This window comes from Brachyhypopomus gauderio, chromosome 1 (genome assembly GCF_052324685.1).
Source record: "Brachyhypopomus gauderio isolate BG-103 chromosome 1, BGAUD_0.2, whole genome shotgun sequence".
NCBI lineage: Eukaryota > Metazoa > Chordata > Actinopteri > Gymnotiformes > Hypopomidae > Brachyhypopomus > Brachyhypopomus gauderio.
The window spans coordinates 42,776,010-42,920,188 of record NC_135211.1 but is presented as its reverse complement, the minus strand read 5'-3'; the positions used below and the strand labels follow the sequence as shown (position 1 = coordinate 42,920,188).

General features: G+C 41.9%; 4 protein-coding genes and 4 long non-coding RNA genes across 11 annotated transcripts; 4 read left to right on the top strand and 4 right to left on the bottom strand.

Annotated features, from left to right (window-relative positions):
* Positions 1-51,225: 51,225 nt before the first annotated feature.
* Positions 51,226-52,624, bottom strand: LOC143527575 (uncharacterized). Its single transcript, XR_013134180.1, has 3 exons — positions 52,486-52,624; positions 51,872-51,927; positions 51,226-51,513 (listed from the first exon to the last, which is right to left on the bottom strand). It is a non-coding gene; the product is annotated as an uncharacterized LOC143527575 (long non-coding RNA).
* A 7,846-nt stretch (positions 52,625-60,470) lies between these two features.
* LOC143521300 (uncharacterized) lies at positions 60,471-62,741 on the bottom strand. 2 transcript variants are annotated; one of them, XM_077014024.1, is made up of 2 exons: positions 61,554-62,741; positions 60,471-61,269 (listed from the first exon to the last, which is right to left on the bottom strand). In XM_077014024.1, exon 1 carries the CDS (start codon positions 62,553-62,555, stop codon positions 61,578-61,580), a length of 978 nt encoding a protein of 325 aa, XP_076870139.1. In that variant the 5' UTR covers positions 62,556-62,741; the 3' UTR covers positions 60,471-61,269; positions 61,554-61,577. The 2 variants fall into 2 exon arrangements, with proteins under 2 accessions (XP_076870139.1, XP_076870149.1); XM_077014034.1 differs by having other exon boundaries at positions 61,817-62,740.
* A 4,480-nt stretch (positions 62,742-67,221) lies between these two features.
* LOC143521288 (uncharacterized) lies at positions 67,222-70,634 on the top strand. 2 transcript variants are annotated; one of them, XM_077014002.1, is made up of 6 exons: positions 67,222-67,736; positions 68,434-68,567; positions 69,206-69,353; positions 69,450-69,698; positions 69,780-70,050; positions 70,273-70,634. In XM_077014002.1, exons 1-6 carry the CDS (start codon positions 67,306-67,308, stop codon positions 70,471-70,473), a joined length of 1,434 nt encoding a protein of 477 aa, XP_076870117.1. In that variant the 5' UTR covers positions 67,222-67,305; the 3' UTR covers positions 70,474-70,634. The 2 variants fall into 2 exon arrangements, with proteins under 2 accessions (XP_076870117.1, XP_076870127.1); XM_077014012.1 differs by having other exon boundaries at positions 67,226-67,736; positions 69,928-70,050.
* On the bottom strand, positions 70,575-77,334 carry LOC143521282 (uncharacterized). The gene is made up of 13 exons (XM_077013991.1): positions 77,010-77,334; positions 75,605-75,656; positions 75,445-75,522; positions 74,943-75,181; positions 74,693-74,793; positions 74,414-74,592; positions 74,106-74,300; positions 73,915-74,001; positions 73,569-73,822; positions 72,614-72,739; positions 72,246-72,386; positions 71,932-72,043; positions 70,575-71,765 (listed from the first exon to the last, which is right to left on the bottom strand). Exons 4-13 carry the CDS (start codon positions 75,162-75,164, stop codon positions 71,548-71,550), a joined length of 1,635 nt encoding a protein of 544 aa, XP_076870106.1. The 5' UTR covers positions 75,165-75,181; positions 75,445-75,522; positions 75,605-75,656; positions 77,010-77,334; the 3' UTR covers positions 70,575-71,547.
* A 22,883-nt stretch (positions 77,335-100,217) lies between these two features.
* On the top strand, positions 100,218-101,840 carry LOC143527570 (uncharacterized). The gene is made up of 5 exons (XR_013134177.1): positions 100,218-100,441; positions 100,650-100,761; positions 100,846-101,164; positions 101,376-101,516; positions 101,763-101,840. It is a non-coding gene; the product is annotated as an uncharacterized LOC143527570 (long non-coding RNA).
* Positions 101,841-102,105: 265 nt separating this feature from the next.
* LOC143527564 (uncharacterized) lies at positions 102,106-103,558 on the top strand. Its single transcript, XR_013134172.1, has 3 exons — positions 102,106-102,280; positions 102,394-102,575; positions 102,812-103,558. It is a non-coding gene; the product is annotated as an uncharacterized LOC143527564 (long non-coding RNA).
* A 15,029-nt stretch (positions 103,559-118,587) lies between these two features.
* LOC143521276 (E3 SUMO-protein ligase ZBED1-like) lies at positions 118,588-134,840 on the top strand. Of its 2 annotated transcripts, XM_077013976.1 has the most exons (6): positions 118,588-119,536; positions 126,188-126,314; positions 126,499-127,729; positions 127,860-128,353; positions 130,587-131,870; positions 133,562-134,840. In XM_077013976.1, exons 1-3 carry the CDS (start codon positions 118,814-118,816, stop codon positions 127,413-127,415), a joined length of 1,767 nt encoding a protein of 588 aa, XP_076870091.1. In that variant the 5' UTR covers positions 118,588-118,813; the 3' UTR covers positions 127,416-127,729; positions 127,860-128,353; positions 130,587-131,870; positions 133,562-134,840. The 2 variants fall into 2 exon arrangements, with proteins under 2 accessions (XP_076870091.1, XP_076870081.1); XM_077013966.1 differs by having other exon boundaries at positions 130,587-134,840.
* A 5,511-nt stretch (positions 134,841-140,351) lies between these two features.
* Positions 140,352-142,957, bottom strand: LOC143527561 (uncharacterized). Its single transcript, XR_013134171.1, has 3 exons — positions 142,894-142,957; positions 140,559-142,728; positions 140,352-140,450 (listed from the first exon to the last, which is right to left on the bottom strand). It is a non-coding gene; the product is annotated as an uncharacterized LOC143527561 (long non-coding RNA).
* Between the last annotated feature and the right edge of the window lie 1,222 nt (positions 142,958-144,179).

Genomic DNA, 144,179 nt, shown 5'->3' with positions numbered 1-144,179 from the left:
ACCATGTAAGTGATCAACTCCCAATTTGAAAGGCTTTTATAGACTGAGGTCCTTGTGAGGTAGGCCAAGTTTGGTTCAAATTGGCCTGTCGGAGGCGCTACAGTACCCAAAAACCTGAGAAATCATAAAAACTCACGCAGCAATCTTGTTATGCAGAATACAGACAAGTAATGGGGCTTGTATGATTCAGATCAATGAGGTCTATAACATTGCAATTACATCTCATAACAAAAAGTGCACTGCCTGACCAGAAATGAACCTTTTAATTCTCCAAAATGTCATTGCATTACTGAGATTAATGAGATATCAGTATGATAGTACTTGGGCTCCATCTAGTGGCCAAACACCGAAACTGACTGAAAACAATTGCTCACATGAAACACCACACAAACGCACACAATGCTGATCTCAGCATGTGATTTAGTTCTGTGATCTGAATCATTTTGCCAATACACATTATTTTGATCCTTTTGGGCCTTTAGTGCCTCAGTTGAATTGAATGTTTTGTCACATTGATTTACTTATGCATTTTTTCCACTCAAACAGCTTCTATTCACTTTTGGGTCTAAAGGACCTATTGGGCTTCTTTTTGCCTATTGAGGCCAAGAGGCCAATTTGTTGGTCTAAAAGACCCTTTGGGCTTTTTTGCCTTTTTTTGTGTGAACCCGCCAATCGCCGCTTGCGGCTATATTTATTATTATTTTTTTTTTTCTGCCTTAAAACGCATCGTGCAGCCTAAACCGTAAGACCTACAGACTTCTCCTTTGGCCAACTTGTAGTACTCCTCTCCGCTACTCAGGCGCAACACGCCAGCCCGATACGACCCTAGGTGGCGCTATAGCGCACAAAAACGCATGAAAAAGTTTAAACTGGTGTTTCTCCTAAACCGTATGTCCTAGAGACAAAATGTAAACTTCATCTGATCAGGCATGTGCTCATCTAAAAAAAGTTCCATTGAAGCCATATGCTCCGCCCCTTACATGTCGAGCTAATTTGCATAATATGCAAATTTGCACACATTTTTGAGCGCGTACTAGTCCCTGGATTTTTCACATACATGCACATATGTGGTATCCAGGCGCTCACAAGAGTCTGAACTTTAATTGTTATGGAGCCAAAGTGCACATTTCTGCACATGGGCGTGGCCACATGCATCACAAGTCAAGCGTAGAAAATTCCTTCGCCAAAAATCCACATATTCTGCTATATCTCAGGCATTCTTTCACGTATTCATACCAAATTTCACACACATGTACCTACTGGGTGTCTAGACCTGCACATGCATTTTGGCAGACATGCACATCTAGGTGGCGCTATAACGGCCAAAAAACTCTCCTGCCCACACCGATTGGCCAAATAACTCCAAACTTGGTACGCATCATCTATATGCACCTATGACACAGGTCCTTGACCTGCACCATCATATGTCCAATATGGCCGCCGCTATCGACCAATAAGCTTTCAGTACACCTTTCACAAGCTTTTCATATGCCAATTTTTTTTCTGCCTTAAAACTCGTTGTGCAGCCTAAACCGTAAGACCTACAGACTTCTCCTTTGGCCAACTTGTAGTACTCCTCTCCGCTACTCAGGCGCAACACGCCAGCCCGATCCGACCATAGGTGGCGCTATAGCGCACAAAAACGCATGAAAAAGTTTAAACTGGTGTTTCTCCTAAACCGTATGTCCTAGAGACAAAATGTAAACTTCACCTGATCAGGCATGTGCTCATCTAAAAAAAGTTCCATTGAAGCCATATGCTCCGCCCCTTACATGTCGAGCTAATTTGCATAATATGCAAATTTGCACACATTTTTGAGCGCGTACTAGTCCCTGGATTTTTCACATACATGCACATATGTGGTATCCAGGCGCTCACAAGAGTCTGAACTTTAATTGTTATGGAGCCAAAGTGCACATTTCTGCACATGGGCGTGGCCACATGCATCACAAGTCAAGCGTAGAAAATTTCTTCGCCAAAAATCCACATATTCTGCTGTATCTCAGGCATACTTTCATGTATTCACTCCAAATTTCACACACATGTACCTATTGGGTGTCTAGACCGGCACATACATTTTGGCAGACATGCACACCTAGGTGGCGCTATAACGGCCAAAAAACTGTCCTGCCAACACCGATTGGCCAAATAACTCCAAACTTGGTACGCATCATCTATATGCACCTATGACACAGGTCCTTGATCTGCACCATCATATGTCCAATATGGCCGCCGCTATCGACCAATCAACTTTCAGTACACCTTTCACAAGCTTATCATATGCCAATCAACATGAAACTCACATATTATGTTCATCTACACACTCTCTAAGACATGCTCAAGTATGACGGGAATTGCACCACTAGGTGGCGCTATACTAGAATTTCCTGAATTACTCCTACATCTTTCTTACACATGCACACACATGCAATGGCCTACCTATAGGTTTCATATACACATTGCTTCACCCATACCTACCCAGTGATTACACACACATGCTTACGCATCTCAGGCGTGCCAGATGGTGCCCATACCCTGCGCTTGGACCCCGTAATTGCCGCTTGCGGCTATATTTGAATATTGAATTCAGAAATGAAATCGTACAATAAGACGCTGAATAATACTCTCTGTGAAGTCGGTTGAATCACTCTTTTGATGGATAAATGTGTTTATTTCAAACTTATTTTAACATAATGAGCACAGGTAACACTGCCATATGTGCATGAGAAGTGCAGTGTACTGTACATATGCATAGATAAGTTTGGGTGTCTTGTGTATTCATTGTTATTTTGAATTATAAGTGCCTCTCAGAACAGAAACGGTGGAAATTGTCAGTGAATGCATGATTTGAAAGTGATTGCTTAATTATTATTTTCATAATCATTATTACACTTTTTTGCTTGATTTGTTCATTATTATTCTTATCCATAAAGTCAAGGGTGAGTATAATGTGTTTTGTAATGCCACATTGTAGAGCAGAGGTCACCAACAGGCGGACCGCGGTCGGGATCCGGATCCGAACGCAGTCACACTCTAACATACCAGTTAAAGCAGCGAAAACTCGCTTAGGCCCTATAATTTCCTATTTGCTCAGGACTTGCAGTACTGTAATGAGTCATGCTGGGATGGACTTAAAGTGGCATAAACACTCCCCTATATTTAATAATTTCTGCCTCCTGGTTGGGAAAAAGCCCCTCTCTTTTTTAGTGTGGAGGGATAAGGGAGTTCACACTTTTGATAATCTGTTTAATAAGGGTTTGCGTGCCTTTAATGATTTACAAGCTCAATATGACCTGCCGGGGACATCTTTTTTCTTTCATTTACAACTGAGATCTGCCATGAAGGCGTATGGCGTTCCTTGGGGTGCTCCATTGCCAACCCATCCACTGAATAAGATATTTGCTCCACAAAATCATACACGTGGGTTGGTTTCAAAGTTTTACAAACTAATTTCTGATCCCCATACATCGTTGCCAGTGGAAAGTGTATGGGCTAGAGACCTCACTCCTATGGTAGAGGAAGACATTTGTTGGGACACAATATGGGAAAATATACACAACACCTCCAAGAATCCTGACCACCAGCTCATACACTTTAAATTTACCCATAGGATGTATTTAACTCCCAGGAAACGGCATGCAATGAAAATTATCGCTTCTCCTGATTGTGATTTTTGTACTTTGAATGCTGTTGGGACTTTTTTACATATGTATTGGGAGTGCCCCAGGGTCTCTGAATTCTGGAGACTAATTTCTTCCACCTTGAGCGATATGCTCGAGACTGACATCCCATGTTCACCATCTTTACTCCTGCTCAATGATGACTCCACCTTTGACTTTTCTTTGCAACAAAGGCGCATACTATGGGCAGGACTTACAGCAGCTAAGAAAATGCTGGCACTGAGATGGCAGCCACCTCATACTTTGCCATGGCAGCAATGGGCAAACACTTTTCTGGACATTGTAATGATGGAGAGATCAGTGGCCCAGATGCATGGAGCCAGCAAAAGAATAATTCATTCATGGGATGCAGCAAACTCTCTCGTAAAAGGAAAAGTGCAGGACAACCAGCCATAATGTATCAATATGATGATCTATGTTTTTAAATAATACTTTCCATTTATTTTTATTGTTTTTATTTTACTCTGAGATCCTGAGTGGGTTGGGTGGGGGTCGCCATGGGGGTGGGTGGGAGAGGGACAAATTGTTAGTGTACGAGTATTGCTAATGGGATTCTTTATTCTTTTATTTCCTGTCTTTAACTCTGATTCTTGTTAACACTGTATTGTACATAATTTCTTGGAAAATAAAAAACATTTGATAATTGAAAAAATTTTTGTATTAATTTTTAATAAATAAATTATTCTATTTTTATATTTTATATATATATATTTATTATATTATTCAGTTGAAATCCTATATTTTAATTTAATATCAACTAAAATTTTTATTTACTAAAACAAAAAAAAAAACTTCCAATCAAAGTAAAAAGATTACTTATTATAAAGACCACATACTCATTTATTCACTTTGTTTCAAGTTTTTTTTTAATTTAGGAAAAATTATATTTACTATTACATTCAAGTAGTTTTTACTTTTAAGTAAACTAATTAAATCACTCAAATTTTGTTACATGCAATTTTATTAATTTTTCTCAAGTTAATTTCCTGAGTCAGTACAAACTACAATTTCTTGCTTATTCAATGTATTTTTTAAATCACAAAACTTACTAAATGCAGGGCAACATATTCTCAAACAAAAGCTACATTTGATGTGGATAGATTTTTCACTTAGGATAAATCTAAAACAATGTTTGATTTGGTTTACTCACAACAAATAAAAGACAAGATTTTTTTCCTCAAAAGACCATATTTATTCAGATGTCTTCATGTTTACCAACTTTTCTGTACCAAAAGATATAAAAACACACAAAAAATAAAAATATATATATTTTAATTATCAAATAAGTAAAATATCATTATGATTAAAAAATGAATTTTAAAGCTAGTAAAGCTCGCCACCAACACAATCTATTAAATATCAAACACAGAAACAAAATACACTAAATAAATTAATTACGGCCTTTTCAATGCTTCTTCTTTTAAGCTTTTGCAATATTTCTATAACCTTAAGCATACACACATGCATGTGCAACTGACGGCAACTCATTATGTACTTCAACACCTTCAATTCCAATCCCAATATCATGTGCTGGCTGGAGAGAATCCTCATCCTCCCTGATGACTTTACCAGAAGGGTCAGAGCAGGCTACATCTCCTGAGGAGACTCAGGTCCTTTGGAGTGGAGCGTGCGCTCCTGAGGACCTTCTTCGATGCTGTGGTGGCATCAGCCATCTTTTATGGAGTGGTCTGCTGGGGCAGCAGCATCTCAATTGCTGACAGGAAGAGACTGAATAAAATCATCAAGAAGTCCAGCTCTGTCCTGGGGGGCCATCTTGACCCGGTGGAGGTGGTGGGAGACAGGAGGACGAGGACTAAATTCAAGCACATGTTGAAGAACCTGTCCCACCCCATGCACCACTCCCTGTCAGCACTGAGCAGCTCCTTCAGTGCCCGGCTGCTGCACCCGCGCTGTGTGAAGGAAAGATACCGCAGGTCCTTCCTTCCACACGCTGTCAGACTGTTCAACAGTCACCGCTCTTCATAGTTCACCTGTACTGTACAACAGCCACCGCTCTTCATAGTTCACCTGTACTGTACAACAATATGCCCACTGTAATTTACTGCTCTTACTGCTCTACCATGTGCAATATTTAAATCTACCATGTGCAATAACCATAACTGTTTAGAACTACATACACATATATATATATATATATATATATATATATATATATATATACACATACATGCACATATATTTATACTCTTTATTTATTTCTCTTGTATACCTGTATATTATACATGTGTACTTCCTGACACTATTTCTGCTGCTGTAACATTGCAAATTTCCCCACTGAGGGATGAATAAAGGATTATCTTATCTTATGACAAACACTGTGTTACGACCTATCTAGGCTCTAGGCCGTAACAGGGGTGTGGAAGGGGTGGAATATGGATGACAGTGATTCAAGAAAATGTAAAGTATTGGTGTATTTACAAGTATTCACAAACAGAATATATATACAGGACAAAGTGCACACAGGTACAAACGTCAGAAGTGACCCAGGCCAAAACAACTAACAAAAACCATACTAGAAAGAAACAGACATAACTACACTAACAGGGTGAAACAAAAGACAACACTACTCTGACTCCCTATGTCCAAAACAGATACAAACCCACAACCCAAACAAAATGGCAGCCACTTCCTACTCACCGTGTGCACACACAAACCACCAATATACATATATCTATACACAACTCTATACAGTTATAGTAAAGGAGCACGCAAATCCAAATCCAAATCAAAAGGTCATACACAGTATAGCAATATCTCAAAGTTCTCAATCCCTACGAGGTCAGCAAGGCTGAATCGCAACGGGGATCCTCTCATTTCCTCCTTATATATCAGGAAGCCGAGGGCGGAGACTTCATGTTCCCAGGGACATCAGGGATTCCTGGAGTGGAACCCGGACTGGACAAACCTGTAACAAAATGCTTCACGCGAACACATAAAAAGACAGGGTCATAACACCCCCCCCCCCCCCCCCCCCCCCATAAGTGTGAACTTCAAATAATGTTCACAAATAACACACTCAGCAGCACCTGGACAGGGCATCAGCCACCACATTATCGAGGCCTCTTTTGTGCACAATGTGGATGTTAAAACCTTGGACAATAAGAGACCAACGCATTAGCCTTTGGTTTGCATTGGCCATGCGCTGCAGAAAAACCAACGGATTATGGTCGGTAAACACAGTGATGGGGTGAGCACTGCCACCGAGATAAACTTCAAAATGCTGAAGGGCTAAGAGAAGGGCTAGGGCTTCTTTCTCGATGGTACTATAGGCTAGTTGGTGTTTGTTGAACTTACGAGAAAAGTAACATGTAGGATGATCCACTCCAAACATGTCCTCTTGCACCAACACAGCACCAATGCCAGTACCACTAGCATCAACCTCCAGTTTAAATGGTCGGTCATAATCTGGTGCAGCAAGCACAGGTGCACTTATCAGTAAGGACTTCACAGCCTCAAAGGATCTCTGACAGGCAGGGGACCAGACAAAAGGAACATTTTTGCACAACAAGTTTGACATGGGTGCCACAACATCGGAAAAGTTTGGACAGAAACAGCGGTAATAGCCAGCCATTCCTAGGAACCGCCGTAGGTGGCGCCTCGTTTCTGGTGCAGGGAATGCACATATAGCATCCACCTTGGCATTCAGAGGACGCACGGTACCATTACCAACTACCTTACCCAAGTATATGATTTCCCCTTTACCAAAGTCACATTTCTCCATATTCAACACTAGGGAAGCATCCTGCAATTTCCTAAAGACATTATCCAAAACTTGGATGTGGTGGGCCCAAGAAGAAGTGTAAATCACAACATCATCCAAGTATACTTCACAGTTTTGCACGTCACCCAAAACCATATTCATTAAGCGTTGAAACGTGGATGGGGCGTTTCTAAGACCAAAAGGCATGACTGTATACTGTAAAAATTGGTCAGGCGTAGCAAAGGCAGAGATGTCTGAAGCACGAGTTGTCAACGGGACTTGCCAATACCCCTTCAATAAATCAAGCTTAGAGACAAAACGAGCAGAACCTATGCGGTCAATACAGTCCTCCATCCTGGGCATTGGATAAGAGTCCGGGACGGTGACAGCATTAACCTTACGGTAGTCTGTGCACAATCGAAAAGTACCATCGGGCTTGGGCACCAACAGACATGGGGAACACCACGGACTAATACTAGGGACAGCCAAACCATGTTCTAAAAGATAGTCAGTCTCTTTTCTCAACAGGGAGCGTTTGTGTGGATTTACTCTGTATGGGTGCTGCCTAATAGGGGCAGGAGAATCTATGAGTATGTCATGTTGTAGCACAGACGTGCGAGTAGGAACATCAGAGAACAAACTAGGGTATGTGTGGATCAGCGAGATCACATCAGTCTGAGCTTCTGTAGGAAGGTGCGCTACTTTCTGTGGCAGGGTTTGTAAGGCTAAGGAGTTTGGGAGGCGAGCACAGGGCACACAATTACGACTTATCCGCAAGTCATCTTGCTCAGGTACATACTCACTAGGAGGTACCTTGGCAGTCACAGCGACAGGTACCGTAGAAATCACAGAGGCCTCAGATTGGGTCAAACTATCTGGCTGGTGGCGATCAATGTAGGGTTTCAACAGGTTTATATGACAAAGACGTGACTTTCGTCGACGATCAGGCGTAGCCAAAATGTAATTAGTGGGAGAGGTTTTCGCCTTAACCATATATGGACCTGAAAATCTGGTACAAAGGGGAGATCCTGGAATGGGCAAAAGTACAAGCACACGATCACCAACCTTAAATGAACGTTCAACTGCTTTCTGGTCATAACGAATTTTCATGTCGGCTTGTACAGATTTCAAGTTCCTGCTGGCAATCTCACGAACAGTGCTTAACCGTTTACGAAGGGTTTCAACAAAATCACAAACAGGCTGAGTTGATGTAGACTGAGGAGCACCCAGCCATCGTTCGTACAGAAGTCTAAGGGGACCACGGACTGTTCTACCAAAAAGCAAGGTGTTAGGACTATAACCTGTTGAGTCCTGCACAGTGTCACGGATAGCAAATAGCAATAACGGAACACCCTCATCCCAGTCTTTGTCACAGTCATGACAAAAGGTCCTCAGCATTGTCTTAAAGGTCTGATGAAACCTTTCCAATGCTCCTTGAGATTCTGGATGATAAGCGCTTGATACTTTATGTTCTATGTCCAATTCCTTAACCACTTGTTCAAAGAGCTTAGACATGAAGTTAGAGCCTTGGTCTGACTGTATGCATTTCGGAATGCCAAAAGTAGTGCAAAATTTTATCAAGGCCTTGACAATCACTTTGGATTTCAAGGAACGCAAGGGTATTGCCTCAGGAAATCTAGTCGTAGCACACATTAAGGTAAGAAGGTACGAATTACCTGAACGAGTTTTAGGTAGGGGTCCTACACAGTCTACTAACAGTCTCTCGAATGGTTCTCCAACAACCGGTATTGGGCACAGCGGGGCAGGAGGGATCACTTGGTTGGGTTTTCCTACCAATTGACAAGTGTGACAAGAGTGACAGAAACGAGCCACATCGCTACTCAGAGAAGGCCAAAAGAAATGCGATAGAATACGCTTAACAGTTTTACGAATACCCAAGTGACCAGACAGTGGATGTTCATGGGCCAACTGCAACACGTGTGACCGAAAAGATGTGGGAACAACAATTTGATGTATAGCATCCCACCCATCAGTAGCATTAGACGGAGACCAAGTTCTTATCAATACCCCATCTCGTATGGAGTAACGTTGCTGCTGTTTTGGGGTACCGGACTTTTTCTCTGCAAGGTTGAAGTATTGCAAGAGGGTTTTGTCCAACTTCTGTGCAGCCACTAAAGCATCCCTATTCACATCTGTTATAGGGGACGGAGGAGACAAAACAAGAGTGTCTGAGTCAACAGGTTGGGAGACCGGGGAATCACACATAAAGGTATCAACCAATGACACTGTGGACCCGGCCTTACGTGCCTGGGCACGAGTCAAAACACAAGCAGGATAAACTGCAGGAGAATCACTTGCCATGGAACTAGATATGCTCTCTGAAGGGCGATCAACCACTATGGGTAAAGGAAATATACTGCTACCTGCGATATCATTCCCGAGAATGAACGAAACACCACTCACCGGTAAGGCAGGACTAACAGCTACACGTATCATGCCAGCGATACCTTCCATGTGGAGGTAAATGTTGTGTAAAGGAAGCCTACGAACTCCTAATTCAATGCCTTGAACTAAGACATCTTGGCCAGTGTATGTGTCCTCTGACAAGGGCAATACTGTATCCAACAGAAGGGACACTGCAGCGCCGGTATCACGCAGACCTGTGATGGTTTTGCGTGCTGGATCAGACTCACATAGGGAAACTGTACCATCAAATAAAAAGGGCTCAAATACAGAGTCAGCACTGGAAGAAGGGACTTTAATATTTGTGCAATGTACCTTTTTAGCTGAACGTGCATTTTTCTTCTTAAGAGCTGGACAGTTCGCTATAATGTGTCCTTGCACATGGCAATAGAAACATTCACGCGAGTCCGGAGGGGCAGGTGCTTCGGTAGCTACAGGACTCACCGAAGTCCTTGAGCGGAGGGAGTGAGAAGTAGACTCACTGCGGAGAACAGGTGTCGTAAAGACAGTTCTATGAGTTAACACAAACTCATCAGCACAGATGGCAGCATTCGACAACGTACTAACTTTATGCTCAGTCAAATACATCACAACACTATCTGGCAAACAATTTTTAAATTCTTCAATCAGAACTAGCTCCTTGAGCTGTTGCAGGGAAGTCACATCACTAGCAGAACACCATTTGTCAAATAATACAGTCTTTTCTCTGGCAAATTCTACATGTGTCTGTGTGGGTTTTTTCTTCAATTGTCTAAAGTTCTGACGGTAGGCTTCTGGCACAAGTTCATATGCTCTTAGTACAGCAGCTTTCACAGTGTCATAGTCTACACTCTGCTCAAGTGAAAGAGATGAACACACATCTTGGGCTTTTCCCACTAGCTTACATTGCAGGAGTAGAGGCCATACTGCTCTTGGCCAACTTAGTGTGGTAGCAATGCGCTCAAATATTGCAAAATATGCATCAACCTCATTTTCTCTGAAGGTAGGGACCATGCTAATCTGTCTACTGATGTCAAAACGTTCAGTAACAGACACAGGAACAGTTGGGTTACCGGAAAGATGAATGGAACGGGGCTTAGGTACAGGTGTAGCCAGAGGAGCAGGGCTAGTCGGCGTTGGGGAGGCGGCCTTTCGAGGTTGTGGTAGGGGTCTCTCCAGACCCATACTCAGCCTTTTAAGTGTCACCTCCTTTTCCGCATCTATTTGCAAAGCCCGCAGTCGTAACGACTCTGCCTCGCGTTCCTGTATCTTGATCTCCAACTCCAACTCTTTCAATTTTATCTCCATACGTGGATCAAACATGGGAGAACTCCTAGGTCCCATCCTAGGACTAACCACAGCTTCTGATTCAGCTCCAGCTGGGTCTGTGCTCTGGGCCAAACCAAGTGCAATACCTGGAACTTCCTCAGCCACAGGCAGCACACCACATTCTACTAGAGATGACTCTAGCAGCTTCCTAATGTCCCTCTTGGTAGCAGAGCGAGGTATAACCACATCAAAAAAATCAGCTATAGACAACAGATCAACCTTACGGCAACGATCTAACAGCTCATATGATGGGCTAAGAACAAACACAGACAGGTCAAATGAAGCCATTATGGAACCCTCAACAATGCAACAATGTGCACACAGCACAACACGCCCACCCACAAAAATGCCTAAGCCAGAACCAAAGGCAATGCCAGCAGAAAAAAAAATACACAAAGCAAAAAAGAGGGGAAGAGACAGAAAGAAACAGGGAAGGACGAGCCCCCAATTCTGTTACGACCTATCTAGGCTCTAGGCCGTAACAGGGGTGTGGAAGGGGTGGAATATGGATGACAGTGATTCAAGAAAATGTAAAGTATTGGTGTATTTACAAGTATTCACAAACAGAATATATATACAGGACAAAGTGCACACAGGTACAAACGTCAGAAGTGACCCAGGCCAAAACAACTAACAAAAACCATACTAGAAAGAAACAGACATAACTACACTAACAGGGTGAAACAAAAGACAACACTACTCTGACTCCCTATGTCCAAAACAGATACAAACCCACAACCCAAACAAAATGGCAGCCACTTCCTACTCACCGTGTGCACACACAAACCACCAATATACATATATCTATACACAACTCTATACAGTTATAGTAAAGGAGCACGCAAATCCAAATCCAAATCCAAATCAAAAGGTCATACACAGTATAGCAATATCTCAAAGTTCTCAATCCCTACGAGGTCAGCAAGGCTGAATCGCAACGGGGATCCTCTCATTTCCTCCTTATATATCAGGAAGCCGAGGGCGGAGACTTCATGTTCCCAGGGACATCAGGGATTCCTGGAGTGGAACCCGGACTGGACAAACCTGTAACAAAATGCTTCACGCGAACACATAAAAAGACAGGGTCATAACAACTGCCACTGCACACCTCTTTAGATCTGTTTCAACTTCCTCCTTCTGAGCAACTGATGAAAGAGAAAACATTTATTAGAAAGTTGGATTGGTCTCTCTCTCTCTCTGAAGCTGGGATGGTCCTCTCTCCCCTAATCGTTATGTTAGTCAGTGGATTGTTAAAAGAGTCTATGCTCATATACATGGCCTCAGGTCCTAAACATGTTGCATATTAGCTTATGCTTGCTGTTGCCTGTGTGTACTGTGGAGTTCAGTGTCCCACACTGGTTCTTATTCAGCAAAGTTCTGGGTGATTGACTGTGTAAGGCAGCACGTTTTCTCACAAATCCTGGAGCAGGGCAGCATTTCAAGACGTGCCCTTGAAGTGAACTGGGTGTTCTGCAGGTGTACTTTAGTTTGGGATATTGCCCAGATTATTATTACAGCTATGAACAAATGCTCTCTCCGCTGCTGCTCGTGCTAAACTGTACAAGAAATGTGCAATAGTTTGGGAAAACCGGATCTTCTCCCTGTGTTTACTTTCTTGCTCCCACACCAGACAGCTCTGACCAATCAGAAAACCACAAATAACTCTAGCCCCCCCAAACCTTACCGTTATATTCAAATAACGCCAATCACTGGCATCACCCCATATATTCTGTTAAACTGAGTCAAAAAGCGCAGTGACATATATAAACGCACAACACATAAGGTTCAAAAAACACACTTAATCTTTTTTTTCCATTTTCTTTAGCTAGCTAGATGCACGCTAACTAACGTTTTTAAAAATACCCTGGTTTAGCTAGCTAGCATTAGCTATCTAACTCGCTTGAAAAACGTAGACAGTTTGTAAAGTAACACTTAACTGCCTGTCATGACACTAATCATATTTTTGCATATAAACCCATACTGTCTTTATGAAATACACTTTCGAATTCTTACCTTGTTTAAAACAGCCATCCAAAACAGACGAGCTTCACTTTCAAAGCAAAGTATGGCTCCCGCCAAACTCGACGAGAACTGAGCTGATGTGATGTCATGTGGTCACGTGACATTAAACGTCTGGCTTGAAGTGAAAATATTATTTTAGCTAAATTATTTATATTACGTTGTTTTCTGAAGAGTGGTATTTGCTTTTGGGCAAACTGAACAAAACATCATAAATCATAATTTTCAATTAGACCAATATACAAATACACTTCAAATAAATGACATAGGTGTTTCACTTTTTTCAGTGTGGCCACATTATTGCACTTTATTGTTCATTGTGCTTAAATGCCACTGTCAAAAATGGTTACGTTCTTTCTACTCCGTTCAGTTTAAAATGTGTAGTAAAATATTATTTTTCCTAGAAAAGTGTCTTCTTTTTTTTTTACTATTTATTTATTTACAATATGTAATATATATATATATTAGTGGTGGGACTTTAACGCGTTAATTTCGATTAATTAATTACAGGAAAATTAACGCACTAAAAAAATTAACGCATTTTAACGCATTTAACGGACGAGACACTTTTGCACCGGAATGTTTCTCAGTGCACGAGTTCCAGACATACAAATTATATGGACGCACAATAAGATCATGATGGAGATGACTGAAGAGGCTACGCTGGTGGATGAGAAATTTAAATATAAGAAACTTCCAGAAGGAAGTACAAACACAAATAGTGTTATTTACACTTTATGCAGGAAGGAGTTCGCTTATCACAGGAGCACTTCCACCCTTCATTACCACCTCAACGCAAAACATGTTAGGGCTAACGCTGGGCGTACACTGTGCGATATTTTAAATCGTGTACTCAGCTCCAGCTCAAACTGTACGACTAAATCGCAGGGAGAGTCGGCTCATGAAGCTGCTTCAACAGTGCGATACTCTCACGAGGAGCGATTTGAATTTCAAACATGTTTGATATTCTTGCGACGCTGCGATTTCTGATCGGGAGTTGGTCGTGAGGTGTGAATCGCTCCTCGTTTACCTGTGTAAACTATACGATGCACGACACGCGATTGAGCCGAAACGAGTGAAAAATCGGCTGAAAATGGGCCAAAAATCGCACAGTGTACGCCCAGCTTAACGCGCAGGTCAGTAGCTGCTAAATGTATTCCTAATACGATAGGGTGACCAAACGTCCGTAATTCACATCCTGTGAGGAAATGTCCTGGTTTTTAAATTACCTTCATTGGACCATTAAGACTGGATTAAACTTTCGCGAGTGGCCGTAGCGCGCGACTCCGCACGCGTTTATACATGACGCGTCACATTATTTGTGTTGTCCGCTCTCTGTGGTCGAAGATAAAGACTTACAAGAAGCGCTGCGAATTGCGTCAACTGATGCAAGTTACGAACTACCGTCCAGGGGTGAGTTTCCCAAAACGTTCTTAGCGCTAAGTACTTCTTAACCTCGTACGTAAGAATGAGGTAACGAAGTACTTGGCGCTAAGAACGTTTTGGGAAACTCACCCCAGAAAGACAATGTCGAAGAAAATCTAGCAGCTGTATGATGAGGAAAGAATTAAAACAGGTTATTGTGAAGAGTGCCACAAATGTGGCTCTGACTGGGGATCACTGGACCTCTGTTAGCAACAAGAATGATCTTGGTGTGACAGCTCATATAGATGATGAATCTATAGATGATGAAGATCCAGTCATTTGCTTTGAGCATGCAGAAGACCACTTCTAGGCACTATGGAGATGCCTGTGGCAGAAGCCTGGGAAATTAAAGAAAGTCTACCATCTAAAATGCTATTAAAAACATCTTCTGATTTACTTCAATTCTTCCAATATCCTGAGCAAAACTCCCAAAATTAAACAACATTTTTGATCAGAATTTCCAATGTTCTGAACTGTTTTCTGCACACTACACATATATTGGTCTGTGTAGTAGACTGGTGGAAAAATAAACAAGATGTTGAAGTTTATGATTATGTTCATTGATTCATTCATCATTCAAACTTAAATTAATATTTCTCATGTTAAATACTGAAATGCGATTAAAATGCGATTAATTTAGATTAATTAATTACAAAGCTTCCGATTAATTCGATTAATTTTTTTAATCGCGTCCCACCCCTAATATATATATATATATATATGCACACACACATACAGGAGTGAAAGAAAGCAAGAATGATTTAAATTCGCTATTCCTACACATGGTAATTGTCACGTAGGGCTATTGAATTCCCTTCAATAAATCTCATTCTCCTCAGTGTTTGTGTCCGCCTCCTCGCTCCGCAGCACGCTACGTGTTACAGTTATATTATACAGTTATGTGCAAACATTTGCAAACGGAGTTTCATTTATATATAAATATTAATTATAATATTATTAATTCATTATAATATATATAACAAATTAAACTCCGTTTGGCAAGAGGTGTCCAAACTTTTGCATACGACTGTATGTGATGTTTGCTAAATAAATATATACAGTGAGGAGAACAAGTATTTGATACGCTGCCGATTTTGCTGGTTTTCACACTTGCAATGCATGTAGAAATCTGTCATTTTTATCATAGGTGCTCTTTAAGTGTGAGTGATGGAATCTAAAAACAAAATCCAGAAAATCACACTGAATGACTTTTAAATTATTAATTTGCATTTTATTGCAGGAAATAAGTATTTGATACCTTACCAAACAGTATGAATTCTGGCTCTCACAGACCTGTTAGTTGCTCCTTAAGAGGCCCTCCTGTTCTCCACTCTTTACCTGTATTACCTGCACCTGTTTGAACTAAATAGAATAAAAAGACACCTGTCCACACTCACACACAAACAAACTCACCACAATGGCCAAGACCAGAGAGCTGTGCAAGGGCATCAGGGACAAAATTGTAGCCCTGCACAAGGCCGGAATGGGCTACAGGAAGATAGGCAAACCGGTTAATGAGAAGGCAACACCTGTAGGCACAATAATTAGAAAATGGAAGAAGACAAAGTCAACAGTCAACCTCCCTTGGTCTGGAGCTCCCTGCAAAATCTCACCTAGTGGGGTTGCACTGATAGTGAGGAAGGTAAGGAAAGAGCCCAAAACTACTCGGCAGGACCTGGTCAATGACCTGCAGCAAGCTGGAACCACTGTTTCCAAAAAAACGATTAGTAAAACATTGCGCCGTCATGGCTTAAAATACTGCAGTGCACGCAAGGTCCCCCTGCTTAAGCCAGCACATGTCCAGGCCCGTCTGAAGTTTGCCTATGACCATATAGAACACATATGTCAAAGTCAAGGCCCGCGGGCCAGATCCGACCCGCAAATTGATTATCTATGGCCCCCTGGATGATATTTAATTACTATTAGAACCGGCCCGCAGGCCACAGCCGCACGCTGGTGTTTGTTGTGCTGGTGCACAAACACTACATTCCCCACAATGCAACGGTAGCCCGCGAAGTCACTGCAGCGCCACAAGCGGCGAGGGTCCGCGCGGCGAAAATGACATAATCACAGTGGCTCTGTCCATGCGTGAGGGCGTCACGCGCTGTCGATTCCCGAGGTCGTGCACCTGTCCAATTTTGTAACTGTTCAGCGCAATGAACAAAGTCATGTTTGCAGGGTTCATACACCTTTACAAGGTGGAATTCAAGCACTTGTACGTCACTTTCAAGGTCCATTTCAATATTTCCCAGCATGTTAAACTTAAGTTAAATATTTATACGTATACTCGAAATGATTCGAAATAATTCGCTTTTTATTCACATTATTTAATGGTTGTTTGGTTTTGAAAATAATCTTAAAGTCTTCACGTTCTCTCATGTTTCGTCCTGGAATTACAAGAGGCTCGTATTTGTTAACGTAATACAAAAGAACTGTTAAGTCAGACAGATATTTGTTGCGAAACGAAGTAGTTACAATTTCAAGCATTTTCAAGTACTTTAGACTAAATTCCAGCACTTTTCAAACTTGTATTACTTTATTCATTTAATGTACAGGACATGTCTTCTTTGAAGGAAGTTTGTTTTTATCTGTTTGCCGTTTCAATGTTTTCACTTGAAATTACTGACAGATCCATAAGAAAGTATTACTTTATTCATTTAAGCATTAAATAATATACACTGTGTTAGGTCTTGGTTCAATAGGCTATGTACAATCATTTCAATATGTTTTAATAAACATTGAACCAGTCCGGCCCTCGGCTTGTAGCAAATTTGGTTTTTTGGCCCTCGGTGTATTTGACTTTGACATCCCTGATATAAAAGATCCAGATGAGGTGTGGGAGAAGGTAATGTGGTCAGATGAGTGTGGTCAGATGAGGCAAAAATAGAGCTTTATGGTCTAAACTCCACTCACCGTGTTTGGAGGAAAATGAAGGAAGAGTACAAACCCAAGAACACCATCCCTACAGTGAAACACGGAGGTGGAAGCATCATGGTTTGGGGATGCTATTCTGCAAAGGGGACAGGGCGACTGCACTGCATTGAGGGGAGGATGGATGGAGACATGTATCGCGAGATATTGGCCAACAACCTTCTTCCCTCAGTAAGAGCACTGAAGATGGGTCGCGGTTGGGTCTATCAAAATGACAATGACCCGAAGCACACCACCCGGGCAACTAAGGAGTGGCTACATAATAAGCATCTCCAGGTCCTGGAGTGGCCTAGCCAGTCTCCAGATCTGAACCCGATCGAAAATCTCTGGAGACACCTGAAACTCTGTGTTGCCCAGCGACAGCCTAGAAACCTCAAGGATCTGGAGAAGATCTGTATGGAGGAGTGGGCCAAAACCCCTGCTCTAGTGTGTGCAAACCTTGTAAAGAACTACAGGAAACGTCTTACTTCTGTAATCGCAAACAAATGATTCTCTACCAAGCATTAAGTTTCATTTTTCTGATGTATCAAATACTTATTTCCTGCAATAAAATGCTAATTAATCATTTAAAAGTCATTCAGTGTGATTTTCTGGAGTTTGTTTTTAGATTCCATCACTCACACTTGAAGAGCACCTATGATAAAAATTACAGATTTCTACATGCATTGCAACTGTGAAAACCAGCAAAATCGGCAGCGTATCAAATACTTGTTCTCTTATTAACCCTTCGGTTTTGTTGACCTCACGTTTTTTACTTTAGTGTTCCCGGTCTTCAGAGACCGGTCTGTTTTAACACACAAAAAACCCTTGCAAACACCACCTTGCAAACACCGGCATAACGTGTGTGTGTCTGTGTCTGTAGGTGTGTCTGTGTGTGTGTCTGTGTGTGTGTCTGTGTGTGTGTAGGTGTGTGTGTAGGTGTGTGTTTAGGTGTGTGTGTAGGTGTGTGTTTAGGTGTGTGTGTGAATGAGTGAGTGAGTGAGTGAGTGTGTGTGTTTAGGTGTGTGTGTGAATGAGTGAGTGAGTGTGTGTGTGTGTGTGTGTGTGCACGCGCGCATGTAAATTCATGCACATGAGTGGCATGTCACACTCAGATCAGAGTGTGCCTTGCAAACATAGGCATAACATGTGTCTGTGTCTGTAGGTGTGTGTGTGTGTCTGTGTGTGTAGGTGTGTGTCTGTGTGTGTTTAGGTGTGTGTGTGTGTGTGTGTGTGTGCGTGTGTGTGAATTCATGCACATGAGTGGCATGTCACACTCAGATCAGAGGGGCCTTGCAAACATAGGCATAACATGTTTGTGTGTGTCTGTGTGTGTAGGTGTGTGTGTGTGTGTCTGTGTGTGTTTAGGTGTGTGTGAGTCTGTGTGTGTTTAGGTGTGTGTAGGTGTGTGAGTGAGTGAGTGTGTGTGTGTGTGAATTCATGCACATGAGTGGCATGTCACACTCAGATCAGAGGGGCCTTGCAAACATAGGCACAACATGTGTGTGTGTCTGTGTGTGTAGGTGTGTCTGTATGTGTGTGTGTAGGTGTGTGTGTGTGAGCGAGTGAGTGAGTGAGCGAGTGAGTGAGTGTCTGTGTGTGTGTCTGTGTGTGTGTCGGTGTGTGTGTCGGTGTGTGTGTAGGTGTGTGTGTGTGTGTGTGTGAGAGAGAGCGAGTGTGTGTGTGTGTGGTGTGTGTGTAGGTGTGTGTAGGTGTGTGTGTGTGAGTGAGTGTGTGTGTGTGTGTGTGTCTGTGTGTGTGTGTGTGTGTCTGTGTGTGTAGCTGTGTATAGGTATGTGTGAGTGTGTATGGGGATGTTTTCTGTCTGATAGATGAATATATTCTGAATACCCATTCATTTCCTGTGATGGTCACGCTTGACCGGCAACAACACAGATGTAAAACGTTGGTTTAAAACACTCAAAATTCAATGAAAAAGATGATCATCACTTTTATATGTTCCAGTGCATAGTGTGGAGGATGGCATAAGGCCTTGCAGCAATCAGATGTAAAACACAATATTTATGAGTGGTTTAAGTTGTAAATCGGTCAGATTTGACCCGAACACGACAGATTAAAGACAGTAATCTCACTCCATATGAACCCGCCCTCAAAGTTCCAAAAACGCCCCTTGTCAAAACTCGTGCAAAAAAGAGACGAAGTAAATGTGACTGTCGCGCGAGTACCATCATAATTTCGAGAAGGAAAAACACTCGAGCGTGAACAAAGACGGTTTGAGCGCGTGCACTAACACAAAAGAACACGGAATTCGGCTTTCTGTGCTCGCGACTGTCACATTTACGCTCGCCAGTTGAATGTTTACGCTCACGCATGGACGTAATTTTGATTTCAAAAGTGTGGGGGACATGGATTCGTCGCTATTTAAATATTTGATTTTAACCGTAAAAACTGGGGGGGACCAAAACCGGCTTTTGAAAAAGTGGGGGGGACATGCCCCCCCCCCCCCCAAAAAAAAAGCGTCCGTGCGCTCACGAGTTGAATGTTTACGTTGGCCGGCTCTGTATATATACACATATTTATTAACTACTCGGTAATGCTAACATTTTGCATTTAATAAGAGACAAACTAATATCAAACTGAGCACCATTCTGAACTCATTTTACAGTTAATAACCGCTTTAATTCACAAAACGCATCTTACCAAAGCTCGTTAAACACATGAAATGTCAAGATGGGGTTCCAGGGACTCGTGGATATGTCTCTCGTTCAGACAAAACTTAACAGTTTAATTGAAAAGGAAAGCTCAGATGCACGTCCGTGCTGAACAAGCGCGAAGAGAAAAGAGAGAGATAAAGTTTGTACCAACCTTCAAATTGTGTGGTAGGAGGGGCTTAAACCTGATTGGCTAGTAGCCTACTTCCTTAGTTCAAAGAAGTAAAATAAATATGCTTATATAATTTTATGTTTATATAATTACTGCAAATAATTATTTAATATTATTTTATTAAAATATAATATAATTATTTTATAATCCACTGAGCAATATTTATACCTGGGTTACACCCTCCCCCTCAAAATATATGCAAGTCCCATTGCATACAGGTAATTACACAAGTTTAGAGTGATGCAACAATAGGTTAGGAAGAGTTTCTACAGTTTCAAAACCGCTCATAGAATCAATAATGGCTGTGTTAAGACTTTGGAATAGGGAATGGACAACTGAAATAAGTGGGTTCCCTAATTGTGGATAATGGAACTTTTTAGGCTGTACAGGAATTCTATGGGAACGCCTCACAGAGGTTTCTGTGTCAACAGGTCCTGCAGGTTCGTTACTGGTGCTTGCTGTCACTTCGCTAAAATCAGGATCTTCAGACGCTCTGGGGACATCAATCATCGGACAAGGTAAGTAATTTTCTTTTGCTTCCACAGGATTTCCAGCAGATTCATCACTTGAGCTTGCTGTTACTTCGGCAGAATCTTCACATACCTTGGGAACATCGGTTGTCAGGTGAGGTAAGTCAGGTAGGTAATTTTCTCCCTTCTCAATAGGTTTTACAGCAGGTACTTCATCATCATCGTGGTTTCCCTAGACAATTCAAGGGGTTCATCAGCAGGATCAAGAATGTAGTCAACAGGTAAGTTACTGATGGCACATTTTGCAGGCATGCTTGCATTTGATGTAGCTTGTGCTACTTCAGGTATTCTGGGAACATCCACAGCAGAATGAGCAGGTACATTTTGATTGCTTTCTTCACTGTGCTTAGTATCACCTTTAATTTCCGCTCCCTCATTCTGAGTAGGAATGGGTTTCTTGGGATCATAGACACACAATTTGGTAAGTCTAGTCTCTCCTGCCGGGAATGGTGCAGGGAGGAGGTTCAACTCATTGTCCTCTGGTTCTGATTCTAGGCTCAGAATGATTCTGGTTCAGATCATTCATCTCACTAACCGTTTGTCTTGATCTGGTTCTGGGTCTGCAAGTCTTAGTAGATGGTATGGTGTCTTTATTTGGTGTTGACAGAAATCCACAGGGCAACAGCAGGTCTCTGTGTAAGGTACGTTGGGGACCGTCTTTATTTTCAGGTTGGACTGTGAATACAGGTAAATTTCCTGCACGACTGACAACTACATACACATCAGTCTCCCATTTGTCAGCAAGCTTGTGGTTTCCTCTAATGCGCACATTCCTAACCAGAACCTTGTCTCCAACTTCCAATTTTGATTCAGTCACCAGTTTATCAAATCTGCTTTTATTTCTTCCAGCAGACTTCAAAGCATTTTGGGTGGCTATTCTGTAGCTCTCCTCAAGGTGAGATTTCAGAGCTTTGACGTACTGCAAATGTGATATATTTGGGGTTTCCTTGACTAGTAGGCCAAAAGCTATGTCTACTGGCAGTCTTGGTTGTCTGCCAAACAGTGACCTCATTCTTTGTGCAATTATATGCATGAACCAAAGGTTTTACGAAGTCACGCCAATGAGATTTCTCTTGGGTTGTCAGAGTACCAAGCATATTAAGCAAGGTCCGGTTGAACCTTTCCACAGGATTGTTCCGGGGATGGTAAGAGCTGGTTCTTGTCTTTTGGATTCCTGCGAGATTGCAGAGTTCCTTTATGGTTTTGGACTCGAAGTCCGGGCCTTGGTCACTGTGCAAGCGCTCTGGAAAGCCGTAGTGCACAATAAAGTTTTCCCACAAACATTTAGCTACCGTGCGTGCTTTCTGATTAGGGGTTGGGACTGCAATAGCATATTTTGTGAAGTGATCTGTTATTACCAAAACATCCTTCGTACCACTTTGATCTGGCTCAATGTTCAAAAAGTCCATACAAACCAGTTCTAAAGGTCTGGAAACTGTGATATTGACTAAGGGTGCTGTCTTTTCAGGTAAAGCTTTCCGTCTCACACATCTATTGCAGGTTTTGACCTTATGCTCAACATCCAAGGCCATTCTGGGCCAGAAGAATCTGGAACGCACAAGATCTAACGTGCGTTCTATGCCCATGTGGCCCATATTGTCATGTAGGTACTCTAGCACTAGGGGGCGCAGTTTATCTGGCAATACCAACTGATGCTGTGTTTGCTCTCCTTCTTGTCGCCGTCTGTACAGGATTCCATTATGTACTTCAAGATGGTTCCATTCTCTTAGTAATAATGGCAATTCAGGTAGTTCGGCCCGCACAGTTGGACATGGCCTTTCCCCCGTCTCTAACTGAAATATCACCTCACGAAGACATGAATCAGATCTTTGCTCTTCCCTCAAAGTAGTCATTGGAAAACTGAAAACAGACTCGGGCCCCTTTTCAAAAAGGTCTGGAATGGCATTTGCCTGAATGGACAGTGACTCCATGGCAGTGATGGGAGATCTGCAGTCACCATAATCACTCACAATGAAATGCTTCTCACACATGGCCATGATCACCTCCTGACTTATTTCGGATAGATAATAATCAGGTATGTGATGCTGGACAAACTGCTTCAGCCGTTCCTGTTCCTTTTGGGATAGAGAATCATTAATTAGTTCACTGTGAGGGCATGTTGATAGGCCATCTGCATTTTGGTTTTTGTTCCCAGCACGATATTGCAGATTGAATGTGAAGGTGGAAAGGGCTGATAGCCACCTGTAACCAGTAGCATCAAGTTTAGCAGAGGTTAATATGTACGTAAGGGGATTACTGTCAGTCACCACCACCGTAAATGAATTTCCATAAAGGTAATCTGAGAATTTTTCTGTTACTGCCCATTTGAGGGCGAGGAATTTCAGTTTTTGTGCTGGATACCTGGATTCACTGCGCGAGAGCCCTCGGCTTGCGAAAGGCCGGTCATGCTAGCATCTGTATGAAGAATGTAGGGCATTTTTGGGTCAGCAAGCCCTAGAACCGGAGCAGAAGTGAGTTTCTCTATGATGGTTGTGAAGGCTTCTTCACAGTCAGGTGTCCATCTCTCAGTAAATGGCTCTTTTGGATCAAGGTATTTCCCACTTGTGTTGTGTGGCTTAGATCCTTTGCGTAATGGAGGGTAGCCGACAGTGAGATTCGTCCAAGGCTTAATGATTGAATAATCTTTGATGAACCTTCTGTAATATCCAGAGAAACCAAGGAATGATCCGAGTTCTTTGAGGTTTCGAGGCTTTGGCCAGGTTTTAAGGGCTTCCAGCTTCTCAGGATCAGTTTCAACTCCATTTTGGGAGATCACATGTCCCAAGTAATGAACAGAGGACTGGAAAAACCTACATTTCTCTGGTGAGAGCTTCAATCAGTACTCTTTAAGCCGGTATAAGACTTTCAGGAGCCGTTGTTCGTGTCCCTCAAGCGTTTTTGAAAACACTATAATATCATCCAGGAAAACTAACACTTCTTTCAAATTTAGCTCACCCATACACTTCTCCATCAACCTCTGGAATGTGCTTGGCGCGTTAGTGATGCCTTGTGGCATTCTATTAAATTCCCAGAAGCCTAGCGGGCAGACAAATGCTGTCTTTTGCTTGTCACACTCCTCAACTTCAATCTGGTAATAGCCAGATTTTAAATCGAGCACTGAGAACCACTTTGATCCATTCAGGGCTGAGAAGGACTCTTCCAGATTTGGTAAGGCATATGAGTCTTTGACAGTCTGTAAATTGAACTTGCGATAGTCTATGCATAACCTCACAGTAACATCTTTTTTTCGTACTACAACAATGGGAGAGGAAAAAGGAGACTCTGACTCTCTGATCACTCCTGAATGTTGTAGGTCTTGAAGATGCTTTCTGACCGCCTCTATGTCTTGGGGGTGAATAGGTCTTGCACGCTGCTTGAAAGTAGTCTGATCATTAAGAGTAATTTGATGTTTCACATTGGATGTATGGCCGAAATCTAAGTCATTTCTGGCAAATACCTCAAGCACAGAGTTAAGCTTTTCAGAGATTCGTTCCTTCCATTCTGTAGACAGTGGTGAATTTCCAAAGTCAAAACCAATGCTGGTTTTAAGAGCTGAATCCACTGGAGTTGACCCGGAATCACCAACATTGTGCTCTTGGGTAACAATGTGCTGTACAGCATTTAACTCTGCAATGACTCTATTTGGAGGAATGATAACATCATGGTCCATTTCATTATGCATACTTACCTTGACCCTCTGTGCAAAGATCTGGGACAATTAAGGCTAGTGTGGAGACTTCCAATTCAGAACCAGTGATTTCTTTTGGGAAGGTGACTGCTACTTCAACATAAAGGGTACTAGTTGGCCATTTGCTCCCCTGACTTCGAGCAAATCAGTTAAAGGTTTAATGGGCTGTTCAGTCAAGTTAGCTTTATAGAAGGACCAAGGAATAGTTGTTACCTGGGAACCAGTGTCTAAAAGGCATTGATGTTCTTGTCCAGAAATTCTTACTTGTGCGGTACACTTGGCACCAATTAAACCTTTTGGTAGTGCGTTGGCACCACCAGTAGAATGATAATGATTTGTCGCATTGTGCTTTTGATGGTTAGTGGGACATCTTGGTTCTCGTGTTCCTGTTTGTCCCTCAACAGGAACAGTTACTCGTTTAAAATTGCAGACTGTACTTCCCATCTGTGTTGCTTTTCCCTCAGTTCTTTCTTCTTTTGCTCAACTAACTTGGCATTAGGGGCGTTGCTGCACACATTAGCAATGTGTCCATCCTGTCCACACCTAAAAACAGTACCAGGGTCTGGGTTTACTCTTCTGGACACCGTCCACAGTCTCAAAATGCTCTCTACTGGCAGAAACAGGCAAAACCTTTGTAGAACTGCAGGTGCTTTGGGTTTCAGCTATGCTTTTGGGTGTTTTAACTTTTGCCTTCACCTCCTTTTCCTGCTGCATAGACACTACCTGCGCTTTTAGCTCTGCGATCTGTCTTCTCAGCTGCTCTGTTTCAGAAGGGACTTCTTTGTGGACAAGGAATAATCATACACTTGGCTCACATCTTGACCTGGGTATGCTATTTGAGCATTGACATGAGTTCTTTGCTTTGATAATCCGAGATGTTGTTTCATTCGTGTGGTTTTGACAGCATGCTTGTCTTCCTCAGTCCTAAGAGACAACAAGAGCTCTGAAAAGGTGGGTGGACTGTCTTTTCTTTGCTTTAATCGTAGCTCAGAAATCAAAACATCGTCCCAACATCCTCTACAAAATTGCTTAAGAAGATGTTTGTTGGATTCTGACATGGGAATGCCACCTCTTCTTACAGCCATACTCAATGCCCTCTGCAGCCTATGTAAGTAACTGGATGGTCGCTCGCCTGCATTCTGAAAAGTGTTCATAAACTTTGCGAACAACTCATCTCCGTCTTCCACAGTACCGAATGCAGAATCTAGAAGCTCAAGGTATGCACTTGGCGTGGCATGCGGGCCTAAATGTCTGATGATATCTGTGGCGGGTGATGCAAGGCTCTCTATAATCTTTCTGGTTTGGTGCATCATAGGAAGAGTAGGGTCTTCTAACATGAGTTCTACATTGTTGCGCCATGTTTCATAATCTGCTTCATTACTAGAGCATGGAATCCTTCCCAAAAATGTTCTGAGTCAGAGTGCAGTATAATGCTGTGATGCAACTCCTTCGCTCTTCACTATGTGTTCCACGATGACCCTTTGCAATTCAGTGAGGTTTAAGTCGCTAGTGCTTACCCTGTGTGATGACTGGGCAGCAAGTTTGGGTGTTGAGAGGGGTTGACTGTTACTGCTGACATGAGGTGACTGGGTTGTGCTCAGCTTACTTGGCTCAGGAGTATGGTGTGCGGGGAGGACTTCCTTCTCTTGATCAGTTTCAGAACAATCATCTTCATCATCACCACTCTTTACATTTTCTTCATCAGCAAGACTGAGTGATCTGGACATGTGACACAGCTCCTCCTGTAACACAGCACTAAAAGGCTTTCCGCTACGTTTAGCAATGTCTTTTAGTATGGTCAGGTATTTTAACGTTGCACCTGTACTGTCTTCACTTGGATATACACTAGACAGGGTATTTACATGATAAATCACAGTAGGATTGACTTTGTTCTGGTGCGTGAAAGGCAGAATAGATTGCAATGACTCCACTGCTGTACTATAATTGTACTCAACTATAGCATGGTTGTGCAGTTCGGAATCTGGGTTTGTGATAGGGATTACCCTGCTAATTGACCCATAGGTCTTTAAGACATCCATTAGCTCTTCATCTGACTCAGATCCTGTGATCCCTTTTTACTTACAGAGAATTATGCACTTTTATGTTCTCTGACTGGATAATCTCCATGGTTCCTTTCCAATGCAAAAAATGCAAAAACAGGGCTGAACAATGTGTTTAAACTATACGTGTAGGTTCATCTCAGAAAACACAAAATCAGCTCTGAGTTACTTCAATTATTATTAGTTTTAACCAGCTCCTGGCTGTGCTCGCCACTTTATGTAACGGGTTCAACAATGGCAGTGTGGTTTTGTATATTCTTTGGACCAGATCTAGGCTCGTGAAAGAGCTGGTAAGTTTTGGAGGACAAATTCAGTGACTCAGACCATGTAAATAAAAATTTTATTTGGGGATCTTACAAACCTGGAGATTATCAGCACATCAGTAAATAATGCACATGGATCGGGTGAATGGGTAGACAGAATAAATAAATAAATAAAATCATATATGTTTGAAAAGTTCCAATCTGGTTTTAGGCCCCATCACAGTACTGAAACAGCATTAGTTAAAGTAACAAATGATCTCCTCCTTGCATCAGATCAAGGCTATGTATCACTGTTAGTGCTTCTTGATCTTAGTGCAGCTTTCGACACAATTGATCATAGGATCTTGCTAGAAAGGTTAGAACGCTGGGTTGGAGTCTCAGGCACAGCCCTTTTATGGTTTCAGTCTTACTTAACAAATCGCTATCAGTTTGTAGAGCTCAATAATATTTCATCCAAACGTACAATGGTTAAATATGGGGTCCCGCAAGGCTCCATCTTAGGACCACTATTATTTACATTATATATGCTACCATTGGGCACAGTTATAAACAAACCTGGTGTCAATTTTCACTACTATGCGGATGACACTCAACTTTACATATCAGCCAAACCCGATGACAAACTCAGTTTAGGAAAAATTGAGGCCTGTGTAAGAGATATTAAATGCTGGATGTCTCTAAACTTCCTACAATTAAATGAGGACAAAACAGAAGTTCTCCTTGTGGGCCCTAAGGCCGCAAGACAGAAAATTCCAAATTTAATGCTTAATCTTGCAGACTATCCCATTACACCTGGCACAGTAGCCAAAAACCTAGGCATCATACTCGACTCCGACCTATCATTTGATAAATATATAGATAATACTACTAGGATAGCTTTTCTACATCTCCGCAACATTGCCAAATTAAGAAATGCATTATCACAGGATGATGCAGAAAAATTGGTGCACGCCTTTGTTAGCTCTAGACTAGACTACTGCAATTCACTACTGTCAGGATGTTCAAATAGGAATCTAAATAAACTTCAAGTAGTTCAAAATGCCGCAGCTAGAGTTCTGACCAGAACTAGAAAATTTCAGCATATTAGACCAGTCCTATCAGCCCTGCATTGGCTCCCAGTTAAATTTCGTATTGATTTTAAAATTCTATTATTAGCATATAAAGCACTACACGGGCTTGCTCCTGAATACCTCCAGGAACTTATTTCCTACTATGAACCCCCACGTCAACTAAGATCACAGGGTGCTGGTCTGTTATTAGTTCCACAAATTAACAAGGTAACAGCAGGGGGAAGAGCCTTTTCTTATAAGGCCCCCCAGCTTTGGAATAATCTTCCTAAATGTGTCCGGGACTCTGACACAGTCACAATCTTTAAATCTAGGTTGAAAACCCACTTATTTAGTCTAGCGTTTGATAATTAATATCCCCCTTAGATAAAGGTACAGATCCAGGGGTTCATAGACGAAGGGTTTTATGGTAGACTGGGGTGCTGGTGCTGTCATCCTGTCACTGCTCGTGGTCACTCAAGTTTGTTGACAGTGCAGTGGACGGATGCCATTGTCTCAGAATGCCCCCAAGCCTATGTTACCTTCTGGTTCTGCCTTTTTTTAGCTAGGCTGTAATAATTTAACTTAGTGCCGGAGTTGCTGCCACACTCCAGAAATGTTTATAATTTTACCTGTCCTGTATATGTCCTCATACAGAGCTAATTTTCCCTGTTTCATTTCTCCACATGGCTGCCCACCTGCTTGAGGAATAATGAGATTAGGAGAGACAAGCGATCCATCCTGGCCGGCCACCTCCTGCCTAACCGGATGCCTACACCATGATGGACATTATTACATATTTTTCGGTCTAAATTGACATTATTGCATCTTTTACATTCTGTCTACATTCTGTCTATATTGTTGTTGTTGTCATGGTGACCGGTGTCGGCCAGAGGAGGATGGGTTCCCCCCCTGAGTCTTGGTTCCTCTCAAGGTTTCTTCCTCATGCAAAAAACTAGGGAGTTTTTCCTTGCCACTGTCGCCTTTGGCTTGCTCACTGGGGGCTAGGACTCGGCACTTGTAAAGCTGCTTTGTGACAACAACTGTTGTAAAAAGCGCTATATAAATAAAATTTGATTGACTGATTGATTGATATGTGTGTAAGTGTGTGTGTGTGTGTCTCTGTCCAGTTCCATAGTATTCTCTTCTGCATGCAATTGCTTTATCTCTTTTTCAGGACTTGGCTCGCCACTCCTTACCGGAGAAATCAGAACTCAAGAAGGGCACCTGTGGATGGGGTGTCCAGCTATCAGAGCTGGTAATCACTCAAGGCTCCGCACATTCAAGAAACCTGACAGGAGGCATCAGGACCATTCAAGTTGCTGCCACAGGGAAAGGGATTCCACACTATGACCCTGCTTGACGTCTCAAGGCTCCAATAAAACCTGACCTGTACACCAAATAGGCATAAAGTCACGTTTTTCCCAACATAGCACAATCCCATCATGTACACACACATATATACCACATACAACAAATAAATCTTGTAACAATTCAAATGAATCATATAACTTCAATTCACAGGAAAATAAATAGACAATATGACAATAACCATATTAACTGTCAATAAAATTAATAATCTAACACAAAACATTCTATAGCTTTTAACTGTACAACTTTATAATATGATTTTATGAATAATATTACTTATAGAGCAATGACAATATTTGCCTGAGCATATAACCTTAACTGCTCAGCAAAGCTAAGAACATAAGGGAAGCATAGCATAGCTACGTTTTAGCATAGCTAAAACATGGGCGATAGGCGCCATCAGGCGACCATAACAGGTAACATCAACCATTTTCATTCACGCACATGGTACCGCCATCACACACAAACTACATTGAATGTGCAGGGCTCTGCATATATATATATATATATATATACAGGGCCGGCCCTTCCATTAGGCGATATAGGCAAATGCTAGGGGCGCCGGCTGTCCAGGGGGGCGCTCGCGTGAATACGTTATTTATTTATTCATTTACAAATGAACAATTTATAAATATGAAAACAAGCAAAGTCCACATAATCACAACTTCATTGTGTAATAATATTAGTCAAATGAATAATTATAATAGCACACGATACCCATCACCTGCGCAGCCCCCTCCCCCCGCTCGCTCTGCGCACCTCGTTACTGTTTCTCTGTTGGGGAAAAAAACAACGCCACAGAGTGAGTGTCATCTCTCCAGAAAGATGCCAAAAAGACCGAAGTTCTCTGGTGCCCAGTGGAGAAAAATGAGAAAAGAGGAGGAAGAAACCAAAGATAATATAATATGGTGAATTACACTATACTGTATGTTGTACTTGAAGGGTGCTTCGTTTTAATATGAGAATGCATGTTGATGTGTTTCCATCTTTGGCGGAGAATTTTTATAAGCAGATCTTACACACTGACTCATATAGGATTGCTGGCTCTCCCTTTTAATTTGAAACAAATCCAAAATGCTGCCAATCTGTAGCAGTGGTGTTTTTCTTTTAAACCAGTTCACTTGACTCATAACACACTCATTGTCATTGTGGCTTTTCCCCCTCTGTATGATCCTAGTGAAAACCGCCACTCCATAACCAATCAGTGTTCTCCAACTGCTGACCCCTCCCACAGATCTTTTTAATGAACGAGCCAAATTTTTCAAAGTACAGATTTGGCACGTTGCGTCACGTCACATGGTTAATATACTGCCACAATTTTATAATACTGTCATCATACTGCCCAATCCTAGTAGGTGCTATTATTCGCTTAGCTCAGCAAGTTTTTAAAATAAATATATAATAAAACACACCTATACTCTCTGTTCCTTTCAGATGTACTTTTGAAATATTTAAATCCTGTTTCTACACATCCTGGGCAACCAGAAGGCGCATTCTCAACCTTATCACCTTCCAGTGAAGCAGCATTATACCATCATATCCCCTCCACCTCAGTACACCAATATTTATTTATTATTCATATTTAAAAGTTGTTCTCTGCACTACTTTATCTAAAATAGTTTTATTTTTGAGCAATATATTTATTGTTATACTGTATTATAATTCATTTGGTTTTTATTTGTTTCTTTAATACTGATTTTACTGTTGATTTCGTTCAAATATAAATATATATATATATATTTATAAAAAACATAAAGCTTTGCGGTGTCTGTGTGAGTGTAAAAACCCGACGATTGATGATGCAGGGGGCGCCAACCAAAATCTCGCCTAGGGCTCCACATTGGTCAGGGCCGGCTCTGTATATATACACATATTTATTAACTACTCGGTAATGCTAAGATTTTGCATTTAATAAGAGACAAACTAATATCAAACTGAGCACCAGGGACTCGTGGATATGTCTCTCGTTCAGACAAAACTTAACAGTTTAATTGAAAAGGAAAGCTCAGATGCACGTCCGTGCTGAATTTAAATAAAAAATTATTATTTTATAATCCACTGAGCAATATTTATACCTGGGTTACACATATTTTCAGTACACTGCACTTCTCATGGCAGTGATACATGTGCTCGTTATGTTAAAATAAGTTTGAAATAAACACATTTATCCATCAAGAGTGTTTCAACAGACTTCACGGAGAGTATTATTCAGCGTCTTGTACGATTTCATTTCTGAATTCAATATTCAATTATTCCTCACTAAAGAAACTTTCATAATAAAATCCAGTAAATAGAAGAAGTTTATTGTATACATAAGGACATTTTATGTTAAAAAATAAATGCTGGAATGGTTATTATTCATGTGCCTGATATGGATCCCAATATTACATCACATTTCCCTGTATAGTCTGCGAGTACTACACACTATACAGCACTACACACATCTACCTACTACATCACATTTAAACAATCCCCCACACACTCCAGCTTTGACAACACATATCCCTACACACATTTAACACAGCTGTTACACACACTTTCACTTTAATGTTTACAACTCAGTTTTACTTTAGTTACTGGTTTACCTGCCCTACACGTGTTCAGGTTTCACACGTTGAAAGGATCATGTTGTTTTATGAGTTCCCTCATGTTGTCCTTAAGGTTGGTGAAATACTCGTTCAGCACTTTGATCTGGCTCCAGTCAGTAAACATGTAGTCGACATAGTCACGGAACAAGGCATGACAACCAGGCGTAAACCTCCAATAAAAAAATTTCAGAGACGTATTAGTCTCATCATCTTTAATTTCGCCTTTGTTACGCCTTTGTGTATGCATCGATATCGTAGACCGTTTGTAGTCCTTGTACTTATTTAACAGATCTCGTAGATCGTTTCGGTACATGTCAACCACAGCGCTAACAGAGTTCAGGTTAACATCAAAGTCCGAGTTGGTGCTGGTCGTCTTCAGTCGGGCCGCGTGCACGAGCATCTGAGAGTGGAACGCTGCGCCGTTCACCCAGTGCTTCATGGAGCGCGAGCTCATCTGGTTGTCGTGCAACATGGAGTTCCTGAGACGGGTCAGCTGGCCGCTTAACTGTTTCTCAAGACGTTCAGTGTCTTCTAGCGCCTTCACCGGATCACGCAAATGCATCCCGAGTCGTTTCATATACTCGTACATAGAGTCTCTCAGGTCCGACGCCTTCTCCTCCGCAAACACTTGCCGTAACATGTTCACGGTGTCGCTGTCCGTCTCTGCAGGACATATCGCCAGGTCCAGCATGAAGGAGATGACCAGAGCCCCTAATCCCACGGCGTTAACTGCGCCACTGTAGCTCATCAAAGTAGAACCCAGTTTTTCCAGGTAGTCCTTGGCAGTGCTGAGGGCGCGTAGATGGTTGAAGTCCTCACGTAATTTTGCTGCTGAATCCGTTCCTGAATACTTTATTAAAGTGGCGTCTATGCCAATATCGGGCAACACATCAACTGACTGAGCTAATCTGAACAACCCCGCAGTAGAGACATTGTCCAACTCATGAGAATTCCTCGAGCCCATAACGACAGCAGCAACGAACGCTCAAAATTTCCTTTTAGTTGTAAGTTCCGAAGTCAAGAACAATCTGAACCGGTCTCACCCGACGTTCTCGTGCTCGCAGTCTGATGCCAAGATTAAATAGCAGTGAGAGGATCTCATTCCAGTTGGGGGACGTTCTCCTCAGGGTTGCCAGGTCATACAAAAATATCCTGGGGGGGGGGGGGGGGGGGGAGTGGCTAGTGTAGGTTGTTGAGCGGGGGGGGGGGGGGGTGCGAGTGTAAGTTGTTGAGCGTGGGGGGTGGAATATAACAGGTGTCGTTTACCAAACAAATCTGAATGTCTAGCGTTCGACTTTTAACAAAGGTTACTTGACAGCAGGCCAATTGAACTGACAAACAATTGATAAGGCTTTAAGTGAAAATGTGTTTTTTGTTCTTTTGTTTTGTACACTGTGTGTGTGTGTGTCTGTCTGTCTTGTGTCTGTGCATGCTTTTTAGAATAGAATAGAATAGAATAGTCTTTTATTGTATAAACAATGTTAGGGACAGTGTTGCAGCAGTGAAATTGGGTTGGCATCCTCTTTCCAAGGCAGCAGTTTACAAAAACTTACAAAATACAAAATAAGTTAGCAAGTAAACACTAACATAGATAAAACAAACATATGTACATTTACATTTTAAATTATTTATAAAGTGATATGTGCTCTTAGGGGGGTGGGGTGCTGGGGGGGAGCTTTGGTCAACAGTGAATGAGTCTTTGTTTATTGCAGGGGATTGATGGCTTTCACAGCCTGGGGGTAGAAACTGTGTCTCAGTCTGTTTGTTTTCGTTTTTAATTGTCTAAACATTTTCTTGGAGGGGATGGCGGAGAACAAGGAATGTCCGGGGTGATTGGAGTCCATTGAGATGCAGATGGATTTTTTCTGAAGACAGCTCCTGTAAAGGTCACTGAGGGGGTTTAGTGAGGTGCCCAAGATTTTTTTTTGTGACTCTTGAAGTTCGTTTTGCATCCTGCATGGCCACATTAATGCACTTTATTCTTCATTGTGCTTAAATGCCACTGTCAAAAATGGTTACGTTCTTTCTACTCCATTCAGTTTAAAATGTGTAGTAAAATATTATTTTTCCTAGAAAAGTGTCTTCTTTTTTTTAACTATTTATTAATTTACAATATGTAAAATAAATAAATAAATATTTATATTTTATATATATATATATATATATATATATATATATATATATATATATATATATATATACAGTGGGGAAAAGAAGTATTTAGTCAGTCACCAATTGTGCAAGTTCTCCCACTTAAAAAGATGAGAGAGGCCGGTAATTGACATCATAGGTAGACCTCAACTATGAGAGACAAAATGTGAAAAAAAATTGAGAAAATCATTTTGTCTGACTTTTAAAGAATTTATTTGCAAATAATGGTGGAAAATAAGTATTTGGTCAATAACAAAAGTTCATCTCAATACTTTGTTGTATATCCTCTGTTGGCAATGACAGAGGTCAAACGTTTTCTGTAAGTCTTCACAAGGTTGGCACACACTGTTGCTGGTATGTTGGCTCATTCCTCCATGCAGATCTCCTCTAGAGCAGTGATGTTTTGGGGCTGTCGGTGGGCAACTCCCTCCAAAGGTTTTCGATGGGGTTGAGATCGGGAGACTGGCTAGGCCACTCCAGGACTTTGAAATGTTTGAGAAAAAAATTGAGAAAATCATTTTGTCTGACTTTTAAATAATTTATTTGCAAATAATGGTGGAAAATAAGTATTTGGTCACCTACAAACAAGCAAGATTTCTGGCTGTCACAGACCTGTAACTTCTTTTTTAAGAGGCTCCTCTTTCCCCCACTCATTACCTGTATTAATGGCACCTGTTTGAAGTCGTTAACAGTATAAAAGACACCTGCCCACAACCTCAAACAGTCACACTCCAAACTCCACTATGGTGAAGACGAAAGAGCTGTCGGAGGACACCAGAAACCGAATTGTAGACCTGCACCAGGCTGGGAAGACTGAATCTGCAATAGGCAAGCAGCTTGGTGTGAAGAAATCTACTGTGGGAGCAATAATCATAAAATGGAAGACCTACAAGACCACTACTAATCTCCCTCGATCTGGGGCTCCACGCAAGATCTCAGCCCGTGGGGTCAAAATGATCACAAGAACGGTGAGGAAAAATCCCAGAACCACAAGGGGGATCTAGTGAATGACCTGCAGAAAGCTGGGACCAACGTTACAAAGGCTACCATCAGCAACACACTACTACGCCAGGGACTCAGATCTTGCAGTGCCAGATGTGTCCCCCTGCTTAAGCCAGTCCATATCCAGGCACATCCGAAGTTTTCTAGAGAGCATTTGGATGTTCCTGAAGAGTATTGGGAGAATGTCATATGGTCAGATGAAACCAAAGTAGAACTATTTGGTAAAAACACAACTCGTCGTGTTTGGAGGACAGTGAATGCTGAGTTGCATCCAAAGAACACCATACCAACTGTGAAGCATGGGGGTGGCAACATCATGCTTTGGGGCTGTTTCTCTGCAAAGGGACCAGGACGACTGGTCTGTGTACATGAAAGAATGAATGGGGCCAAGTATTGTGAGATTTTGGGTGCAAACCTCCTTCCATCAGCAAGGGCAATGAAGATCAAACGTGGCTGGGTCTTTCAGCATGACAATGATCCCAAGCACACTGCCAGGGCAACAAAGGAGTGGCTTCATAAGAAACATTTCAAAGTCCAGGGGGCTATTCCACAAAGCGAGAAAACCGGGTAAGTTAACTCAGAATACATGGAAACTCGAGGTTTTCCGTTCCAGAAAGAGAGAACAAATTATAGCTACTGTATGTCGGTCTGTCCGAAAAGTATGTCTGGCATTAAAACGGCTAGTGCCCAGTTTTGTTGTGTTTCCTGGGCATTATGGACATCAAAGAGGAATTCCACAGCATCGTTGGTTTGTCTTTAATTCACACGGACAATAAAGAAATTAAGCAAAGGAGAAGCAATATATAACGAACTTCATTCCATTTACATTTTAAGGATTTCCTAGAGTGATTGATGGAACCCACATATGCTACCTATTACAGCACCATTAAAACATGAAGATGATTACATAAACAGGAAATCCATCCATAGCGTTAATGTACAGGTACTAACCTTTATAACCCTTAATGAATAATGTAACCCTTAATGAATATCTCCCCATCAAGATCATATGTGATGCTTCCCACCTCATCACAAATGTTGAAGCCAGATGGCCAGGATCCGTGCATGATTACACACTGTACAACAAATTTAAACAGGGTAGGCTTGTGGTAGTTTTGCTATTTGGTTACATGCAGTGTAATAGTTAAATAATTGAAAACTGTAGTGTGATTATAGGACACTATGACAGCCTCCTTCATGGAGACAGAGGGTGTCCCTGCCTGTCCTATACCTCATGACTCCCTATTCAGATCCTGCACCTGGACCACAGTCCCAATACAATCAGGCCCACAGCAAAACCAGGGCAAGAATTGAAATGACCCTAGGAATCATCGAGGCCAGGTTCCAGTGCCTGAAGGGGCTCAGAGTTACCCCTGATAGGGCGTGCCACATATTAATGGCATCCAGTAATCTCTCCAACTCTTCTGCTGTGACCACCTGCTCTGCTTCATCCAGCAGCTGTACCACCTCTACTGATGTGACCTCCTGCTTTTCTACACCAGGCAGTGACTTTCCCAGATTTACTGCTGTGACTCCACATGGCTTCTCTGTGGATGAAGCACGGTCACAGATAGACTTCTTCTCCCGTCCCCACCAGCCAGGTCACATACACATCAAGTACAATCGTACCGTTTGCACTCTAAGCCCAACGTGAAATCATTTTGTTGTGCAGTAAAATGTATCATACAGCACCAAACTACTAAGCACTGGTCACCTGATAAACTAGTCGCTCTAGCCCAAATCAATGATAGATAACGTGAGGACGACCACATACAAATAATTAAGGTAGAGTTTACAAATCTGTGTGTTAAGCTGAATGTTTTCTGTTGTACAGGTTTTGTTAGGCAACATAAATTAACACATTCGTTTGTGAAAAAAGAAACGGGAAGTTCCCCATTACCTGTGAAAAATGCCAATCTGCATTCATGTAATGACAACACTCAGTAGCCTATAACTCCTTCTCGTACTTTTTGGTCTTTTTACTGTCTTAATTGTAGGCCTATATTGATTTACTAATTGCAAAATATATGCAACAAGGCCTGCAGACAGTGGAGGGTAAACAGAATTTAACTGAAGGGCTTAAAAATGACTGTATATAGTTAATATTGGATATGGATTTTATCAGTTGGCGGTGTGACTTTTTTCCATTGAAAACTCACGTTTAGAGAATGTTACAAATAAAAGTCAAATTTCATTCAACATGTGCTTGTAATATTTTTTTTATAATGAAGTGCGCTAAAAAGTGCCCCCCCCCCTCCCACCGAGCACTTGCCCCCCAAAATGTCTGTGCACGCCACTGTGTGTATATATAATAAATATATATATATATATATATATATATATATATATATATATATATATATATATATATATATATATATATTAGTGCTGTCAATTCCAGGTGCCGCGATTAAAAGTCCTCACCAGGATTTTGCTCAAGCTTGCTAGATTTTCTAATTAGCATTCCAAGTAAAATTAGTGGAATCAACACAATCCAGGAAGCCTGAACAAAATCCTGGTTTTCGACACATTTTGCAAGGATTTAATAGCATTGACCGGAGATGAACCAAAACAGTAAATAATTGTATCATCAGCATAAAAATGGATGCTGGCATCAAAAACATGGTGTCCTAAGTCATTTATATACATAATAAATAACAAAGGTCCTAATATAGACCCCTGTGGCACCCCTTTGTGAACTCTCATAAATTCAGAACATAAAGCATCACATTTAACACATTGGCTCCTGTCACTCAAATAATTTGTGAGCCAGGAAATTACATCATCTGACAGACCAAAACTAGTGAGTCTATGTTTTAAGACAAGGTGATCCACAGTGTCAAAAGCCTTTGACAAATCAATAAAGACAGCTGCACAGTGCAGCTTTCTATCTAGTGCAATCAGTATATCATTAATCACTTTTGTTGCAGCTGTGATGGTACTGTGCTTTTTCCTAAAGCCTGATTGCAGTTTTGTAAGAAGCTCATTCGAATATAAAAACTCTAAGTTGATCACATACAAGGGATTCAAGTGTTTTTGATAAAACACACAAGTTTGAGATTGGCCTGTAATTAGTTAAAACTGCAGGGTCCCCTCCTTTTAATAAGGGAACAACAAATGCTGACTTCCAAACTAAAGGAATTTCTTTGCTTTTAATTGATAGATTAAAAATTATTGTGAGAGGCTGTGCAATAAAATCAGCAGCCATTTTCAAAAAATAAGGCTCCATCAAATCAGGCCCGGGAGCCTTTCTGTGATTCAGAGCTTTGAGAGCATTATGAACTTGTAGTACAGTAAAAGGCACAAATGAGAAACGTTCTCCAGAAACAATTTCAGAATTTGTACAGTGAGGCACAGGGACAGATCCACGTGTAGAGTCAAATAAATAACTGGAGGACACAAAGTGATTATTGAAGCAATTTAGGACTTCAGCTTTATCGTACACTGGGACTGAGTCTTTCAAGACAAAATGAGGAAGAACCTGAGATTTCTTATTTACAGAGAAAGACTTAATGACCTTCCAAAACTTCTGCGGATTATTAAGGTTCTCAGATGTGACAGATAAGAAATATTCAGATTTGGCTCTTTTAATTAAAGATGTACATTTATTTCTTAGTTGTCTAAAAAGAGACCAATCACTGGCAGAATCACTTTTTCTGGCTTTGCTCCATGCCACGTTACGCTGGTGAAGAGTGTCAGACAGTTCAGAAGAGAACCAGGGGTTTTCACACCCCTTCACTCAAAATTTTGTCATGGGAGCACGTTTATTTACTATCTTATCAAAGTTCTCCTTAAAAAATGTCCACGCTAGCTCAACGTCTGGCAACAGATTTATATGTTCCCATTTAACCAAGGACAGATCATGATGAAAAGCTTGTTCGTTGAACTTCTTTAAATTCCTCTTTATAATAATATGTGCTTTATATTTAGGGATTTTTGTGTCCCTGCAAGCTGCAACTACACAATGATCACTCAGATCATTGCAGAAAACACCTAAGGATGAAAATTTATGGGGAGAATATGTTAGAATTAAATCAATCAAAGTGGACCTTTCCGGGTTTTTAATATTTAGCCTAGTTGGTTGACTGATCAACTGACTAAAATTTACAGAGTCACAGAAATATTTAAATTCATCTGAATTTGCATTTAACCAGTCCCAGTTGAGATCTTCTGCCATTAAAATCTCATTGTAATTTAATTTAGACAGAAGACATTTTAAGGTTGACAATGCTTCCCTGCTGGCAGATGGAGGTCTATAACAACCAACAATGGTTAAAGAAAGGGATTTGGCTATATTTACATTCAAAGCCAAGAACTCCATTTGCTTATAAATAGACTGAGACATCACAATTGAAGCATCAAATCTAGACTTAAGATAGATGGCAACACCATCACCTTTTTTAAGCCTATCAGTACGGTAAACATTGTACCCGTTAATATTAATATCATCATCTGTAATAGATTTGGTCAACCACGTTTCAGAAATAATCACAATATCAGCATCTGTTGATCCAACCCAAATTCTGACCATGTCCAATTTGGGTAGTAAACTGCGCACATTAAAATGGACAAATTTGAGACCGGATAATAATTTAAAATCAGCGGGGGTCTGAGTATACTGCAGTTCAGGCCCAGGGTTAGGCTGCACATCACCAGATAAAAGTAAAAGTAGGACAATGATCAGTCTTCGTTTCATACTACACTTTGAAGAAGACCTTTCATTTGTTGAAATCAAGCAATGATTTCCATTGTGCAAAAATGTGAGGTTATATAAGGTAGAAACACTTTGTAGTTTAAATAATTCTCTGGGTAGATCAATCCAGGTGTTTAAGGCCCAGTCTGAATAAATCTGCGGCTGTAAAAAATCAACATTAAAACAAGTGCCGCTATAATAAAAATCCCCAAAACACATTGTTATGGGTACTACCCCAGAAAGTGATATTTGGTTTCATGTCCCCAATTGCCACCAAACATACCAAAGTAATGAAAAACGCCATCAACTCAGAATAAAAACAAAACCTGTAGAAGACTAATTGCTACTTGCAGTCACAGAAAGTGGTTGTAGCCAGGTTCCAGATGAATGTTGCAGACTCAGGCTAGTTAGCCCAGGCCAAGGTGGATATAGCTGACTCAGGCTAGTTAGCCCAGGCCCAGATGGATGTAGCAGACTCAGGCAGGTTAGCCCAGGCCCAGATGGATGTAGCTGACTCAGGCAAGTTGATCCAGGCCCAGATGGATGTAGCAGACTCAGGCTAGTTGATCGAGGCCCAGATGCATATAACAGACTCAAGCTAGTTGGCCCAGGTCCAGGTGACTGTAGTCAACTCAAGTCAGTTATCCCAGGCTCTAGATGGAAGACGCAGACTCAGGCTAGTTGGCCCAGGCCCAAGTGGGTGTAGTCAGCTCAGCCCAATTTTCCAAGATCCAGATGGATATAGCAGATTTAGGCCGAGCTCATTAAAAATTCACGTTTCACTAATAACTTGTGAGGGGATTCCAGCAGTAATATTAAACATCAACTATGAGTTATAAAAATGCAGTAAAAGCCATTAAAACAACTTTATCCAGAGATACACAGAGGAGACAATTTCACATGCTGCAAACATGCTGCCATCTTGGATTCGCAAGGTACAGGTACATACGGAATACAAGATAATACAGGACCTCCTCTCTGGAACCTCAATAGGCCGTGTTTTCCTTTTTATCTGAGACGTTTGGGTGGGCGGGTGTAGTTAGTAGAACGTACCCCAACAACCAGCCCCTACTGAAATGAGATCCTCACTGCTATTTAATCTTGGCGTCAGACTCCGAGCACGAGAACGTCGGTTCAGACCAGTTCAGATTGTTCTTGACTTCGGAACTTACAACAAAAAGGGAATTTTGAGCTTTCGTTGCTGCTGTCATTATGGGCACGAGCACATCTCAAGAGTTGAACGATGTCTCTACCACGGGGTTATTCAGATTAGCTCAGTCAGTTGATATGATGCCCGATATTGGCATAGACGCCACTTTAATAAAGTATTCAGGAACGGATTCAGCAGCAGTATTACGTGAGCACTCCAACCATCTACGTGCCCTCAGCACTGCCAGTGGCTACCTGGAAAAACTGGGTTCTACTTTGATCAGCTACAGTGGCGCAGTTAACTCCGTGGGATTAGGGGCTCTGGTCATCTCCTTCTTTCTGGACCTAGCGATAGGTCCGGCAGAGACGGACAGCGGCGACACCCTGAACATGTTACGGCGCGTGTTTGCGGAGGAGAAGGCGTCGGACGTGAGAGACTCTATGTACGAGTATATGAAACGACTCGGGGTGCATTTGCATGATCCGGTGAAGGCGCTAGAAGACACCAAACGTCTTGAGAAACAGTTAAGCGGCCAACTGACCCGTCTCAGAAACTCCATGTTGCACAACAACCAGATGAGCTCGCGCTCCATGAAGCACTGGGTGAACGGCGCAGCGTTCCACTCTCAGATGCTCGTGCACGCGGCTCGACTGAAGACGACCAGCACCAACTCGGACTTTGATGTTTACCTGAACTCTGTTAGCGCTGTGGTTGACATGTACCGAAACGATCTACGAGATCTGTTAAATAAGTACAAGGACTACAAACGGGCTACGATATTGTTGTATGAACCTCTCCGTCGAGTTCATTCTCATCTTTCTAGTGAGAAAGGCGAAATTAAAGATGATGAGACTAAGACGTCTCTGAAGTTTTTTTATTTGAGGTCTAGGCCTTATTGTCGTGACTTGTTCACTGACTATGTCAACTATATGTTTACTGATTGGAGCCCGTACGTACTTGATTTTGTATATAATAAGTGTGTCCGAACCAATTTTTTCTCATTACCGTTTCATGATTTCACCCCCTATAAAAATTACACTGTGCCTTTTAAATTGATCAGCTATCCCATGATGTATCACTTCAGAGACAAGATTCAAAATGGAGACAAGGTCAGTTGGTCACTCTTCTCTCCCTTTGTGAAATTTGTGTTAATATTGATAAATCTGTCCTCAGTTACACTGTCTATTATAATTACCTTTACTTATTACTTTATAAAAATATAAAAACATATTATTTCATGAATGTTTTATATATATATATATATATATATATATATATATATATAAGACTCTGACATCTGGCAAAGTTATAGGTTGCTAGCATGTTAGCATTTTAAGTTATTTGTGGAATTAGCCAAGAGCATCTCATCACCGTTACTCCATATTCTCATTACCGTGCATTGTGAGGGCCATAACGGTAATGAGAACCATTGAGCTGGTAATGAGATTCTTATGTAAGACTGCTAAAAAAGGCATTTAACACATTTTATATAATTTATATACAATTTATATTTATTTATTATTAATTATTATAATTTATTTATATATAAATTAGATAGATAGATGTGTATATATAGCCTAATTTATTATTTCAGTTTATGATTATAAAACATATATATATATATATATATATATATATAGCCTATATATTAGTGGTGGGGCGTTAACGGCGTTCGTTAATGTGATACTCTTATCGGGCGATATAAAAATTATCGCCGTTAATCTATTCTTAAAGTTGGGTTGGGAACTGTGTCAAAATGGGTAAGCAAACTATAATGACTTTCAACTTGATAGTTTAGCTCGGCTGTATTCCTAACCAAATTGCACAGTAGGGGCGAGAACGAGTTTTCAAACCTGTGAATTACAAATCGTTCGTGTGTTTACATCAGGGGTGCTCATCACTCTCTAAGGAAGTGTCGGTCGATCGCGAAGGAATGTGCGTAGATCGCGTCACATAAAATAGTAGTAGATGAATCGCACATCTGCACTGACAGTTGTATTTTGATTGACATTCACGGTAGCCAATCTGCAATCCACTCAACAAATTACGTTCGCCGCCACCCCGGTAGATCTTTCTGACTTGGTCATCTTATAAGTAGCTCGCAAGCTGAAAACTGTGGGCACCCCTGGTTTACATGGATGCAGCCACGAAGTCGCCAGGTTTGCTTCATGGAAAATTCAAGAAAATTTCTGCATGGTCCTAGCGCTAGATTCGTCGCTATTTAAATATTTCTTTTAACCATTAAAAATGCAGAGGACCAAAACCGGCTTTTGAAAAAAATTACGTAATTACAAATTACGTCCGTGAGGTTAAATGTACTAAATGTTGGCTTACATTTCAAATATCATGTTTAGCTGAATAAACATGTTATCAACCCCTTTTAATGTACAGTATGTAGGCTTACAAATTCATGTTTAACTGAATAAACCGAACATGAGTAGCCTACATTTTATTGAGCATGTTTTTTTCTTCAAGTATCAAAGTAGAACAGCTTCCTCAAGCAGTCATTGATGCCTGCTAACGCACCCCCTGTATTAATTTACACATATTTTATTCATTATAAGTTTGTTGTGAGTCTGTTTTTGCTGTCCTTATTTGTTCGTCTGTTGCTCCCCACTGTTAACATAAATTTGATATAAATGTAAGTGTTACTCAAACGTTCCTACGTACGTTTTAATAAGAGGGTAGGGCACTACACATTCAACCTTGATTATGTCAATTTAAATTACAAACATATGGTTTTGATGCTGTTTGAAAGCTCTTTTCTGGCTCTACAGAGTACACAAACAACATTGATCTCAACAGTTAGGCCCTTTATAGTGACAAGGTAGAACTCCAAAACTGCATTTGCATGAATCTGGCACTAATATTTCAAAGGTTGTTCATGACATTGCCGGCTATGTGTGGAAAAGATACAGACCATTTTAAAATATAGTTTTTTAATATTCAGATTTTAGTATTTTAATATCTTGGCTAACTGTTGAGTTATGCTGTAAACCAGCCACCATCCATGTCCCTCAAACCAGTCATACCTGAATGGCCTGTTGCACCCACCAATGAATGTAGTTGGGAAAATGAAAATTTTCGAAGGTCTGACGTGGTTTTTCAGCTAATTGTACTTTTGGTCATCAGACATCTGACACAGCCTGTGCTATTTCCTCAGTAGATTTTGTTGCATCTATGAAAAATCCAAGGAGACTCAAGTACAGAGCTTGGCTGGGCTACCTCACATCCTGCTGCCTGTCTCACTCTCACATCCTGCTGCCTGTGTCACTCTCACATTCTGCTGCCTGTCTCACTCTCACATCCTGCTGCCTGTCTCACTCTCACATCCTGCTGCCTGTCTCACTCTCACATCCTGCTGCCTGTCTCACTCTCACATTCTGCTGCCTGTCTCACTCTCACATCCTCAGCCACTTCAGTAGCTGCTGCATCTCTGGTCTTCCACTGCACTGTTACCTGCCAAAGCTGTTTCACTACTGCTAACTTTTGATAGCTCATCCTCCAAATGCTGACCCACTGAATAAATACAGCAAAATAATACATTTAAAAACATTTCCATATTTAACCCCTTTTTTACACCTCTATACTGTATTTTATTTACTATGGCCTTAGGAGCAACAGGCATGTTGAGAGTAAAATACACCCTAGCTTGATCATCAGCATTGCAAAGTGAGTGACAATGTTATTGTCACTTAACCTACATTTCTTAAAAATCAACTAAAATCCAGACTTTGGAGTTATCTGAATAATGACACTAATAATCCAGTGTTTAGGGTTGCCACCTAGGTCTGACAAAAAACAAGGACACTTATACTGACACGGGGGGGGGGGGGGGGGGGGGGGGGGTGTCGAGTGTAAATTGTTGAGGAGGGGTGTGTAAAATGGACACAGCGAGAAAAAAAAAGACAGATTTAAAGTGTGCAGAAACAGTCTAAATAGTCGTTTGAACTAACCTACACTGTAAAAAAAACATTTTTTTAACAGATATTTACTGTAAATAAATACAGTATTTTTCTGTCTTTTTCATAATAAGAGAATATACCTGTAAAATACAGGAAAATGACTTTTTTAAAGAAAAAGTAAAATGACTCCTTTAAATATACAGTCAAAGTCTGTAAATTTAAATTACAAGAATTTCTTGTTTTATAACAGGATTGTATATTTTTTTAAGGGTCTTGAGTTTTAATTTAGTAGTTATCAGTGTAAAAATGCAGTTTTCAGTGTAAAAACACAGAACAATGCCTTTTGTAACTTCACAGTAATTTTCCATTTTCAAACAGTAAATTCATGGCATATTAAAATTCCATGTTATCAAAGAAATTATATTTAACCAAAAACAGCAGCCTAACATCTACATTTGACCAAAGCTGGAATTATAGTGAATTAAGATTTGAAGTAAAATATTGTTAAATTTCCCATTTCCAATTCTCTAAATATACATTAATAACTCTGCTACCAAACCAGCTGTAAATTGAATCAGATACACTAAGTACTGAACAACAGCCTTTTATTTGAAATGACATTTAAAGCAACAAGTTTAGAACGCAATACTGCTCCACTCTGCTCAAGCAAGTGAATAATATAAAATATTTGGGCCCTCAATCCTCGGCAATCAAGGGCTTTTCGTGAGAAGGCCCAAAGATATAAGGCATTAGGAGATTTTTTTTCAGAAAAGCCCATAAGATAACCTGTTAAAACTTTGCAATATATAGAAATCAGTTTGCGGAGGGGAGAGAGAGAGAGAGATCGATCGATCGATCGATCGATCGACCGACCGACCGACCGACCCATCCATACATTCATCCATCAGGAAACAGATCAGCAAACAGTTCTGTGTGGTGATTGGACAGAATCGTGGGTGCCTGGTCTGTTCAGCCAATGAATGCTGAGAATCACTAGTTTGAATTTGAGCGCCAGGTGCCTGGAGACGTTACGTTCAGTTATTCAGAGTCGCAGGTAAAGACGAGCCCGACTGAAGCACCGAAGCACAGAAGCACCAGTTCACGCCAAGTGTCCGTGTTCAATATCAACTGAAGGTATGTCTTAGTTTTATTTTTTTTTCAAAAATCGCTGCTTTGCCGGGAGTGTTTAATTATTTTATTATGAGTAGCATTCTGACGACAAGTTGACGTCTGACACGTTGTGTTATAGTAGTTTTGGTTTCAAACGTGTTTTAGCCAGTTTATTTTAATCTGTTCATGGCGTTTTTTATTACATTATTTAATGGTTGTTTACAACCTAAAAAAGGACGTTACGTTCTCTCATGTTTCGTCCTGGAATTACAAGAGGCTCATACGTATTTGTTAACCTAATAGGCTACAGGAGAACTGTTCAGTCAGACAGTTGTGAAACGAAGTAGTTTCAATTTCAATTTTCAAGTACTTTAGCCTAAATTCCAGCACTTTTCAAACCTGAAACACAAAGCAACATTAAAATTGGTCAGGTAAATGTTCCTTCCCGTTTTTGAGGGGTGTTTCTTTATAACTGCCACATATCGTTACGGACAAAACTGCAAAAAATGTGACGCGAGTTGTGCGGAGTCGCGCGCTACGGTCAGTCTCGAAAGTATAAACATAGTTAAAATGAGCACAGCCAGGCCAAGTGTTTAATCAACTTTAAATAAATACTTTTAATGTCTTTTTTTAGGGTGTACAGACAAACAGCATTTTACAGAGTATACCTAACTTTTAGAAAAAACTGCAAGTTTTTGTGCTTTTATGTTGGCTATGTTGCTGCTGTGATTCTGAGCTCTAGCTATAAAAAGTTTGTGCTATTACCAGAAAAGAGAGCTTTTGTTTGTATTTTATTTTTTAACCTTATTTTTCTATTATTTACTTATTATTATTTATTATTACTAAATGTTGAGAGAACACAGCCTTGCACAAAATGTTTGCACTATTATTACTTGTACACGTGTAATTTTAGATTTCATCTATTGTTGAATAAACCTGCAAAATATTTGGAATTATTCTGGATTCATTACACAGTAAAAAACAAAACAAATTAACATGCTGCTGTTCAGAGAGACATTACATTTCTGTATTTGAATCTTAATTTATTGTGTTTCACATCGATATCAGGATATCCAACAATGTTAAAGTTTTGAAATGTAAATTAATTAGACCGGCAGCCTCCTTAAAAATAACGCAAACCAGTATCCTTTGCCAGTGTGGTAGTGTTTTTTCCATGTACGGAATGAGGGAATATAAAAATAAGTCAGATCTTTCCCTTTTGTTCATAGCTTGCTTTGACAAGCTCTAAAAGCAGACAGCACTCAGTGAAGTTCTTTCTGACCCTACCGGTACTTGTCCATCCTCAAAGCAAAGTTGGCATCTGTGGTGCTCTTTCTTGGCACGACACCCTGCTGCTCACAAATAGTTCCCTCTTGTCTAAGTCTAGCTTCTACAACTTTCTCCCAGATCTTCATACCATTGAATAGTTGAGTCAAAGACCTCACTGCTATCTCTCCTAGAGATTTCCGTACCTCCACTGGTATGCCATCAGGACCATCTGCCTTCCCTTCTTCATCCCCTCCAAAACTTTCCAAACTCTACTCTTTGTTCCATTTTATTCTCTTCATTCATTAGCTCCTCAAAGTACTCCTTCCATCTTCTCATCACACTCTCCTCACTTGTTAAACCATTACCATTTCTATCCTTAACAAGTCTAACCCAGCGCCTTTAACAGCTCCTCTATTAACTCTTTACCACATTCCTTCCTTCTTCAGTTTCCACCATTTGGTCTTCTCTGGTTTGACGTTTTTTTTACATCATTCTACACACCACCATACGATGCTGTTTGGCCACGCTCTTTCCTGTCACAATCTTATAGTCTCCAATCTCTCATGTTTCGTCTTCTACACAGAATGTAGTCTACTTGTGTACTCCTCCCTCCACTCTCATAGGTCACCCTATGTTCCTTTTTGGAAATAAGTGTTGACTACAGCCATTTCCATCCTCTTGGCAGAATCCACCACTATCTGTCCTTCCTGGTTCCTTTCCTTGACACCAAACCTACCCATTGCTTCCTCATCATCTGTTTCCTTCACCATGTCCATTTAGGTCTGTTACAATCACCACTCTCTCCTCACTGGGAATACTTTCACTTCATCTAGATCCTTCCAAAACTTCTTTTTCCTCTTCCTCACATCCAACCTGTGGAGCATAACCACTGGCAACATTCAATGTCAGACCTTCTACTTCTATCTTCAGACACATCACCCTATCTACACTTGTTTCACCTCTACTATGTTCTTTGCTAACTCCTCTTTCAAGACTAGTATGTGCACACAAATCAAGGCACCAGTATGAGTAATACTATTTCACTACTTAACTTGATAAGCAGCTATGTTTTTTGGTTATGTATACAAACATTTGTATGACTTTTAAATGGTCCCATGATGAGCTTATGTGCAGTCACTTTTGAAAGTTGTTCCACTTTAAGCAATCACAAACTCCAATAAAAGCCTGGTCAGAAATGGATGGGTTTACTTTAGAAACTGAATAATGGGGCAAGAACTCTACAGCTGCAAGCCCTGTAAAAATGTCAAAAGGTCAAAACCATACACAGCTGCCAAAATCAGGCCCAATTCTGACCAACATGCCTCGTATCTTCTTGGATGTCAAACAAAACTGTCTGATATTTGGGGTTATTGTGATTTCAGAATTGTTTTGCATTTTACATTACAATGTTATGCATTCTAAATTGATTAAAAAGTGCACACGATGTCCCAGAATTACTATATAGCCTACAGGTTGCAGGTTAAAACAAACATTTGATTTTCTCTTTTCACAGATGCGGCAGTGGGCACTGGTTTAATGATGCTGTAACGATCTGCGCGAGGCAGAACAGGAAGGCGGACACAAACGCTGAGGAGAGCGAGATTTATTCTAAGGAATTCCAAAGACGTGGTCAAGGTCAGGCAATCTGGACATGAATTACAAACACAACTAGGAGGACTCACTCATGAAACGGAAAACTACGAACGTTAGAGATCACAAGGAACATGAATGCACAAAACAACCGATAACCAGACATGGGAAATACAAGGACTATAAATACACAGGACTAGACTAGGACCAGGTGACAACACTGATGACAAGAGCTTGGAAGACAATGGGAAACCATAGAAACAGACAAGCTGGGCGGGACTAACGGGCAAGGAACTACAGACACGAGGAACAGGGAAACTGGAGTGACACCTAGGAGAGGGGGCGTAGCCCTACGTGACAGATGCCTAACAAGATCATTGAGAGAAACTGCCATAATGTTCAAAACCTGGAGTTATGGAATTTTCTTCCTTCTGGATGTGTCCTAATACGACATCTTTTTTGATAAAGTTAATGATAAACTGTTATGTAGTGACAGCTAACAGTGAGTGAACTGGGACTGAACACAAGTGCACAGTGGTAATGAAGTGATGTTATTCTATGAGATATTTGATGTGATCGTTTTATATAGCTAGGCGCAATTCTTAAAATAATTTCAGCACCCTTACCATCTTACTGTTACTGTTGAAAATGCCTTAAACAACTGTGTAAGCCCTTTTATGATCTGTAACGATTATTGAAGTATTAGATTCTGTGATTGGCCCTTGTGCTTTGTATTAGCCAATTAAAAGTTCTCATTGTAGAAGCATATTCAGTGTAGCTAAATTTTTCAAGTTGTTGATTTTCTACTGGGTGTGTAAATGAAACAAAAACATTTTTCCCAAGCAATCCTAATCTGAATCTTTTAATTGGCACGTGCTGCTACAGTCCATACTACACAATAAACTGAAAATGATATAAGATAACTAGTGCTGTTAGTTCAAATTATTGTTTATATTTTAGAATCCCATTTAATATAAATCTTTTCAACTTCGAGAACATTGTAAAAATCCATAGTAACCATCTTTTTGTGTTTTTTTTTATTTTTTTTTTAGAGTCAGTTCAGTTGTCATGATTGTTGAAGTTCAACTGTCAAAATAAAGAGATTGAAAGTATGTATTATGGCTGAGCTTTTATTATTGCTTTTATTGTTTTGGTTAATGTTTTTACATCGTTTTATATGTTGTTAATTTATGTAAGTACACCATTCTTTTATCTGCTGAAATAAAAGGTAACTGTAAAAGGTTCATGTAAGCTGGAATTTAAAGACCAAAATAACCACATATTTATGTTTACAGAAATGTATTGTAATATTGGTAGTTTTAACAGAAACTTAAGATGTTAATACATCCCAAGCACCGTAAATTAATAGGAAAGAGTAGCATATTTATTGGACCATTGGATGCTAAATTAAACACAACTTTTGAAACTACTTTTATATAGGGTTAAAATATATAATTTTACATTATTTTTGTGTATTTAAAAAGCAGAATCCAATTATTTAAATGTTGAAATCTCATTGATAAACAGTACATTGTAAGAGTTTGTGCGTTGATCAACCAACATTTAACAGTTATCCACTGTAAGTTTATAGGATATGAACATATATTCACAGATTACCTCTGTACTTTGACAAGTTCATTTGTAGATTGCTTAAATAATACCATGAAGTAACCTAATTATGCTGTTATTTTAACATTCTAGCTGTGTTTTCTTACAACGAAAATTTGTAATTTTACTCAAATTTGGCTGTGAAATTACAAAGAATAAATACAGGGAAAATCTGTAATTTTACAGTAATTCATTGTTGAATTATGTGTGGTATTTTACTGTAATTTTACGGTAACTGTTTGGCAACTTTTGCTGCCAGACATGTTACCGTTTTTTTACGACTTTTTTTTTTGCAGTGTAGTGAGAACCGGGACATTAAATGAATTTCATTTTGCCGGGACCGAATATTAAAAAGAAGGAAAACCGGGACAAACCGGGACAGTCACGTGAAAACCGGGACAGGTGGCAACCCTACCGGTGTTACATGTACAATATACTATTGGGCTAAGTCGAGCCCGGCACTGTTAATGCAGGGGAGTTGTAAAGAAATAGAAGTCCTGCGAACCCTTCGATCCCCCCTGGCTACGGGCCTGGAATGTCAGTGGACGTGCAAAACGGGTTCACTATTCACACGTCTGACTAGGGTCTCTATTGAATGTCAGTGGACGTGCAAAACTGGTTCACTATTCACACTCTTAAAACACATGTGTTGAAAATAGCACAACTTGTGTTGTTTTTTAACACATCTCTATGTCCAGAATGGGACAACAGAACTTTTGTTAATATTAACACATTCTGTGTGTTGCAGTATTTAACATAACTTTTGTGTAAATGTTTGCAACAGGTTTTTGTGTTACTTCACAGTGAATCAACACATGTTGTGTAACTGTTCCTAGTAGCTTACAATTAGAAAAATATACAAATACAAGATTACATATTGACATGAATTTTATTTTTCGATCACACACACATACATCAGTTGCCAATACATAAAATGTCACCATGTAGAAAAATTAATAAAAGTACAATTAATACCAAGTTTACAGTTAGATTGAAATTAGCACATTTGTATCATATTAAGTGCTTTTCAGAATCACAGCAAGTGTGGAGGCACAAACTTCTCTGAGCTCCTTGGTGGTGCTGGCAGTCTGCGTCTTCTTATTTATCTGTTGGCCATCCAAGAATACCACCGATAGTGACTTTGGAGTGCCGGCCATTCTGATAATGTTAAACAAAAGGAAATATTCATGTACATTAAAATCTAGAAACTTTACAGGAAAAGCATCCCCTGTTGGGAGCGCAGGATGCTTTTCCTGGTGGGGTGCTGAATTCGGCATAACACCGGCGGGGCGAAGCTAAACGAGCCGGCGCGGGGCGAAGTTCGCTCGCTCGCAGGACCGGCGGGGCGAAGCTAAAGGAGCCGGCGGGGCGAAGCTAAAGGAGGCGGCTGGTGAAGGTAACGGAGAATGCCAGTGAAGCTAGCGCTCACCCTTAGACAGAATATTGTAAATCTAAACTAACTGCAATACACCTCTTTAAGATGAAGACTTTCCATTGCCATACAGATAAGCCTTACCTTGGTTGGGATCGTGGATCTCAAAATGGCGCCATCCGCATGTGAATCATGTAAATCTATAAATGAGCGGGAAAGAACAAAGTTAAACCAGAATTGCCTTACAAATCTACATTCCAAGGAAACAAAATTTCCTGAGCTCTACCTCGTGCATAATAAAACACCACTTCATGCATTTCCACCTAAGACAATCGCAAGAAATTTTATCCATTTACCTCAATGAAGGACAGCGGCACCCCAGCGCCTCAACTGCATACTAAAGTTAGCATAAGATCGTCTTCAACAAACTAGCATGCTTAGCTTAGCATCTACTAGCCTACTGAGTGAACTCTCCGTGTTACCGTCAAAAGCATTTGTTGTCAACCTTCTACCTTACGTTTCACTAACTATTGTTAAACTACTAAACCCTGACATCTTCATCCTCTAACGGAGGTTATTTTCCCTTGATCACTGCTGCCAAGCTAATGTTCCTTCGTCATACTAGCTAGCTAGCCAAACTGGAAGTTTTTCAACACGATGTTTTCACCATACTATATCTGTCACGTTACCACTGCGAAACAAACGCATTCATATTACTGTCTTTATGAGCAATGTCACCTCCACTCAATCACACGTACCTTGACTTAAAGTGACGAATTTCCAAGCTCTCTCTCGTCGACTCGTTCTTCAGGCAATGACTCTCTCTGCTCAGTCCTTTGGTCCAGGTCGAGTGACAAACGCGCGCACACACCGATGGACTTCAACGTTCATCCAGACAGTAACAGAACTTCTAGAATGTTCAGTTTTAATACGGGCGGAGCCAAATATTTTAAAACGTGCTCGCGCTGACGGTGATGATTTGATTGGCCAACCGCAGGTACACATATTTGTGTTGGTTATTTGTGTAATTTTTGTGTTAAACATTTCTGAAATATAACACAACCTTTGTTGAAATTACATTTGCACAAAAGATGTGTTGATTTCCAACACGTGTTTTAAGAGTGCACGTCTGACTAGGGTCTCTATTGAATGTCAGTGGACGTGCAAAACGGGTTCACTATTCACATTAATATTTTCACATCATATTTAGCTATTTGTTATATAAGCAATATACTAACTACTGCATATTTAATGTTAATTCCTTTACTATTCTATGCCCCCCTACACACACACCTTTTTTTTTAATTCTCATACTGGCCAGTTTCAGCTGTCACTCAGTTATCATGCACTCACTGCACAATCAAAAGCAGAGAAGTGACCGCGCTCATCATTTTCCTGGTGAACAGAGTGCAAGGAGCGACAGGCAAAGCTTATTCTGTTACAATAATGATGTAGCTACTATATATATATATATATATATATATATATATATATATATATATATATGTAGTGAGACACCATCATATAGCCGTGTGATGCGGTTCACCTGCTACTCATCGCCCCGCCCCTTTCGCAACTATTTATGCGTGACCCTGGACTGTCCTGACCCCGATTACTATACTCCTGCACAACACACCCTGAACGGAGTAACTCGCCGGTTCAAGTGCTCTGTGATTGCTGTTTCAATAAAAGCGGTTGTTATCCGCACTTGGATCCTTGTCTGTCTGATCAATACGTTACAAATAGTCTATGTACCACACCATACTTGGAATACAAACATTTTAGAAAATGAGCGCGAACATTTTTGCACGCTTGATATAATATGGAGAGGGTTCGCATATGCAGAATGTGCTTATTTCTGATACAATAGGTGCTGTTCGTTTGTCAGTATTGTATATTATTACAATAGTTAATGTAAAAATAAAAATGAGGCAATCAACCGCCGTCGCTGTATCCCACTGAGCAAAGACACGTCCAAAAGACGTGAATTAAAGTCTTCGTCAGACGTTTAAATGACGTCCCCTGAAAAGCCAGAATGAAAGTTTTTGCTACGTCTTTTGTAAACGTCTTTTGAACGTATATTACTGCCGTTCAGTTGACGTCAATAATGGACGTTCAAAAGACGTTTAAAAAAGACGTTGCATTCTGGCTTTTCAGGGGACGTCTTTTAAACGTCTGACGAAGACGTTTAATTCACGTCTTTTGGACGTGTCTTTGCTCAGTGGGTAAGACCGAGCACGCAAAATCAAGAAAACAAAGCAAAACAGTGACAGCGAGCGCAGAGAAACAAGAATTGAATAGTTAAGTGTTCATTTCACTGTTTTCAGCGCAAGTTTAAGTTTTTTGCTCGCTTCTAAAATTTCGGCTCGCTTCATGATTACGAGTGTAAATACGTCACAGATCAAGGCTTGGTAGATGATGGCATTCATCTCAATATCACAAACGTTACTCACAAATTTACGTTCTTTCATCCACAAACCTAACCTTGTCCTCAAAGCCTTTATAACATAATACCACACGCTACTATAAACTTTGAAACGTGTTCGGAAATTACAATTTAAAACAGTTTAGCTCAAGTAAAATTTTCGTGCTATATTCTTCACACCTGAAACTACATTTTCTGCATGAAAAACCACACAAACACATATCAAGAAATAATTCGAATCAAACTTTTAATAAATGCAAGATAATTATGACCAATCGTGCAAATAAAGTATAAAAATGACCAATCATGCAAAAAAGTTTAATGATCAATATCAGAATAAATGACAATCATTTGCTTTATTTCAAATCATCTGATGTTCTGCGTTTCTGTTGAATGGCAGTCCTAGTGGGGTCGGCAAACTATGGCACGCGTGCCACCGTTGGCACGCAGAGGCATAATCAGTGGCACGACACGCTGGACCAACATCAGCAAAAAAAAATTAGTAATAAAAAATCTCAGACAGAGAGCACGATCCACCAATCGAAATCGCTCCTCAACGCTCTGCTAAGCGGAGGCGTTTATACTTGGCGATCGATCGCGATATAATATAATATAATTTCGATATAATTGTGTCCATTTACATCCCCGCTTACATTCCCCCCCCCACTCAACAACTTACGTTCGCTACTCGGCACACTCATTGACTAGACATGTTAAAGTTGGCACTCCGTGTCTCAAAGGTTGCCGACCCCTGATCTAATGTATACACAATATACCCACACTTATCTACGCAGACACACAGCACTCCTCTAACACGGATTACTACGTTAACTGTGCTAATTATTTTGAAATAAGTGAAATAAACACATTTATTGACTGAAAGTGTGATTCAGAAGATAAAAAGTTATCAAGCAGTATATTTTTTATTATTTCAATATTCAATTATTTCTCACTAATCACATAAAATGGCTTCAGAAGTAAATCAAATCAAGCAAATAAAAGTAAAGTTAGTTCTTGGTTCTTTTCTTATGAACACAGGCCCATATGGAATACAGGTACATATGGAATACAGGTACATACGGAATACAAGATAATACAGGACCTCCTCTCTGGAACCTCAATAGGCCGTGTTTTCCTTTGTATCTGAGACGTTTGGGTGGGCGGGTGTAGTTAGGAGAACGTGCCCCAACAACCAGCCCCTACTGAAATGAAATCCTCTCACTGCTATTTAATCTTGGCGTCAGACTCCGAGCACGAGAACGTCGGGTCAGACCAGTTCAGATTGTTCTTGACTTTGGAACTTATAACAAAAAGGGAATTTTGAGCTTTCGTTGCTGCTGTCATTATGGGCACGAGTACTTCTCATGAGTTGAACGATGTCTCAACCGCGGGGTTATTCAGATTAGCTCAGTCAGTTGGTATGTTGCCCGATATTGGCATAGACGCCACTTTAATAAAGTATTCAGGAACGGATTCAGCAGCAGTATTACGTGAGCACTCCAACCATCTACGCGCCCTCAGCACTGCCAGTGGCTACGTGGAAAAACTGGGTTCTACTTTGATCAGCTACAGTGGCGCTGGTCATCTCCTTCATTCTGGACCTGGCGATAGGTCCGGCAGAGACGGACAGCGACGACACCCCGAACATGTTACTGCGCGTGTTTGCGGAGGAGAAGGCGTCGGACGTGAGAGACTCTATGCATGAGTATGTGAAACGACTCGGGATGCATTTGCGCGATCCGGTGAAGGCGCTAGAAGACACTGAACGTTTTGAGAAACAGTTCAAAGTGGCCAGCTGACCCGTCTTAGGAACTCCATGTTGCACGACAACCAGATGAGCTCGCGCTCCATGAAGCACTGGGTGAACGGCGCAGCGTTCCACTCTCAGATGCTCGTGCACGCGGCCCGACTGAAGACGACCAGCACCAACTCGGACTTTGATGTTTACCTGAACTCTGTTAGCGCTGTGGTTGACATGTACTGAAACGATCTACGAGATCTGGTAAATAAGTACAAGGACTACAAACGGGCTACGATATTGTTGTATGAACCTCTCCGTCGAGTTCATTCTCATCTTTCTAGTGAGGAAGGCGAAATTAAAGATGATGAGACTAAGACGTCTCTGAAGACTCTGAGGTCTAGGCCTTATTGTCGTGACTTGTTCCGTGACTATGTCAACTACATTTTTACTGATTGGAGCCCGATCAAGCTGGCCGCTTAACTGTTTCTCAAGACGTTCAGTGTCTTCTAGCGCCTTCACCGGATCATGCAAATGCATCCTGAGTCGTTTCATATACTCGTGCATAGAGTCTCTCACGTCCGACGCCTTCTCCTCCGCAAACACGCGCCGTAACATGTTCAGGGTGTCGTCCCTGTCCGTCTCTGCAGAACGTATCGCCAGCTCCAACATGAAGGAGATGACCAGCCCCTAATACCACGGAGTTAACTGTGCCACTGTAGCTCATCAAAGTAGAACCCAGTTTTTCCAGGTAGCCATTGGCAGTGCTGAGGACACGTAGATGGTTGGAGTACTCACGTAATTTTGCTGCTGAATCCGTTCCTGAATACTTTATTAAAGTGGTGTCTATGCCAATATCGGGCAACATACCAACTGACTGAGCTAATCTGAATAACCCCGCGGTAGAGACATCGTTCAACGCATGAGAAGTGTACGCGCCCATAACGATAGCAACAACGAAAGCTCAAAATTCCATTTTTGTTATAAGTTCCGAAGTCAAGAACAATCTGAACTAGTCTGACCCGACATTCTCGTGCTCGGAGTCTGACGCCAAGATTAAATAGCATTGAGAGGATCTCATTTCAGTAGGGGCTGGTTGTTGGGGCACTTTCTCCTAACTACGCCCGCCCACCAAACGTCTCAGATAAAAAGGAAAACACTATGGGGCTATTTTAGTGTCACCAGAACCTGAACCTGAAATCATTATTACTTGAAAAAACAGTCTGTAAAATCCTCGCAGGTATGCAAAAATTCGAGTTAAAATTCAGGTTCAGGTTGAAATTCAGGTTCGGGTCGCAATTCAGGTTCGGGTCGTAATTCAGGTTCGGGTCGAAATTCAGGTTCAGGTTGAAATGCGGTTCATCCGGGATACATAGGATGAGCAAACAAACTCAGAGCTAACTTCATCTGGCCAATCACAAAACATATCAGAGGTCATTGGGAGGCGTGTCTTTCTGCTAAATTTCCTGTAAGGTGAAGGTGAAGGTCCTCGGCTACGTCATCTCGCCAGAGGGAGTGACCCCGGACCCTGAAAAGACACGCACCGTGCGAGTGATGGATCCGCCACAGAACATCAGTGAGCTCAGGAGCTTCCTGGGCATGGTGAACCAGCTAGGCAAATTCGTGCCCAACCTTGCTAAAATGGACAAAGCTCTGAGGGACTTGCTGTCGAAAAAGAACCAGTGGTACTGGGGCCCAGAGCAAAGCAAAGCGTTCACCAGTCTCAAAAAGGAGCTGTCATTCACCCCGGTGCTGCAGCTGTACGACCCAAACAAAAACCTGAAAATCTCAGCCGACGCCTCATTATACGGGCTAGGTGGCGTTCTTCTTCAGGAACAGCAGGGCACCTGGGCCCCGGTGGCATAGGCATCCAGAGCACTCACGAGCACGGAGCAGAGGTACGCACAAGTGGAAAAAGAAGCGCTGGCCCTGACCTGGGCATGTGAAAGATTCAGCAACTTCATCATCGGCCTTCACTTCAATCTGGAGACCGACCACAAGCCCCTCGTGAGCCTGTTAGGTGGACAAGCACTGGATACACTCCCTCCTAGAATACAGAGATTCAGGATGAGACACATGAGATACGGGTACACCATCACCCACATTCCAGGGAAGAGCCTCATGACTGCAGACACGCTCTCCCATGCTCCGCTGAAGCCTGGTGGAGTGACGGATGGTGATGGCCTGATGGAAGAGACAAACATTTACGTAGACTCTGTGTTGGCAAATCTGCCAGCAAGCGAGGCTTACCTGTCAGAACTGCGCAATCAGCTGAGCGCTGACAGTATCTGTTCCGAGGTGATGAGATACTGCGCGGAGGGCTGGCCAGACCGCAACAGACTGGACTCTCTGGTAAGACCCTACTGGGCTGAAAGAGCCGTCCTCAGCACACACAATGGACTGTTACTGCAGGGCACTAGAATAGTGATCCCCTCTGTGATGAGAAATGGTGTGCTAGAGAAGATTCATGAGGGGCACCAGGGCATAGTCAAGTGCCGTGAGCGAGCTAAGCAGTCAGTATGGTGGCCGGGGCTCAGTAGCCAGATCGAAGAGCTGGTGCTGAAATGTGCTGCATGCATCAAAGAACGGACCAACCCGACTGAGCCTCTCATGCCAACCAAGCTGCCAGACAGGCCATGGCAGAAGCTTGGAGCCGACCTGTTCACACTGAAAAACACCAACTACTTACTTGTTGTGGACTATTTCTCTAAGTACATAGAGATCGCGCAGCTGAGTCCAACTGGGTGTGCTGATGTCATAGTGCATCTCAAGTCCATTTTTGCCAGGCATGGCATACCTGAGACTTTAATCTCAGACAACGGGCCGCAGTTTTCAGGCGCCCTAAAGGCAGCATTCACGGCAGAATATGAGTTCGAGCACATGACGAGCAGCCCAAGATATCCTCAGAGCAACGGTGAGGCAGAGCGTGCCGTCCAAACCGTCAAAAACCTGCTGGGAAAAGCGTCTGATCCCTACCGTGCACTGTTAGCCTATAGGAGCACTCCCCTGAGCAACGGCTTCAGCCCAGCCCAGCTGCTCATGGGCCGGCGGCTACGCACCACGGTGCCTTCATTTCCTGCTATGCTCGATCCAGCCATCCCAGACCTACGATCGGTGCAAAGCAGAGAGAGAGTGAGAAGATGGATGGACGCGAACTACGACCACAGACACAGGGCGAGAAATCTCCCTCACCTGTCTCCAGGAGATCGAGTGTGGATTACAGACTCCAAGACACCAGGTACCATCACATCTGCACATGCGACACCCAGATATTACTTGATCAGTGGACCCCAGACCAGCATAAGGAGAAATCGTCGCCACCTGGTGCCTATGGGGCCTGACAACAGCGACAAGACACAGGACCAAGCTGCCGAAGCAGACTCACCCGACACTGCCCGAGACACTGTTGCGGTGTCCAGTGAGAGGTCACAAGTGTCTCCTCCAATCATCCTCACCAGGTCAGGCAGACCTGTCATCAATCCGGAAAGACTGGACTTGTGAAGCTTGAGTGGAAAAAAGAGAAATGTTGTAGGATGTTATGTTGGATGTTAGTCTATGTGACATGGTGATGTAATGGGGGGAAGTTTAATTGGTAATTTGTTATATGTTATAATTTCAGTGGCCTGCAGTTTAAGTTAAAGATGGCCCTAATTATGAGGGACTAGTAAGGTAACTTTCTCTCAGTAAGAATGTGTTTCACAGCGGTCAGCATATTGTGTAAGCATCCAGGACAGAAGCCTATTGGAAGTAAACACAATGGTGATAAATGTAATGTTAAGGTACATGTAAGGTTAACACAAATTAAGCTAGAGTTCAATGTTTAGTTAAACAATTCTCAGGAGGGGAGATGTGGTGTAATCTATGTGCAATCACGGGCCAAGACACTAGAGGGGGATGTCTCATGGGAATTCATATGTGTCTGATAGGGATGCACATGGAATAAGGCTAGAGATTGTTGAACTACATGCAAGTAAAATGAAGCCATGGAAAACCCGGTCTCATCCTTATTTTGTTTATTAAAAGAACCCAACACGACAACTTCGTCTCTTCTTTTGCACTAGTTTTGAAAAGGGGCGTTTTGGAACTTTGGGGGCGGGCTCATATGGAGTGAGATTGCTGTCTTTAATATGAGAGCGCAATGATAAGTTTAAATCGAGCAAGTCACAGCAAAATCAAGAAAACCGAGCAAAAACAGTGACAGCCAGAGAAACAAGAATTGCACAGTTAAGTGCATTCACTTCACTGTTTTCAGCGCATGTCTCAGTTTTTTTTTTGCTCGCTTCTAAAATTTCTACTCACTTCATGATTTCAAGTGTAAATACGTCACAGATCAAGGCTTGGTAGATGATGGCATTCATCTCAATATCACAAACGTTACTCACAAATCTACGTTCTTTCATCCACAAACCTAACCCTGTCCTCAAAGCCTTTAACATAATACCACACTGCTACTATAAACTTTGAAATGTGTTCGGAAATTACAATTTAGCTCAAGTAAAATTTTCTGTGCCATATTCTTCACAATTGAAACTACATTTTCTGCATGAGAAACCACACAAACACAAATAAAGAAATAATTCAAATCAAACTTATTTTAATAAATGCATGAAGATAATTATGACCAATCATGCAAATAAAGTATAAAAATGACCAATCATGCAAAAAAAGTATAATGATCAATATAAGAATAAATGACAATCATTTGCTGTATTTCAAATCATCTGATGTTCTGCGTTTCTGTTGAGTAGCACTCCTAAGTATCTAATGTATACACAAGATACCCACACTTATCTACGCAGACACACTGCACTCCTCTAACATGGATGGCTGTGTTAACTGTGCTAATCGTTTTGAAACAAGTGAAATAAACACATTTATTGACTGAAAGTGTGATTCAGAAGATATAAAGTTATCAAGCAGTATATTTTTATTATTTTAATATTCAATTATTTCTCACTAATCACATAAAATGGCTTAAGAAGTAAATCAAATCAAGCAAATAAAAGTAAAGTTAGTTCTTGGTTATTTTCTTTATGAGTACAGGCCCATATGGAACACGGGTACATATGGAATACAGGCCCATATAGAATACAGGCTCATATGGAATACAGGTACATACAGAATACAGGCCCATATGGAATACAGGTAGATATGGAATACAGGCCCATATGGAACACAGGCCCATATGGAATACGGGTACATATGGAATATGGGTGCATATGGAATACAAGCACATGTGAAATACAGGCACAAACGGGATACAGGCAGACAGTGAATGTAACTGACTCTTCTCCAGTGCCCAGTGTATCGAATGAGCTTCCACTTGGTCTCATGTCTCTGTTAGACCTCCATCAGTTCAGTGTAGTCTGAGAGTTGGACCTTGAGATATGAGAACATGTTTTTATGCAGAGAAATAAATGATGGAATGATTATTATTCATGTGCTTTGAACTGTCTATGATTTAAAACATTACATAATCACAGGGACTTTATAGTCTGCTAGTACAACACACTCACCATACAGCACCACACAAATCTACCTACAACAGTCCTACACACACTCCATCTTTTCCAAAACATATCCCCACACACATTTAACACTGCTGTTACACACACTTCCACTTCAATGTTTACAACTCAGCTTTACTTTAGTTACTGTTTTACCTGCTCCCTACACGTGTTCAGGTTTCACACGTTGAAAGTATCATGTTGTGTTATTAGTTCCCTCATGTTGTCCTTAATGTTGGTGAAATAATCGTTCAGCTCTTTGATCTGGTTCCAATTAGTAAACATGTAGTTGACATATTCAGTGAACAAGTCATTACAACTAGGCGTAAACTCACTGAATTTATAAAAATAATAAAAATTCAGAGACGTTTTAGTCTCATCATCTTTCATCTCGGCTTTCTCTTCTAAAGAATCCTCACCAAGATGAGGTTCATCCAACGATATCGTAGACCGTTTGTAGTCCTTGTACTTATTTAACAGATCTCGTAGATCGTTTCGGTACATGTCAACCACAGCGCTAACAGAGTTCAGGTAAACATCAAAGTCCGAGTTGGTGCTGGTCGTCTTGAGTCTGGCCGCGTGCACGAGCATCTGAGAGTGGAACGCTGCGCCGTTCACCCAGTGCTTCATGGAGCGCGAGCTCATCTGGTTGTCGTGCAACATGGAGTTCCTGAGACGGGTCAGCTGGCCGCTTAACTGTTTCTCAAGACGTTCAGTGTCTTCTAGCGCCTTCACCGGATCACGCAAATGCATCCCGAGTCGTTTCATATACTCGTGCATAGAGTCTCTCACGTCCGACGCCTTCTCCTCCGCAAACTCGCGCCGTAACATGTTCAGGGTGTCGTCGCTGTCCGTCTCTGCAGAACGTATCGCCAGCTCCAACATGAAGGAGATGACCAGAGCCCCTAATCCCACGGAGTTAACTGTGCCACTGTAGCTCATCAAAGTAGAACCCAGTTTTTCCAGGTAGCCATTGGCAGTGCTGAGGACACGTAGATGGTTGGAGTACTCGCGTAATTTTGCTGCTGAATCCGTTCCTGAATACTTTATTAAAGTGGCGTCTATGCCAATATCGGGCAACATACCAACTGACTGAGCTAATCTGAATAACCCCGCGGTAGAGACATCGTTCAACGCATGAGAAGTGTACGCGCCCATAACGATAGCAGCAACGAAAGCTCAAAATTCCATTTTTGTTATAAGTTCCGAAGTCAAGAACAATCTGAACTAGTCTGACCCGACGTTCTCGTGCTCGGAGTCTGACGCCAAGATTAAATAGCATTGAGAGGATCTCATTTCAGTAGGGGCTGGTTGTTGGGGCACTTTCTCCTAACTACGCCCGCCCACCAAACGTCTCAGATAAAAAGGAAAACACTATGGGGCTATTTTAGTGTCACCAGAACCTGAACCTGAAATCATTATTACTTGAAAAAACAGTCTGTAAAATCCTCGCAGGTATGCAAAAATTCGAGTTAAAATTCAGGTTCAGGTCGAAATTCAGGTTCGGGTCGTAATTCAGGTTCGGGTCGTAATTCAGGTTCGGGTCGAAATTCAGGTTCGGGTCGAAATTCAGGTTCAGGTTGAAATGCGGTTCATCCGGTATACATAGGATGAGCAAACAAACTCAGAGCTAACTTCATCTGGCCAATCACAAAACATATCAGAGATCATTGGGAGGCGTGTCTTTCTGCTAAATTTCCTGTAACTGTGCGTTCACACCGAAAGCGACGAGAGCGACACGGCAACCGGAAGTCATTCATTTTCAATGAGAGTGAGCGACACCCAGCGACGCTAACCCGATTATTGGTTATGATTTTTTAAATTCCTGTTTGATCTTCGGGTCTGGGGTAAAAAGTAAAAAAAAATACATAAACATTTTAGGTTTATATACTATATGTGTTTTATACACACACTATGTTTTATACACGCACTCCTTTATAATCGTGTGTCCTGTAATCAATAGATTAAAATAAATACTGCGTCCTGCTTTAAAAACATGATTTGCATATCTGTCACGTGCTGCATGCAGGCGTGATGTTGGACACGCCCCCACGCGACGCGATGCTGGCGACTCGGCGACGGAGAGCGATTTTATCGCTTTCGGTGTGAACGCACAGTAAGAGTGCGGTCCCTGTTTGGCGTGTAAGTAGCATGTAAGCAGCACGAAAGTGACCACTGTGCCACCCAGAAATGGCACCTTGTGGCATCTGCCACATAATCGTGGCACTTAGTGTGGCCAGTGCTGCGTGACTGTGGTCTCCGTTGTCCAGTGTTATGACCTCAGTCATATTGTGTGTTGTGCATTTTGTCATTGTCTGCTATGCCTGTGTCTATTGTGAGTCTACCCCTTTAAGACTGTTTACAGGGGCCGTCCGTTCTTCACCTTCCACACCTGATGCGGCTTACCGTGACGACTGAGGACGATGGAAAAGAAGCATAAAAGGTGGATTTGGACATGGACGAAGCAGGCTACGCATCGATTTTGTGCTTGTTCTGAGAGTTCTGAGATTTGATAATTCGATTGTTGGTTTGTTCTAGTTGCTGTTTACATTTGTATATTTGTATATATCTGTATATATATCTATTGCACCAGTAGTAAGGGTGACTGGCTGTTTTGTTTCTGGTTTTGAGGGTTTGGTTCTGTGTGTTTGGCTAATCAGGGAGTTAGGAGAGACATTGTGTTTTTGTTTAACGTTGGTTTGTGAAGGGTTAATTAGTAGTCCCTGTGTTAGAGTGGATTTTCTTTTGTTGTTCGTTTCCGTTTTCAGTGAGGGTCACCCTGAAGGTTACCTGGTGTTATTATTCATGTCATTCAATATACATCTCATATCTTTACATACTACATAAAACATCTTTCAATTATTCAATTTGGGCTGTCTCTGTGGGTGTTTTTGGACATTTGGCCGTCACAGGTTATCATATACCGGTTCATCACTATCATTTTCTCTGTTACTAGTCCCTACCTAGACGGGGTACGTAACACCAGAAACGCCGCCTGTCTCTGCTGACAGACATCTAAAGAGTCTTGGGTGACTCTGCGTATCGGCCACTCGCTTCAATCATCCCGACGAGCTCCGAATCGCCATTTGTTGAAATGAAGATGGTTCATAACTTTTGTTTGAAAATTATGTTGAGTGAAATACTAGCCGACATCCAGCTAGACAGCTCTATATTACTAGTTCAGAATACTGTTTAGCGATAACGTCGAATTACGATTATAGGAGGGTACGTGAATCTACAGTGGTAGACCATTAATGACAGCACTGTAAATTTAAAGCGTTTATTATTATAGATGTATGGTATCAGTGAATGTTCCTTCATGTCATCAGCGTCATTTAAACCTCTGCGACCAAGTGGCATCGCATTTAGTATTTGTGCAATTTGTAGTATATTTCGCATTGTATTGGTTTCTATTGTTAGTCTAGATTGTCAGCCGAGCGGCTCCCGACATAATCGTTAAACAGCATCCTGAACTCGTAGTTTGGAGCTGTCGGTTAGCTCCGAATCGTTCACTCAACATAAATTAACAAACAAAAAATATAAACCATTTTCATTTCCACGAATCCTACAAATGCGATGTCACTCGCTCGCAGTGGTTTAAATGACGCTGATGGCGTGATGAACGTTCACTGATGAACAATCTGTAATAAATCTGTTTTATGACGTGGGGGTGAAGTGTTATCAATGGGAGGACACACTTGCTGAGAAGAACATTTTATATAAGGGGTTTCACATTTAACATTAACTTAACTATGTTAATATAATAGAAGACACACGGACAGCACGATCACGATGAGGCATGACTAAACTAGACGACACCACAAACCACTACAGTGACACAACACGGATGACTAAAGCGAACATACCAGAGAACGAGTACAGATAAACACGAAAACACTCACACTTACCCATGCACAGTGGCGTGCACACATAGACCTCAGGTGGTGCTAAAGCACCACCAACTCTGCCCTTTATCAACGAAAGTGCCCTTTTGAAACTTCGTTTTTTATTATTATTATTATCATTTTACTGAGGTCGGTTTGAAATGATCTTTTGAAAACCTGAGCGATTAAAAACAATGCCCTGAAATGAGCCACCACCTCACACACATCCGACCTCTCTCTTCCTTTACCACCAAATGGCGATTCGGAGCTCGTTGGGATGATTGAAGCGAGTGGCCGATACGCAGAGTCACCCAAGACTCTTTAGATGTCTGTCAGCAGAGACAGGCGGCGTTTCTGGACAACGGAGACCACAGTCACGCAGCACTGGCCACACTGTCATGATTATGTGGCAGATGCCACAAGGTGCCATTTCTGGGTGGCACAGTGGTCACTTTCATGCTGCTTACATGCTACTTACACGCCAAACAGGGACCGCACTCTTACAGGAAATTTAGCAGAAAGACGCGCCTCCCAATGACCTCTGATATGTTGTGTGATTGGCCAGATGCAGTTCGATTAGCTCTGAGTTTGTTTGCTCATCCTACATATCCCGGATGAACCGCATTTCAACCTGAACCTGAATTTCGACCCGAACCTGAATTTCGACCCGAACCTGAATTACGACCCGAACCTGAATTTTGACCCGAACCTGAATTTCGACCCGAACCTGAATTGCGACCCAAACCTGAATTTCGACCTGAACCTGAATTTTAACTCGAATTTTTGCATACCTGCGAGGATTTTACAGACTGTTTTTTCAAGTAATAATGATTTCAGGTTCAGGTTCTGGTGACACTAAAATAGCACCATAAAACACCTATTGAGGTTCCAGAGAGGATGTGCTGTATTATCTTGCCATCTACTGGCGTGCGGCGGTATTGCACTGCAATATAACGGGTGTTGTTTTACCAAACATATCTGAGTGTCTAGCGTTCGACTTTTAACAAAGGTTACTTGAACAATTGATAAGGCTGTAAGTGAAAATGTGTTTTTGTTCTCTTTTGTTTTGTACACTGCGTGTGTGTGTGTGTGTCTGTGTCTGCTTTTTGTGACTCTTGAAGTTCGTTTTGCATCCTGCATGCACTGAAAAAAATGATACTTTGGACCAACTTAAAAAATTACTCTAATTTGTTACATCTAAATTTATTAATTATTAATTAATAAATTAAATTAATGATTATATTTATTATTCAGTTGAAATCCTAAATTTTAATTTAATATCAACAAAAAATTTTATTTAATAAAACTAAAAAAAATACTTCCAATCAAAGTAAAAAGATTACTTATTATAAAGACCACATACTCATTTATTCACTTTGTTTCAAGTTTTTTTTTTTTTAGGAAAATTATATTTACTATTACATTCAAGTAGTTTTTACTTTTAAGTAAACTAATTAAATCACTCAAATTTTGTTACATGCAATTTTATTAATTTTTCTCAAGTTAATTTCCTGAGTCAGTACAAACTACAATTTCTTGCTTAACCTTCGCCTTCTGTTAGCGTTACGGTCCCATCAGGGGTGCTAATGGGTACGTGTGGACCCGTGTTTAAATCAGCCATAAGATACTCTAAAATCAATTAATTATCAACCAATTTGTTTCTTACCTCTTGTTTATCTTGTTAGGCTTCCTTATATGGAGGGTTATTTGTGACAATATTATATAAATAAATGAACAAAGAAATAATTGTTTAAAACGTTAAATAAATATTTAAAATGAGATTTAATTAATTAAATTATTAATTAAATTATTTAAATATGGAAAGGAAGCATAAATAATTTTATGTAATTAAATTCATCGTTAGTTGATTGTGATATTTGTATTTCATTAATTGTTTAACTTAAATAATTTAATTAATTATTTCATTATTTATTTCATTATTTCAAGCGCGTCGTCGAACCATGAAATAATTAAATCTGTCAACATCAGCCATCAAACTCAGTGGGCGGGCCTAACTCCGATCGATGCAGGTTGATTGCTCTGGCCTGTGTGAGTGTTTTCTCAGCATGGTGGCTCTCGACATGGATCTGCAGGACATTTCTCAGGAGTTCGTTAGAACTATCTTACAGCTAGCGGAGGAAATTGAATCAGGGGCTGCAGCCCCAGACTCTGTCACTGATCAAATACACGACTTTATAGAAGTGTTAGGGCTGCTTTCTGCTCTCTCTCACCAAAATATAGACTACAGGGTAACTGCAAACTTTGAAGAAGTGCTCCAGCGCTTCTCCATCCAACCACAGCAAACTACAGCAGGCCCAGGTCGCCCAGCCTTTCACATCCCCAGCGGAATGCTGGAGCACCAAGTTCTCTGTGGAGTAACAGCTCCTGAAATCGCAGATATGTATGGAGTGTCTGAGAGGACCATCAGGAGACACATGGAACAGAACGGAATACGGTGGGTAACCAATCATTTGTTCCATATAAATTTCCCTAATGTAGCATCATCTAGTTCAGGTATCACCAAATGGCGGACCGCGGTCCGGATCCGGACCCGAACGCCGTCCTGTCCGGACCCAATCACATTCCTGATTAACTGGATACGGACCCAAATGCCAAAAAAATTTTAACGGGAGACTATATTTTAAACCGGAGAATTTATTTTCAGACGAGTATTACGTTCACCACCCATTTGAGTGTTACGTTCGCCACCAACCCCCCCCCCAACAACTTTCGTTCGCCACCGCGGACCCGGACCTAAGGTCTGAGCTATCTGCCAAAAATGGACCGCGGAAAGATTTAATTGATTACCCCTGATCTAGTTCTAACTAAAGTACTGAAAGTACTAGCTAGGTCAGTGTAACGTTTGTCAGTGTAACGTATATTTTTGCACCCAATTTTTCCAGTTTTCTCAAACGGTCAGAAAACTGAACTGATAAACGTTACACTGACCTTACTACTATATGAAAACAGTTTATCATGGCTTTAATATACTTAAACATTGAGCTATGAACACCAAACTTAACTTGTTTATTACTCTTCATTCATACTGTCTACTGCTGTAAAGATGAACATGTACAATTGTAAAGTATATTGTATAGAGATATCCCTTTCCCATCATATATGACTTTGCTCAATGCTTTTGTTTGCTGCAGAAAGACAGACCTCTATTCACCACTCACTAATGAAGAGCTGGACTACATTGTAACTGATGTCCACAGAAGCCACCCAAACACGGGCTACAAGCTAATGCATGGTCTTCTGAAAGCCAGAGGTATACGTGTTCCAAGTAAGTGTGTAGAGAGACATTGTATTGGATGGGATTTAATGCTATCTAGCTGTGTAAAGAATGAAGAGAGCACTGCAATGGTTTTAATGTTCTGGCTGATATATACAGCTGTTTAGAGAATGAAGAGAGCGCTGTGTGTGAAAGACTGCCCTGCCAAAAATCCAGCTCACGCCCAGCTTGTCATCCACAAAAACATAGCCTATGCTGGTAAAGAGCTAGTTTTTTATTGGGTGTCCAGCTGGAACGTGGGCTGGATTTTTTTTTTAGAAGGGTAGTGGCGAGCAAGCCAAGGTGCATGAAAGCTGTGATTAAATATCAGGGTTATTCCACCAAATATTGATTAGTGAACTCATCCAAAGTTAAAACATTACTATTGTTATTTCTAAATGAATATGAACTTGTTTTCTTTGCATTATTTGAGCTCTGAAAGTATTGCATCTTTTCCTTATTTTTATATTTCATATTTTCTGCAGAAAATGCTCTAAATGAAAATATTTTCATTTGGAATTTTAGAGAAATATTGTCAGCAGTATATAGAATGAACCAATAATGTTCATTTTACTCACATACATCACTTGCAATGGTCTCTTAATTTTTTTCCAGAGTGGTATGTGTTTTTCAGCTATATTTCTTTTCAGTCTCAAGGTTGAGAGAGTCTTTTCGCAGAGTTGATGCAGAGGGTGTGTGCATGAGACGTCTACGGTTGCATACACTAAGACGACGGCAGTATTCTGTGCCTGGCCCAAATTACTTATGGCACATCGACGGTAACCATAAGCTCATAAGGTATCAGTAATACTGGCAGAAAGAAAAATCTATGTACAGATATGTGTACAACATTGTGAGTTAGCTAACCTGTTCACAATTGTCTCTTTCATACAGATGGAGGTTTGTGGTCCATGGAGGGGTGGATGGATTCAGTCGCTTGGTGGTTTACCTTACTGTGGCTGGCAATAACAGAGCAAACACAGTCTTACAGAGCTTTCTCACAGCTGTTGATGAGTATGGATTGCCATCAAGGGTACGATCTGATAAAGGTGGGGAGAATGCAGACGTTGCAGAATTTATGATCAGGAGCAGAGGTACCAACAGAAATTCCCACATCACCGGCAGAAGTGTTCATAATCAACGGTAAATTCACTTGCCTTACATTATAGTGTTAATTGATTGTACAAGAGAAGATATACAATCCAGGTTATGTCTTTCTTACAGAATAGAAAGGTTGTGGAGGGATGTTTATGAGCATGCTCTAGACCTCTTCTACCAGATCTTTGTCTCTTTGGAAGATCAGTCAGCACTTCACCCTGACAATGAACTCTATCTATTTGCCTTGCATTGGATCTTCCTACCACAAATACAGAGGCATCTCAAGTCTTTCAGAGATGCTTGGAACTTCCATGGCCTTAGAACTGAAAGGGGTCAGTCACCAGAACAACTCTGGAGAAGATACAGAGAGCAAACTCCCACAGAGGACTTAACCGAGGTATGTATTCATTGAGAAGTCAATATTTTAATGTAATTAAACATTCTGCATGCGTGCATTTCAAACATTTGCTTATATTTTTTGCTGAAAAACTAGCTGGTTTGTTACTGCAACAGTAGGTATTATACACTGACTGGTCATTAAGTACGTTATCTTTGCTTCTACGATGAGCATTGGGTACTGTAAGAAGTCACTAGTCTATTATGATAATATATTTCATAGGTTAATGAAGACTATGGGATTGACTGGAATGGGCCTCACACCCTTCTTGACAACACTGTATCTGTTCCGGAGATCCAGCTGCGCCGTGAGCTCACTGATGATGAACTTGCTTCTTTGCCAGTTCCAGGGGGGCCTTTGGATCGCACAATTGGCATGTACTTGGAGACTGTTCAGATTTTGTCAAGAATCATAGGAGACTGAAATAAATTGCATATAATTTATTCTTGTAGCATATCTAGATAAACATGCATTGGATTTTCAACAACAGTTAATGAAAAGCAAAAAATAAACACTTTGTTTTAACAGCATGAATTTGACATAATTCTTTGTTTTCTGGAACTAAAATAAACTGTGTTGTTAAACAGCCCTATCCTGTTTGTCCATTTTATTACAGAATAAAATAGTGAAGCTAAACATGAGTTAAACTCTTCCCTTTGCAAGCCTCTTTCAAACATGAGGTGAAAAAAAAACTTAATCTTGTTGGTACAGACTTATCAATTTGATCTGAGCAACATCACCAGGTGCACAAAATGTGCCATGAACTAAGGTCTGGAACAAATGACCAAAGTTTGGTCCAACCTAATGAGGTTGTCTTCGGCCAGAACAACTGAACCATGGTTAAGTTCATCTGCAGTGTGAAAACACTGAGATGTTTTAAGCTTTTGGACTAATCAGATGAAGTTGAGACATGATATTGTAATGCATTCAATAACAGCAGAAGAAAAAGAACTGTGTTGTGCCGTTATCACCCACATCCACATACCACCCCCCTTATTTTAGGAACAGAAATAAAAGTAATTAGAGGGGATTGCACTACCCTGAATCTGCTGCAGGATAGGCCTACAGTTGGATTCAGTACAACACCTGGAAAGATAACACTGCTCAACTGCTAACATTCTACATGTCAATCGGTGTTGAGTACAGAGCGACTCTGCTCACCTAGGTGATGATGGCAGGATGTAGTAAAATTGTTTAGTGCGCTCAGTCACTAAACTGCAGTGTGAAATGAAAAGTAACTGGACTAAATACAGTATACAATGTCACAAACAAATAACTGTGGTTTGAACTTCAGACTTGTGTCCAATCTTATTCAAAAAGACTGGTGTGGCTGCAGGTTTGAAACAACGTGCAGCACACTGGGTTTCATGTATAATCAATAAGTCACTCTTCAAACAACTGATTACCTGAGCTTGTGACTGGCTGGAATGAAAACCTGCAGTCACACTGGCCTTTTGCAGACAAGATTGGATAACCCTGATCTAAGGGAAAGTTGTGTTAAACTAGTCCAAATCCAGTGTGTGTGCTATTTATGGAAGCCATAAAGGCAGCCTCAAAGTCTGTGTAGGACTTAAAATGAACTGGCAGCTTCAAAGTTTCAAAGCATGTGGTGGATGTAGGAAAGGATCCTCTGGACAGCTCCACTTTGAGTTCACATGGCAGCACCTCCCACCCCACCCAGAACTTTAGCAGCTCGGCCAGTTTCCTTGGTGAAGCTAAAAGTCAACGAACACAGAATATTAGAATAAGGATTTTTTCATCAGAAACAACTGTACTGCAAACATTCCATTCCATTGTTTGCATACATATGTATGCATTTTCTGTAAAACTGCATACTGTACCTGTGATAAGGACAACAGAGTAGTATTAACACAACCGTACCTGTTTCGATGAACAGGCGCAGAAAACCAGTAATGCGACATGTGGTCTCAACATCAAATTCATCATCATCATCACTGTCCTCAACAGGCCAAATTATTTTGTCAAGGAGCATCTGAGGGGTGAAAACATTCAACAATGTTAATTAGTTGCATAAATGCACTTTTACATAGATCACGGGACATATAGATTTGCATATTTTTACACAGGAAATTCTCCCAGTTGGTTACAAAACATACCGATTACAAGGTTTACAGATGACGAAAAATACTCGTGTGAACACAATCATGATACAAAACTGAGGAAAAATAAATCACCTGGGGAGTGTAGAGCATTTCACCTGTTCTGGGGAAAACCAGCGAGACAACGTCGGGTCTAGATATCAGGAAGGGCCATACCATCACATCTTTCAGACCCTTCCTTAGCTGCTTTATTTGACGCTTGGTCCTTCCAATGACCTAAATGATATAGCCAACACAAATGAGAACTTTCTACCAGGAGAGGCACGGATAGAAATTGTCAAATTTAACTGTGGTAAATCATGTTTAAAATGCTCAGTTTTTTAAAGTGATTTGGTGACAATTTGGTGTTTATATGTAATAGCTTGCCAATTTCCACCTCTCAACACTGAACATAAAAACAGTAATTTCACTGAAAAAATATGTCTCTAGTAGCGTGAACTTACAGCATGGACCAATAGTTTGTTCTGTAGCCATCTCCTATTTGTTTTTGTGACTGCTGGAAGATCCCACGACATGGATAGATCTGAGACAGTGTCCTGTTGCTCCTGAGTAAGTTCTTCAGTTTCAAGCTAAAATTTAGATTATTATATAAAAGTTATTACACTAAGACACAATTTAAAAAAGTACATGACAATTTTCAGAAATATTGGATATGCTTATGTGCTGTCTTCACTTATGGGCCTGATTCTCCCAAAGAACATAAGACAGTTAAAAATAACTACACTTATTTAACTGAATCACCTCTACATGACCAAACCACGTATTGTGTATTTCCAAGGACTGTCTAACAGTACTGTATTTTACTAAAGATTAAAATGTAACATCACACACACACACCCTTTGAACACAGTTCTTAAATAACATTACACTTAGGCATATATCTTGTGAACAAGCCCAGTAATCTATCCTACAAAATGTTTAAGAACAAATTAATAATGGCATTGATGATTATTATAGATATTAATAAAGTAAAACAAAGTGATTACTAATCAGCACAGAGCTCTTTCATTAACCCTTCTTCATTCTGAAGTTGTGCACCATAGGCATGCCACTGACCCAAGGAAATACTAAGTGTAAATAGCACCCAATATGTGTCATATTTTGAATCCATAAAAATGCACTATGAAATGCAGAAACCAAAACCAAAAACCTTTACGCTTAACCCTTGTATGGTGTTCATTTTGTATCAAATGAAAAAAATACACTTAATTATTTTTAAATCTCAGACTCATTGGCCTTGGCTAATTTTCTATGAAGAACATGTTGTATATCAAAACGCATTTTCAATGAACAAAATGTGAATGTGAACTCAGTGTTTGCGGGTCCACCAAACCCACAAACACTGAGTAACAAAAATATCAGCACCACACAAGGGTTAAAACAGGCAATTTCATGTACCATTTCTATTATGCTCCTGATGTGCAAATCGGGACAGTCTTCTGTGACAATTGTTGCCATTTCTGGGTCTCCATTGAACAACACATGGATTATAGCTGGACTTAATCCTGTCACACATGGGCCATCATGCAAGAAGGAATGACCCAACATCCTTCCAGCAACCTGGAAGAGATTGCTCTCAATAAGGGACTCTGATGTGGCTGGAACGAGGTGGTCAGGCTGACCCTCAAATAACAGCGTTCGACCTGTGCCACCTGTCAGTAATACAAAACAGGCCATTACAGTGGTATAAGTAACTTACTGACTCTCATTTACACATGCTATAATATATGCTTTATACACACACCGAGATTTAGACTGAATCCAAACTGAAGTTTGGATATTATTGTTGTCAGAAAGTACCGCACCACTCCTTGTCCAACAGCAGCATCCCCTGTCATAAAACAAAATATTTATTCAATAATTGAAATAAAAGTAGTGTCTAACAGATTTTTGTCTGTAGCTGTCATTTAAATTTTAACTCACTATATTACTAACCATCAAGGGCACATTGAAGAGGACATGCCCATTCACGTTGCTCTTTATAGAATGACAGAAGTGCACGCTCTCTGTCTTCCTCAGTGTCCCTTATATCCATCTTCAGTTTAAGTGGCCTTCCAGATGCATGTTCCCCAAGTAAGCTCTCCTTGAAAACTTTGGAGGCTTGAACTGGATTTTCAATAAGTCCCCATTCTACACACACAAAAAATATGTGCACAACACAAGATCCATAAATGTTATACCATTTTGAAAATCATTACAAACAAATCAAATCTATATGGCTACTCTGCTGTGTGAATACAAACCACGGTCTGCTGCTCTGTGCTCAAACTCTTCACTGTCAGCCACAACTACTGCACTTGCAACCGATGTCCCTGCTGACTCCGGCCTTACTTGGATACGGTCACTGACCGCGTCTGGTTCCCTAACATTAGCCTCACCCTGATTTTCCTCTCCATCCCTATCTGATTCCTGAATGGATGTCCTTAAATTAACAAAATAAGATTTACTTATCATACTCACTAGAATGTACAACAAGCCAAAATACAAATCCAAGCACAGAAATTGGTTGTGTAGCTACATACCCTTTACAGTTCTCCCTGTGCAGTTTCATTTCAGAGAAAAGAACACCCCTCTGACAAGTGAGGCAGGAGATGACTGGACCAGAGGCATGACGAGCACCTTCCTAATAATGTAGTGGAAAGATTCATAAAATAGCATTTTAATTAATTACCGCTATAACTGATGATTTTATAGAATATAACAATAAAGAACAACATTAATGTGTAAGAAGTATAAACATTTTTTTTCACAATGTGTAAAAGTATAGCTTACAGATTCAAAAGGCAGGTCTTGTTGAAGTGGGCGTATGTAGATTGTAGCCTGTCCAATCATTGTAGCTGGATCTTTCAGATAGACAAGTGTGTATCCAGAGTTGGGACAAGGGAGTAATGCCAGACTTCGACTGCGAGTAGATCCAGCAACTTTGAGAAGCTCAAAACCACCCCCTTCACGAAGTTTTGGATATACTTCCATCAGTCTGTTTGTTACTACCATAGGATCTGCATAATTTCCTGATTACATAAAAAAATATATACACACACACACACACACACACACACACACACACACACACACACACACACACACACACACACACACACACACACACACACACACATTAATTTCAGAGTTAGAGTTATGCAAACACATTAATATTGTGAGCCAAACTGCATTGTGACTGGCACAGAAACAGAACTTTACAGTTCTTTCAAGCACAATTACTGAAACACAAATGAACAAAAGCAAATTACAACTCATAAATGATCAAACTAACCTGAAAATGATACTTTTTTTCTCCAAGTCCTGAGGCTGCAAGGTCTGCCTTCTCCTGTACACTTGGAACTGTATCAGCCTTGTGACCATGCAAGCAACAGAAGGTGTGTGTGTAGTAATTGCATCGAATTGCAGGGCTCTGCAATTGACGTCTAGCATACCTTCTAGGTGTAATGTTATTGCTGTATGGAGCAAAGAGCCTTGCCACCTCGGCTGCATATAGAGAGAAACAAAAATGTCACAACAAAAATGAGAACCACCGACTGAAAACAAAGGATTAACTATATGCTGTCTAGTAGAATGGCGACAAAGCTTAAGTTCCTTATTCTCATGCTACTCTAAATGATTCTAAAATGTATCAGAAAATAAAGTGTAAAAAAAATTAAGTAAATAGTGCTCCCCTTAACATGAGAACCCAGACCCAGTTCTGAATGTTTATTCAAAATAACAATCATTTAACTTATCTAAGCAGCTCATTAATGTTTTTTTTTGTTGTGATTACACAGTCACATGATTTCTGTAAATACTTTAAGGTTCAACTCACACTACAACACGTCATGACAAGTAACTATATTACTTGTATTTTATTGTTGGGTTCTAGAACTTTTTTAGAATATTTTAATTGATTGAATTTGTTGGAACAGACCTTTTAAAAGCAAAAAAACATATAAAATGAGCTTTATTTTCCTTAAGAAATAACACTTATAGTCCAGCAGCACTACTGTGTTCGATCCACTCACTGTACCAGTACACACACCTCATACACCACCACCACCACAATATGACACACACTAACACTAGGGTGACCAAACGTCCGTATTTCCCGGGACATGTCCGTATTTCACGTCCTGCCCCGGGCGTCCCGGGATATTTTTTAAAACTGTGGAAATGTCCTGGTTTTTAAATTACGTTAATCGGGCCATTAATTCTACAGGCACTAGGACCCTGAGCACGGCGCTGTATGACACGGAATCCCTGAGCCTCATCAGTTGAGCCTCATCATACTCAACTTGCGGAGAGCCAACAACTTACGTTCGCCACCCCCCCCTCCCCCCCCCCCTCGCTCGACAACCTACGTTCGCCACCCCCCCCCCCCCCCCGTGTCCTGGTTTTCCCAAACAAAAATATGGTCAGCCTAACTAACACCTCATACACCACCACCAACAATACACTAACACCACATACACCACCACAATACAACACACACTAACACCTCATACACCACCACAATAAAACACACACTAACACCTCATACACCACCACTATGCCAGTGCAGTCACTGCAGTGCTAAGAATAATGACCCACCACCCAAATAATATTATCCATCCTGCTGAACTAGCGCAGTTGCTGAAGCAAATATCAGTGTCTGTGAAAGATGCAGCTAACTTGATTGTTAACGTTGTACAGTTTGCCCATATTTAACACCCCAGTACTAGACACGCAAGTCCAGTATCTAAAATACCTCTAACTAGACTATCTAACTGGTATACTAATAACTGAAGCGGCATGTTGGTGTGTTAAGCTGGTTAATGTTAGGCCCAATCTGTCCTACACCCAACTACAGACCTTGGACAGGTTGTCTGTGTGATGAAGTGGAGGTTGAAGGCTGCTCCTGGGTGTTAAGAGCTTCAGGAGTGTTCCTTAACGCTTCTTCAATCAAACCTGCAGCTTCTCTTAACAGCTCAGGGCAGCTTCTCGACATTTTTATCTCGAAACAGTGAACACCGGTATCAGAAAAAGGTTAAGGCGCGTTAGAGCTGCTCTCGAACATCTGTCATCGCTCTATCATGACTTACTGTGCAATCTAACCAATCAGCCTGCATCGATCGGAGTTAGGCCCGCCCACTGAGTTTGATGGCTGATGTTGACAGATTTAATTATTTCATGGTTCGACGACACGCTTGAAATAATGAAATAAATAATGAAATAATTAATTAAATTATTTAAGTTAAACAATTAATGAAATACAAATATCACAATCAACTAACGATGAATTTAATTACATAAAATTATTTATGCTTCCTTTCCATATTTAAATAATTTAATTAATAATTTAATTAATTAAATCTCATTTTAAATATTTATTTAACGTTTTAAACAATTATTTCTTTGTTCATTTATTCATATAATATTGTCACAAATAACCCTCCATAATATACATGTCCTCAGGTCCTAAACATTTTGCATATTAGCTTATGCTTGCTGTTGCCTGTATGTAGGTATGCTGACGAACCAACGTTCAATGCAAAAAATTCTGGCTCAGTAATGTGTTCCAAACTACGTTGTACTTTTGTAAGGGTGTCATATAACATCACTCCTCACCGCCTAGCAGGTGTATTATTTTTCCTGAATACTACTGTGACTTCGTCAAGCACAACCCAGCCAGGCATCAGGCACTGCTAATAGTCAACTCTGAGGCGATTTCAGGTCGGGAGACCAGCGAGAAGATTGTTGTTGTTTTCAAGCGGTCTGTGCGCTTCATCAACGCTCCGGACACCATCGAAATATATGTGGACCTAAAAATACAGCTTTTATCTCAATACTGACCAAATTTAATCGAAATCCATGCAGGCGAAAGTATTTTACTAGACCGCGGAAAATAGGTAGTCATGATTGACATTTGTGTATCGAACGTCACGGTAGCTAGCAACTTTAGGCTAAAAGCGGCGTCTTGGTGTCTCGTTCCGACAGTGTTTTCTTGAAATCGGTACTGATACCAGTGTTGTGTAGTTTAATATCTCATTGTTTTCTGATATAACTTGCTGTTAAATGGTAATATAGTTAACATCACTTCGAATTAGATTATGATTAATTATTAATTATCATTAATTAGAATTAGATTATGTGAATTTCAGTCACACGACTTCTATTGTAATTAATGTATTATATTTTAATGTGATACATGATATTATAAATATCATAACTTTATCAATTCTCAACCAATTTTCAAAATCCATGTATCATTTTAAAGGTCTATTTCAGCGCTGTCTAGATATGTGATTCTTTTTAAGCTTGGGGCTGGTTGAAAATTTTGTCATCATACCTACTGTATGTACTGTGGAGTTCAGTGTCCCACACTGGTTCTTAATCAGCAAAGTTCTGGGTGATTGACTGTGTAAGGCAGCACGTTTTTTCACAAATCCTGGAGCAGGGCAGCATTTCAAGACATGCCCTAGAAGTGAACTGGGCGTTCTGCAGGTGTACTTTAGCGATTGAACTTAGAGATTTACGAACAACTTTAAGAACGACGTAACTTTAAGAACGCCGATTTTACGCCGGTTTCCCAAAACCCTTCTTATCTTTCAAACTTACGAACGACTCCCTAAGTAGCACTTACTTGACTCCGCCCCTGCGTTTGCTCAGAACAGGGTCTGCCAGTCGAAAACTGAACCACCGATTTGCATACATTTCTATATTATTAAGCCACAAAAGTGTCGTTATGTAGCCTAACTAATAATCATAAAATCAAACAACAAAAAAGTATTTATACAACATGTATTTAAAAAAAATAGTTTAAAAAAAAAAATTATAATTGCTGTCCATCGCATGCCAAGCCTACCTATAAATAGGCAATTAACCTATTCCAATAAACTTTAGAAGCAATCAAGCAGCAAGCATGGAAACCCGACCACGCAAACCAAATTTTTCTCCAGAGGAACTAACTCAAATGCTGGAAGAAATAGAAGAAAATAAGAGTATTCTGTTCTCTAAAGCTCGAGGAAGCTCAACAAATAAAGAAAAAAAAAACAGAAATGGGAAGAAATAGCCCAGAAAATAAGTGCCTGCAGTGTATAGATCTGCAATGGACATACGAAAAAAATGGCATGACTTCGCTAGTCATGCTAAAAGAAACGGAGCACAACTTCGGAAAGAGAGGGCTAAGACTGGTGGGGGTCAGTCATCTATAACAGCCCTCACACCAGAAGAGGAAAAAGCCTTGGGAATACTGGGCCCAACTGCAACCCAAGGCATCACTGGGGGGATAGATGTAGCCGCAAGTGAGGTCCCAACTACCCCACCTCAACCTGCATCCCCTGTTCAACCTTCTTTTCCCTCCAACAGTCCTGTCCCATCTGCTGGTCCTTCCTCTGCACAATGTATCCAAAGGCCTTCACATGCTCCTGACAATGAATGTAGATGCAGTGAGGAGTTAATTTCTATAGAAAAGCAAAGGCTGCAAATAGAACAAGAGCGTCTGCAGCTAAAACGGGAAAGGCTACAACAGAGGGAGAAGCACCATATGTAACTGGTGAAACTGAAGAGGGCCAAACTGGAGATAATGTCCAAACAAGTCTCAATGGCTGAGTTTCAGTTATCTAGGCCCTCAATTTCTGTGCCAATCATATTGCCCACTGAACAAGGTAAGATACTTTGCCATGTAACCATAGTGAATGTAAATGAAAAGTTACTGATCTCTGAAATATAAAGAAAAACTAATCAAACTCTAAAAGTTAATTTATTATATCTAATTTTTCAAATACTTTAGATTCATTATTGTTAATGTTTTTCTTCCAGACTCCAGTTCTACTCATACAGACACCATATAGGAGGTGCACAGACAAGGATTTGTTTCCCTATTTTATTTAATTCCTCCTTCCTTATTCCTCCTAATTGTTGCATGTAATTAGTGGAGTCAAATAAAATACTTTGAAAAGCATAACTTGTACCCAATGAATGCTTTGGAGTCTGTTAAATTCCTAATAAACACACAAAAACACAGGTCACAAACATAAAAAATGTATCCCAAATTTTATTTTCAGGAAGTTAACTGAAAACCGCCCTAATCATTTGCATTCGTGCTGCCAAGCCAGCCTGGTAATGTCCTTCTCTCCCAATTCCTGGTAAGATGGCAGGAATGTGTACGTCTCCTCTGTCCTCATCGTCCTCATCTTCCTCATCTTCCTCAATGTCCTCATCAGGAATGTGCATGCCAGCCTGCACTGCAATGTTATGAAGCATAGCACATACAACAATTACGGCACAGCTTCTAGCTGGTGAATACCGAAGTCCCCCTGATGACTTATGAAGGCACCGAAAACGCATTTTCCAAATGCCCAACGCTCGCTCCACAACACTGCGTGTTCTCCGGTGTGCCATGTTGTAGTTCTCTTCAGCCTCTGTCTGGGAGTTCAAGACAGGAGTTAGTAAATAGGTGCGGAGTGGATAACCACTGTGACCCAGGACGTGTCCACCAGCAAACGCACCCTCAGTTGCCATCTGACATACTCCTGAGTTTGACCAAATGAAAGAGTCATGAGTGCATCCAGGCCACTTGGCCACAATGTCTGTGAAGACTCCTTGGTGGTTGCATACCACTTGAACGTTTAGTGCAGAGAAGCCTTTACAACAAGTGTAGTTGGGGCTCAAGAGGCTGGGGGTGTGAATGGGGATCAGTGTGCCATCCACTACACCAACAATTCCAGGAATAGCTGCAATTGCATGAAAACCTATTTTGGTTTCTTGCAATGCATCCCTTGTTTGTGGAAATTGTATGTATGTTGGTGCATGGCGCAGAAGAGCTGTAGTCACAGCATGCACACATTTACACACAGCAGCTTTGCTTAGGCTGTAGGCATCACCAAGAGTCTGCTGAAATCCACCACTGGCATAAAAACGAAGCGCTGTCAGTAGCTGAATGGTGGGACTGAGGGAAAAACTTCTTCTAGTGCCTCTTGTTAAATCCTCCTGTATGAGACCAAGGAGAGCCATGATCTCCTCTCTAGGCAGGCGGTATCTGTCACACAGTTCGTCATCAGGGAGATCAAGTTGACCAACACTTAGACGCTGAACTGCATTAAGACGAGCTGCCTGTCTACGTTGATTACGGCGTCTTCTCAAACGACGTCTTTGATTGAGAACCAATATTCTCTGTACAGCTGCCATGTTCACCGCATAACCGCCACTGTCAGCATTTCTCTTGGTTACTTATATGTGTAAGTAATTAATTAATTATTTTTATTGGTTAAGAGTTAACAAGCTTAGAAGGTCATTTGTAACCATTGCTCGGGGAACAATATATTATCTGACTTCCACGACTGTTCCACTGGAAACAAAATAGTATTTATGCCATTTATATGTGTATATTAATAAATAGTATGTTGTATTACGTGAAACCAATAATTTCAATTAGGTATGTATATTAATGGACGTGGATCTAATTTATGTGACGCAATTACGCTTTCAAAAGTAGCCTACATTTAAGTGTTCGTGGATTTGTGTTTGTAGTTCGGAGCGTTTTTAAAGGGATAATCAGCGGCCTCTATCGTTTTTCAGACAGAACTGCGCGTGAACTTCAGGTTAAGAACAACTTAGCAAGTTACGACAGGGTCAGATCACTCGTAGATTTACAAACGAGGTTAAGAACGACGTGGGTTACGAAGACCCACCCATATCCACAGAGTACAGCACCCACCCGCCCGCGAACCCGTGGCTATTTCAAAGTTAAATCCGTACCCGCCTGGACCCGTTAATATTGTACCCGTTACCCACCCGTGCCCGTGAAAAATCACACAAATCGAAAGTATTCCTATAGAGCACTTTATTTATCAATGCGCCTCTGAAAAAACGTCAGTACAACACAAAATAAAATATAAGGTTGCTGTGCAGGAACAGTATGGCTATTCCTATCTAAAATTAGCAACTGCAAAACGAGAGGGAACAAATGCCAGTATAACAACTAAATAAAATCGCATAGGTTCACAAATCTATCCTAGGTTACTGCGCAGGAACAGTATATCGTCCACAGTCCCAGGTTTGAGCTGCGTTCTGCGCTCTTGGATCACAAATCCTAAACGCCAAGTTCTCTCTCGTCATTTTTCCTTGTTCTAGCACGGCCACCCATTTGCTTTGTAACCACCAAGCAAGCTACAATAATACATATATACTGCGTTATAACCAGCCTCTGCTCATGTTTCCGCTGGAAAAGAACCGAAGTTTGGGTATTACCCCAGAACGGGTGAAGAGTAAAGTTCAGCCCGCTCTGGCCAACGGAGCTACGGTATAAGTAAGCTCCCCTGAGCTTCGCCACCACCATCGGGAGGCGCTAATCAGGCAAAATGTAACACTATGTTCATTACGTAGCAAATAAAAGCCTACTAAAAATGACCACTTATTTAACTTACCCGCCCGCATACCCACCCGTATTTTAACTTACCCGCCCGCATACCCACCCGTAAAATTTCGGTATGTGTAAAACCCACCCGTTTCAGCATCTATTTGCCCGTACCCGTGGGTACCCGACCCGGTGCAGGACTCTACATGGCACCCCCTCGCCCGCTCAAAAATCATTACACGCTGCACGGAGAAGCTCTTTAAACAGAAGTATATGCCATTCTTGCACAAAAGTAGCTGAATAAAAACATTAGAAGAGCCATGACTTTAGACATTTTTAAATCAAAGTTTAAAATACTTCTCACTTGTTATTCTGGAACGGCACTTTAATGTTTTTTTTCCTTTATTGCACGTATTGCATCATTTACATCATATATACAGAGGCGGTCTTTGCATAGAGGCGTTGCTAGGCAATTGCCTTGGGCCCCTCCCACTGTAGGGCCCCCTTGTCTAGCTAAAGCCAGGTTCACACTATACGACTTTTCAGTCATCAGGTTTTTGTGCCGTTCGCACTACACGACTGGTTGTGCTGTAATCGCAAGTCTTTCAGTTGTTGTGGCTTTCACACTACATGACTGATCGGTGACGTGGGCTCATTAAACGACTGGGGAATCGCCGACTCATCTGGCTGCCGTCCAAAAACACGAGAACACGAAAATTAAACACTCGCGAGAACCAGCAACACCACGAAGAAAATAAAAACAACGTACATGTACTCCACATTTTCGTTATTATTATAATTTTTTTTTACCGTTTAACCACTCCATAGTCCCAAATTGCCAGAATTATTTCATCTCTCCGTTGCAGTGTACATAGATATAGTCAATCGCACTATTTCTCCAGTGCTGTCACAATAACTTAAACACAGTCTTGTAGTAAAGTTGTATGAAGCTAGACGCTGCTGTTGACTCACAGTCGCCGACTGGGCTAGATATGAAACATGCTAGATATCTGCCGGTCGTCTGCGATGAGTTGGCGGCCACTCGGCGACGGCTCGGCGAGCGTCTTTCAGCAGTTCACACTACACGACTGAGCGAGCGCCGAATGATCCCCGATTTGCGTCCGACCACAGTTTCTGTCGGCGATCTACAAAAACAGTCGGCGACTGAAAAACCAGCCTAAAATCTTGTAGTGTGAACCTGAACTTATTTCTCGCATATTAATGTTGATGGGCCCCCTAGCTAAATTCGCCTTGAGCCTCCAAATTGCTAAGTCCGCCACTGCATATATATATATATATATATATATATATATATATATATATATGTGTGTGTGTGTGTGTGTGGCGAGTGTAAATTGTCAGCGGAGGGGAGGTGTAAATATATATATATTGCACGTATTGCATCATTTACATCATATATATATATATATATAGTGTGTGTGTGTGTGTGTGTGTGTGTGTGTGGCGAGTGTAAATTGTCAGCGGAGGGGAGGTGTAAATAGACACAAATTAAGTATTATATCGCGATCGATCGCCAAGTATAAACGCCTCCGCCGAGGCCTCTGATTCGTTATCAGATAAGATATGATCCAGAGCTTGGCCAACATTAAATCTTCTTTTCATTGTTGCACTGGAGATGTGCACTCCACAAAAGGCCAACTCAAACTGACCTGGCCCTACATGTCTGGACATGTCCATCCTTCCCTTGCCTTTCGAAACAAGCAAAAATAGTAAGCCTAAATGCAAGATTTTTTATACCTGGGTCCACAGGGACCCTAACAATAGAAAGGTAACAATTTCAACAAAAGCATTTTGTAATTTAGTAAAAAAAAAAAATTTTATGATTTTGTTTAAACTTAATTTCCTGACAAAGTCAAAAAATCTTGATGTTATAAACAAGTTTATGCAGTAGTTATAAGCATGTAAACTATACAAATGGGTCCGTCAGGACCCTAACACAAGAGAAAGGTTTTAATCAATGTATTTTTTTAATCACAAAACTTACTAAATGCAGGGCAACATATTCTCAAACAAAAGCTACATTTGATGTGGATAGATTTTTCACTTTGGATAAATCTAAAACAATGTTTGATTTGGTTTACTCACAACAAATAAGACAAGAATTTTTTCCTCAAAAGACCATAATATTTATTCAGATGTCTTCACGTTTACCAACTTTTCTGTACCAAAAGATATAAAAACACACAAAAAGTAAAAATATATATATTTAAATTATCAAATAAGTAAAATATCATTATGATTAAAAAATGAATTTTAAAGCTAGTAAAGCTCGCCACCAACACAATCTATTAAATATCAAACACAGAAACAAAATACACTAAATAAATTAGGCCTTTTCAATGCTTCTTCTTTTAAGCTTTTGCAATATTTCTATAACCTTAAGCATACACACATGCATGTGCAACTGACGGCAACTCATTATGTACTTCAACACCTTCAATTCCAATATCATGTACTGGCTGGAGAGAATCCTCATCCTCCCTGATGACGAACACTGCCATTGCACACCTCTTTAGATCCGTTTCAGCTTCCTCCTTCTGAGCAACCTGAGAGAAAACATTTATTAGAAAGTTGGATTGGTCTCTCTCTCTGAAGCTGGGATGGACCTCTCTCCCCTAATCATTATGTTAGCCAGTGGATTGTGAAAATAATCTATGCTCATATACATGTCCTCAGGTCCTAAACATTTTGCATATTAGCTTATGCTTGCTGTTGCCTGTATGTAGGTATGCTGACGAACCAACGTTCAATGCGAAAAATTCTGGCTCAGTAATGTGTTCCAAACTACGTTGTACTTTTGTAAGGGTGTCATATAACATCACTCCTCACCGCCTAGCAGGTGTATTATTTTTCCTGAATACTACTGTGACTTCGTCAAGCACAACCCAGCCAGGCATCCGGCACTGCTAATAGTCAACTCTGAGGCGATTTCAGGTCGGGAGACCAGCGAGAAGATTGTTGTTGTTTTCAAGCGGTCTGTGCGCTTCATCAACGCTCCGGACACCATCGAAATATATGTGGACCTAAAAATACAGCTTTTATCTCAATACTGACCAAATTTAATCGAAATCCATGCAGGCGAAAGTATTTTACTAGACCGCGGAAAATAGGTAGTCATGATTGACATTTGTGTATCGAACGTCACGGTAGCTAGCAACTTTAGGCTAAAAGCGGCGTCTCGGTGTCTCGTTCCGACAGTGTTTTCTTGAAATCGGTACTGATACCAGTGTTGTGTAGTTTAATATCTCATTGATTTCTGATATAACTTGCTGTTAAATGGTAATATAGTTAACATCACTTCGAATTAGATTATGATTAATTATTAATTATCATTAATTAGAATTAGATTATGTGAATTTCAGTCACACGACTTCTATTGTAATTAATGTATTATATTTTAATGTGATACATGATATTATAAATATCATAACTTTATCAATTCTCAACCAATTTTCAAAATCCATGTATCATTTTAAAGGTCTATTTCAGCGCTGTCTAGATATGTGATTCTTTTTAAGCTTGGGGCTGGTTGAAAATTTTGTCATCATACCTACTGTATGTACTGTGGAGTTCAGTGTCCCACACTGGTTCTTAATCAGCAAAGTTCTGGGTGATTGACTGTGTAAGGCAGCACGTTTTTTCACAAATCCTGGAGCAGGGCAGCATTTCAAGACATGCCCTAGAAGTGAACTGGGCGTTCTGCAGGTGTACTTTAGCGATTGAACTTAGAGATTTACGAACAACTTTAAGAACGACGTAACTTTAAGAACGCCGATTTTACGCCGGTTTCCCAAAACCCTTCTTATCTTTCAAACTTACGAACGACTCCCTAAGTAGCACTTACTTGACTCCGCCCCTGCGTTTGCTCAGAACAGGGTCTGCCAGTCGAAAACTGAACCACCGATTTGCATACATTTCTATATTATTAAGCCACAAAAGTGTCGTTATGTAGCCTAACTAATAATCATAAAATCAAACAACAAAAAAGTATTTATACAACATGTATTTAAAAAAAATAGTTTAAAAAAAAAAATTATAATTGCTGTCCATCGCATGCCAAGCCTACCTATAAATAGGCAATTAACCTATTCCAATAAACTTTAGAAGCAATCAAGCAGCAAGCATGGAAACCCGACCACGCAAACCAAATTTTTCTCCAGAGGAACTAACTCAAATGCTGGAAGAAATAGAAGAAAATAAGAGTATTCTGTTCTCTAAAGCTCGAGGAAGCTCAACAAATAAAGAAAAAAAAAACAGAAATGGGAAGAAATAGCCCAGAAAATAAGTGCCTGCAGTGTATAGATCTGCAATAGACATACGAAAAAAATGGCATGACTTCGCTAGTCATGCTAAAAGAAACGGAGCACAACTTCGGAAAGAGAGGGCTAAGACTGGTGGGGGTCAGTCATCTATAACAGCCCTCACACCAGAAGAGGAAAAAGCCTTGGGAATACTGGGCCCAACTGCAACCCAAGGCATCACTGGGGGGATAGATGTAGCCGCAAGTGAGGTCCCAACTACCCCACCTCAACCTGCATCCCCTGTTCAACCTTCTTTTCCCTCCAACAGTCCTGTCCCATCTGCTGGTCCTTCCTCTGCACAACGTATCCAAAGGCCTTCACATGCTCCTGACAATGAATGTAGATGCAGTGAGGAGTTAATTTCTATAGAAAAGCAAAGGCTGCAAATAGAACAAGAGCGTCTGCAGCTAAAACGGGAAAGGCTACAACAGAGGGAGAAGCACCATATGTAACTGGTGAAACTGAAGAGGGCCAAACTGGAGATAATGTCCAAACAAGTCTCAATGGCTGAGTTTCAGTTATCTAGGCCCTCAATTTCTGTGCCAATCATATTGCCCACTGAACAAGGTAAGATACTTTGCCATGTAACCATAGTGAATGTAAATGAAAAGTTACTGATCTCTGAAATATAAAGAAAAACTAATCAAACTCTAAAAGTTAATTTATTATATCTAATTTTTCAAATACTTTAGATTCATTATTGTTAATGTTTTTCTTCCAGACTCCAGTTCTACTCATACAGACACCATATAGGAGGTGCACAGACAAGGATTTGTTTCCCTATTTTATTTAATTCCTCCTTCCTTATTCCTCCTAATTGTTGCATGTAATTAGTGGAGTCAAATAAAATACTTTGAAAAGCATAACTTGTACCCAATGAATGCTTTGGAGTCTGTTAAATTCCTAATAAACACACAAAAACACAGGTCACAAACATAAAAAATGTATCCCAAATTTTATTTTCAGGAAGTTAACTGAAAACCGCCCTAATCATTTGCATTCGTGCTGCCAAGCCAGCCTGGTAATGTCCTTCTCTCCCAATTCCTGGTAAGATGGCAGGAATGTGTACGTCTCCTCTGTCCTCATCGTCCTCATCTTCCTCATCTTCCTCAATGTCCTCATCAGGAATGTGCATGCCAGCCTGCACTGCAATGTTATGAAGCATAGCACATACAACAATTACGGCACAGCTTCTAGCTGGTGAATACCGAAGTCCCCCTGATGACTTATGAAGGCACCGAAAACGCATTTTCCAAATGCCCAACGCTCGCTCCACAACACTGCGTGTTCTCCGGTGTGCCATGTTGTAGTTCTCTTCAGCCTCTGTCTGGGAGTTCAAGACAGGAGTTAGTAAATAGGTGCGGAGTGGATAACCACTGTGACCCAGGACGTGTCCACCAGCAAACGCACCCTCAGTTGCCATCTGACATACTCCTGAGTTTGACCAAATGAAAGAGTCATGAGTGCATCCAGGCCACTTGGCCACAATGTCTGTGAAGACTCCTTGGTGGTTGCATACCACTTGAACGTTTAGTGCAGAGAAGCCTTTACAACAAGTGTAGTTGGGGCTCAAGAGGCTGGGGGTGTGAATGGGGATCAGTGTGCCATCCACTACACCAACAATTCCAGGAATAGCTGCAATTGCATGAAAACCTATTTTGGTTTCTTGCAATGCATCCCTTGTTTGTGGAAATTGTATGTATGTTGGTGCATGGCGCAGAAGAGCTGTAGTCACAGCATGCACACATTTACACACAGCAGCTTTGCTTAGGCTGTAGGCATCACCAAGAGTCTGCTGAAATCCACCACTGGCATGAAAACGAAGCGCTGTCAGTAGCTGAATGGTGGGACTGAGGGAAAAACTTCTTCTAGTGCCTCTTGTTAAATCCTCCTGTATGAGACCAAGGAGAGCCATGATCTCCTCTCTAGGCAGGCGGTATCTGTCACACAGTTCGTCATCAGGGAGATCAAGTTGACCAACACTTAGACGCTGAACTGCATTAAGACGAGCTGCCTGTCTACGTTGATTACGGCGTCTTCTCAAACGACGTCTTTGATTGAGAACCAATATTCTCTGTACAGCTGCCATGTTCACCGCATAACCGCCACTGTCAGCATTTCTCTTGGTTACTTATATGTGTAAGTAATTAATTAATTATTTTTATTGGTTAAGAGTTAACAAGCTTAGAAGGTCATTTGTAACCATTGCTCGGGGAACAATATATTATCTGACTTCCACGACTGTTCCACTGGAAACAAAATAGTATTTATGCCATTTATATGTGTATATTAATAAATAGTATGTTGTATTACGTGAAACCAATAATTTCAATTAGGTATGTATATTAATGGACGTGGATCTAATTTATGTGACGCAATTACGCTTTCAAAAGTAGCCTACATTTAAGTGTTCGTGGATTTGTGTTTGTAGTTCGGAGCGTTTTTAAAGGGATAATCAGCGGCCTCTATCGTTTTTCAGACAGAACTGCGCGTGAACTTCAGGTTAAGAACAACTTAGCAAGTTACGACAGGGTCAGATCACTCGTAGATTTACAAACGAGGTTAAGAACGACGTGGGTTACGAAGACCCACCCATATCCACAGAGTACAGCACCCACCCGCCCGCGAACCCGTGGCTATTTCAAAGTTAAATCCGTACCCGCCTGGACCCGTTAATATTGTACCCGTTACCCACCCGTGCCCGTGAAAAATCACACAAATCGAAAGTATTCCTATAGAGCACTTTATTTATCAATGCGCCTCTGAAAAAACGTCAGTACAACACAAAATAAAATATAAGGTTGCTGTGCAGGAACAGTATGGCTATTCCTATCTAAAATTAGCAACTGCAAAACGAGAGGGAACAAATGCCAGTATAACAACTAAATAAAATCGCATAGGTTCACAAATCTATCCTAGGTTACTGCGCAGGAACAGTATATCGTCCACAGTCCCAGGTTTGAGCTGCGTTCTGCGCTCTTGGATCACAAATCCTAAACGCCAAGTTCTCTCTCGTCATTTTTCCTTGTTCTAGCACGGCCACCCATTTGCTTTGTAACCACCAAGCAAGCTACAATAATACATATATACTGCGTTATAACCAGCCTCTGCTCATGTTTCCGCTGGAAAAGAACCGAAGTTTGGGTATTACCCCAGAACGGGTGAAGAGTAAAGTTCAGCCCGCTCTGGCCAACGGAGCTACGGTATAAGTAAGCTCCCCTGAGCTTCGCCACCACCATCGGGAGGCGCTAATCAGGCAAAATGTAACACTATGTTCATTACGTAGCAAATAAAAGCCTACTAAAAATGACCACTTATTTAACTTACCCGCCCGCATACCCACCCGTATTTTAACTTACCCGCCCGCATACCCACCCGTAAAATTTCGGTATGTGTAAAACCCACCCGTTTCAGCATCTATTTGCCCGTACCCGTGGGTACCCGACCCGGTGCAGGACTCTACATGGCACCCCCTCGCCCGCTCAAAAATCATTACACGCTGCACGGAGAAGCTCTTTAAACAGAAGTATATGCCATTCTTGCACAAAAGTAGCTGAATAAAAACATTAGAAGAGCCATGACTTTAGACATTTTTAAATCAAAGTTTAAAATACTTCTCACTTGTTATTCTGGAACGGCACTTTAATGTTTTTTTTCCTTTATTGCACGTATTGCATCATTTACATCATATATACAGAGGCGGTCTTTGCATAGAGGCGTTGCTAGGCAATTGCCTTGGGCCCCTCCCACTGTAGGGCCCCCTTGTCTAGCTAAAGCCAGGTTCACACTATACGACTTTTCAGTCATCAGGTTTTTGTGCCGTTCGCACTACACGACTGGTTGTGCTGTAATCGCAAGTCTTTCAGTTGTTGTGGCTTTCACACTACATGACTGATCGGTGACGTGGGCTCATTAAACGACTGGGGAATCGCCGACTCATCTGGCTGCCGTCCAAAAACACGAGAACACGAAAATTAAACACTCGCGAGAACCAGCAACACCACGAAGAAAATAAAAACAACGTACATGTACTCCACATTTTCGTTATTATTATAATTTTTTTTTTACCGTTTAACCACTCCATAGTCCCAAATTGCCAGAATTATTTCATCTCTCCGTTGCAGTGTACATAGATATAGTCAATCGCACTATTTCTCCAGTGCTGTCACAATAACTTAAACACAGTCTTGTAGTAAAGTTGTATGAAGCTAGACGCTGCTGTTGACTCACAGTCGCCGACTGGGCTAGATATGAAACATGCTAGATATCTGCCGGTCGTCTGCGATGAGTTGGCGGCCACTCGGCGACGGCTCGGCGAGCGTCTTTCAGCAGTTCACACTACACGACTGAGCGAGCGCCGAATGATCCCCGATTTGCGTCCGACCACAGTTTCTGTCGGCGATCTACAAAAACAGTCGGCGACTGAAAAACCAGCCTAAAATCTTGTAGTGTGAACCTGAACTTATTTCTCGCATATTAATGTTGATGGGCCCCCTAGCTAAATTCGCCTTGAGCCTCCAAATTGCTAAGTCCGCCACTGCATATATATATATATATATATATATATATATATATATATATATATATATATATATGTGTGTGTGTGTGTGTGTGTGTGGCGAGTGTAAATTGTCAGCGGAGGGGAGGTGTAAATATATATATATTGCACGTATTGCATCATTTACATCATATATATATATATATATAGTGTGTGTGTGTGTGTGTGTGTGTGGCGAGTGTAAATTGTCAGCGGAGGGGAGGTGTAAATAGACACAAATTAAGTATTATATCGCGATCGATCGCCAAGTATAAACGCCTCCGCCGAGGCCTCTGATTCGTTATCAGATAAGATATGATCCAGAGCTTGGCCAACATTAAATCTTCTTTTCATTGTTGCACTGGAGATGTGCACTCCACAAAAGGCCAACTCAAACTGACCTGGCCCTACATGTCTGGACATGTCCATCCTTCCCTTGCCTTTCGAAACAAGCAAAAATAGTAAGCCTAAATGCAAGATTTTTTATACCTGGGTCCACAGGGACCCTAACAATAGAAAGGTAACAATTTCAACAAAAGCATTTTGTAATTTAGTAAAAAAAAAAATTTTATGATTTTGTTTAAACTTAATTTCCTGACAAAGTCAAAAAATCTTGATGTTATAAACAAGTTTATGCAGTAGTTATAAGCATGTAAACTATACAAATGGGTCCGTCAGGACCCTAACACAAGAGAAAGGTTTTAATCAATGTATTTTTTTAATCACAAAACTTACTAAATGCAGGGCAACATATTCTCAAACAAAAGCTACATTTGATGTGGATAGATTTTTCACTTTGGATAAATCTAAAACAATGTTTGATTTGGTTTACTCACAACAAATAAGACAAGAATTTTTTCCTCAAAAGACCATAATATTTATTCAGATGTCTTCACGTTTACCAACTTTTCTGTACCAAAAGATATAAAAACACACAAAAAGTAAAAATATATATATTTAAATTATCAAATAAGTAAAATATCATTATGATTAAAAAATGAATTTTAAAGCTAGTAAAGCTCGCCACCAACACAATCTATTAAATATCAAACACAGAAACAAAATACACTAAATAAATTAGGCCTTTTCAATGCTTCTTCTTTTAAGCTTTTGCAATATTTCTATAACCTTAAGCATACACACATGCATGTGCAACTGACGGCAACTCATTATGTACTTCAACACCTTCAATTCCAATATCATGTACTGGCTGGAGAGAATCCTCATCCTCCCTGATGACGAACACTGCCATTGCACACCTCTTTAGATCCGTTTCAGCTTCCTCCTTCTGAGCAACCTGAGAGAAAACATTTATTAGAAAGTTGGATTGGTCTCTCTCTCTGAAGCTGGGATGGACCTCTCTCCCCTAATCATTATGTTAGCCAGTGGATTGTGAAAATAATCTATGCTCATATACATGTCCTCAGGTCCTAAACATTTTGCATATTAGCTTATGCTTGCTGTTGCCTGTATGTAGGTATGCTGACGAACCAACGTTCAATGCGAAAAATTCTGGCTCAGTAATGTGTTCCAAACTACGTTGTACTTTTGTAAGGGTGTCATATAACATCACTCCTCACCGCCTAGCAGGTGTATTATTTTTCCTGAATACTACTGTGACTTCGTCAAGCACAACCCAGCCAGGCATCCGGCACTGCTAATAGTCAACTCTGAGGCGATTTCAGGTCGGGAGACCAGCGAGAAGATTGTTGTTGTTTTCAAGCGGTCTGTGCGCTTCATCAACGCTCCGGACACCATCGAAATATATGTGGACCTAAAAATACAGCTTTTATCTCAATACTGACCAAATTTAATCGAAATCCATGCAGGCGAAAGTATTTTACTAGACCGCGGAAAATAGGTAGTCATGATTGACATTTGTGTATCGAACGTCACGGTAGCTAGCAACTTTAGGCTAAAAGCGGCGTCTCGGTGTCTCGTTCCGACAGTGTTTTCTTGAAATCGGTACTGATACCAGTGTTGTGTAGTTTAATATCTCATTGATTTCTGATATAACTTGCTGTTAAATGGTAATATAGTTAACATCACTTCGAATTAGATTATGATTAATTATTAATTATCATTAATTAGAATTAGATTATGTGAATTTCAGTCACACGACTTCTATTGTAATTAATGTATTATATTTTAATGTGATACATGATATTATAAATATCATAACTTTATCAATTCTCAACCAATTTTCAAAATCCATGTATCATTTTAAAGGTCTATTTCAGCGCTGTCTAGATATGTGATTCTTTTTAAGCTTGGGGCTGGTTGAAAATTTTGTCATCATACCTACTGTATGTACTGTGGAGTTCAGTGTCCCACACTGGTTCTTAATCAGCAAAGTTCTGGGTGATTGACTGTGTAAGGCAGCACGTTTTTTCACAAATCCTGGAGCAGGGCAGCATTTCAAGACATGCCCTAGAAGTGAACTGGGCGTTCTGCAGGTGTACTTTAGCGATTGAACTTAGAGATTTACGAACAACTTTAAGAACGACGTAACTTTAAGAACGCCGATTTTACGCCGGTTTCCCAAAACCCTTCTTATCTTTCAAACTTACGAACGACTCCCTAAGTAGCACTTACTTGACTCCGCCCCTGCGTTTGCTCAGAACAGGGTCTGCCAGTCGAAAACTGAACCACCGATTTGCATACATTTCTATATTATTAAGCCACAAAAGTGTCGTTATGTAGCCTAACTAATAATCATAAAATCAAACAACAAAAAAGTATTTATACAACATGTATTTAAAAAAAATAGTTAAAAAAAAAAAATTATAATTGCTGTCCATCGCATGCCAAGCCTACCTATAAATAGGCAATTAACCTATTCCAATAAACTTTAGAAGCAATCAAGCAGCAAGCATGGAAACCCGACCACGCAAACCAAATTTTTCTCCAGAGGAACTAACTCAAATGCTGGAAGAAATAGAAGAAAATAAGAGTATTCTGTTCTCTAAAGCTCGAGGAAGCTCAACAAATAAAGAAAAAAAAAACAGAAATGGGAAGAAATAGCCCAGAAAATAAGTGCCTGCAGTGTATAGATCTGCAATGGACATACGAAAAAAATGGCATGACTTCGCTAGTCATGCTAAAAGAAACGGAGCAGAACTTCGGAAAGAGAGGGCTAAGACTGGTGGGGGTCAGTCATCTATAACAGCCCTCACACCAGAAGAGGAAAAAGCCTTGGGAATACTGGGCCCAACTGCAACCCAAGGCATCACTGGGGGGATAGATGTAGCCGCAAGTGAGGTCCCAACTACCCCACCTCAACCTGCGTCCCCTGTTCAACCTTCTTTTCCCTCCAACAGTCCTGTCCCATCTGCTGGTCCTTCCTCTGCACAACGTATCCAAAGGCCTTCACATGCTCCTGACAATGAATGTAGATGCAGTGAGGAGTTAATTTCTATAGAAAAGCAAAGGCTGCAAATAGAACAAGAGCGTCTGCAGCTAAAACGGGAAAGGCTACAACAGAGGGAGAAGCACCATATGTAACTGGTGAAACTGAAGAGGGCCAAACTGGAGATAATGTCCAAACAAGTCTCAATGGCTGAGTTTCAGTTATCTAGGCCCTCAATTTCTGTGCCAATCATATTGCCCACTGAACAAGGTAAGATACTTTGCCATGTAACCATAGTGAATGTAAATGAAAAGTTACTGATCTCTGAAATATAAAGAAAAACTAATCAAACTCTAAAAGTTAATTTATTATATCTAATTTTTCAAATACTTTAGATTCATTATTGTTAATGTTTTTCTTCCAGACTCCAGTTCTACTCATACAGACACCATATAGGAGGTGCACAGACAAGGATTTGTTTCCCTATTTTATTTAATTCCTCCTTCCTTATTCCTCCTAATTGTTGCATGTAATTAGTGGAGTCAAATAAAATACTTTGAAAAGCATAACTTGTACCCAATGAATGCTTTGGAGTCTGTTAAATTCCTAATAAACACACAAAAACACAGGTCACAAACATAAAAAATGTATCCCAAATTTTATTTTCAGGAAGTTAACTGAAAACCGCCCTAATCATTTGCATTCGTGCTGCCAAGCCAGCCTGGTAATGTCCTTCTCTCCCAATTCCTGGTAAGATGGCAGGAATGTGTACGTCTCCTCTGTCCTCATCGTCCTCATCTTCCTCAATGTCCTCATCAGGAATGTGCATGCCAGCCTGCACTGCAATGTTATGAAGCATAGCACATACAACAATTACGGCACAGCTTCTAGCTGGTGAATACCGAAGCCCCCCTGATGACTTATGAAGGCACCGAAAACGCATTTTCCAAATGCCCAACGCTCGCTCCACAACACTGCGTGTTCTCCGGTGTGCCATGTTGTAGTTCTCTTCAGCCTCTGTCTGGGAGTTCAAGACAGGAGTTAGTAAATAGGTGCGGAGTGGATAACCACTGTGACCCAGGACGTGTCCACCAGCAAACACACCCTCAGTTGCCATCTGACATACTCCTGAGTTTGACCAAATGAAAGAGTCATGAGTACATCCAGGCCACTTGGCCACAATGTCTGTGAAGACTCCTTGGTGGTTGCATACCACTTGAACGTTTAGTGCAGAGAAGCCTTTACGACAGGTGTAGTTGGGGCTCAAGAGGCTGGGGGTGTGAATGGGGATCAGTGTGCCATCCACTACACCAACAATTCCAGGAATAGCTGCAATTGCATGAAAACCTATTTTGGTTTCTTGCAATGCATCCCTTGTTTGTGGAAATTGTATGTATGTTGGTGCATGGCGCAGAAGAGCTGTAGTCACAGCATGCACACATTTACACACAGCAGCTTTGCTTAGGCTGTAGGCATCACCAAGAGTCTGCTGAAATCCACCACTGGCATAAAAACGAAGCGCTGTCAGTAGCTGAATGGTGGGACTGAGGGAAAAACTTCTTCTAGTGCCTCTTGTTAAATCCTCCTGTATGAGACCAAGGAGAGCCATGATCTCCTCTCTAGGCAGGTGGTATCTGTCACACAGTTCGTCATCAGGGAGATCAAGTTGACCAACACTTAGACGCTGAACTGCATTAAGACGAGCTGCCTGTCTACGTTGATTACGGCGTCTTCTCAAACGACGTCTTTGATTGAGAACCAATATTCTCTGTACAGCTGCCATGTTCACCGCATAACCGCCACTGTCAGCGTTTCTCTTGGTTACTTATATGTGTAAGTAATTAATTAATTATTTTTATTGGTTAAGAGTTAACAAGCTTAGAAGGTCATTTGTAACCATTGCTCGGGGAACAATATATTATCTGACTTCCACGACTGTTCCACTGGAAACAAAATAGTATTTATGCCATTTATATGTGTATATTAATAAATAGTATGTTGTATTACGTGAAACCAATAATTTCAATTAGGTATGTATATTTATGGACGTGGATCTAATTTATGTGACGCAATTACGCTTTCAAAAGTAGCCTACATTTAAGTGTTCGTGGATTTGTGTTTGTAGTTCGGAGCGTTTTTAAAGGGATAATCAGCGGCCTCTATCGTTTTTCAGACAGAACTGCGCGTGAACTTCAGGTTAAGAACAACTTAGCAAGTTACGACAGGGTCAGATCACTCGTAGATTTACAAACGAGGTTAAGAACGACGTGGGTTACGAAGACCCACCCATATCCACAGAGTACAGCACCCACCCGCCCGCGAACCCGTGGCTATTTCAAAGTTAAATCCGTACCCGCCTGGACCCGTTAATATTGTACCCGTTACCCACCCGTGCCCGTGAAAAATCACACAAATCGAAAGTATTCCTATAGAGCACTTTATTTATCAATGCGCCTCTGAAAAAACGTCAGTACAACACAAAATAAAATATAAGGTTGCTGTGCAGGAACAGTATGGCTATTCCTATCTAAAATTAGCAACTGCAAAACGAGAGGGAACAAATGCCAGTATAACAACTAAATAAAATCGCATAGGTTCACAAATCTATCCTAGGTTACTGCGCAGGAACAGTATATCGTCCACAGTCCCAGGTTTGAGCTGCGTTCTGCGCTCTTGGATCACAAATCCTAAACGCCAAGTTCTCTCTCGTCATTTTTCCTTGTTCTAGCACGGCCACCCATTTGCTTTGTAACCACCAAGCAAGCTACAATAATACATATATACTGCGTTATAACCAGCCTCTGCTCATGTTTCCGCTGGAAAAGAACCGAAGTTTGGGTATTACCCCAGAACGGGTGAAGAGTAAAGTTCAGCCCGCTCTGGCCAACGGAGCTACGGTATAAGTAAGCTCCCCTGAGCTTCGCCACCACCATCGGGAGGCGCTAATCAGGCAAAATGTAACACTATGTTCATTACGTAGCAAATAAAAGCCTACTAAAAATGACCACTTATTTAACTTACCCGCCCGCATACCCACCCGTATTTTAACTTACCCGCCCGCATACCCACCCGTAAAATTTCGGTATGTGTAAAACCCACCCGTTTCAGCATCTATTTGCCCGTACCCGTGGGTACCCGACCCGGTGCAGGACTCTACATGGCACCCCCTCGCCCGCTCAAAAATCATTACACGCTGCACGGAGAAGCTCTTTAAACAGAAGTATATGCCATTCTTGCACAAAAGTAGCTGAATAAAAACATTAGAAGAGCCATGACTTTAGACATTTTTAAATCAAAGTTTAAAATACTTCTCACTTGTTATTCTGGAACGGCACTTTAATGTTTTTTTTCCTTTATTGCACGTATTGCATCATTTACATCATATATATATATATATATATATATATATATATATATATATATATATATATATATATGTGTGTGTGTGTGTGTGTGTGTGTGGCGAGTGTAAATTGTCAGCGGAGGGGAGGTGTAAATGGACACAAATTAAGTATTATATCGCGATCGATCGCCAAGTATAAACGCCTCCGCCGAGCAGAGCGTTGAGGAGCGATTTCGATTGGAGGATCGTGCTCTATTTTTTATTATTAATTTTTTTGCTGATGCTGGTCCAGTGTGTCGCGTGCCACTGATTATGCCTCGGCGTGCCAACGGTGGCCCGCATGCCATAGGTTGCCGACCCCTGCTTTGAATATTAAAACCATTGTAGAAATTAAGTTCAGATGTGGCGCTTATACATGGCGATCGATCGCGATATAATACTTAATTTGTGTCCATTTACACCTCCCCTCCGCTAACAATTTACACAATTTACACTCGCCACATATATATATATATATATATATATATATATATATATATATATATATATATATATATATATATGATGTACAAATGATGCAATACGTGCAATAAAGGAAAAAAAAACATTAAAGTGCCGTTCCAGAAAAATAAGTGAGAAGTATTTTAAACTTTGATTTTGAGTCATGGCTCTTCTAATGTTTTTATTCAGCTACTTTTGTGCAAGAATGGCATATAGAGATAGCAAGGAGAAATTGATACAATGTAGATTTTTGATCAGGGCCATCATTTTAGTTGAGGTTGAAATTTTGACAACAATACTATGTTGCATCAACGGTAAAATTTCGACGAAAGTTGAAAGTTCCTAACGTCGGCAGCAATGATGTTGATTATACATTGAAATATAATTGACCGCGAGATCAAGGATGCGCGAGCTCACGCCAAATTTAACAGACAGCAACGGTCGTTTATGGACAGTTTTTCTCTGAGGTAAGTAAACTTCATGTAAAAATGTTATCTAAATGTTTGAGTAGCTATCGTTTAATGTAGTGGCTGTACGTTAATATTATTTATTTTGAAGCGTACATGATCTTTACATTATTGTGACAAAAAGGGAGCTTTTAAAAAAGTTTAAAAACAGAAAAAGGTTTTTATAGCTTTTATAGCTTATAAATTAGCTAGGTTATCTAGCTTTAATGCTGTTAACCAGGGCTATTCAATTAGCGGCCCGCGGGCCAGAACTGGCACAGTAATGAATTTGGACTGGCCCACCATCTCCCTATAAATAATAAAAAATATTTGATAAACCGCCGTAAAAATAAACGTTAAGCGCTTGAGTATTTCGGTTTTGGTTTCGCTTGAGCGAGAGATGTCGCAATCGTCGTCGTCGCAACCAAATATCATTTATCCAACAACCCCCAACAATCCTTTTATGTCTTCATATATAGGCAGGCCCGTCGCGATGGGGCAGGCAAACCAGGCAATTGCTTGGGGCCCCAAGCTGGCCTGGGGCCCCCAGACAACAACAGGTTAAGAATTAAATGCAGCGACAAACTGTGTGAGCCCCCCTTTACATTCTCAAAGTCATAAGCAATGACACTGTTCTCAGAATCCCCCTCAAGGGGGCCCCTCCCACCAGCTGCTTAAGGCAGGCAGACACTGTCCTGGCAGACAGCCAAGTTTTAGACGCCGGCAAATATGAAACTTAACCATGAAGCAAATTTATACATTAGGAAGCCAAAAGAGAAAACAAAAGAAGAAAGAGGAACACAAAAAAACACAAGACAGTGGTAAGTGATGATTTACACTGGATAAATTAGGCCTACCTGTACAAATGGTGTAATTTAGCAGCAGGTAGGCTAAAAACAATATATACGTCCCGGCTAGTGTTGCCACCTGTCCCGGTTTTCACGTGCCTGTCCCGGTTTTCCCGGGCTGTATTAATACGTTCGCCAACCCCCCCCCCCCCGCTCAACAACTTACGTTCGCCAACCCCCCCCCCCCCCCCGCTCAACAGATTATATCCACATGAAATGAACTGGAAGAACTTGCTTGGTACATTTTTCAGTTTAAGTAAATATTTTGATGTGTTTTTCTTTCACACTCACTTTTTTCTCCTTCCATAGTAGTTCTCAATGCTGTGGTGGATAGCATGTCTAATTGACTGTATTTTTTTATTAAAGGTATTTTTTTGTTGAAACCATTCAAATAACAGCCTGATGAAGCAGTGGTGCATAGTTCAATTTCAAAATGGGGGTACTGAGATTGTGCCACATAACTGGCTTTCTGGAGAAAAATTATTATGGCCACCATATCCTCCCAAAGACACGTCCAAAGTACATGCTGCAGTTAAAAAACGACTTGAACCAAGTGAGGGATGGGTCACATACGAGCCTGTGAGGCATCTTGTAAGTCGTGGTAAGTGTGAATCATATTTCCAGCCATTTTCACATACTAATAAATTGACCACAAACCAGAGTCTCTGCTATGCCCTGTCATGGCAATCTGGCTCAAACATGTTTGAGGAGTTTCACTTATTTCGCTTTGTACAGATATCTATAGTTTTAATCAGTCTATGTATAAATGTAGAAACAGAGTTCTTAATGACATTCTTTTTTTTTTGCAGAAACATATGAAGATGCAGAAAAAAGCCTGAGAAGATATCTGCAAGAGAACTGTAATACTACTGATATGCAGTCAGACGAGGAGATAGAACAGCGTCAAAAACGAAAGTCTAGGTAACACTTGTCAGTTTGTCAATTTCCATTGTCATCTTTTTTCTTTTTTTCTAATGGCAGTTTATGCTATTTCTTTGTTTTTAGACCTAATCCAATATATAATTATGAATATGATTCAGACGTTGAGTGCTTTGATGATAAAAAAAGGAAATTCCCCCAGGCACCTCAGATCTTTTTTCCAGGCAAGTCTTATGTCATTGTGCAGGAAGAAAAAGTATTGGGATCGAAAAATGGTACAGTGATCAAAATGCACTGCACATTTGCTTCCTTAAGCTGGTACTTAACATATCAATAAATGTGTTTTGTTTCATACAAGACCATTTTTTTATAGGTCCTAGTAAATCTCCCAAGAAGTATTCAATAGATCAGTCTACTGCTCAGTCTCCTGAGGTGCAGTGGTCAAGTACGAACAGTTGCTTTACTATTGAAAAATGTGTTCTATAAATGTTTTCATTTAATAATGACCACTTTTTAGTTATATATTTTACCACTCTCAGTTTACAGTTCTCTTACAGGAATTATTGATAATTGAAAACATTTATAGCAGCCAAGAATGACTACTACATTTATTTATTATTATTTTATTTTATTTATTATTATTTATATTTTTTTAGGTCAAACCGGTCCTATCAGGCTTCATTCTCCGGCCCAATCATGCACCAGCTTCCAGTCCTCTGCCCAGCCGTGCACCAGCCTTCAGTTCAATTTACCAGCAGAACCTGCCATGTATCCCAGTCAGGGAACATCTCTCAAAGGTAAATCTAATTTGCTATTTACGGTTTGCTGTGTGTAGGTTTATTCTTAACACAACAGAATTCACTGCCTTTCAGAGTAGTTCTATGTGTACTCCTAACATCTAAAGCCCTGCCCATTTCAACCTCTGCTCTTACACTCTGGTGATAAAGAATCTCATCAACTATATTGATCCATTTCTATATGTCTTGTGTAAGATAAAGTGTTTTCTGTGCTTCATGAGATAAAACCTTTCTCTTTTGGTGTAGATAAGGAAGACAACTGCTCTGCCAGACAGCTTATGAAAGGCAAGTTGTTTTTCTCTTTATTATTTAATTGGTAAAGTTTGTTATATGGAATGTATCTATTCATTTTGAAAGACTATACTGGTTACTCTGTCTGCACACAAAAAAAAAAACATATCTAGCATATCCAGGCCTAACCTTTTGTGTGATGATCACGTTCTTGTCCATCCTTCGTACAAGATCAGAAATAGATAGTGTAAAAAATTCACATGATTGGGCAAATGTACTGCTCCTTATTCCTAATGATGTAAATCATATTATTTTTCTTTTCCAAAGATATTGCTGTGAACAAATTAATTGAGACAGTTACTCAGCTTGTGAAAGAAGTGAGGGACCTCCGCGAAGAGTTCCAAGGTTTCCTTAGGCAGTCGAGCACTACATCTCCCTTGCCCCCTCTGCCTGTGTCATTACCATTGCGTGATATGAACCAACTAGAAGCTGCAGAAGAGACATTAAAAACAGATGAGGCAAAAACAATTATGGTAAGATTAATTATTTGTTTGTTCATGTTGGCATTCTCTCATTGTTTTATACAATCCAATTGTGATTAGGGTTTATTCCAGAATTGTACCATTTTAAAATTGTGTTTCTGTAGGTGAGTCGCTTTGCTGTTATTGGTGGCACATCAGTAGAAGTGCGAGTGCGGAGGATGCTCTCCTGTGCTCTGACTAATGAGCTCTCTTCTAAATTGAACTGGGCTGGGAAAAAAGCCAAGCACCCATGCAGGCAAATAAAAATATGCGTTTAAAGACACTGTGCTGAAGGCATGCATGTTTGGTAAGTTGTTTTGCAATGTTGAATATTAAAATATTGTTAATTTTTATATGTGGATGTTGATATATTTTTTGCTGGAATTAAATTGAATTAGTATTCATTCATTTTCTAGAATTCTCAGCCCATATTTTTGATGTAACAAACTTTGTTAAACGTGTTTGAAATTCTTATAGAATTGGGTTATAGCACTGCATGTAATAATTATATTGAATGATCTTGCGATTTCTGTCCTCTTTTAGAAGCCTTGAAACAACAAGTTGGGGAAGAAAGCGCATCAGAATATGCATTCGCAGTGGCTGTTCAGAAATGGCTGCGCTATGCACCAGATCGTGTTGGTGGAACAGGTCGTCAGAGTGCTGCACCTACAGATTTACAACAGTAATATAAATCAATCCTATTACATAATACAAAACACACATTTTATTGATCTTTTGCACCTTTTTTAACATAGAATATTTTTTTGTTGAGTTTACTTGTATATTTGTTAACTTTGACAATCATTGTATGTTTGTTAACTTTGTCAACCATTGAAGCTACTAATATTAGTAGCTGTGACGTTCAGTGCGGTGGCAAGAACGAGACAGGAATCCTGCTTACGAAGACGTCACTGATCTGTTTATTTCAAACAAAAGCGCTTTCTAGCGCACGGGCAACATTGACTCACACACACAACGTGTATACTTAGTCAACGACGAGCACAGGACACTGCTTGAACGCACATTAAGTAGACAAACCACATTAGCCCCACGTGATGACGAGACGAGGCACAGGTGAGACGCATAATCACTAGACGTAACCTCCACCACGAAGATCCACAGACGCAGACGATGACACGTGGACAACGTAAACACACGCCCAAAGGGGAGGGGCCGGGGTCCTCAACGTGACAGACGCCGCCTCCAAGGGCACTACCCGTCCCGAGGTGCCAACAGGACCAAGTGCCCCGAACCCACGACGATGGGCGGATCCGACGCGCTCAGTCCTGCATCTGGGAGGTGACTGCTCTTGGCGAAGCGTCCGTCACAAATCGCCTAGCACACCCTCCCTGGGAAGACGGGGGAAAAGACGGAAGACACATTCAACGGAACGGTCACAAACACACACACAGGCACGCTTACACATAGTGGCACAAGAGGGAAAAACGGGTTAGGCACACAAACGGGGAGACTAACAAACACTGGTACACACACATACGACATGGGCGCCAGGCTGCGTGCCAGGAGGAGAGCGAGGAGGGGAGTGAGATCGGGAGCTGCTGGTGCAGCAGGCGCTGCGGGGGCCGGTGCTCTTCCTGCCCTTGCTGCATGCCCTCTACCGGGCGCAGCGCGGCTGGCGGACGCGCCAGACGCAGCGCGGCTGGAGGACGCGCCGGGCGCAGCACGGCTGGAGGACGCGCCGGGCGCAGCGCGGCTGGCGGACGCGCCTGGTGCAGCGCGGCTGGCAGACCCTCTGGAGTCGATCCTGGGCGATTCCGTCTCCATCTCCTCCGCCTTGCTGCCACGGCTCCAACTCATGGACTGCTCCGGGCTGCCACCCCCGGAGCAGTCCATCCTCTCTCCTCCGGAGCGGTCGGAGGACGGAGTCCACCTCTGCCCTCCTCCTCTGAATAGAGGTCGCTGTCCGTGCCCTCCTCCCCCTCACCGTCTCCAGCGGGGTAGGCGGAGTACCCGCCGTCGGAGCACTCCTCCCCCTCCTCGACGGTGGGAGAGGAACCTACGGGCGGAGGGAGGTAGGCCTCTTCCGCTTCCTCTTGCTCCTCCTCCTCATCACCATAGTCGTTCACCGACGGGGGGTAAGACTCCTCCCCTTCCCCACCATAGTCAACGGTGGAGGTGTCACACAGAGAGGGGGGGTAGGCCTCTTCCGCGTCCTCTTGCTCCTCCTCCTCGGAGTCCCCTTCTCCAAACTCGCTCTCTGGGGTGGACTCGGTAGCCCCGAAGACGCAGGAGCCCACCCTCAGAGGCGAGAGGGTGCGGGATGGAGGGGAGTGTCGCTCCCTCCAAATCCGTACCGCGCCCTGGCGGAGGGACTCTGCCAGCTCGGGTTCCCTCTCCTCTAGCCGCCGGGCTGAGGCCAGCTGGAAGGCGCACACCGGGTCCTCCTCTAGTTGCGCCAGCGTCGGCGGGTTCTCCTCCTCTACGAGCACGCCCTCTGGTGACGACGCCTTGTAGAGCTCTGGGTAGCTCACCCGTATGGGTGATCCTTCCCGTGAAGGAGCGGGGTGCCTCTCCTCCCACACCCGCGCCGCTCTCCGGCGGTATTCCTCCGCCAACTCGGGTATGGAGGTCTCTCGAGCCGCGCACAGCAGGTACGAGCACTCGGGGTCCTGCATGAGCTGTGCCCGAGTCGGCGGGGCTTTGCGGCGCGGGGGAGAGGAAGGAGAGCGGTGGTGCCACTTGCTGGGGCGATCTTCTTATGCCGGGTGGTGTAGCCTGGCATGTTGGTGTCTCTTCGCGGCTCGTCGTTCTGTGACGTTCGGTGCGGTGGCAAGGACGAGACAGGAATCCTGCTTACGAAGACGTCACTGATCTGTTTATTTCAAACAAAAGCGCTTTCTAGCGCACGGGCAACATTGACTCACACACACAACGTGTATACTTAGACAACGACGAGCACAGGACACTGCGCGAACGCACATTAAGTAGACAAACCACATTAGACCCACGTGATGACGAGACGAGGCACAGGTGAGACGGATAATCACTAGACGTAACCTCCACCACGAAGATCCACAGACGCAGACGATGACACGTGGACAACGTAAACACACGCCCAAAGGGGAGGGGCCGGGGTCCTCAACGTGACAGTAGCTTCCAAATAAAAAAATTTATGCACAAATGTATTCATATTTATACAAATCCATTTATTTATATTGTATGTATATTTATGCAAATATATAATATTTATATGCTGATATTTACTTTTCTGAAATTGAAATTAAATATAAATTAAATAAAATTACAACAAGATGGTCTCTTTCCAGTATTCTTCCATATCATGTTTGTTTTGTAAAATGTTCCTTGCTGTACATAAAGCATAATCTATTTAATATATTTCTATAATGAAAAGATTTTAAAAGATTGAAAGATGATTGAAGTAGTGTTGCTTTCTGTTGAGTTTTTGTTTAAATTTCAATGTTGTTTCAATATTAATTCAGGGTGCAGAAGTGATGAAGAATCAACGTCAGATCAGAACGTTGATTCAACTAAGTTAATGTTGACACTTCAACCCAATCCTATAACGATTTTGACAACTCAGAGATCACAGAGTTGAAAGTAATTCCACACCTAGGGGTTGTTATCCACCAACTTTCACCACATGGTGTTGCACAAAGGTTGCAGATGTTAAACACACAGATGTTTCCTCTCTAGGAGTGGAAGTGATGTTTTCACTTCTTGGTTTGGTCAAATGGACCTACAGAGGCTATTTTGAAGCTTCCTGTTTTCTAGCAAACTTTCTCCTGCATGCAGAATATGTAAAAGGTCAGACAAGAATATTTTCAAACACTTTTGATAATAAGCTATTTGATTAATACTATAATGTAAGCAAAATATGAAGAGATTAAAATATGATTCCCAACACACCCCAGTCGCAACCATAAGCTAATCAGAAAAATGGGGCTTAGCACTAGTTGCTAGCTATTTGGCTTCTCCAGTAAAGGGGAGAGATCTGCTCCAAAGTGCTGCTCTGTTTGGACTTTGGACACTTTACCCGGGAACTTCGGTAAAACGCTCTCTCTTACAAACCTCAAAATATGGCAAACACTTCGGGCACAACATTATCAGGACCTCTACACATGAACCTGAGTATGCCCAATATATAGTTTTGTAAAATCAGAAACTAAATGAGGGGAAACTATGACATTGCGTAATTGCAGTTGTAGTATCACTGCATACATCGCAGTAGCCTATATACCTGTATTAGTGCTGTAAGTGCATTGTTTTGGATAAATCAGAACTGCTACAAGAATACTGCACTTAAATGCAGAATGCAATACGAGCAAGCAAACATTGCTAAACTCAGATCACTAATAGTCCAGTCAATCAAGCTAAAAAAAGGGTGCAACAAACACAAATTGCAATAGTATAATAGTTCCTTGTATTGATCCTTAAACCCCATTGTATCACATATTCAAAATCTACCTTCATCTACCTTCACCTTCAAAGTCTGTTCTACTTAATTGATGAAGGTAGATTCAGTCTTTTTCTCCAGGACTGAACTGCAGTCTCATTTTAGGCTATATGGGCTATAATGAGAAGTTGATTGATGATACTGTCACTTTACAGTCCCCGACCCCTCCCTTTTGGGCGTGTGTTTACCTCGTCTGCGTCTACTCGTCTGCGTCTACTCGATTGCGTCTACTCGTCTGCGTCTGTGGATCTCCGTGGGTGCGGTTATCAATCAATCAATCAATCAAATTTTATTTATATAGCGCTTTTTACAACAGTTGTTGTTGTGGAGAAATGAAACAGGGAAAATTAGCTCTGTATGAGGACATATACAGGACAGGTGAAATTATAAACATTTCTGGAGTGTGGCAGCAACTCCGGCATTAAGTTAAATTATTACAGCCTAGCTAAATAAGGCAGAACCAGAAGGTAACATAGGCTTGGGGGCATTCTGAGACAATGGCATCCGTCTTGTGTTAATTCGTCTCACCTGTGGGTCGTCTCGTCATCACGTGGGGCTTATATGGTTTGTCTATTTAATGTGTGTTCGCGCAGTGTCCTGTGCTCGTCGTTGTCTGAGTCTACGTGTCTCTATATGTCAGTGTGTTAAACGTGCGCTATCTGCGCTATTTGTACAAGACGAATAAAGTAACGTCTGTAGAGAACAGGATTCCTTGTCTCATCCTTCACCCAGTCGCCAGCGTTACAGACACTTGATTGTGTTTGTCTTAATTAATTTAGTTACTGTGTGCATTGTTTACTTATTATAACCACTTAGTCTCAGTTCATAAAGATAATGATATCATACTATGCCCCTTCTTTGATTCCTTTGTCTGTACATACAGTATGTTATGCAGTCTTGTTCTTGAGTTGTAATTATTATTATTATGTCTTGACAGATTGATGCCACGGTCCTTGATTATATGGACGACAACACTCTGGCTTTGCAGCAAGACGCTTCTGTTTGCAACACAGTGCCACCGCCAAAACAAAAGAATCTGCAAAACATTCAATGCTGGAAAAACTGAAGAAAAAAATGGGCATTACTGAGTGATGATGAGAACAATAACCAGGAGACATCTACCAAAAGACAGAAGAGACATTATGCAAAATGCAACACATTTGCAGAAAAAAAGACAAGAAAAGTGGAGTTGGGATGGATTCACGAAGGCAAGCAAATCAGAAAACGCAAAGGAGGAGGGACAAGGACCCTTGATGTACCCAAAGATGCCAGTCAAGTGTCTTATTGGCTTGAGCGCTGTTGTTGAACACATTTTTAGACACTGGAGTAGAGCATTTTATCATCTGTCAAATTTAAACAAAGCAAGCCTGTTGTCTCATGTTCATGAGCACTGTATGTTACTACAAAAGTAAATTGGACTGACTTATATACAGTCTCATTTTTTCATTGATTACTGACAGACCCTAATACTATATGCTGAGAAACACAACAGCTTTTTGTACCTAGGTTTATTTCACTTATATGAACACAAAAGTGATGAGGTTGATGGAAGCAAACACAAGAATAAACCTCCATGTTATGTTGATGCGTACCCCCTTGTGCTGAGAAACATAACCACTCCTTGACTAACACTAACACTACCATGTTAAACAATGCCATATCACCTATACCTTTGACTATTTACCTGTCTAACAACAATTATTTCATATATGTATTCCAGTAGCGAACCGTGACCTTTAAACCTGGGCCCGCAACCCCCCCCCCCCCCCCCCGAAATTTTTTTTTTCCTTTCTTAATAAACTAAATAAAGAAAAACTGAGACGACAGTACAGCTTTAAAAACGCAATAAACAATAATATCTGTACTAGATAACATCTTAAGCAAAATAAGTTTCCAAACAAAATAAGGTTCACAGCTCCGTGGTTCTCGGAAGCGGAATATGTAAACAACGCGCACGAGGACGTCAAAGGGATGAATCGAAACTAGCTAGCGATGGTGCTAACGACAGCTAGCGTCGCCACAGCGGGCGGAAATTATCATACAGTTAAGCCCGCCCACTAAGAGAGAAGATATGATTGGTCAATTTTGCTGTCATTTGAAACTGGTATTGCGCTGAATTATAACTGCCAGGCCCTCTGTAAACGAACAGCGGGCATCACAGTCCTGATAGGGGGAGACACAGGCTCACAGGCTTCCACTCAACCCCTCACCTTCCAACACAGATTGAATAGACACGGGTGAATATTTTATTTGCTTATATTTTTGTAATTGTTTAGATGTCGAATGTCAAACTGTAAGTAGATAAAATAAAATTGGATAATTATATATATAATGCTTTAAAAATATTTTAGGCCCTCTGAGAGGGCGTAGAGGGCCCTGACGGTTCCCCACTGATGTATTCAGGTCACAGCACTGCATGCCCACTACATCGTATGCAACAGTATTTCTTCATGAAAGAATTGATCAAGTAAAGAACAAAACAAAAACATGATCATTGTGTTTTATATGTTCACCATTTATTATTCTTAGCACTAAAGATACAGCTATCATGGGATAATGTCCAAGTCTTTAAGGATGCATGCTCTCAGGAAAAGAGAGCTCTATAGCTTCACCAGCTGTGGTAGGTGAGTGTAAGAAGTTCTCTGCCATTATAAGGCAGCACATGTCAAACACTGTTTCATCACAAGGACACCGTCCGCTCTGTTGGCATTCTTCTTTGCAAGTAATCTTGTCCTCCAAATAGACGAGGCAGGGTGTACATGAGAATCAGACGTCCATTTGGAGCTATTGCATTCCTGCTCTTTCGGACCACATGGGTATTCCACAACTGTGCAACTTGCTGCAGTTCCTCCTATTAAAAAGCAACATGGAAATTGTTACTTACAGTATAATTTTGACAGCTTTTTGAAATCCCACGATTTGTCTATTCAACAAAGCACAGTCCCAAAATCATTAGGCCTACTGGTTATATAAACGTGTATTTTAGATAGGCCCATATTTTTTATTTTCTCTTTCTAAAGCACATTCAATAACAGACCAATGCAGGCCTTCTTTTGATTGATGTTACTATATATAAACTCTGGAGCGAGCAGTCTATGACCAATTATCTCTCTATGACCAATTATCTATCTATGACCAATTATCTCTCTTCCTCACCCAGAACCAACTCCATGATCCTAATCAGTCTGGCTTCAAACGGGCACACTCAACAGAAACTGCCCTCAAAGCAGTGACCGAGAAGCTCCATGCTGCCAAGGCTAACAAGCTACCATCAGTATTAATTCAATCAATCAATCAATCAAATTTTATTTATATAGCGCTTTTTACAACAGTTGTTGTCACAAAGCAGCTTTACAAGTGCCGAGTCCTAGCCCCCAGTGAGCAAGCCAAAGGCTTCTAGATCTTTCTGCAGCCTTTGACACTGTCAACCACAACATCCTCCTCTCTGTTCTTTCTAGCCTAGGTGTGACTGGCTCTGCTTGGAAATGGTTCCAATCATATCTTGAAGACCGTTCCTATCAGGTAACATGGAGAGGATCTACATCCAATCCATGTAAACTCTCCACTGGAGTCCCCCAAGGCTCGGTCCTAGGCCCTCTTCTCTTCTCTTTATATACTCGTTCCCTTGGTGACATTATTTTGTCTCATGGTTTCTATTATCATTGCTATGCTGATGACACCCAGCTAATTCTTTCCTTCCCTCATTCAGAAACTGCTCGAAATCTGGGTGTAACGTTGGACAACGAGTTGTCCTTCTCAACACATGTTTCAAAGCTGACCAGATCCTGCAGATTTCTCCTCTGCAACATATGGAGAATACGACCCTTCCTTTCACAGTCTCTAGTAATCTCTAAGCTGGACTACTGCAATTCCCTACTTGCAGGTCATCAGATATAAAACCTTGATGCTTGCTTACAAAGCCAAAAATGGACTGGCCCCTCCCTACATGATGTCCATGGTAAAAAGCCGATCTGTACAGCGAACACTTAGAACCTCAAGCTTGGCTCGACTTGAAACTCCATGCTTAAAGTCTCATGGAAGACAAAGCTTCAGACTATTCTCCGTCCTGGCTCCAAGATGGTGGAACGATCTTCCATTAGCTTGCTATCTTCAAGCGTAGACTGAAGACTCACCTGTTTGTTGAGTTCTTACCAGAGCACTAACTCAGCTGATACCACTTGCCGTTGTTCTTAAATTGTATGTCTGTTTATGGTTATTTGTGCTTCTTGGCAAATGTCTAACTTGCAAAACACTAGGTAATGATACTGACTCCTGTAGTTTAGTAGTAGTCTGACTCAATGGTGTCTTGAATTCTGGCCTATCCGTACTATTTCCTAGGATGTATTCTGTGATCAGAAGCAAAGCACTTTGTAAGTCGTTCTGGATAAGAGCGTCTGCTAAATGCTGTAAATCAGTGGTTCCCAACCTTTTTTCCTTGGAGCCCCCCCTACTCAAGTCCAAAAAAATCCAGGCCCCCCCAGCCTAACCCCAGCCTATATAAACATGTCAAAAGAATAAAGGGATTAGAAATTAGCATTTATTTATATAACAATAAAGAATAAAGGGCAACAAGTGTACCATTTACAACAGGTGTACAATGAAAAAAAAAACATTTGAACTTCAAAACTGTGTCATTACAGGGTTGCCAACTCTCACACATTGAGCGTGAGACACACGAATTTGACCGTCTTCACACGCCATTCATCCGATTTCTCACGCTGAAAAAAATCTAGTTTATTTACCTCTGATCCACATCTATGATTCAATGAGTTACTAGTTCGCTCTGGCGCCAACCACTGGCGATCGATCGATCGATCGCGATATAGCCTAACACTTAATGCGTGTCCATTTTTGAACAATTTACGTTTGCTATCCCCCCGTCAACAACTTACGTTCGTTACGTACAAAATTTCCCCACTTCAAATCTGTTCATTTATAAACTAATGGGCACCTTGGGCTTACATATCTTTGACCAGGGATGCAATGTTTGGTTTGATGGTTGTGACAGCCAGTCTAAAGTCCTGGTGAACATCGAGTCTGTTTTTTACCAGAGCGCTGAAAGCTGACTCAGACAGGTACGTAGTGCTAAATGGGAGAATAACTTCTCTTGCGTGGGTCCAACACCCATCCTTCTCTGGATAAATACTCATCGATGTCTCATCTCGCAGAAGGCTCATATGGCGCGTAAACTCGTTTACGATGTCGTTTTAATTTGCTCGGCTTCATGCTGTCATTAGCTAGCTTCTCACCACAAATGACACATTCTGGTTTAGTTTTGTCCTGTCCCTCCATAAGGCCATCAAGGTATTGCCTTGTCTTTTTTGATGAGGAGGAGGACTCGTACACATTTACGTTTCTCAGCCATATTTAGTGCTGCTGGCAGAAAGTGCGTGTCTGCGTGATGCGGTGCGCAGCAGCTTATTTAGCTAGCAAATCTGAGTTTCAGAGGTGAAAAAGTTGCTTGTCATAAATAGCTAAATATTATTTAATTGTGGACCTGAATGTTTCATTTAATTGATAAACATTGCAGTAGAAGAGAATTCAATGTGTGTATAAAAAATGCTCAAAAATATTTTATAACCTCAAAGCAGCTAGAGCTCCGCGGACCCCCTGTGATCTCTAGCGCCCCCCCTGAGGGGGCGCGGACCCCAGGTTGGGAACCAGTGCTGTAAATGTAAATGTAAATGTTATGCTACTTCCTGTAATAGGAAATTATGATGAATATTATGATTATTATTATTGATATTATTATTATTATTACTATTATTATTAAGTTGAACATCAAATCAGCAACACACACCTGGATGATGGACAGGCAAGTAAACAAGATACGCTGCTTGTCCAAGAAGTCTCCAGAGAAACAGTCTTTATCCTTAAGTTCCTGAAAATGATTCATCCAGTACTGGGCATGATGACTTCTTAAAAACGCCCACCAGCTTTCAATCCGCTGATTGTGATTACTGGACCCAACGATATAGCAGTTTCTCATGATGCTGCGATTGGTAGTCCATCGTAGGAACCTCTGCATCTCGGCCATTGTGACATTTTCTGTTCCCAGATCTGCGCGAATTCTGGAAGGCGTCCCTATCCTCCTCTCAACTTCCCTTATGAAATAACCAGCGATGATTTTGGGATTGCTGTTTGTTGAATAGGCATGAAGCCATACAATAAGTCTTGAAAATCCATCAATAGATCCATTTATGCACACCCCAAACGGCTTTAGTTTATCATAAGAATCAACGTGCCACATATAATTAGGCCCAGGGTTCATGTACACGCGTCGCATCAAGCGATTTCTTCATTTTCTTTCAACACCATTGGGGTCGAGAAACTTTAGCAGATGTCTCACCGTACTTTGTGTGACAACATGTAATACCCTGCTTAACGTTGAGCATGCTAATTTCAGCATGCTTATCAGCTTGCTTTGAATACTGCTAACAAAAGCCACCAGAGAAACAAAACCCGCTATGACCAGAGGGTACGAAATCAGCCGCTAGAGACAGGTGATCGGGTTCTCATACGTAATGTCGGCCTGACAGGCAAACACAAATTGAAGGACTGGTGGAAGTCCACCCCATATGTTGTTGTGGAGTCGTTACCTAATGTCCCTGTCAAGTGCGGGTTACAAACATATCCAGCTTGGATGCCGTTGAGATGGTGGAACTTGTATTTGTGCAGCCTCCCGTGACCACCCTGTTGATCAATGAGAAATGATGCAACGTCTTGAGCCCCCATACTCAAATAGTGGCCCGCGGGCTATCTATTTCTGGCCCGCGAGTTGTTTTAAAAAGTGTTTTTTTTTGGAATCTTTTTTTTCAATCGTGCTATCCGCTCTTATTTTGAAATCGCGCACCGCGATCTCAAGACGATGCTGGGGATTGCCTTTATGGCCACAACAAACAGGTAGCAGACGTCCAAATGCATTCGACAACCCCCCCCCCCCCCCCGTCGACAGTTTACGTTCACCACCCCACCCCCCTGTCGACAGTTTATGTTCGACACCCCCCGTAACCGGCCCCTGTACCGTGTTCATGTTCACGCGCGCCCGAAATCGGGTACCGAGCACCGCACCACGGCCAGAGGGACCAGCGAACTACGAGAGCACCTGGGGACCTGCGTGGGGCCAAGTGCCGGATGGCCCGGCGGGGAGGCCAGCGAACTACAGCACCGCTCACGTGTGTGGGACGGCGGCATGCCGGTGACGCTGCGTCTCCTTCGTTTTGACGGCAGCGCACCGTGGGAATGTTATGAGGCGCAACTCAATGTAGCGGCACGCCACCTGGGGTGGACGGCAGCAGACACAGCACTACAGCTAAGCCTGTCGCTAGAAGAGGAGGCACTACAAATTCTTCTGGATGTGCCGGAACCTGAACACGGCGAACTGGAGTCGCTCAAAACAGCGCTCTGTCAACGCTTTGGCCGAATACCGCTCCAAGAACAACAGCGGCATGCGCTAAGAGAGAGGAAGCGGCGCAGGGGCGAGAGTGAGTGTCCTGGCAGTAGAACTCAACACGCTAGCACGACAAGCTTATCCGCGGTTCCCAGAAGAAGCACGCCAAGAGCTAGTGTTAGAAGTGTTTATTGACGCATTAACACCAGAATGACTTCAGCGGCATGTGCGGCTAGCAGCACCGCTGAACTTGGCAGACGCCGTGAGGGACGCCGTGCGTATCAAGCCGATCCTGTGCTGCCCACCCTCCACGACCCCCGTTACACCATGCAGAACAGCCGAGGTAGAGGAAGAGGAAGCGCGAGTGCAGCGAGTTGCCCAAGACCAACATCTTGTTTGCTGGTGGTGCTGAAAGCGGGGACACCGAACCCACCACTGCAAGGAAGTAGAGCGGGTGGGAAACGACAACGGTGCCAGCCAGTGAGGGATGGCTCGGCCCCTCCCGAAGAGACCCTCACGCCAGAGCAAGTAGCCGGCCAGCTAGGGAAACAACACGAACTCTGGCTTCGTTGGGCGGCGTTAAACTCACCGCGTTAGTTGACACGGGCTCAACTATCTCCATTGTTAGACCAGGGGTACTACAGCAAGGCTGGGATAGGAGGGAGACCGTTAGGCTGAGATCAGTTACTGGCGAGGTTATAGCAATAAAAGTGAAACAGAGGCTACCGGTGAAACTGGGGTGGCAAACAACACAGCACGACTTCTGGCTAGCACCTATTCAGGAAGCCTGTATACTGGGGCTGGATCTGCTAGCATCCATTCAAGCTCGGATCTGCATAGAAACCGGAGTAATAGAGGCGCACGGAGAGCACCTACCGCTGGAGGAAACCGAGAGCGAGCAGCTAAGTCATGTAACAGAGGCCGACTGTACAGACGCCAATCGGCGTCAACGCATGGCAACCAGTGGGCAGTCCCCCTCAACCGGAGGAGCTGAACACGCAGCATCGAGTGACGGCAGAGGACTTGCTGGGCGCCGAGCGGCACCCCAGGTGAACCGAGCGAAACTCCGCTCACTCGAAGGAGCTGAACATGCAGCAGCGAGTGGGCAGGAGCTAGCCTGGGGAGCCGGGGGCGGCGTACCCGAGTACAGGAGGCTGAACGCCGTCACAAAGGTAGACTCCTACTCACTGCCCCGCATCGACGACACGTTGGACCGACTCGCAGGGTCACGGTAGTTCAGCTCCCTAGACCTGCGGAGCGGCTACTAGCAGGTAGCGGTGATGGCCTTTGCCCTATGCAACGCGCCCGCCACGTTTGAGCGGCTGATGGAAAGAGTGCTAGCTGCAGTCCCCAAAGACCGCTGTGTTGTATATCTAGACGAAGTCCTTTTGCATGCTCCAGAGTTCGACAAGGCCCTGAACCGGCTGGCTGAAGTGCTCGAGGCCATCCGGGCAGCAACGCTGAAGCTGCACCCCAAAAAGTGCAGCTTACTACAGCGTAAGGTGGCGTACCTGGGCGGGGTAGCTACCGACCCAGCCAAGGCAGAGACCATGCAGCAGTGGCCGACGCCGATCAACGTTGAGCAGTTATGAAGCTTCCTGGGGCTGGCATCGTACTACAGGCGGTTTGTCCGCAAGTTTGACAACCGGGCAGTGCCCCTACATTGGCTAACAGAAAAGGGGGCTAAGTTTGTGTGGGGTGAGGAACAGGAGACGGCATTTCAACAGTTGCGTGACGCCCTCACCTCTGCACCTGTGCTAGCCTTACTGAGCGCCAGTTGCCCGTTCATCCTAGACAACGATGCCAGTAAATTCAGCATTGGGGCAGTACTGTCACAGGAACAAGAGGGACAAGAGCGCATGCTCGCGTACTTAAACAAGTTTGAACCGTACTTGTACGGTACGTCGTTCATGCTGCGAACCGACCACGTATCCCTGATGTGGCTCATGCACTTCAAGGAGCCAGAGGGGCAGATGGCATGCTGGTTAATGGCTGTGCAGGAATATCAGTTCCAAATCCTGCACAGAGAGGGAAAGAAGCACAACAATGCCGACGCTCTCTCACGCAGATACTGCAAGCGGCTGGAAGACAAATGCGTCGTGTGACGCACCCCAGCCACACCGTGGGGCCCAGATGAACTTCGCACAGCCCAAAAGGCAGACGTAAGACTGAGACAGGTGGGGCAGTGGTTGAGAGAAGGATGGCAGACAGAATGGTCGGCGGTGATGCCGTTCGGGCCAGCCGTGAGAGGCCTGCATGCCCAACGCCAGAACCTGACGGAGCAGGAGGGGCTGTTGTATTGCCGCTGGGAGAGCCCCTTGCCAGGAGTAGTGGTACTGCAGCTGCTAGTCCCGCTAGGTCCTCCAGGCGGTGCATGGCCAGACCAGGGTAGGACACTTCGGAATAACAAAGACGATGAAGCGGCTGAGACAAGGGTTCTACTGGCCGGGCTGCAACCACAATGTAGAGCTATTCGTCCGCTGCTGTATGGTCTGTATGGCTAAGAAAGGCCCTGCAGAGCACTCCCATGCATCACTGCAGTCAATGCGTGCTGGAGCGCCCATGGAGCGAGTCGGTGTCGACGTGCTGGGTCCATTCCCTGAGACGGTATGGGGAAACAAGTATGTCTTAGTGGCTATGGATTACTTCACCAAATGGCCCGAGGCCTATGCTGTACCCGACCAGAGCACCACAACCACAGCGAACTACCTGGTAGAACAGTTTTTCAGCTGGTTTGGAGCCCCAGAAGAGCTCCACAGTGACCAGGGGCGGAACTTCGAGTCCGAAGTGATGCGGGAGGTGTGCACACGGCTGGGCATTGAAAAGACGTGGATGACGCCGCTGCACCCGCAGAGCGACGGACTCGTAGAGCGTTTTAACCGCACCCTGGCCATGCAGCTAGCTATGGTGGTGGAAGAAGATCAGAGCGACTGGGACCTTGGCTTGCTCACTGGGGGCTAGGACTCGGCACTTGTAAAGCTGCTTTGAGACAACAACTGTTGTAAAAAGCGCTATATAAATAAAATTTGATTGATTGATTGATTGACCTACAGCTGCCACTGGTGCTGTGGGCATACCGGACCACGGCTCAGGATTCCAGCGGGTTCACACCAGCCCTGCTCATGCTGGGCCACGAGCTGAGGACCCCCGTTGAGCTAGTGTTTGGGGCGCCACCCAGCACGCGAGAGGACTGCAACAGCTTGCCCGAGTATGTGAGGGAGCTACTGCGGCGGATAGAGGTAGCCCACCAGCTGGCGAGGGAGAACCAGAGAGGGGCCAGCGAGCGACAAAAGCGGACTTATGATGTACGTGCTAGGGGGGGGCGAATCGCTCCTGGGACAGCGGTGTGGTTCTTTAACCCCAAGCGTCGCAAAGGGAAGTGCCCGAAGCTACAGAGTGACTGGGAGGGACCTCACACCGTGGTGAGTCAGCTCAGCGATGTGCTGTACCGAATCCGAATGGGAAGACGCTTCGTGGTGGTGCACCGTGACCGGTTGGCGCCAGTGGTTGAGCCGGGGGGCGAGGGAGAGTCCCCCGGCCCTGGACGCGCAGTTTCGGAGGAGCGGGACAGTACAGAGCCGGACCACAGGGAAAGCCCAAAGCGGCCCAGGAGGCCGCGGAACAAACCACGCTACCTCCAGGACTTTGTGCCTTAGCTGGACTGTAAGGTGAGCCACCAAGACGGTTAGCTCATAAATGTGGGGGCAGTGTAGCGCCAAGTTTACCTCGGGAGCACTGGTAATTAGGGGGCGGGGCATTCCTGTTCCCAGAATGCTCACTAAGAGCCTGTTCAGTCACCATCAGGGTGATTTATGTTTGGGTTTATGAGGCTAGCATAATTCTAAGGGTGGAGGGCCTCTTCTTGATACAATTGTTCATTATTAAGATTGAGGTCTGTTTTGAGCCAGTTCAATAAAACGAGCATTATGAGCAATTTTCCAGACTCTCGCGTCTTCGCTTCGCCACAATATCATGAAATAACGTGATAAGTATCACGTTTTAACATGATAAATATAACATTATAACATAACTTTTCACGTAATTATATGATACTTATATGAACATCAAAGGGTCACGTCCCTCCCTACCAATAACACAAAGAAGTGATTCAGTGCAGCAACATTTAGCACTGCTGATAATGTGTGTAGTGTGCTGATGCTGGGCGATAATGAAATCATCATGGGCATCACTATCTGGATCCACCGCAGTCAGTGTGTGCTACACTACTTTGAGAGAAGTGTCGGAGAAAGTGCATCATGTCATTTATGAGGCAAATTTGTTGTTAAATTGTATATTTAATTATATGTTTTCTATTGTTTTAAATCATTTGCCATCTTATCAGAGACAAAGGTCCGTTAAAAAATGCATTTTCCTCTTATTTTGTGCTGGGGTTGGAATTAGGGCGCTCAAACACAAGGGGTTAGATATGCTCATGTCACTTCTGTTAAATCACGTGTATCAGGATTCTTGTAAGAGGTGGGGTACAGTTTTCCCTCAAATAACCCAGTTTAGAGGACGACGCTGAAGTTGGTCACTTATTCGCAGCTTCCGATTCGTTTGGCTGCTTATTCGCAGCTCCTTATAAACGTTTTATTCTGTTTAACCTTGGTATCAGACACGCTTTGAGCACGAGAAAGTTGGTTCAGGTCACGTTCATGCATTCCTGAAAACGGAATTTATAACAATTACGAAAATTTGATCTTTCGTTGCTGCTGTCGTTATGGGAAATACTCATGTGGTGGACAACATGTCTGTCCCCCAATTCGTCAATTTAGTTCAGTCAGTTGGAATAATATCCGATGTTGGTATCGACGCCACTTTAATAAAGTATTCAGGAACGGATTCAGCAGCAAAATTACGTGAGTACTCCAACCATCTCAGCGCCATCAGCACTGCCAATGGCTACGTGGACAAACTGGGTTCTACTTTGATCAGCTACAGTGGCGCAGTTAACTCCGTGGGATTAGGGGCACTGGTCATCTCCTTCATGTTGGACCTGGCGATACGTTCTGCAGAGACGGACAGCGGCGACACCCTGAACATGTTACGGCGCGTGTTTGCGGAGGAGAAGGCGTCGGACGTGAGAGATTCTATGTACGAGTATATGAAACGACTCGGGATGCATTTGCGCGATCCGGTGAGGGCGCTAGAAGACACTGAACGTCTTGAGAAACAGTTAAGCGGCCAGCTGACCCGTCTCAGGAACTCCATGTTGCACGACAACCAGATGAGCTCGCGCTCCATGAAGCACTGGGTGAACGGGGCAGCGTTCCATTCTCAGATGCTCGTGCACGCGGCCCGACTGAAGACGACCAGCACCAACTCGGACTTTGATGTTTACCTGAACTCTGTTAGCGCTGCGGTTGACATGTACCGAAACGATCTACGAGATCTGTTAAATAAGTACAAGGACTACAAATGGGCTACGATAACATACGAGAAGGTAGGTCCTGCCGGTCCTTCATGTGCTAGAGCTGGGATTTGCGATACAAAATGCATTATGAGAGATAAAGAGACTGGAATCTCTCTGAGTTTTCATAACGAAAAGTGGAGTCGACGGCCAGCATGTCATTTTCACACCGACTATATTAACTATCTTTTTACTGACTGGAGGCCGCTCAAAGAGATGAACGAATATTTCACCAACCTTAAGTACAACATTAGGGAACTAATAAAACAACATGATACTTTCAACGTGTGAAACCTGAACACGTGTAGGGAGCAGGAAAAACAGTAACTGTAAAGTAAAACAGTTGTAAACATTAAAGTGGACGTGTGTGTAACAGCTGTGTTAAATGTGTTTGGGGATATGTGTTGTCAAAGATGGAGTGTGTGGGGGATTGTAGCCTATATGTGATGTAGGTAGATGTGTGTGTAGTGCTGTCTAGTGTGTTGTACTCGCACACTATACAGGGAAATGTGATGTAATATTGGGATCCATCAGGCACATGAATAATAACCATTCCAGCATTTATTTTTTAACATAAAATGTTCTTATGTATACAATTAACTAATTATTTTTACTTAATTTTATTATTAAATGTTGTTCTTTAGTGATGAATAATTGAATATATAAATGAATAATTGAAAAAATATATCTTTAGAAAAAATATTGAATTCAGAAATGAAATCGTACAATAATACGCTGAATAATACTCTCTGTGAAGTCGGTTGAATCACTCTTTTGATGGATAAATGTTTTTATTTCAAACTTATTTTAACATAATGAGCACAGGTAACACTGCCATATGTGCATGAGAAGTGCAGTGTTCTGTATATATGCGTAGATAAGTCTGAGTGTCTTGTGTATTCATTGTTACTTAGAAGTGACTCTCAGAACAGAAATTGTCAGTGAATGCATGATTTGAAAGTGATTGCTTAATTATTATTTTCATGGTTAATCATTATTAAACTTTTTTTTTGCATGAATCATTATTATTCGTATCCATAAAGTCAAGGGAGAGTATAGTGTGTTTTGTAATGCCACATTGTAGAGTATCTCTAACTTTATTGTTTTATTAAAATAAGTTTGATTTAAAAACACTTGTGTTAGGTTTGTGTATACGTAACCACATAAAGATTTGTCTGTAACACTTTTGTGCAGTATGTGCAGAGATTATTTTAATGTCTCTCTTCTGCAACAAGACTCATTCAACGTAAACATTCAACTCGTGAGCGCACGGACGCTTTTTTTTTGGGGGGGGGGGGGAGACATGTCCCCCCCACTTTTTCAAAAGCCGGTTTTGGTCCCCCCCAGTTTTTACGGTTAAAATCAAATATTTAAATAGCGACGAATCCATGTCCCCCACACTTTTGAAATCAAAATTACGTCCATGCGTGAGCGTAAACAATCAACTGGCGAGCGTAAATGTGACAGTCGCGAGCACAGAAAGCCGAATTCCGTGTTCGTTTGTGTTAGTGCACGCGCTCAAACCGTCTTTGTTCACGCTCGAGTGTTTTTTTTCCTTCTCGAAATTATGATGGTACTCGCGCGACAGTCACATTTACTTCGTCTCTTTTTTTGCACGAGTTTTGACAAGGGGCGTTTTTGGAACTTTGAGGGCGGGTTCATATGGCGTGAGATTACTGTCTTTAATCTGTCGTGTTCGGGTCAAATCTGACCGATTTACAACTTAAACCACTCATAAATATTGTGTTTTACATCTGATTGCTGCAAGGCCTTATGCCTTCCTCCACACTATGCACTGGAACATATAAAAGTGATGATCATCTTTTTCATTGAATTTTGAGTGTTTTAAACCAACGTTTTACATCTGTGTTGTTGCCGGTCAAGCGTGACCGTCACAGGAAATGAATGGGTATTCAGAATATATTCATCTATCAGACAGAAAACATCCCCATACACACTCACACACACACCTACACACACAGACACACACACACCTACACACAGACACACACACACACTCACTCACACACACTCACTCACTCACACACACACACACACACCTACACACACACACACACACACACACATCCACACCTACACACACACTCGCTCTCTCACACACACACACACCTACACACACACCAAAACACACACACACTCACACCTACACACACACCTACACACACACTCGCTCTCTCACACACACACACCTACACACACACCTAAACACACACACACACACACACACACACCTAAACACACACAAACACACACACACACCTAAACACACACAGACACACACACACACCTACACACACACAGACACTCACTCACTCGCTCACTCACTCACTCGCTCACACACACACAGACACACACACATACAGACACACCTACACACACACCTACACACACAGACACACACACACGTTATGCCTATGTTTGCAAGGCCCCTCTGATCTGAGTGTGACATGCCACTCATGTGCATGAATTCACACACACACACACACACACACACACACACACACACACACACACACACACACTCACTCACTCACTCACTCACTCACTCACTCAAACACCTAAACACACACCTAAACACACACACACTCACTCACACACACACCTACACACACAGACACACGCACAGACACACACCTACAGACACAGACACACACACGTTATGCCTATGTTTGCAAGGCACACATGTGAGTGTGACATGCCACTCGTGCATGAATTCACATGCGCGTGTGCACACACACACACATACACACACACTCACTCACTCACTCACTCACTTACACACACACCTAAACACACACACCTAAACACACAGACACACACACACACACTCACTCACTCACTCACTTACACACACACCTAAACACACACAGACAGACACACACACACTCACTCACACACACACACACACCTACACACACAGACACACACACACACAGACACGCCTACACACACACCTACAGACACAGACACACACACGTTATGCCTATGTTTGCAAGGTGGTGAAAAAATTTTTTGTGTGTTAAAACAGACCGGTCTCTGAAGACCGGGAACACTAAAGTAAAAAACGTGAGGTCAACAAAACCGAAGGGTTAATATGAGAGCGCAATGATAAGGTTAAATCGAGCAAGACCGAGCACGCAAAATCAAGAAAACCAAGCAAAAACAGTGACAGCGAGCATTATCAATTTTTTATACTATACATTATACTTTTTTTTCAGTTTTTTGCTCGCTTCTAAAATTTCGGCTCGCTTCATCATTACAAGTGTAAATACGTCACAGGTCAAGGCGATGGTATTCATCTCAATATCACAAACGTTACTCACAAATCTACATTCATCCACAAACCTAACCTTGTCCTCAAAGCCTTTAACATAATACCACACTACTACTATAAACTTTGAAATGTGTTCGAAAATTACAATTTAAAACAGTTTAGCTCAAGTAAAATTTTCGTACTATATTCTTCACACCTGAAACTACATTTTCTGCATGAGAAACCACACAAATACATATAAAGAAATAATTCGAATCAAACTTATTTTAATAAATAAATTGTGCAAATAAAGTATAAAAATGACCAATCATGCAAAAAAGTATAATGATCAATATCAGAATAAATGACAATCATTTGCTTTATTTCAAATCATCTGATGTTCTGCATTTCTGTTGAGTGGCAGTCCTAAGTATCTAATGTATACACAAGATACCCACACTTAACTACGCAGACACACAGCACTCCTCTAACATGGATTACTACGTTAACTGTGCTAATTATTTTGAAATAAGTGAAATAAACACATTTATTGACTGAAAGTGTGATTCAGATGATATAAAGTTATCAAGCAGTATATTTTTTATTATTTCAATTATTTCTCACTAATCACATAAAATGGCTTCAGAAGTAAATCAAATCAAGCAAATAAAAGTAAAGTTAGTTCTTGGTTCTTTTCTTTATGAACACAGGCCCATATGGAATACAGGTACATACGGAATACAGGCCCATATGGAATACAGGCACAGATGGAATACAGGCACATATGGAATACAGATAGATATGGAATACAGGTACATACGGAATACAGGCCCATATGGAATACAGGCACATATGGAATACAGGCACATATGGAATACAGGTAGATATGGAATACAGGTACATACGGAATACAGGCCCATATGGAACACAGGCCCATATTGAATACAGGCCCATATGGAATATAGGCCCATACGGAACACAGCCCCATATGGAACACAGGCCCATATTGAATACAGGCCCGTATGGAATACGGGTACATATGGAATACAAGCGCATATGAAATAGAGCCACAAACGGGATACAGGCAGACAGTGAATGTAACTGACTCTTCTCCAGTGCCCAGTGTATCGAAGGAGCTTCCACTTGGTCTCATGTCTCTGTTAGACCTCCATCAGTTCAGTGTAGTCTGAGAGTTGGACCTTGAGATATGAGAACATGTTTTTATGCAGAGAAATAAATGATGGAATGATTATTATTCATGTCTATGATTCACAATATTACATCATCACAGGGACTTTATAGTCTGCTAGTACAACACACTCAGCATACATCATTACACACAAATCTACCTACATCAGTCCCACACACACTACATCTTTTACAACACATATCCCCACACACATTTAACACAGCTGTTACACACACTTCCACTTTAATGTTTACAACTCAGTTTTACTTTACAGTCAGAGCCGGCCCTGACCAATGTGGTGCCCTAGGCGAGATTCATTGAATGAGATTCAATCATTGTGTTGATTGTATCACTATTAAAGAAACAAATAAAAAGCAAATGACTTAAATATTACCATATGACAAGCAATAAATATAAAGGTGTTGCACAAAAAATATTTTAAAACTGGCACGGCAGGTGCCATTCGCTAAGTGGCAGGTGCCAGTACATGCCATTTCCGGCCGGCGGACCTGCCACTTCCTGCTGCCAGATGCCACTGAGGGACTGAACCCCTGCTGCTCTTTGATCTGGTTCCAATCAGTAAACATGTAGTTGACATAGTCAGTGAACATGCCATAACGGGACAAGCCATAGTCATGGAACAAGGCATCACAAGTAGGCGTAAACTTGCTGAATTTTATATAATAATAAAAATTCAGAGACGTTTTAGTCTCATCATCTTTCATTTCGTATTTCTCTTTTAAAGAACTAGCAAGAGGATGACGGGTAGGTTCCTTCAACGATATCGTAGACCGTTTGTAGTCCTTGTACTTATTTAACAGATCTCGTAGATCGTTTCGGTACATGTCAACCACAGCGCTAACAGAGTTCAGGTAAACATCAAAGTCCGAGTTGGTGCTGGTCGTCTTCAGTCGGGCCGCGTGCACGAGCATCTGAGAATGGAACGCTGCGCCGTTCACCCAGTGCTTCATGGAGCGCGAGCTCATCTGGTTGTCGTGCAACACGGAGTTTCTGAGACGGGTCAGCTGGCCGCTTAACTGTTTCTCAAGACGTTCGGTGTCTTCTAGCGCCTTCACCGGATCGCGCAAATGCATCCCGAGTCGTTTCATATACTCGTGCATAGAGTCTCTCACGTCCGACGCCTTCTCCTCCGCAAACACGCGCCGTAACATGTTCAGGGTGTCGCCGCTGTCCGTCTCTGCAGGACGCATCGCCAGGTCCAGCATGAAGGAGATGCCGCTAATCCCACGGAGTTAACTGCGCCACTGTAGCTGATCAAAGTAGAATCCAGTTTGTCCACGTAGCCACTGGCAGTGCTGAGGGCGCGTAGATGGTTGGAGTACTCACGTAATACTGCTGCAGAATCCGTTCCTGAATACTTTATTAAAGTGGCGTCTATGCCAATATCGGGCATCATATCAACTGACTGAGCTAATCTGAATAACCCCGCGGTAGAGACATTGTCCAACTCATGAGAAGTGCTCGAGCCCATAACGACAGCAGCAACGAAAGCTCAAAATTCCCTTTTGTAGCGATGTTACCCTTGAACCTGAAGCTTGTGTCACAAAAGCGACACCCACTGCTTCGAACCACTGTATCGATGCTTGATTCGTTCATCCATAATGATCACGTGACCGCTGAAGTCTGAAGTTTCGTTTTGGCACACAACCACGTGACTGCTTCAGGGCCTGATTCAAAAGAGCAAATCGTCGCGGGCACTTCGAGGGTAGTTCGAGGATTGGGAGAGAGCGTAGCAACAGCGAAGAGACAGCACGAGAGAGAGAGAGACAGAGACAGCGAGAGAGAGAAACAGAGACAGCGAGCGAGAGAGAGAGAGACAGCGAGCGAGAGAGAGAGAAATTAGCGTGTAGAATTGAACCATTGCCAAAAAGAGGCCGTTCTGAAGTCTGGAAACACTTCGAACTTTTGCCATCAAATAAGGTTATTAAAAATTATAAGAATAAAGACAATTACCTTATTAATAGCAATTCTGTAAGTAAGTCTGTTAGATAATAGGCTGTGCACCAATTATGAATTATATTTTAAATGTATAAAATCCATCATATTTCTGTGTGTAGTGTTTCATGTCATCAAATCACTAAAACATTTTAAATTGTTTTGGATACTAAGATGTGCACCATTATCAAATGTTCTCTTTCATAATTTTAAAATCACTGTGTGAATTTTAGGTTGTAAAATTAAAAAAAATGTTCTGTTTCAGGTGAAGTGCCTGGTCTGCTCTCAGCAGTTGTCTTATAACAACAACACCTCATCAATGCCAAGACATTTTCGAGCAAAACATGAAAACATCACTTGCCAAAGCCAAGCAGCCTTGTCAAGTAGTCAAGGTATTATCTATGCATCAGCTTACGTATTCTTTCCTCTTTCCTGTCAGTGCTGTGCAAAACCAGTACACTGTTTGATAAAGTTAAACCATATTACGTTGGTGGGTATGCACATATTAAGCCAAAATTACCTGGATGTCTTATATAATTGGAATATGCATATGTAACAACAACGTTTTCGTTCCAGGACCCAGACAAAAAATGATTGACAAGGCTTTGGTGAATATGATTGTTAAAGATTCACAGCCTTTCACAATTGTAGATGATGCTGGATTTAGGGAGTTTATAGGTATTTTAGATCCTACTTACATCCTCCCATCTCGAAAAGCATTGAAAGGTATGGTGGAATCTAAGTACGAAGAGGCAAAAGAAAAGGCCAAAGATGAGGTGCACAAAGCAGAAGCTGTGAGCCTTACTGCTGATATGTGGACATCTATACACATGGATGCATACTTAGCCATCACTGGTCACTTTAATAATGAGAAGGAAGAGCTGTCAACTGTTCTGTTGGGAGTGAGAAAATTCCCAAAGACTCATTCTGCTGAGAACTTGGCTGAAGTGAAGACAGCTGTGATGGCAGAGTGGGGCGTTCAGAAGAAGGTGAGATGTCTTGTAACGGATGCTGCACCTAACATAGTGGCATGTGCAGGTATATTAAAAATGCGGCACACAGTCTGCATTGCTCATGCCTTAAATTTGGTTGTACAAAAAGCCATTGATCAAACACCTGGTTTTGAAGACATCAGATCAAAGGCCAGAAAGATAGCTTTATACTTCAGGTCCAGCACTACAGCCAAAGAGAGACTATTTCAAGTCCAAGAGCAGATGGGTAGGTCTACACTTAAACTCATTCAAGAAGTGGAGACCCGCTGGAACAGTACTTTTGCCATGCTGCAGAGGTTATATCAAGAAAGGGAGCCAGTAGGTGCTGCTTTAGTCACTTTGAAGACAGATCTGACACCTTTAACCTCTGAGGAATACCACACCATAAACGAGTGTCTGGGAGTGCTATCTACTTTCCATGAGGCAACAACCGAATTATCAGAGGAAAGGAGAGTATCTGGATCAAAAGTTATTCCCCTCGTTCGTATGACATGCTGTTAACATAAAGGAGTCACAAATGCACCATGAAAAGGCTTTGCAATTGTGCAGCAACCTTTTAAGACTGTTAACTGAAAGGCTGTCTTCATATGAGACAATGAGCATCATAACACTGGCCACACTTTTAGATCCACAATATAAAACCATAGGCTTCTGTAACCAGACAAATGTACAAACTGCTGTAAAACGTCTCACAGCAGAATGTCCAATACGAATCAAGATTAAAGAAGCACAAATCACCCCTTCAACATCAACTGCTATGAATCAGCCACAGTCAGAAGCAGCAGGAACCTCATCCCATACTGCATCTTCCTCAGGTACTAATTTTTATGTGACTTTTGTTTCCATTGACAACTTAACTTTGATGTGGAAAGGGATATATAAATAGCAAATTGCTGTAATCTGTTATTTTTTGACCATTATGTTTGTTAATTCTTTCTGTTGAAGGTCTGTGGGATTTATTGGACAGCCATATGGTAGAAACCAGGAGAGTAAGAAATGCCACAGCAGATGCCACTGTCGAGGTTCAGAGGTACCTCGCTGACCCAATAATCCCACGGTCTGAGGATCCGTTGAAACTCTGGTCTTCACAGAAGACTGTTTATCCCCACCTTTGCCAGCTTGCCCTTGAGTTTTTATGCACTCCAACCTCCTCAGTCCCATGTGAGCGGGTATTTTCAAAGGCTGGAGAAATTGTTAATAAAAAAAGAAACCAACTTAGCCCCAGCACAGTAGAAAAACTTTTGTCGTAAATACAAATTTGTAAATACAAAAAATGCAGTGATGCGTACTACCAACACTGACCTACAAACCAAACGAAAGTACAAACAAGAGACAGCTGAAACCAATCACCAGGAGAGAGAACAGAAACCATGGAAACGAAAGTAAAAGGCAGAGCTAAAGGGAAACAAACGGAGAATGACAGGTGGAGGAGGGGCCAGGTATGACACAATTATTACTGTCAATACAGAATAAGTAGAACAGGGCACCTATAGATCAGTGGATCTCAAACATTCCACACCACTTCAGAAAATATTTGAATTGTCAAAATGAAACATAGAAACCAAGATTAAATAGCAGTGAGGGGATCTTATTTCAGTAGGGGCTGGTTGTTGTGGCACTGTCACGGTCACAGCTCCGGACCCCTCCTTGTGGGCATGTCGTTATGTCGTCTGCGTGCAGTTATGTCCATGTTTGTAGTTCTGTGGGTGTGGGTCATTTGTGAGCGTGTTTGTAGTCTCACCTGTGCCTTGTCTCGTTATCACTGGGGAATGTGTTATTCACCTATTTAATGTGCGTTCGCGCAATGTCTCGTGCTCGTCTTTGTCTAAAATTCGTGCCTGAGTGAGTGGCTTGTTGGTAAGTACTTGCGCTGCTGCACTGAACTTCACCGTTGTCACCTATTAAACGTTCTGTTGCACTACGCTTCGTTTGTCATCCCTGTCTCCTTCGTCCGTCACAGGCACATTCTCCTAATTACAAAAGTCCTGCCCAAAAGTCTCAGATAAAAATAAAAATGTGTACACGTGTACGTTGTGTACACGTGTATTTAGATGTGTTCCTGTGCTGTGTCCTTAGTTCGTCCATGTATTTGAACCGGTACCTTGTTGCATATATTACGTTCAGTGTTCCGTTTAAATACACACACACACACAAACACACACACACACACACACACACACACACACACAGAGGATAGGAGTTGGCCGTCCTCTATCACATCATATCTTGTGTTGTCCTTTAACAATAATTATCTGATGCACATACAGGAGGCACCACAGCATCTAATATTAAAACACAGACCTGATGGTAGCAGCTCTGTTCGCTCGGTCCAGTTCGAACGCTGGATAGCAACATTACGGTTCACTCACAACCTGCGACAGAGAGGCAGTAATAACAAGGAAAGGCGTCGACATATTACGTACAGGTGACAGTGGCACATGACAACGACATTTTGTTTGCAGACACTGACATGTGCATATGCCTATGTCATTTGACTTTGTGCCTATGTTAACACACAGATGTTTACACTACTGAAAAGTTATTTGAAAGCTACTGAAAGTCATTTATAGGTGCCAGTAGCAAGTAAGACACCATATTGTTTTCCTCTTGGGAAAGACCTCAGGACCCTGTTAGATGATGCCGGTGTTGTGCCGAATTCATACTCCTCTGCAGAGTCCGACACCCCTCGTTTGTACGCACTTAAAGACGCTACAGATGATATTCGCGATTTACGTAGTTTCTTTGCATAAACCTTAACGTGGACGAAAGTGGTGGTCGTAAAGGCCCCAGAGCACTGTGCACAGTTTTTCTTCAATAGCCTATAGTGGTCTTATGAAGGACCGTTTAAAAGCTATTGAAATTATTGTAAAAGAACTGAGAGCACAGTGCTCTGGGGCCTTTACGACCACCACTTACGTCCATGTTAAGGTCATTTGTAGACGGTGCCTTAGACATTGCAGCGGTGAGAGTAGTGCATTTAAAACGTGTTCTCTACTATTTAAAATACGTCTATAAAGACGATAAAGAAATCATCGTGGGCATTACTATCTGGATCCACCACAATCAAACTACAAGTGTCGGAGAGAGAAAGTGGATCATACCATTTACGAGGCTATTTTTGTTGTTAAATTTTATATTGATTTGATTTGATTTTTTTTTTCATCAGAGACAATGCACAACAAATACATTAACCTAGTGATCAGGAGAGATGCATTGTGCCAGATTATAGCAATAAGCTAATTTCCACCTGTAGTCCCTGGACAGGTTGATGTTTAGACAGAATAACAGAATAATTTTGTTCAATGGATGATCAAATCCGTTAAACACAAATATGGGCATACAACATAAAATTCATCTTCAATTACACCATTCATAAAACTTACAAAAATCCTCCAGTTATCACAAAACACTAATTTGTTCACATACACACACCTGTACATCATCAAACTTTCCCAGACTAACCTCTCACTCACACGTCGTTACAAATGGGTGCAAACTTGCTTTGATAAGAGCCATTTCTTTGTCAGATGTGCGAACGTTGGGAAACTTTTACATGTTATAATCTCATTTGGCAAAGTATTCCAAAGACCCATGGCAACAACTGAAAATGCAGATTTATATTTAATGATATTGTCGTGTTTTCTCTCTGTCTCTGCCCTTCAACTATGCTAGCGTCCGAGTCACGTCGCTTTCCCGCTGCACAGACGCTTCTAGCTGCCTTCTCTGGTGAAAATGTGAGTAGGTGGCGTGGGTAAGGACTCACACGACAAAGGGAGTATGGTTTAGTGAAGGTTGGATTGCAGAATACACAATAATGGACCATCTAGCTCCAGCACCCGAACTACGACAGTATTCAGTACTGCAGCCTGCGACGAGTCTCAACTAACTCACCCAAAACGTTGCGCTGTGCGCATTAACATAATTACAGGGTGCAGGCTCCTGATTGGCTAATACAATCACCAATAGCTTTTGCATCCTCTCACTACACTACCCCCCCCCTTAACAGTGCAGAGTCCCCTCTGCACCTTTACTGCTAGTGAGAAAAATAAAGAAAAACAAACCCCACAACTTTATACTAAGTGTATATTCAAGATTAACAAATCAGAACATAGCTTGACTTATCTCCTTCAACTGACAAGTCTAAGAGAATGAAGAACTACCAAGTTTCAACAGCTGGTCTAAAGGTCCTCTCTAACATAGAGGCCTCATCACCACCCGTCCTCTCCGGGTGGCCTGTATTGGGAGATTTCTCCTCTTCTCCTGAGCTGTGGCTGAGTGAAGAAAACGAGATTCAGCTCGTTTCCTTTGGGAACGACAATGTGTGGCAGGTTGTGTGTGCTTGTTAGGCACAGCATCGACTTCATTCTCATGGTTGTGGGTAGAATCAGTGGGATTACATTTTTCCCAGGGCAATGTGCAGATAAGGCAGATGGGTTATCATCATGGTCATCATCCAAAACATCATCCTTCATTAACAGGTGCCTTAATTTTTTGATCCATCCAGGCACAGCATCGGATGTGTATGGAAGGAGGCGTTCGTGATGCAGAATTTTGGTATTTCTCTGACCTCTAATTCTCTACAGGATTGGGCCTATGCACTTCATGACAAGGCATGGTCCCCTCCATGGTGCTCTAAGCTTTGGTCTTAAGCCTCTCTTCTTGGTACTGTTTTTTATGTAGGCAATATCTCCTACCCTATAAGCTCGTTCCTTGATGCAAAAGTCATGCGTTCTCTTTTGCCTTAACTGCGCGACCCGCAGGTGTCGTCTGGCAAGCTTCTGTGTCTGCTGCAGCTTTTCATCCAGTGTTTCTACAAACTCTACGAGGCCAACCCTTGGGGTCCTGGTGTTGACCACACGAAGTGAGATGTCTTGTGGCTGATTCACCTCTCGTCCTAGCATCATTTGATTGGGGGTGAAACCAGTGCAGGAATTTGGGGAACTTCTATATGCAGCTGTGAGTAGTGGGAGGTGTTCATCCCAGTTCTGTTGGTTTTCATCCACCTAACATCTAATCATCTGTAGGAGGGCACCAGCAGCTGGAGTCGAGCGGGGGTTCCAGCATCATTCTCCCATCTGTAGTACAGCACTCCCTGGTGACGTTCTATCTGTGGCCAGCACAGCCAATATTTTCTGACAGTGGGGCAAGGGCAACCTGCTCTCATGTTGGAATTTCATATCTGTCCATCAATTCTTGTAACTGCTTCAAGCAGGGGTCTTGCCTTTGTTGGTCTTCTAGATCTTTGTACCTGTATTGCAGCATCCAGTTGACGCGGAGCCCCTCTTCTTCCCCTTGGCTCTCTGAGTCAGGGCATCTGCTGGGACCTCCCCATGCTGTACATGTCTGACAGCTAATGGCACAACATCATCCACATCATTCTCAAATCTTACCCATTGCTGGTGCAGCTTATGGCAGTGGGAACATCCACCACAGGGCAGGGTGCTTAGAGTTTTCCCAGCCTGGTAGCAGTCACATGTGGAGTCCTGTGACCCTTTCCTTGACAGCGCATCAGCATTACCATGTCGCATGCCCGGCCTTTGTTCAATTTGGAAAACGTACTACCCTGATTCTTCTAGCCACCTTGCAAGCTGTCCCTCTGGATGCTTGAACCGGAACAGCCAGGACAAGCTGTTGTGATCTGTGCGAAGGAGAAACTGCCGGCCTAGTAGGTAGTGCCTAAATTGCCTTGTAAATTTGACTACTGCAAGCAGCTCTCGTCTAGTTACACAGTAGTGCTGCTGGGGGCTTTGGAGATGGGAACTTGCATACACTATCACCTTCTCCTCCTCATTCTGAACCTGTGACAGGACGGCCCCTATGCTGCAGCTGGAAGCATCCGTATCCAGGATAAAGGTTCCCTTGGACATTGGATAGGACAGCTGTTGTCAGCCGGTTCTTCAATTCTTCAAATGCTTTTTGTTGGGCCTCGCCCCACTGGAAGTCTGCACCTTTCCTCTGAAGCTCATTTAAATGGCTGCAAATCTCGGAGAATGATTTCACAAAACGCTGATAATAGTTGCAAAGCACCAAAAAGGCCTGAAGTTCTTGGAGATTTTTTGGGGAACTCCAGTCTCTGATATCCTGGATGAGCTTGGGGTTTGGGCTGATACCTTGACTGTTGATGAGGTGGCCGAGGAACAGGACTTCGTCCTTTAGCAGGTGACACTTCACCGGTTTGAGCTTCAGTCCATACCGCCCCATGCGTTCGAAGACCACTTCTAGGTTGTTTAAACCATCATCAATGTCCTTTCCAACGATGATTACATCATCAAGGAAAATTAGGAGATTCTGCCACAGCAGACCCCTGAGCACAACCTCCATCGCCCTCTGGAATTGGCTTGGGGCATTACACAACCTGAATGGCATTCTTGTGTATTCATACAGCCCATAATTTGTGACGAAGGCAGTTTTGCACCTGTCCTGTTCGTGCACTTCGATCTGCCAGTGCCCGCTCTGTAGATCTAGTGTAGAGAAGACTGCTTCTCCCTCCAATGTGTCCAGACACTTGTTAAGTCATGAAATATGTTCTCTTAGAGTTGTAATGTTCTGTTACAGGAGCATGATGAGTTGATACTGTATAGAGTTGTAATGATCTCTTACTGGAGCATGTTGAGTTGTGAAATGTGTAGTGTTGTAATCTCTTGCAGGTGCACCTGTGTGATTATGGAGTCACATGTTTCTGGGCGGTGCCTGACAAGTTCACGGCTACAAAAGGCTCCTTGGAAGTTCGGACGGCAGGAAAGAGTGGCAGGCTCTCCTTGCTTGTTGGGTGATTTTGTATATCAGCACTCCGGTAGAAAGAATTTTTAGACTGCCCTTGCTCCCGTGTGGGGAGATTGTTTCTTTGTTTTGCTTGGTTGTATGTTGGTTATGTAGTATGTTCTGTTATCATGGATTTATTGTTAAAGTTATAATTTTTATAAGTAGCTTAGCACCTGGTAGGGTAGGCTGCTGATTATTTTATAGTTTCGGTTTTCTTTTCCTTTTTTCAGCGTGGGCCTACCTGAAGTCTAGCCGGTGCTATGCTTGTGCTTGTAACATCTTGCATTTAATACATTCTTTAAATATATATTTTGAAACTGCAAAGTTGTGGTTGGTTTTCTCATTATTAATTCGCTCATCAAAGCAATTTTCTTTCATTCTTTATTTTATTTTTCCTGTTAACCCCCTGACCTAGAACGGGCGGTAACACACTCCTCAATCATTGGAAGCGGGTAGGCATCCTTCAGAGTGAGTTCGTTAAGTTTCCTATAATCAATGCACCATCTGACTCCGCCATCCTTTTTCGGACGAGGATTACAGGGGATGCCCACTCAGTGACCGAATGGACCACCACGCCAGTATCCAGCATTTCTTTGAGGTGCTGTTCTTCCTCCGCCTGGAATCTGAGCGGTGTCCACCGTGTTGGCTGTCTGACGGGTCCTGCATCTCAATCAATCAATCAATCAAATTTTATTTATATAGCGCTTTTTACAACAGTTGTTGTCACAAAGCAGCTTTACAAGTGCCGAGTCCTAGCCCCCAGTGAGCAAGCCAAAGGCGACAGTGGCAAGGAAAAACTCCCTAGTTTTTTTGCATGAGGAAGAAACCTTGAGAGGAACCAAGACTCAGGGGGGGAACCCATCCTCCTCTGGCCGACACCGGTCACCATGACAACAACAACAACAATTTAGACAGAAAGAAGAGAAAGAAAAGGAAAAATATGTAATAATGTCCATCATGATGTATGCATCCGGTTAGGCAGGAGGTGGCTGGCTCAGGATGGATCGCTGGTCTCCTCATCTCATTATTCCTCAAGCAGGCGGGCAGCCATGTGGAGAAATGAAACAGGGAAAATTAGCTCTGTATGAGGACATATACAGGACAGGTAAAATTATAAACATTTCCGGAGTGTGGCAGCAACTCCGGCATTTAGTTAAATTATTACAGCCTAGCTAAAAAGGCAGAACCAGAAGGTAACATAGGCTTGGGGGCATTCTGAGACAATGGCATCCGTCCACTGCACTGTCAACAAACTTGAGTGACCACGAGCAGTGACAGGATAACAGCACCAGCGCCCCAGTCTACCATAAAACCCTTCGTCTATGAACCCCTGGATCTGTACCTTTATCTAAGGGGGATGTTAATTATCAAACGCTAAACCAAATAGGTGGGTTTTCAACCTAGACTTAAAGATTGTGACTGTGTCGGAGTCCCGGACGCATTTAGGAAGATTATTCCAAAGCTGGGGGGCCTTACAAGAAAAGGCTCTTCCCCCTGCTGTTACCTTATTAATTTTTGGAACTAATAAAAGACCAGCACCCTGTGATCTTAGTGGGCGTGGGGGTTCGTAATAGGAAATAAGTTCCTGAAGGTACTCAGGAGCAAGCCCGTGCAATGCTTTATAAGTTAATAAAAGAATTTTAAAGTCAATACGTAATTTAACTGGGAGCCAATGCAGGGCTGATAGGACTGGACTGATATGCTGAAATTTTCTAGTTCTGGTCAGAACCCTGGCTGCAGCATTTTGAACTATTTGAAGTTTATTTAGATTCCTATTTGAACACCCTGACAGTAGTGCATTGCAGTAGTCTAATCTAGAGCTAACAAAGGCGTGCACCAATTTTTCCGCATCATCCTGTGATAATGCATTTCTTAATTTAGCAATGTTACGGAGATGTAGAAAAGCTATCCTAGTAGTATTATCTATGTATTTATCAAATGATAGGTCAGAGTCGAGTATGACGCCTAGGTTTTTGGCTACTGTGCCAGGTGTAATGGGGTAGCCTGCGAGATTAAGCATTAGATCTGGAATTTTCTGTTTTGAGGCCTTAGGGCCAAAACTTCTGTTTTGTCCTCATTAAGTTGGAGGAAGTTTAGAGACATCCAGCATTTAATATCTTTTACACAGGCCTCAATTTTTCTTAAACTGAGTTTGTCATCAGGTTTGGCTGATATGTAAAGTTGAGTGTCATCTGCATAGCAGTGAAAATTGACACCATGTTTGTTTATAACTGTGCCCAATGGTAGCATATATAATGTAAACAATAGTGGTCCTAGAATGGAGCCTTGCGGGACCCCATATTTAACTTTTGTACGTTTGGATGGAATATTATTGAGCTCTACAAACTGATAGCAATTTGTTAAGTAAGAATGAAACCATGAAAGGGCTGTGCCAGAGACTCCAACCCAGCGTTCTAACCTTTCTAGCAAGATCCTATGATCAATTGTGTCGAAAGCTGCACTAAGATCAAGAAGCACTAACAGCGATACATAACCTTGATCTGAAGCAAGGAGGAGGTCATTTGTTACTTTAACAAATGCTGTTTCAGTACTGTGATGGGGCCTAAAACCAGATTGGAACTTTTCAAATATGTGATGCCTATGCAGATATAGGCATAATTGCTGGGCAACAGCTTTTTCTATGATCTTAGATATAAATGATGTGTTTGAAATGGGTCTATAATTAGATAGTACAGTAGGATCAAGATTTGGTTTCTTAATCAGAGGTTTAATAACTGCTAATTTACATGATTTGGGCATGTGACCTATTGTAATGGATGAGTTAACTATAGTTAGAAGAGGTTCAGTTACCGCTGGTAATACCTCTTTTAATCACTTTGATGGAACCGAGTCTAGTGTGCAGGTAGCACAATTTAAGGAAGAAATTATTTTCTCTAATTCTGATTGTGGGAGTGGATGAAAAGCATCAAGTTTTTCTCCCAGTATGCGATTTAAATCGATGTCAACCAAACCAGATGACATACCAGTTGTATTGCTAATAAAAGGTTTTATATTTTGTTTAATATTCTCTATTTTATTATCAAGAAAATCTATAAATACATTACTAGTGAGGTTTACTGGAATCTGAGGTTCTGCGCCTGCTTGATTTTTTGATTTTTTTTGATAAATCTCCAGTGTTTATGCAGTGGGTAACAGTGCTGAAGTGTCCCAAGTCTCTGTCACTCGCAGCAAATACTGACTGGTACTTCAAAAGTAGGAGCAGCAGCTTTTCCTTTTGCTGTTCACACAGGCCCCATGCTTGCAGATATGAAAAGCTCTTTCAAGTAGAGAGGCAGATCCAGGGCACTTAAGGACTTTATGCGATGCACCAGCGGCGGGGGGAAGTTTGTGTCTGCCTGTCTGTTGTTCTGGTCCAAAACTTCTTCCCACCATTTGGGATCATGGTCAGCTTTGGGGGTTCTCTCCTCATGGCACTGGTACTGAACTTCACTTAGCCTTCCTGGATGTGCTGTAGGGGAAGGCCTATATGTCTCTACAAGTATTCCCAGGCATGTACCCTTAGGAAGACTGGTAGTGACGGGGGACAAGCTGCACACTCGAATAGGCACTTTTTCCATCATACCAGGGGCCTCATTTATAAAGGGTCTGAAATGTGCGCACGCAACATCTTGTGCAAAAACTGTGATTTATAAAAAAGTATGTGGCGTAAAAACGTGCGTAGTTTTAAGCAAACTCTAGAGCTGCCGTAAACCTGTAAAACATTGCGGAGAGAGAGATAGAGAGAGTGGGGAAATAGTGACATCATCTGGTTAAATAGAGAATTGCAAGTAAATGCGCTGTCTGTCATAATGGCTTTTTTGGCATTACTCGAAGACCTAGCGAGCCGCCAAATAAGGCGACAACGTATTTTTCGAGATCATGAAGATTTTTTCGCAAACGATGATGACTGGTTAATGAGCCGATTTAGGTTTCCAAGAGCAATTCTCTTGACACTGTGTCAACCCGATGACAAACTCAGTTTAGGAAAAATTGAGGCCTGTGTAAGAGATATTAAATGCTGGATGTCTCTAAACTTCCTACAATTAAATGAGGACAAAACAGAAGTTCTCCTTGTGGGCCCTAAGGCCGCAAGACAGAAAATTCCAAATTTAATGCTTAATCTTGCAGACTATCCCATTACACCTGGCACAGTAGCCAAAAACCTAGGCGTCATACTCGACTCCGACCTATCATTTGATAAATATATAGATAATACTACTAGGATAGCTTTTCTACATCTCCGCAACATTGCCAAATTAAGAAATGCATTATCACAGGATGATGCAGAAAAATTGGTGCACGCCTTTGTTAGCTCTAGACTAGACTACTGCAATTCACTACTGTCAGGATGTTCAAATAGGAATCTAAATAAACTTCAAGTAGTTCAAAATGCCGCAGCTAGAGTTCTGACCAGAACTAGAAAATTTCAGCATATTAGACCAGTCCTATCAGCCCTGCATTGGCTCCCAGTTAAATTTCGTATTGATTTTAAAATTCTATTATTAGCATATAAAGCACTACACGGGCTTGCTCCTGAATACCTCCAGGAACTTATTTCCTACTATGAACCCCCACGTCAACTAAGATCACAGGGTGCTGGTCTGTTATTAGTTCCACAAATTAACAAGGTAACAGCAGGGGGAAGAGCCTTTTCTTATAAGGCCCCCCAGCTTTGGAATAATCTTCCTAAATGTGTCCGGGACTCTAACACAGTCACAATCTTTAAATCTAGGTTGAAAACCCACTTATTTAGTCTAGCATTTGATAATTAATATCCCCCTTAGATAAAGGTACAGATCCAGGGGTTCATAGACGAAGGGTTTTATGGTAGACTGGGGTGCTGGTGCTGTCATCCTGTCACTGCTCGTGGTCACTTAAGTTTATTGACAGTGCAGTGGACGGATGCCATTGTCTCAGAATGCCCCCAAGCCTTTGTTACCTTCTGGTTCTGCCTTTTTTTTTAGCTAGGCTGTAATAATTTAACTTAGTGCCGGAGTTGCTGCCACACTCCAGAAATGTTTATAATTTTACCTGTCCTGTATATGTCCTCATACAGAGCTAATTTTCCCTGTTTCATTTCTCCACATGGCTGCCCGCCTGCTTGAGGTATAATGAGATGAGGAGAGACAAGCGATCCATCCTGGCCAGCCACCTCCTGCCTAACCGGATGCCTACACCATGATGGACATTATTACATCTTTTTCGGTCTAAATGGACATTATTGCATCTTTTACATTCTGTCTACATTCTGTCTATATTGTTGTTGTTGTCATGGTGACCGGTGTCGGCCAGAGGAGGATGGGCTCCCCCCCTGAGTCTTGGTTCCTCTCAAGGTTTCTTCCTCATGCAAAAACTAGGGAGTTTTTCCTTGCCACTGTCGCCCTTGGCTTGCTCACTGGGGGCTAGGACTCAGCACTTGTAAAGCTGCTTTGTGACAACAACTGTTGTAAAAAGCGCTATATAAATAAAATTTGATTGATTGATTGATTGATGTGTGCTGAGTTGGGTCCAGATTTGGAGAGACCAACACTACGAAATCTGGCAATACCTGTCCATTTACAGGTGTTAACAACCCTTGGATTCCTGGCAACTGGTTGCTTTCAGAGGGAATTAGCAGACAGGTCGAGGATATCTCAACCATCCTTAAGCTCCATGATGTCAGGCGTATTATCTGGCATAATAAAACTGACAGGTCGGTACATCAGGTTTCCTTACACTTTGAGTGAACAGGCTGACATTCAAGTGCAATTCGCAGCAGTGGCCGGTTTCCCAAATGTAATCGGAGCAATTGACTGCACTCATGTTGCCATAAGAGCACCAAGCCAGAATGAAGCTGCTTTCATCAACAGAAAGCAAATTCATTCTATAAACGTACAGGTCATATGCGATGCTACAATGACCTTAACCAACGTAGTTGCTCGATGGCCTGGTTCTACTCATGACTCATTTATTCTGAGGAACAGCAGTGTAGGAACCCGTCTTGAAAATGGAGCTGTACGGGACGGTTGGCTTCTTGGTAAGTTTAAAATGTATTATTATTTTAATTTAAGCAGTTGCCCTAGCAGTAAATGCAACATTATCTCTGATTAATTTCTTTAGGTGATAGTGGCTACCCGCTCAAGCGCTGGCTCCTCACTCCATTTCCAAACCCACAGAGCACAGAGGAGAGACGCTACAATGACGTGCACACTCTTGACACGCTCTGTTGTAGAACGCACTATTGGGCTGCTAAAAGGCCGATGACGCTGTTTAGATGCATCAGGTGGGAGACTGCTTTACAACCCAGAAAAAGTCTGCCGGATAGTGAGAGCATGTGCCGTGCTACACAACATGGCACAGCAGAATGGTCTCCCCCTGATAATGACCGACCAACAAGCAAATGACCCTGAACCAGACCCACATGTTTACCGACCTGACGCACGTAATTCAAGCAGTCAGACTGCGCGAGGACGTGATGCGTCGATTATAAATAATTGGAGAGAAAAGCTAAGGTATTTTTTAACAAGTTCTTTTAATGTACTTGACATTTCAGACAGTATCCCCTTAATCTCTTTAAGCTCATTTGTTAAATTGTCAATTGCTGTAATTGTGTTTATTTGTGTTTGTAAAACAGCCTCAGTCAGAACACGACCTCCGCTTAAAGCACGTGGTGCACTGCTGGAGGCATCCGGGCACCGGAGACACTGCTGGAGGCAACCGGGGCACCGGAGACACCGCTGGGGCCAGGTTGGCAGTCTTCAGCTGAATGACTGCTGTCCACTCCCACAGTCCTCTCTAAAAAACAGTGATGGTTAAATAATTTAATAAACCATTCTAGGAAAAAAAGTCTGATTATTGCGTCTTTATTACAACTATGTACGATTATGGATAATTTGTTTTTACCTGGTTCACCAGTGATGGGTTCATCAGCCAAGTCTGTATCGCCCTCCTTTTCAGTCACCACGCCACTTAACAGGGGTTCCCCAATTAAACATGCCATCCTCTCATGAAAAGGAGACGGAGAAAGTGTGGCCTTTCCCCCACCAGTAGCACTTGCACTCTTCCTGTGCAAAGAAATCCGTTTCTTTGCATCTACTTTCAAGTCCGACCATTTCTTTTTTACTTCTGCAACAGTGCGGCTTGTAGAGCTTACATTGTTAACAGCTGCAGCCACATGTTGCCACTCAACAAACTTGCGTTTGTTTGTCACTCCACTACTAAGGCTCCCAAACAACACATTTTTCCTTGCCTCGACCTCTGACCTTCCACTTCACATTCTCCAAATTTTCATTTTTTCGTCTTTTTCTCATCCATTATTCCGCTTCAAAAAGAATGGGGCAAGCTGACATTTAAATATTTATGAGTGATTTGCATTGACCATTTATGGGTAAAAGTGGGCGGGGCGGAGGCGGAACGTGATGCTGATTCAGCTGCGCTCAGTTTGAAGATGGTTGTGATTTATAAAGAGGAAACAACGTGCAGGTGTGCGTACGCAGGGTTTTATAAATCAGGGCCCGTATTTATCAAACTTCTTAGAGTGGAATTTTGGACTTAAGTGCTGAAAAATTCTTAGATTTGCTCCTACTCACAGAGTTAAGCGTAAGTGCCAGTTATCAAAACTCTCAAGTATAAGATTCACTCTTACTCTCCCGAAAAGTTAAGACTGCTCCAGAGGACTCATAAGTCGTTAAGAGTTGCCACTAGGGGGCTGAGATGGCACTGAGAAGACAGAGACGCGTGCGAACCTTCATTTTAGGTACACATTTAAATTTTATAGATATATAAATATGCACACAAATATGCACAATGCACAAATATGCACAATAATTAGGCATTAAGATAAGCATGGGTTAAATTTTTTTTTCTTTTTTTCGTGCAAGAGTGTAATATTCATGCTGCGATTTTCATACTTTAATTTTAAGCTTTGACTTCTGCCTTGTCAGTTATTGTATGTCATTTGGGAGTGAGTCCTCTGCCAGACTTCCTTCAGACGCTCACTTTTCCTCCGGCCATTCATGACTGGTGGTGTTTGGAAGCGCTGTCAGAGACGGAGGGACAGATGGAGAATCTGCGCTCAAGCCAGCAGGGTCGGGAGCACGAGCTTTAATACTGACAGATGCAATTATTTTATTAGCATCACAGTGTTTGTGTGCAAATCTAAATAAATTTTAAAAACATTGTCTTTGAGATATACTTTAGAATTTCATTAATGCAGGATCCATTCCACATATCACCACAGTGTCTTCCCCCATGATACGCTGCACCACCTCACAAACTGCGCTAAGAGGCTTGCCCGGTGGTCCTCCGCCTGAATGTGATTCAGTTAGAATGTATGCAGTATCCAAAATAAATCAAAGAAAACATATGAATAACAAAAGAAAGAAGGAAACAAATTTTTTATAAAGATTATTTACTAACTACGTAAATACGCTGTGTTATTTTACAAAAATCATGACTGCAACATTATTAAGTTAAATGTGAAGGTATTTCAACATTTTCTGAATTTTATCTTGACATTTCTCAGGAAATATTCTTGAACATGAAATCCGATCCAGTGATTGGTTCTTGCAGGGAGTTTTGAAACGAAGTCATCCAGGATCAGCTTTGCGGTACAGCCAGGTGTCGTAAATCAGCTCTGAGACTGACACTTACGAATTGCTCCTACACTTCGCTTAAAGTGAGACTGAGAGGCTTGATAACTAACTTTTAGTCTCAGCTTTTAACTAAGAATTATTTTAGACATAAGTCAATTCTTAGCAGCTTTCTTAGGAGTAATTCTAAGAAGTTTGATAAATACGGGCCCAGAATTTTTGTGCGCACGCAATTTCCTGGTTTTGAGCACACGTACATTTTCACTCCTGGTGCCTGGTGCTGAGGTGAGGGAGTATTGGTGAATCACATCTAGCTCTGGGGAGAAGTCATGCAAGCTAGCCGGAGCAATGTTGGGTTTATAATGTTTGGGAGTTGTCTTGGCCTCGCTGAAGGTAGCTATCCAAGCAGCTAAACAGAGATTCAGAAACTCCACAGAAGCAGATTCTTTCTTGTGATTTTTACTGAATCTTTTTTTGTGAAACTGAAATACAAACATACAAACGTACATCAGAAATAGTAAAAGTAGACACTAGCCACTGTAGCTAAGCTCGATGTGTTCGCCACATCATAAAAAAGGAAAAAACTTAGTTCCTTTCCCTTCTCCGTTTTCAACCCACCAACATTGATGTATGAACAAAATACTTACAGACGTTGCTTAAACAACACGGAAGCATTAACTGTAGCAAATGAGGAGCGGCGGACAAGGCAGCTGTCTCTGCTGCAGGTAAGGTCAAAACTGAAACTAAACTTCCCGTTCAACTGAGCTGTCGAAATAAAAGTCTCTCAGGTTGTTTTTATAAGAGTAATGATAGCAAAGTAGGTATATTAGTCTAACCAGAAATGCAACCAATAAAAAATTGCATAAAAGAAAATGTTATAATGCAAAACATGACAGGAGTGTTCTGACCACGATTTTGACCTTCAGCCTGGCCACCTGCAACAGGGGATGAGCTGGACACAGTATATGATTTCTCTGCCATTTCCTGCTATCTGAGCCAGTGCTGGGGATAACACCTGCTGCAGTTATTTTGTTTGGTTTTCTAATAAAACCTGCAGCCACACAGGTGGCTGATCCATCTGGCTGGGCACAATAGCTTGTGCCCCTCCTTGTGAGAGCAGTTCCTTCTCCATTGTTTTTAATTTATTTTTATTTATTTTTAAATTTATTTTATCTTTTTTTAAAGTGCTTGCAGTCAGTTCCGCTTATTTCCTCCTTTGTGTCGTCTCTCCGACTTATTTTCTATGCTTTCATTGCTACTTAGCGCGGGAGTGAATGGCGGGGTCACGTGACCTGACAAACGCGGCTAAGTGTGTATGGATTGGCCTCACACGCAGTGTTGCCAACTTAGCGACTTTGTCGCTATATTTAGCGACTTTTCAGACCCTCTAGCGACTTTTTTGTAGTAAAAAGCGACTAGCGACAAATCTAGCGACTTTTTGTGGTGTTATTGGAGACTTTTGGAGACTATGAACAAACACGCTCTTTAGTTGCTGTCCTCTGGGCCGTGAGCCCCAGCGGGTGCTGCCGTGAGCCCCGCCCACAACACTTAGTGCAGTCTCACACTCAGAGCAGACCCTCACCACTCCACGTCCACACTGCAAATGAACTGCGCATGCCCAAAGCTACCGCCGACGGGGATGTAAATATAAATGCTTTAGTCTTCAGTGAGACACGAAAAGAAATCACTGCATTTAACTCACACAGTCTAGACTTTTGGAGACTCTGAACAAACACGCTCTTTAGTTGCTGTCCTCTGGGCCGTGAGCCCCGCCCACAACACTCAGTGCAGTCTCACTGTGCGTTCACACCGAAAGCGATAAAATCGCTCTCCGTTGCCGAGTCGCCAGCATAGCGTCGCGTGGGGGCGTGTCCAACATCACGCCGGCATGCAGCACGTGACAGATATGCAAATCACGTTTTTAAAGCAGGAC

What these genes read in the sequence shown, in the direction of transcription:
- LOC143521300 (XM_077014024.1), bottom strand. Translation starts at nt 62,555, where the DNA reads ATGGGCGCGTACACTTCTCATGCGTTGAACGATGTCTCTACCGCGGGG.
- LOC143521288 (XM_077014002.1), top strand. Translation starts at nt 67,306, where the DNA reads ATGCAGGTTGATTGCTCTGGCCTGTGTGAGTGTTTTCTCAGCATGGTG. An exon ending in CAGAGGTATACGTGTTCCAA is followed by an intron (nt 68,568 to 69,205) that starts GTAAGTGTGTAG and finishes ATTTCTTTTCAG; the next exon opens with TCTCAAGGTTGAGAGAGTCT. An exon ending in GGTAACCATAAGCTCATAAG is followed by an intron (nt 69,354 to 69,449) that starts GTATCAGTAATA and finishes TCTTTCATACAG; the next exon opens with ATGGAGGTTTGTGGTCCATG.
- LOC143521282 (XM_077013991.1), bottom strand. Translation starts at nt 75,164, where the DNA reads ATGGTAGTAACAAACAGACTGATGGAAGTATATCCAAAACTTCGTGAA. An exon ending in CACAGGGAGAACTGTAAAGG is followed by an intron (nt 74,593 to 74,692) that starts GTATGTAGCTAC and finishes TGTTAATTTAAG; the next exon opens with GACATCCATTCAGGAATCAG. An exon ending in TCAGGAGCATAATAGAAATG is followed by an intron (nt 72,740 to 73,568) that starts GTACATGAAATT and finishes TCTAAATTTTAG; the next exon opens with CTTGAAACTGAAGAACTTAC.
- LOC143521276 (XM_077013976.1), top strand. Translation starts at nt 118,814, where the DNA reads ATGGGAAATACTCATGTGGTGGACAACATGTCTGTCCCCCAATTCGTC. An exon ending in CTACGATAACATACGAGAAG is followed by an intron (nt 119,537 to 126,187) that starts GTAGGTCCTGCC and finishes GTTCTGTTTCAG; the next exon opens with GTGAAGTGCCTGGTCTGCTC. An exon ending in AGCCTTGTCAAGTAGTCAAG is followed by an intron (nt 126,315 to 126,498) that starts GTATTATCTATG and finishes TTTTCGTTCCAG; the next exon opens with GACCCAGACAAAAAATGATT.